The following is a 119,290-nucleotide window of genomic DNA, read 5'->3' as shown; positions in this document are numbered from 1 at the left end:
ATTTTTATTTATGTTTACGCTTTTTATCCTTTGGCTTGTGGTTTACATCAGAAATCTTGCTATTTTGCTTGCATTCCTAGCCGTTAGCACCTGATAAGAGGTCGGTTTTGTAAGTTGTAGTAACATCTTATTTTTTTAATTATATATTTCTTATTATGCATATTTTATTAGTTTTCACTCCATTCTTCTTCCTCACTTTGTCTAAATTTTTTATATCGCTTTATATATATATAATAATTATACATATATTTAAATAATGTTATATATATATATATATATATTATTTTATTTATTTTTTTTAATTAAATATTATCGGTGATCGAAGCTAAAAATACGGCATTAGCATAGACATGGATCAAGATGTAGATTATTAAATAAGTTTCCAATAAACATTTAAACTTGGTTATTTGTAAACTAAACTAAATTGAATAATACAATGTATGTTACTATTCTTACTCGATCAAGTTGCTCTTTTAGTTGAGTGAGCTGTGATAATCCCATGCTTGTCAAGTCGATTTTCTCTGCTTTTTCTCCCTCCATTTGACTTTCCTTTTGGTTATCGAAATTTAAATGTTAATTGGCTATAATCAATATTTATTCTAGGAACCGTAAAAGAAGCAAGAAAAAATTGTCTTTCTTTCGAGACATAAATTGCATTCAATAGAGGTCGCAAATAATCATAATAGTGAGAGACTACTTCTGAAAAATAATAATATTATTATTTTATTGCAAAGAGATAAATAGTAGTAGTAGTAGTAGCAGTAGTAGTAGAAATATATATATTTATATTTATAGAAATATATACATTTATATTTATAGAAATATATTTATCAAATTAGCTAATGTACACACTGCATTATATTTCAAAGCGCATTTGAACTATTTTTCTCTCACGAAATGACATTTTTTAAAATTAAATACTATTTATTCTTTTACATTGTTCAAACACATGTATATGCACTAGGAATTTTAATTAAAATATATTTTAATTTGGTAATGGTAGCGTGCATTTTATTTATTATTTTGTGTTGTTGTTGTTGTTGTACTATACGGGCATTTCGCTTCAGTTCTAGCATTAGCAGTGGCAAATGATGCAAGAAAGCAAGCTTATATATCATCACCAAAAAAAAAAAAAAATGAAAACACGATACCTCACATTTCACCTATTTATTTCCTACAATAGTTTTTTCTTCCTTGAATTTATTTAAGCTGTCAACTTCCGCAATAACAGATGGAAGTTTGTTTCAGCAATCAGCCACCCGCTGGCTAAAGGCAAACTTCTACACAATCTATTCTGTAACCATTCTTTCTCAATTGGAATTTATACCCACTCGTGTGCACAGTCTGAGCAAGAGGAAGAATCCCATCAGCATTGAGCTTTAAACACTTCAATCAGATCACCTCGCAGGTGCCTACTTTCCAGACAATGAAATTTGCAGAACTGAAGCCTTTCTTGATAAGAGTACTCCTTTGTTCCCCTCACAAATTTCCTTGCTCTTCTCTGCACTCGTTCCAGCAGCTCCACATCCTAAAATGAAGCCTCGAGACCTTTATACACTATACTCGGGATGTATCCTGACTATTGCCTTATACAATGGGATAATCACCTCCTTATTCCTACTAGCAAAATCCCTGTATATCATTGACAAAACCCCATGAACTGTCCTGGCACCTGTCTGCATTGCTCATAGTGACCAAGCTTGAGCTTTGGCTCAATTTAGAAACAACATCGTTATCCAGAAGTTGACCTAAAATTGCTAATTATTTTTTTACGATTGAATAGCAACACCAAAAGAAGCTAATCTGCCATCGATTAAGAAACAGTCCCTGGCATTTCTCGGTATGCACTGTCTAGCCGCCCTTGGGTAGTACAGTTAGAATAATCACCGTTCTCCCCACACCAGGTGGAAAAGGCTTGGGTTCAAATTCTGTCAACGACGCGAGGAATTTTTATGGGTCTTTTTTTCACAATGTGGCTCAGTTAGTCGGCCTCAAGAGAGGGTGTCATGGTTTTTACTCCCAGAAACTCGGAGTTTTCGTCCAGCGAACAGGAAATCGACCACAGAACATAGAATTTGCAGGCATAATATATATATAGTGAAATATGGCCTAAATTTCTGATGCGTCTAATGCGCCCTTATAACAACAACAGTGTCTAGCCACTTCCATGGACTCCGCATACTGTTGTCAAATGATTTAAACGCCTGAGTTCAAGTATAACTCCGTTCCTTTACTTATTCGTTAAAATATCTTTACTAAAATATGTTAAAATATAAATACTTAAAGTCAAGATATTTAAAAAAGTCTCATTTGTATTTGGCCAGTTTTAACAGAATGGCTTGACATATGTTATTAGAAGACGCAAATATAAAAAAATTCGTTCAGTAAGCGTATCGAGTTATTGTATATTGACAAGGTGGACGTCAGTTAGACATGCTGAAGCAATTAGGCACTTTTGTGTTTGGAAATTTACCTAAAAATGCAGCTTGAATTAGTTAGATAGCTTTCCGATGAACGCCGAAACACGGGGATGTGAAAAAGGTGGGTGGAGGCCGTTAAATCCCATGCACTCAGCTCTGACACAGAAAGTTTAAAGCGTTTTTAAAATGGTGTAATAGATCTGTAACAAAAGAAGGGAGAACCCAAAAACAACCCAGCCACGGATACATTGCACAATCCTGCTGAGACAAGTAAAGTCTTAAGCCTCGTACAGTATAAAAAAAATTCCGCTAAACTCCAGTATCTGGTTACCTCTTGTTGCTATAATACAGAACACGGTGCACCTCCGGACTGCCTCAGTCTTAGGTGTTTATCCCCCTTCCGCTGTTTTAAAATAGGAAAACGATTTCCCAATTTTAAAACAGCGGCAAGGGTGGATGGAATAAGCACACTAACTAACACTAACCATAGCGGATTAGACATGTCAATCACTGCCTTCTTCCTGACTTTTGCACAAAGTACAGAGGGGTAACCAGATTCTGGAATTTTACCAAAAAAAATCCTAGTTTTCTAAAGGAAACCCAGCACAGCAATATAAATTAAGCAAGTTTATAGTCCAAATGAACATAGACACATGCAAATGGAGCTCACATCTGGTGAGTACAGGCTCGGCACACCCAGGCTCCTGAACTGGATATTATCATTCTTCTCTCTCTCTCTCTCTCTCTCTCTCTCTCAGGGGTAACTCAGAATTTTTTTTTTTTTTTTTGGCTGGTGCAGGAAAAGCCTCAGGCTTCCTTACATCATAAATTTTGCTTTTATTTAAAACTTTCGAGTTTTGTATATTGATCTGCCTCTTAGATAATCTGTATCTAGGTGGCGCTGTCTCTAATCATCGTCTAATCAGAGTAGACAATATTACAAAACAACTGAGCGTGTTTTGCGATATTAGCATAATTTTGCGATAAACAATCACATTATCCTTCCAGTAGACCGGTACAGAAGTGTGGTGGATGGGTATGAGTGGCGATTTCATTTCTTTTGTATGAGGTTGTGATGTTGATAATTTGATGTGATGTTGCAACCTTTATGGATGTGCGATCAGAATTTTGAGACCTGAAATTATGAAATTAACGCTGGGCAAAACTTTGTATAGTTATTGCTAACCACTGCATAAAGATATGGCAGAGTATGGAGCTCATTTGACCACCTGTGCAGATGACCGACCTTCAATATTTGAAGTACTTGCTCAGGACAGTCTGTCCGTTGGTCTCCGTTCTGGCATGAAACACCTGTGTTTGGTAAATATAGTTGCTGATACTATGAACAAGAGAATGACTAAACTTTTTTCTCTTTTTTTTTTGGAATGAGAGGGGCGGAGACGAAAAGGCATCGAAATGTGTAGGATAGACACCCACATTTTTCTTGTGTTCTCTTTATTCATTTCTATTTATTATTATTACGGTTATCTTACCCATCGTCCCGTACGGTGCAGGACCATCAGTTATGCAATCGGCGTTCATGCAACCGATGAGTCCTTTGATATGCTTGCGGCATTTATAGGTTCAATTCGAACTTTGCATATAATAATAAATAGTATGATTTACAGTTGTTCTTTCAGTAATTAAAGTACCACCAGTAGAAGGAAACAAGTAGAATGAAAGCATGAAATGATCCTCCCCCTCCACTACTAATGGATAAGATCGATGTGATAAGTTCTGATTATAATGGAACAAAATATGCGTAATACATACATAACAAAAACAATTAAAATTTTATATAGTGTGGACTTCCAGAAATAATTTGGAAGCATGTCTTTGGCAGTTCTATTCATTTTTTAAATTCCACCTTGATCTATTTTTAGTTGTCTATGTTATTTATATGGAATCCAGCTGCAGGGTTCTCAAAACCCGGCGGTCATCGTCTGTGAGGTCCTGCACGAAAAACAAAAAATTGTGCATTTTTTGTTTGTTCAAGCTTAATTACCAAAACTGTTTTTTACCTTCCTAAATATAGATCCATTTTTACCTAAGTTGTTTTACATGGAGTAACTAGGTGAAAGTACCAGGCTGGTACTATGAAATCATTTTTGCAAATTTTGTGCATTGCAGGTATGTGTGAAATTAAAATATCATAGTCAGACCTGAGAGGACTCACTGATATTTTAATTTCACATCGAATGGTTGCTGTTCTAGTTCAAGATAACCCACTATTGCAATCTCTAATCTTAATATTACATCATGGGAACTGTAGAAAGAACATTTTCAGTCTTTTGATGAGTAATTAGCTCAATTGGAAGTGCATGGGACCTCACAGGTCCTGCTTTGATATTTTAATTGAGTGGCAAAATGAGTATTCCATGTTTTGTAGCTAGCATTTCTTTGTTTTATCTAGGTACGTAAGTCTTCATACTATCCTGGTTGTGCAGTGGTAACCTTTAGATGAATGGTGATGTACTTTTTCATCTGTTGCTGTATGATGTTTCCAACAGTTGACTTGGTGTATGACCCACTTTCTCTGCTATATGGATAGGCTTACAATATTACATCCTGTTGCTAACATTTTAAAAGTGATCTCAGTCTTTTGACCATCACACCTTGTATCTTACTACCTACTCCAGAGTTTGCTCTCATTTGTTTTTACATACTCCCCAAAACCCGTGCTACCACCTATTTGTGGTGTGGCATCTGGAAATAGCTTGTTTGCTTTAAACTCAGTGTGGCCCATCCAGCATATTAATCTCACTTTTTTTTTCTCAATCAAATGATATACATATCTAATATGTCTCATGTATTAAGATAACAAAAATTGTAATACTTTGATTTTTTTTTTTTGTTGTTTAGGCCTTCATTAATCCCTGAGCCCTAACAGAATTGGCAAAATTCAGTTAGGGTTCAGGTCCTGTGTTTTGATAAACATTTTAAGCTTCGCATTGAGGTGAGGATATAATTTTAAAAATATTTTGTTGAATTAATATTAATGCTGCATTTTTGAAAACTGACCATTTTCACTAAATCCTACATGGTATTTCATTGTGGGATTAATTTTTATGAAGCAGTTCACTTGATAGGCTCCCCTTCCCCAAATTCTTTTGCTTAATTTTAAATGCATGTATGCACAATCTATGTATTTAGAATTAGGGTACATTAATGAAAAATATGAATATTATATTTTGAATATATTTTTTTATCCCTTTAGGTTTTGGCAAACAACCAACCAGGAAAATTTCAGTGTCTCTACAGAAACTTTGATGAATTTTACACACTTTTGGACTTTATTGTTCAGTATTTTCATCTCAAAAATTATGGTAAGTGGGCAGTTGTCTTTATCATCAAATTTGTTCTGTGTGCTTAATTTGCATACGTGATTTTTCCACATTTTTGAAAGGAATTTGAGGATCACAATTACATGCAATGCTGCTCTTGAAATATTTATATGATGAAGCTATGTCATAGTTTTCTGTTGGGACTTAACTGGACAAACTTTTGGAGCAAATGGATAGGTAAAATGGGAAGGTTTTTTTTGGCTGATGCTGTATAAGCTTGTTTTCTTGCATCATATGCCACTATTAGTTCCATTTTGTAAGTCTGAATAGGTTGCTCCTGCCTAGACTGATAAAAATCCAACATATTCAACCTTAAGATGAAAAAATAATATATCTGCCATCATATATATGCTTTTAACCCTTTATCTACTGTGTACTTTGATCCTCTTAGCGATGCAAAAGTTAAGTAAGAATCAGGGGATGAGATCTACTGGTGCCACACTTATTGCAGAAATTATGTAATAAAATTGTTAGTAATAACATGAGCCGTAACAAAGCTATAGCTCTTGTTACCACTCATACCACCACTTTACTTAATGGAGGTGCCTCTGTAGCCAGGTGGGAAGGAGCAGCAGTGTGTAGCACACGCTTCTTGATTAGATCGGGGTTCGAGCTCATCACCACCAAATACGCAGGATGCAGAAAGGTCAGGGAATGACCACCGCATATCCCGGAGCAATATGGCCTTAGTTGCTAATGCTCCTAAAAACCAAATAACTAACTAACTAACTAATAACTTAATGGAGACATAAAGTGGCAAAAACCATGTTTGCCAGAAAAGAAAAAAAAAGGAAAAATACCAGAAGCACTTTCTGGTATCTTTCCTTTTCTTCTGCCAATGCAGTAAAAATCATGTATTTTGAGCTTATGACAGACATCTTAGCACAATCTGATATTCCTTGCATTTCAAGAATACAGCTTGAAACTGGCTTTCACTGGCCAGCCACAAGATAATCTATCAGGTCAAACCTATTGATAACTGTAGGACTCATAAAATCAGCTAGGGCAGGGGTGTCCAACTTAGAGCGTACTTCTTTACATTCTGTTGCCTATAGCCATGTAGGCAGCCTTCAAGTGTTATGTGTTCCCCGTAGTTTAAAACTACTGGGTCAGAAAACAGTTTCACACTGACTTTCAAAAATATCCTCTTTTAATAATACAGTAGGCCCTCGATCTAATTGATTAAATAGGGGAAGGGGTGTTCGCTATTGCCGAAAGTCCATTAAATCAAATGTATTTTAAAAACATATTAATAACGAACTTACAATGTACAGGATGTATTAAAACGTTATTATAATGTATAAGTATGAATAAAATATTATTATAATGTACATTGAGTAATTTATACACAGCACTAAAACATCTGTTAAAGATATAAAAATAAATTTATGACAGGAACCAAACTTTATTTTAATTAAACACGTCAAAAACTATACAGTGTAACTAATGGAGTGTTTCCACCACTTATTTTTTTTCCATAAAGCTCGCGCAAAGTTGTTTTCAATGTGAACATTAGTTTTTTTCATTTAAATCCATTTTAGAGAGAAAAAAAATACTTTAAAATTCTTAAACTCCATTGAATAAAAAACATACAAAAAAAACATTAAAAAAATATACATAATATTAACTTAATTGAAAGAATCACAATTTTCAGGGTCAGAAACAACTGTCATATGGAGGGAGAGGTGTTAATTCCTTGCTGGTAGAGGGTTCTGGCAAAACAGGTCCAGTTGATGAAGTGGTCTTGAAGAAATCATCAAGCTTCAGTTGCCTTACACCTTGGTGCTGCTTCCTTATTATTGTAGATCAGAATTCTCTAAAATGTTCCTAATAAGGAAGCACATGAGTCTGATGATGATTCAATATAATGGAAGATGTCATCCATATGTTGTCTTATAACGGACAATTTAGGATGAGTTGCCACTGATTCTTCATCTTTCTCATCATCATTGTCCTCTTGTTCTCCACAAAGAACATTTTCCGCAATCTCTACCTTACAAAAAATTTGATAGCCTGGATCACCTTCATCATTTTTGAGCCACTGTTGCACATCATTCTCAGTGGCATTTTTGTTTCCAGCCCTCAGAAGAGTATCCCGAAAATTAGGCACCTCAACTCCCTCAAAGTCCTTATGAGGTTCTACGTCATACAAAACTTTCTTCCAACCATTGGCAAAGATAGTAATCTTCATATCTTTCCACGCAGCTTCTAAGTTGAAGATAGCAGATCTGATGTTGCCTGCATGTAAATTTTGCAGCATCCTGGTGCCTTTTGTATCTTCTTCTGCATCTTCTGTTTCTTCCAAAACAACCATCACCTCTTCCAAAAAACTTCTTCTTATACAACCTCTCACATGCAACGATTACACACTGATCTGTCGGTTGTATCAGTGATGTTGTGTTAGGAGGCAGAAAAACACATTTAATTCTCCCATCCCTGCTAACTAACCTCTCAGCATTAGGGTGAGCAGGTGCATTTTCTAGCAGTAAAACAGCCTTTATTTCATGAGAAGGAATTTTCAGCACATCTGTCTGATAGCATCGCACATCAGGAATAAAATGGTTAAAGAACCAGTCACAGAAAATATCCATTGTAAACCAGGCATTTTTTGAGTGGGAATATATCACTGGTAACTGGTTCACTAAATCCTTTAAAGCACGAGATTTTTTTACCTTATCAACTACCATAGGCTTAAGCCGATGCAAGTCATCAGCATTTGCACAAAATAAAACTGAAATTCGCTCATTATTTAGCTTACAACCAGGGGTGCTTGTTTCATGCTTGTAAGCCTGGGTATTTTCAGGAACAGCACGATAAAAAAGCCAGTCTCGTCAGTATTATAAAGCTGTGATAAAATGAGGCCCTCATTTTTAATGAGGTCATTTAGATATTTTCTGAAAGCCTCAACTTGTTCTTCATCTGCACCTAAAGATTCGTCACAGGTTCTGTTATTAACAATGCCATGCCACTTTCGAAAATGCCACAGCCATCCATCACTTCCCTGAAATTTTAGGCCCATATGCTTAGCAAGCCTTTTAGTAGCTGACTTGAACTCAACACCACTTGAGTGCTGCTTCACTTATACACTGCTTCCTCTAGGTTTTTATCTTCGGCCACTTGCATATGTTTTCTACTACCAACTGTAGAAGTAGTCTTGAAACAACCATCTACACTATATTTTAATGCAAACTCCTTAAGTTTTTTTATTTTTGTGAATGTCTGAAACCTTTTTGCTTTTTGACTCTATAAATCTCGCATGCACGTGCAATGGTTTTACCACCTTCAAGCTTCTCAATCTGTTCTAATTTTTGTGCAACACTCAAGTTAACACATTTACGCTTTACTTCTTTATCCCATGAGGCCATAATGATAGACAGATATTACATATTTATTGTAAAATATGTAAAAATCACAATTACGTAAAATGTAAAAAAAACCAAAACATAAACAGTGGAATAAGACGAACTGCACAAAGACTGACAGTGTCAATGCACACTGCTGATCACTCCCCCTCCCTCACCTAGATGATATAATACCCCGAGCCCAATACTGGATGCATGATAAAATAATACTGACTCATTGACCCAACCTCTTAGCGTGCTCTATTCACTTAAAAAAAAAATGGTTTTAATTTTTCCTTTAGGAGAAATTTTTTGTCCGTTAAATCTGAAGTCCGTTAAATTGAGGGCCTACTGTCACCACAGGTTCTGTTATTAACAATGCCATTTCACTTTCGAAAATGCGACAGCCATCCCTCACTCCCCTGAAATTTTAGGCCCAAAACATAAAAAAGCAATATTTTCCATATTGCTTTTTTATGTTTTGTGTATTTAGCAAATTTTATTTCCTCAGCATTTAGCAATATTATTATAACCATATAATAGTAATGTTATTAGTATTATGTAATAATTAGTGGATTTAATTATTAATTTAATTATTTTTTATTTAATTATTAAATGTAAAAAGAACTGTAAATACAAATTCTGATAACAGAAATTAAATTCTGTTTCAAAAAATGCTTAATTAATGATAAGGAACCAGTCTTGCAGCCCACAACTCACTTGTTGCAACCCATTGCCTGCTTTATATCTTCCACCGGATACACTTTTCCCACTTTTCCTGTTTTTATACCTTGGGCTTTAACCTGGCACACATTTTTACTGCAAATGGGTTGTAGGGAGTAGTAATAGTCAGTACATTATATTTAGTTTGGTGAGATTCTCAGAAGATGCGATAGATAGATTAAGACTGTGATTTTTAAGAATGATTGCTGCCAAAAGTTAGACAAAAATGTAATTGTTTTTTTATTATTTTGGCATTTTGAATAGGTTACTCTTTGTTTCCCCCATATATTATGTATAGCATAAATGTAAAAAAAAAATTAATACAAATATTTATTGTATTCACTTGACTCTATTACATAAATTACTAGAGGAGTTTTGTTAAGCTTTTATTTATCTTTTATTTTGTAGAAAATGAATAGATTTATTATTGTTATTTTTTTAATAAATCCTTATAGTGTCAAAATTGATTTGTTAAATATTCATTCTTAAATGTTTAACAAATCAATTTTTAAGAAAAACCTTAAAATTTGTGCTATTTTTTTCAAAAAAGTGCATAATCTATTTTGACTTTACCCTGTATTATTTTCCAGTCATTCACAGAAATATCTAAATGATGTGATCAACAATTAAATATTCAATAACAAAATACTTCTGTTAAATTTCCCCAACACTGACCTGTGGCCATACAACAGGAGGTACATTGGATGTGACACACTCAGGTCCCAATATATGTACGTTGCAACCCCAAAAGGTTTCTTAAAAATTTATAGTTCTAAAAAAATAAATCCCTCCATAAAATAACCCTGCACCCAAGTCCTCAGATACCATTGCACAGTCCTGCACTGACTGAGTTTTGCCAAAATCTTTTTTAAAACCAAAGCATAAGGCAACAGTAAATGCAAATGAACACAGCACTATGCATTCAGCTCTTCATGGGAAATAATTGTGGAAGTGTACTTTAGAAGTTGCTGTTCAAATTGAAATAACTTAGGTGTGACCACAGGCGGACTGGCCATAAGACTTACCGGGGAAACCCTGGTGGGCAGGAAGCTGGTATGATTTTCAATATTAAACTCTGACCTCCGATACATTCTATTTGTGGACTAATATAGGCTGGAGGCTGATGTGATTTTCAATATTACACTCTAACCTCAATACATTCTATTTTTTGACTAATATATGAAAACTAAATGCACAAAAATAATAAGAAGAAAAATATGTATCTTCAAAGGAAATCCGCATTAATATACAAGTCAAGTCATTTGGAAATGTTTTGTTTGCCTGTATAGTACTTGCATCGCAAATGCACAGTATGGCCATAAACACTAGTATGAGGCCACTACAAGTTTTCCCCGGTAAGAATTTTTGACCCACTCCGCCTCTGAGTGTGACCATGGGAAACAATTGTGAAAGTGTACTTTAGAAGTTGCTGCCTAAATTGCAGTAACTTATATGTGTAGTGTATTCTTTCACCTGTGGCTTGCCCTTGATAGGTTTAGGCAATTTACCTCAGTATAAAACAGCCAAACCCCATTTTAAAACAAACATAATCATTGGTAGATGAAACTGATATTGCTTTAAACTTCAAAAACATCTACTTTGATGTAATTGACATGAATATGCAAAACCAGCAGTTTCAGTTAAACAAATTCAGTAGCCATCTAATTTTCCTGAAATGTAAAGTTTGCAACACTATGTTGGAATGTAATTCATATATTATGTCTTCCTTCATGATTTTAATTAGACTTATGTGTTTTATGTTTCAGGAGCTTCATTTTCAGAGCATTTTTATGGATTAAAACGTATTCCAGTAGAAAACAATCATGGTGGAATAAAAATTGGTAATTTTTTACCAACAAGACTTTTCTGCAAGTCTCTTATTATTCTAATTGGAGTTCCATATCTTAAGTTGCGAATGGAAAGTCTCCTTGCAACTCTTAAAGAGAAAGAAGCTGATGGATCCCTTGATTTAATGGAGGTGATAAATATCCGTTCATAATCAGTTAAAAATGAGATTTTTTATTTATTATATAAAGATTAATATTTTGTTGAATGAATTATTAAGATATTAAGAAATAACTTGTTTGTTAATACATTATATTAAAAAAATTACAGTACAGCTTTTTGCAGAGCGATCATAATTCACAAAAATATAATCCCAGTAGAGTTATATGCCTATATTTTTCCAACAGCTATTCCTGCTGCTTGTTTCAAGTTTCAGCTGAAAGCAACAGTGCAGCACTATAACTTATTCAAAAGTCACTTTAGATCAATACTACACAGTGTTTGAAATGCTATACCAATTCACTTTTGTGTTCCTTTGAATATAGTAGGGAAACTATACAAAAATAACTTTTTACAATAATTACCATGTCATCTAGTAATATTGTAACTTGTGCAAAGTTTATAATTTTAATGAATTTAAAGCTTTGTCATTTATTTTTTTAAATTATTAATATTAATATTTTTTAAATTATTAATAATAGCTTTATTAATAATTATAAATAATTATTAATAAAGCTATCCTACTTTAAAAAAACGGTTTTGTGAATTTCTCCACATTAGTACTGAATAAACCTACTACCACTGCCAACATTATCTGACAAGAAAGAAAAGTAAAAGTAAACGTATCTGAAAAGTATCTGACTAGGAAGAAAAGTAAAAGTAAAAAATGCTTGCAAAACCACAATTCACATCTACAGTAGACTGTCAAAATAATGGCACATTGAGATCAGATGTTTACATACATCGCAGATGTCTTGCAGTGCCAAAAAAAAAAGAAAACGGCAAATGATTACTGTATTTGTTTACGTTCGCCATTTTCAAAGTGAATTCTGTACTGATATCACGGATTATACTGCTGTTTTACATTTATTTTAAATTAAAAATCCCTCACTATGGCTCCTAAAGTTAATAAACCTCATACAGAGAAATAAAGAAGAACAACATTAAAGCTTAGTGACAAACTTGATATAATCCAAACTTTACATTAGGGTCACTCTAATTAATAATTGTTAATTCATATACCCATGTGTATTGTGTCTGTAAATTGCGTGTGTTCTCTGCTTGATTTGCCTGTTTTGCTTTATGAAAAACCCCAGTTTCTGGGGAAAAAAATCTTGCTATCTACGCTTGAGACCCACTAACAGCCACGGAGTGAAAAAAGCCTATAAAAGTTCCTTGCATCATTGACAGGATTCGAACCCGGGCCTTTTCCACCTGGTGTGGGGAGGACGGTGATGATACCACTGTGCTACCAGCGCAGACCAAACTTGATATAATAAAGAAAATAGAAGGGGCATAAGCAGAAGTGTATTAATGGCTCAACATAACATTGGATCGTCAACATGTTTATGTTTTTTATGTGCAGTTAATAAAATTGCATTCTTAATTTCTCTATTTCTTATTTGGTCTCTTTATTTCTGCATTAAATACATTAAAAATAAAACTTTCTAGATAACAGAAAAATCGAAATAATGGCACCTTGAATCCCTGAAGGTGCCATTATTCTGAAAGTCTACTGACATTCTCTCAGGTATGACAAGCTAAGGTTTGCTACCCGGGAGTGAGAAATGCTGTTGAAACTGATATTCAGGTGACATGAGTTAGGTGGACCAAATCCTCTTCTCATCTTCATGATGGAAGGACTCGTGGTAATTCTGAGTATAATGCCTGTGTGAAAGTCTCGAAATTCTCCACCTAGTATGCTGGATGTGACTACCCAGGTGCAAACCAACATAAGCCAGGATCGAGATGTGGTGTGGCATCCATACCACTCAGTGGAATGTTGCCCCTTTGTGGTACCAGGCAATACTAGGTGGTAGATGACTCTCATCAACCAGCACATTAACACCACTTTGTTAATTGGAGGCTTAAAGTGATGAAACCCACGTTTACTCCCCCTTCTCTTCCATCATGCAGCATGATTGATATCTTTTGAGGTTATGATGGTCATAATAGCTAGATCTTTCTATAGCTTCAAAGCAGTGTTTGCAGGCCAGTTTCTAGATTGTTCACCAGATCGAACCTATTGGTAACTCTCTAGAAGTCATCCTGATCATCTAATGTTGCTACCTTGATACCTCTACTCTGTCAGATAGTGACCGGAGGGAGTCCAAGTATTGTGTATGCAGAGGGATTTTCAAGACCACATTATGTCATGGAGCTTGGTATATTCTTCCTATGTACACCATGTCCAAAATTTCATTACTTCATACTTGTCCCCTCCCCTTTCTTTACTACTGAATACATCATAAGTAGTCAAAATAAAAGAAAAACTTACCTGTGAAAAACCTAAACCTCCCAAACACTTCCTCATTCATTTCACAAATATACACGGTCTCAGTGATGTCTATTTCTACTTATTTTTTCTGACAGAATCTCAGTTATTGGTTGGTTCAACCACTGCTCATCTCAGCTGTCCTAATTATTTACTGTACAGTTCCTTTTGCTTCAAAGGTGGCACTTATGCATATGTCCACTCTGATATTCCCTGTCAGAGACTTAGTAATTTGGAATCTTCTCTTTTTGATCTTTTCTGGCTTAAAATCTCTCCACCCTTTTCTGTCAAATTCATCTCTTTGCCTCTATTGATCTCCCAAATCTGCTAATCACTTGGAACTCTTTTACTTCCTTTCTTTGAAACCCTTTCTCCAATCCAACTTTCCTAGCAGTGAGTAATTGGCGATTTTAATGTTCACAACTCCAGCTGGCTTCAGTTTTCTAGTAACACAGACACAGCCTGTCAAGATGGTGATGCATTTGCAATTACTAATTACTTTGCACAGATTGTTCATTTACCTACCAGACAGTCCTAACTATACATCCACACTCTTGATCTTTTTCTCATGAGCAACTCTTCCAAGTACATGATTGCCACTCAGTGCTTCTTGTGGTCTTCCCTCACAAGGATGTCAGAAGAATTTTGAACAGCCTTGATGCCAAGAAAGCTCCAGGTTTGATGGCATTTCTCCAAACACATCACAAAACCTGTGCTCCTGAGTTCCTGTTCTGTGTTGCCTCTTTTCACTTTCTTATTCCACTGGTGTTTTACCTTCTGCTTGGAAATTTGTTTGTATCCAGCCAATTCCTAAAAAGGATGACAAATCTCTCCTATCCAGTTATTGCCCCATTGCACTTACCTCTTTCCAAATTAACAGAGAAGTCCATTAACTGCCAACTACTAAACTATCTGGAAACTTTAAAATGATCAATGATTGCCAATACAGATTCCGTCAGTGTTGATCCACTGGTGATATATTGGCTTATGTTACCCATCTGTGGACAAATTCAATGGAAAAGTTAGGTGAAACTTAAGCAGCTGCTCTTGACATTTCAAAGGCTTTTGATCATGTTTGGCATAAAGGTCTAAGTAAATTTCCATCTTAAGGATTGCTGACTATTTTTTGTAATTTGGTATTCAGTTTTCTCTCTGAACGCTCACTACGGGTAATGGTAAATGGCTCTCTGACTTTTCCACTAATGCTGGTGTTCCCCAAGATTCAGTTCTTTCTCCCACTCTTTTTTCTCTTTTATATTAATGACCTTCCCATTGACTAGAAATCCTATCCATAATTATGCTGATGATAGCACATTGCATTCCCCCTCCAGTTTGTGAAACCTTATCCTGCACAAAATAGCTTTAACTTTTCATATGTGTGCTACCAGTTTCTTAGATAGTGGTCTCCAGGTAATTATCCAGTGGATAACTTAGTTAATTTCATCTTTATAAAACTCTATCCTGTCTTATATATCCTAAAAAGGATCCTTCTGCTCCTACGCTTATCTTCAATGACACACTGAGATTTCTAGACAAGATCACGTCTCTGTCCCTGACTTCTAATCTCTCTTGGCATAACTACATATAAAAATTGCTTCTTCTGCATTTAAAAATCTGGGATTTCTCTTTCGCTCTCAGTATTACTTTTTTTTCTAACCAGCTACTCACTCTGTACAAATCTCAAATCCAGTCTACCATGGAATATTTTTCCCACATCTAGGACAGTGTCCCCATAACCCCTCTCAGGCTTCTCGACTCCATTCAGTGGACAGTTAGGTTAATGAATGACCCATCTTTTACACTCCCTGTCTCTTAGATGTTCTGTTTCTGCTGCATTCCTTTCTGTAGATACTTTCATGGGCACTGTTCTTCTGAATTGGCTTCTATAATTCCTGCCTCTCTCTCTCTCTTCCAAATCCATTTGAACATGTACCACAACCAGACACCATTCACTTACTGTCCAACTTCAAACTCACAGAACCAACTTTTCTTCTTCCTCATTTATCCCTCATTTAAACATCTGCTTTCTGGAACACCCTCCCTTCACATATATTAAGCACTATTATTAAACACTAATAGTATTGTTGGCAAATGAAGAAAATGCAGAAAGCCCCTGAAAGTTAGAACTCATCTTTACATATTTTCATGCTTTCTCACAGTTACATATGACTTCTTTCAAAGCGAAACCTTTGAAAGATAATTCTAAAACCCCATTTGCCAGCTGAAATTGTAATGGGAGTGGAACAATACTTCAGTGATGTTAGCATATCAGAAGAATGACAATAGAAGGAAATAGGAGATGGAAGAAGGCAAAAAAATCATTTGGGATGACTGACTGAAAACAAAAATGCTGTACTCAACATATCATTAACTTACTAATTATGTATTAAAATAGCTTTGAATTCAGTGTTTATAAGCTTAATATTAGTATAAAAATTTAAATAATTTAAATCTAATTACTAACAGTTGAATTGAGTTAACATTATAATGAAATTAAAGAAGCGATAATGTAACACATTAAGAAATAATGTCTTATTAATATCAAAACAGAAGTAAAGTGATTGCAATATGTGTGAACTTTACACCATATTAATCATTAGTATTGCTGTTATGATGCTTTTGTAAACTTATTATAGAGACAGAAACTTCCATGTAAATTATTGTATAATTTTCCCTTCTGAATTGATTTAAAAAATTCTTCACTTGCATTCTTAAAGTAGTAATTAACATTAATTTTTTTAACTGTTTATTTTTAGATGTTATTAAAGTGTTATTGTTACATAAATTGTGTGGATATAATTAATATATATATCTCTAATTGGTTCAGAATTATAAACAATCCCTTTTATAATATATGTTTATTTTCACAGACCAGCTTGAAGAATGTTTGTAAACTGTACCTTAAGATATATCCAGTTATTCATTTTTCATGGGAAATGCTTGTACTCTCTTACCAAATAGCATATTCTGTTGGCAAAACTCGTTATTATTCACCTTTGTTACATCTGTGCAGGACAGAACTGGATACATTAAACTTAGAAGATATGAAGCTGTTTAGGAAAAAAGCAAGTAACAGCTTTAACTATGAGAGGTGAGTGAAATATAAATTAATTCCATTTATACACAAATATAAGGGTGTGTGTGTGTGTGTGTGTGTGTGTGTGCTTATGCCAAAATGTTCTGAGAATAACCAAACTCTTCTTATCCTCTGAAGGCACCTCCGTAGCCAGGTGGGCAGGAGCAGCAGTGCGTAGCACACGCTTCTTGATTAGACCGGGGTTCAAGCCCGTGACTGCCAAATACGGAGGATGTGGAAAGGTTAGGGAATGACCGCCGCATATCCTCGGAGCAATATGGCCTTAGTTGCTAATGCTCCTAAAAACCAAATAACAAACAAACAACAAACAAACATATCCTCTGAAAGTGCCACCAAAAATCCATATTTGGTTTTTGTCTTACTAGAGAAAGTATAATCATTGCTCTAATAATGAATAGTATACATTATTGTTTTATATTTCTCTCTCTCTCTCTCTCTCAAGAGAGAGAGAGAGAGAGAGAGAGAGAGAGAGAGATGGAACAACTTGAGAGAGATCTCAAGTTGTTCCATTTATGCTAATATAACATATAACATCTACATTAATATTTTAGTTTAGAACATTTCTAGATTTATTTTATTCCCAGTTTTTTTACCTATGTATATAGTTGTATAACATATGAGACCCCTTAAAGTAAGTTGCCTATATAGCTCAGCTTGTCAAATCTAACAGTTGTTAACAACCTATTACCTCAGATCAATGGTCAACCTACTAGTTGAAGTCAGTTTGTTTAAGCAATTAAGGTTGGATACTTGAAATGAAAGCATTTCACCTGTGTAAAGGTTAGTCTGTTTACAACTAATAGTCTAACACATTTCATGGATGTTTTCTATTTCACTTCATCAGTGACTGCAAAATTAAAAATAAGATAGTTTACCTATTAATTATCTTCATTATAGTTTACCTAAATTATTAATTTTATTCTAAACAAATTTGTCAGTTACATTAATTTTAATCTTTAATTTAATTTTTAATCTTTATGAAATCAAAATTGAAATAAACAGGATTAAAAAACATTGCCCCTTTTAAGACTTAAATTTAACAATACAGGAAAGGTAACTCCTTACCACGATATACCAAAAACTATTATAGGATACTGTATGCTTTCGTTGACATTAGGTAACTAAACTAGACCATCCTACTTGAATCATGAAAAAATGAAGAAGTATGTGCAGTTATCCAATTTTTGTAAGCCAAAGGGCCCATAGAAATTCATCAATAGCTGCATTGTATATGTTCTAACAGTTGTGTCCAAGAAACAAGTGGAAGAATACTTTTCCCTACACTATCATCTGCATATGATAATGGTCAGAGCATTATGGATAGGCTGCTTGCCTATCCACCATGCAGCCATGATCATGTCCCTTCTGACTTTCATCTATTCTTTCTTTTTAAGCCTTTAAAAATACAACTGGCAGGGAACTAATTAAGTATGATAAGAATGAAGTTAAATGGTACATTTGAACTTGCTTGAATGGGAATGTCCCTGAATTTTATGATAGAATTTTGACTATTGATTCATAATATGATAGGATAAGTATCTGAATGTGATGCTTGATTATGTCGAAAAAAAATAGTTAAGTACGGTTAAGTTTAACTACAGAAAAACAAACCACACTTTTATGTGTGGTTTGTTTTTCTGTGTTTAAATGTATTTTTATGGATATGAAATACAATAAGCGATACTAATCTACCATGTGTAAAGATTAAGCTCTTTTATTGAAAATGTTACAAAAGTTAGTTGATGCATCAGTGAAATACACCTTAACTTAAAAGTTTAGTAACATTTTGAGAAGTCAAATTACTGTTTTTCATTGACATGCCATGTTAAAATGGCTCCTGGATTGATGTGGAATGAAATTTCATAATTGAAACAAATTTCAGTGGAAACTACTGGAACTAGAGTTCCACTAAGTTTCATTCAACATCAATCCAGCACCCTCCTTCTAACAGGCTGGACAAAGAGAAACAGTGACTTTTCAAGATGTCACTAAACTGTTTAAATGTTGCTGTTGAGGTGTGTTCAATTAACTTTGGTAACGTTTTCAATAAAACAGCTTAATCTTTACACATGTATACTTATTGCATTTTAAACTTGCTCTTTTGATAATTAAATGCCTTTTCACAAAAATATTGGTTAGCTTATTTTTTGGTATCATAAGTAGGTGTACTTTGCAAGGACTTAACTTGGCTTTTTGTTGCTTGTTTGCTTCTGTTATGAAATTTGCATTCTAAATTTGGTAAAAGTAAATTATGTATCATAAACAGAAAAGCAACAGACACCAAGACAATGTTGTAGCATACACATGGAGGTGTGACTAGAAAGTTCCATGAATGGCCACAGTAAGTCATTGTCATGACCCAATACAAAGCTTCCAGTGCATTTTTATATCATGTGTCTGTATCAGTTGTTGCAATAGTCATAAGTTATACATTTGCAGTAGTTTTCATTTCAAAAACTTAACATCTGAAAAAATTTATGGGATAGCATTGTAAACCGAAATTTCTGGTTAAATTGAGGAAAACCCTCACTGAAAATTTCAAATTGTTGCAGGAAGTTTATGAGGAGTTTGCTGCAGCATTTAGTTTCATGTGGTACAAATGACTTTTTTTTTTTTGTTTTTTTTTTAAGGAAAAGGAAACTTCCATGATAATTCTTGATGCAGTCTTCTGATAACAGCAAAAACTAAAGAAAATATTGAAAAGCATGAGAACTTGTCTATACCAATCAAAAAATTACTTCAGAATGACAGCAAAACAGTTAGAGATGACAGAAGAGAGTTTTCTTCAAATTTTAACCATCTTTAAACAAAGTTGGCACCATCTCACATTGCATTATTGGAAAGGTAATTTCTTACAGAAAAATGGGTCTTTTAGAAATATTTTCCTTATGTTCCCACTGTGACTTCTTTTCTTAAGTATCGAAAGTTTATGAAAAGAGACATTTTGGGCTTTGGAAGAATCCAACAGAACTAAAATGAATATTAGTAAATGAGTTTCAGAAATGCTTCAAATAATGGTTAAAAATACATTCATATAGAGCTGTCAAAGGAGACAAAATATTGAAAGAGAAAAAGCAAATAATTGGTGAGCTGAATTTTGACTTATTGTAACTTTCTGGCCTCACCCTGTATACTTCACTGTAAGCAATGCATGTTACTATGACATCTTCAGTTTTTAATTGGATAAAAATGTATTCAGTGAAGCAGCACTCCAAGTTATTCATTATGCACCAAAATTGATGGTTGAAAAATTTAAGGAATCCAAAAATCTTCCATGATAGCATAGTCAGTTTGCCACTTGTCACTCATTAGATTGGTTTTGGTTTAAATCTTTTTGGAAACTGGAGGAATTCTTAAAGATCTTTTTAATCAAGGCTGTAGTTAGCCAACCTTAGGCAGTGGAGGAGTAGGGTTTTATCCTCTTAAGTTATTCTGGTTTTATAGCATGCAGATTGGTCCTTGAACACACATATACAGACACAATATATAATAAACCGTATAAACTGGTAGCCATGAGACCTTGCAGACTATAACCAGAGTAGTGATACACCAAAAAATCCCTGAACAAGTAGCCAACTAGAAGGGTACTTTTATATATTCAGACAGATGGACAAACAATACTTAATAGGTGCTGTTTTTCTATGTTGCTATGAGCTGCATCTAGAAAGAGGTCATCTGCTATATTTGAATGATAATATTAAAGCACACGTCTCATAAAGAGAAGAAGGTGGTTTTCTTTCTATTTAAAAATTAAAAACAAAGAAAGGTGCAGTTAAAGATTTGTGTAATAAACCAGCAACAAATAACTAGAAGTTAGCATCTCCATTTTGAAATGGTTAGTGTCTATAAATGCATAACTTCTGCAGGCTTTTATAGTTTATGAAATTACATTACCAGCAGCAAAGGCTTTAAAGGCAGTAGTATTGGAATAAGCGCTTTCACACCTTTTGCCAGTTTAATGGTATGTTAACTAAACTAAACCGAAAGGCAGCCATTAAGTGTTGTTTTTTTTTATAAGTAAAGCCTGAATTTTAAAGCCATAGATAGGAAATCAAAGTTTTTTTCTGTACTGTAAAAAATTTTTTGATAATGTTGTCATACTACAGATCAAAATAAATGTGCCATTATGAATAAATATAATGTACTTTTTTACAGTACTCTTCCTTTCCTCCATATATTTTTAAGAGTAATATCATGGTAGTATGTTTTATTTAAACTTTTTTAAATATTTAAATGTTTCAAGATACATTTCTAGCAATACAAATTATGCATAATGAAATTAAGTTTAATAATGAAATTATTTTATGACAATTTCTGTTTTATTATACTAATTTTTATTTTAATAAAAATTATAAAATCAAATTGATTTTGTTCTTGTTCACAATCAAACAAATAATTTGTATGTATCTTGAAAGAAATTTGAAGCTGAGTGTCAGCTATGAAAGCTAACACAGCTTCAAATTTATTATATATAATATAAATAAATTATATCTGTATTAACAGATATAATTTACTAGCCTCGTTTATTATTATTATAGTAGATATGAATGATCACTTTTTAAAATTTCATTGCAGGTGGTACCAGTTTCCTTTACAAATTATTTTGTTAATTATGAGAGGAGTTTCAACAAGTATATCCACTGGTCTCTCTGTTGGGGCTTTCTTTTTACAGTTCTTGGAGTGGTGGTATAGTAGTGATGACACACCACCTTCATTGGTATCGCTTCCAATACCTCCACCTCCTTCAAAGGTTATTATGCCATTTATTTTTTAATGTTAATGTTTACAGTTCATTTAAATAATAGTATATGCTTGTTTAATTCTAAATTCTGTGCTGAATTATTTATGCAATGTAGAATTTCTGATGGGCAAATTTATTTTTGTGATAAATTAGCTTTCCACTAAATAGCCATATGGTAATAAATACCATAATTAACATTTGGTAATAAGCAAGTTTAAGTTGCATACATACATATTATATGTTAAGGACATTGAAAAGATATATGTATAAAATATATCTAATGTACAAAGCAGGTCAATAAGTAATGCACTATAAGCTGTAACATCTTTATTATCTGAGTTATTATAACCATATAAATCATACATAAAATACAATCTTTCAACTTTGTGAAAATATAACTCAAACGACCACACTCACTGCATTTTCTCTGACATTCTTTTCAGGCAGTAAATGCACTTTGGCAAAAATCAGGTGGTTTACACCAATGTTTAAGTCAGAAATGATTTCTCTATCACTCCAACACCTTATCACACAAGTATGCCTTCAGTCTACCACACAAAACAAAAATCTGATGGGGCAAGTCAGGGCTTATAGAGTGGGTGAGGCATTATGCTCCATCCCGGCAGGGTGATCTTTGACAGTGTCATCTGTGCTGTGTGCAGCCTTGCATTATCCTGATAAAACTTGATATCCTGCTGATTTGATTCAGGTCTTGAATTTTCAGAGCTCGATTCTTTCCAGGGACAAGCAGTATTCTTTGTTGATGGTTGTTCCATTTTCCAAGAAATTGATAAAAATGATGCCATTTTGATCCCAAAAGAAGGTGGCCATAAGTTTTGTTAACAATTTGAAAAGTTTTGGCTCTTTGTTTACAGATGATGTTGGGTGTGCCCTTCATGTAGTGTCGTTTGGTTTGTGGGTCATAATTGAAGAGTCATGTTTCATCACATGTGACAACCCCTTTAAAGCACTCAGGCCTGCCAGCACCAAACCTCTCCAGAAGATTTTCACTTTCCTTCTTCCCTTACCTTGCAGCCATCATCTCCCGTGTGTGGCACCTACCGAGAACAGATTTTTCTGTACCCCAATCTCTCAATGATGGTCAAAACACTTCCCTTTGATATTTTTGCAGTGTCCATCACTTGTCTGGCAGTTATGCACCTGTCATTTTGAATGAGCTGGTCATTGAGTCCTCTGTTTTTACTGTTTGTGACAGACGTTGGTCTTCCAGTTCTGGTTTGTCCTTGATGTTGAAATCACCATCACGAAACCATTGGAGCCACCGCTGAGCATTACTTTGAACAATTCTCTTGTCCCCACACACTACCAGCAGTGTTTGATGGATAGATGTGGTCAACTGATCACCAGATTTGAACAGTAACTCAATCGTACACCATTGCTGGAAACAGCTGTCACCTTGTCCATCCATATCTTCAAATCTAAAAACACCAGGAAAATGATATTAGGTGTGTTAATGGGTAATTGGTAGTGCAACAAGCGTACATCATAAATTTCTTGTTCTTCCTTAAACATGCATGTGTGTGAGTAATTATTATTATGAGTAGTGATAGTGGCATATGATGCAAGAAAGCAAGCTTATAACCATTCCAATAATCAGCCACCTGCTGCTAAAGGCAAACCTCTGCACATCTCTCCTGCAACCATCCTTCTTCAATTTGAATTTATGCCACCTCAGGTGTGTGGCCTGAGCAAAAAGGAAGAATGCCATCAGCATTGAGCTTGCTCAATCCATTCAAAACTTTAAACACTTCATTTAGATCACCTTAAAGGTGCCTAATCACCAGATGTTGCAATTTACAGAACTGAAGCCTTTCTTGGTAAGTGCACCCTTTCATTCCCTTCACTAATCTTATTGCCCTTTTCTGCACCCATTCTGGAAGATCTACATCTTTCCTAATATGAGGACTCCAGACCGGTATGCAAGATGCAGCCTAACCATTGCCTTATAAGAGGGTTGATCATTTAATTTGCGGACTGGTGCAAGATTTTATGTTTACCACGTGAACTTTCCATAACTGCCACTAGAGGTGCTCTCCCTGATCGCTACTGAGCAGACTCTGTGCGCGCATGCCAGTACTTGTCGAGCTAGTGTTGCGTGAAGAGTTTTTTTTAGCTGTGTGCTATTGGCAATCATTTCAAAGCAAGTATCACATCAGACATATGGATTGAAGTGATATGAGATTCGTTATTGTGTCAAATGGGGACAAACATAGTTATTGTGTCAGACGGGGCTTAAATGCATCGGAAACAGTTAAAAAGATGAATGAAGTTTATGGTATTGTGTCTTGGTAGGAAGGTCATATTTAAATGGCACAAGCAGTTCAGTGAAGGCTGTGAGTCAGTTGCAGATGACTCAAGACCTGGTCAGTTTTCCTCAACAACTCCTGAGCAAATCGCAAAAGCCCAGGAAATCTTGGATGAAGATAGGCGAATTACACTTTGTGAATTAGCTGTTAGAATGTTTATTCCATATGGTAGTGCTCACCATATTGTGAAAGATCACCTGAAAATATTGTGAATCTGTGCCCACTGGATTCCACATTATTTGACTCCAGAACAAAAACAGCAAAGAGTAGACCTGTGCAAAGAAATGCTTGATCGTTTTGAAACACGGTCAAAACTTCATAAATCGTGTGATGAAACTTGGATTTTTCACTATGATCCAGCAACAAAACAACAGTCAAGTGAGTGGAAGCATTCCGATTCACCAAGATCTAAGAAATTTCAAGCTTCTCATTCGGCTGACAAACAAATGGTTCCTGTATTTTTTGACAAAAAAAGGCATTCTTGTTACACATTTTGTGCCTGAGAACCTCATGCTCTGAGGTTCTGAGTCCAACTTCGCCATGCCATTCATGAGAAACATCAAGAACTTTCCGGTGTGAAGTGGTTTCTCCAGCAAGGCCAGGCCCCATACGGCTAATATTGTGCAGGCAGTGATTACTGCCTTGGGTGCCAAGGTTCTGTCACATCCCTCTTTATTCACCTTAGCCCCGTGTGATTTCTTCCTGTTTCCATGTCTGAAGAAAACTCTGAAAAGCAACCATGTCTGACAACGATACCCACAGAGCCACAACAGAAGCACTTTGCAGTCTTTCGAAAAATGGCTTGCAAGAATCATTTAATACATGGGTACAAGGGTTGCGAAAGTGTGTAAAGTTCAAGGGAGAGTATTTCAAGGAGAAATCCACAGAAGATTCAGCTGATGATAATTAAGATAAGATCTTGCACCAGTCTGTGAATTGAATGATCACCCCTCGTACAACAGGTAAATCATTTCCTTATCCCCCACCAGCAAAGTTCCTGTCTTTTCCCTTTCTCAGGAAAACCAATTTACCAGATACAGTTTTAAACTAGTGAAGGGTAGTTGCAGATTGCTGTTAAAGAATAAAAAGCTACAGAAATAAACTTTTCACTAAAGCTAAGGTAAATTTAAATGAAGGCCGAACAAGTACTTAATTTTGGAGGAAGCTTTTTCTTAAACTAAACGAATAGTGAACTGTTTAACTAAGAAAAACTTTTTTATTACAGTGGCCAATTGATATACCTTCTAATGTTTGTCCCATATGTAACAGAAAAAGAACAAATGATACAGTTCTGTCAACAAGTGGGTAAGTGTTTTTGGCTTTTTTAAAGTAATTTGATAAGATATAACCATTTGTAGAATTAAAATGTAAATTACATTTTATGCTCAATAGATTCATTTCTATATTACATGAACAAAAATATAAACTTCAAATAATTAATCATAAAAGGTAAAGTGCAGCCATTATCAACCCACTGCAGGATGGAAGCCTCCTCAACAATTCATGTGAGGGAAAATGGACCATAATCTGCCACGCTGATCCAATGCTGGTTGGCAGATCGACCGTATTCAGCAGTCAAGGGTTTGAACCCCGGTCAACTCAGAGCGTGTGCTACTGCACTCCCGCTCCTGACCACTCGGCTACGGACTAAGTGATCCTTCTATCTATGAGTTCTAAGGAAAATATTTTAAATTACCACCTGGGCGTAAATATTGTTACCTGTAAGTGCTAATGGTACGTTGCATGGTATTGTAACCTATACTAGATAATGTCCAGTGCATCATTCATTGAGATAACTGTTGCTATAGGTCACTGCTACTGTTAACGAAGCAAAGAATTTTAATGGACTTTTTTCACAATTTAGCCGAATTAGTCCTCAGGCAAGAGTTGCACAGGTTTTTCATCAAACAGACCAACTGAGGAATATATGCAATTATGAAAAATATATTGATGCTTCGTAGCCTTAAATGCTATGGCATTGAACACACAACTAGCACCTGAGTTCACTGCTGTACTGAGATGTTATTTAAGATGGTGTGACCCATTTTTGCATTTTTCATCCCATAATACCTATTAGGAGTGGCCACCCTTTTCTGGCTACATATTTTGCGCTGACTGTTGATTTTCTTGGCTATCAATTACTCCTGTATTTCCAGGAATAATGTCCAAAAGAGGTATTCTTTATAAATTGTTCTTGAATGTTAGCATCAAATATTATAAAAAATATATATATGTATATAAGCGTGTGTGTGTGTGTGTGTGTGTGTGTGGGTGTGGTCAATATATAAAGTGATTCTGAATCTGATATAGTCATCTAACAGTACTTTATGAACTAGCAATGGCAGCCATAGCTGAGCAGTTATCATCAGACTACAGTATTACATGTATTTCAGTTGACTGTAGTTGCTAAATCCAGTCTCTCTCTCTCTCTCTCTCTCTCTCTCTCTCTCTCTCTGTGTGTGCGCGTGCGTGCGTAAAAGCCTCAGGCTTCCTTGTACCATATGGCTAATAATAAACAGAAAATTTATTAATATAATATTGATGCCCTTTAAATTACACCCTGTCAAATAATAAAAATGCCTTTGTCAGATCTGGCTTTGTAATTCTCTTTATCATCATAATTGTAAAAATGCCATGAAAATATGCTTCAAGATGTTAGTAGTTGTGGATTTTTGTAATGTTAGTACAGTAGGCCCTCGATTTAATGGACTTCGCATTTAACGGACAAAAAATTTCTCTCCTAAAGTCAAAATTTATATCTATTTATATTTATATCTGATAGCATCACACATCAGACAGCACATCTATGTCTGATGTGCGACGCTATCAGACAGATGTACTGAAAATTCCTTCTCATTTAAATAAAGGCTGTTTTATTTCCGGATAATGCACCTGCTCACCCTAATGCTGAGAGGTTAGTTAGCAGGGATGGAAGAATTAAATGTGTTTTTCCGACTCCTAACACTACTTTACTGATACAGCCGATGGATCAGGTGTAATCTTTGCATGTAAGAGGTTCTATAAGAAGTTTTTAGAATAGGTGATGGTTGTTTTGGAAGATGCAGAAGAAGCTATAAGAGGCACCAGGACACTGCAAAATTTACATGCATATAACGTCAGATCTGCTATCTTCAACTTAGCAGCTGCGTGGAAAGATATGAAGATTACTACCTTGGCCAATGCTTGGAAGAAATTGTTGTATGACATAGAACCTCAAATGGACTTTGAGGAAGTTGAGGCGTCTACACTCCTCTGAGGGCCGGCAACAAAAATGCAACCGAGAATGATGTGCAACTGTGGCTTGAAAATGATGAAGGTGATCCAGGCTATCAAATTTTTTGTAAGGTAGAGATTGCAGAAAATCTTCATGGAGAAGAAGAGGACGATGATGATGACAAAGACAAAGAATTAGTTGCACCTCATCCTAAATTGTCTGTTATAAGACAACATATGGATGACATCATACATGATATTGAATCATCATCAGATCCTGATGTGCTTCCTTATTATGAACATTTTAGAGAATTTTGGTGATCTACAGTAATAAGGAAGCAGCACCAAGGTGTAAGGCAACTGAAGCTTGATGATTTCTTCAAGACCACTTCATCAACTGGACCTGTTTCACTAGAACCCTCTACCAGCAAGGAATTAACACTTCTCCCTCCATATGACAGTTGTTTCTGACCCTGGAAATTGTGATTCTTTCAATTAAGTTAATATTAATATTTAATATTGTGTATCTTTTTTTAACGTTTTTTTGTATTTTTTTTCTCTCTAAAATGGATTTAAATGGAAAAACTAATGTTCACATTAGTTTTTTTCTGAGGAAGATGAAGTTTGTAACATCTCTCTTGAAGCCGTCAAAATCAGTTGATATGTAACAGACAATCCAAACAGAAATCCCCAGACAGAAAAATCTTTGGTAAGCTAACATTTGAAAGCTTCACTGTACTGGTAAACAAATCCAATGACTGTATGCTAATATAAAACCACTATGTTTTGTCATTGAAATGTAATTTTTAGTGCTGTGTGAACTTTAAAAACCTGGGTTTTTTTTCTGGTTTTTTTTCAAAAAATTTACTGTTTCCTTCCTTTTTTTGTGAAAAGACTACTTTCCTCTTGCTTGCATTTGCTTATCTCTAGCTTTTTGAAAGTCAAAAGTTAGCTATATTGTAGGTTTTCATTTCACGATCTTCTGTAGGCTTTCGTTTCATATAAGGTGCATAGAATACTCTATGCACCTGCTGCTTTATTTATAATTTGCTATGCAATTTAATTAATGAATCAAAATGTAAACTTTTAAAAGCAAGAGCAAAAATATTTGAATTAAGAAGTAGATAAAGGTTCTTGATGCCAATTTTACTGTAACACAGCACTATATGAGATGTGAAAGGTTATTGTCAAAAAAAGGAGGGACTCAACTTGTATAGTGAACATTTAATTTATTTTGGTTTGTGAAAAGTTATCTTTTGCCCAGCAAAATACATTAAGCATAAATTTTGAAGGTAAAAAGTAGAAGATAACTTATACACTGAATTGACACACTTGCACATTTGCTACAAATGAATTTTGCTGAATGTATTTTGCTGGGCAAAAGATAACTTTTCACAAACCAAAATAAATTAAAAGGGGGGGGTACAAGAAGCTGTTTAGATATATGATATCTACACATGAGCTGTAAGAAATCCAAAGCATACATATTAGATGAATAAATAAATTATTGTTGAATATTTTAATTCTAATTCTTAATGTGTCCTTTTGAGACTGATTACAAATGTTTTCTTGTATATACTGTTATATATAAAATATAAGTATATAATGTGGATTAGATGTTCTCTGATTTACTACAAGATCTGTCACAAAATTGATGACCCTGTATTTATAAAAAAAATTATTGTAAAATTGTCTATAACTGAAGGTCCTTCAAAGCAGCTTCCTTGGGAAGCTGTGCATGCTTCCAGTGTTCCTTCCATCTCTAGAAGCCGTGCTGAAAGTCTTCTTCTGCGAAGTCCTTCAGTGCGTTGGTTATGCTGCTCTGGATGTTGCCGATCATCTCAAAATGAAGTCTAATTGCCTTTTTGATTATTATTGATTATTAAGTCTAATTGCCTAAAAGGCAATTAGACTTAATAATCAATAATAATCAAAAAGATCAAGAATATTTTTCCAAAGATTCTTGAACTTTGGAAAAATAAAGTTGCATGGCAACAGATTTGGGGAATATGGTAACTGGAAGCACTGGAATGTTTTTGGAGGTCAAAAACTCCATAACAGACATTGTGCAGTGGCGTGCATTGTCACAATGCAAAATCCAGTTTTTGGCCTTTTTGGGTTGAACACAACTGTTTTCCATAGCCATTGGGGCCTTCTCAGTAGAAAATTTGGTTGAAAGTTTTAGCTTAAGGCATAAACTCTTTATGCACCACTGTATGCTAATTAAAAAAAAAATAAATAAATTAACATCAATTTTATTCAGATTTGTTCATTCATGCTTTTTTGGGGGGTAGTTGACAAATTTGCAATGTGCCATTCTTCAGTCTGTCGTTTTGTTTCTGATTTTTGCTCAAAAATTCCATGTTCTTCACCTGTTATTCACTTGCTGATGGAACTCTGGCTCAATTTCAACTCGATTGAGAAGGTTGAGGCAGATGTTCTTCAGTGAGGTTTTTTAGCACCATTTTTGCACAAATTTTGTGCATACCCAAATGCTCAGCTAAATTGTCATGGATGGATCAGTGACTCTTGTTCAGCTCACCTGCCATTATTCTTACAGTCAAACATAATCAGAGCCCTTACCCTTTCCACATTCTCCTCTGTTGTTGCTGAGACAGGTCTCCTCACACAATTCATCTTCAACAGTTCAATGTCCTTCCAAAAAGTCCTTGTGCTATAAGAAAACTTGGACTCAGGATAAAACTTGATCTGCATAAGCTCTTTTTAACTTTTGTATGTTTCTGTTATGCTTTTGTTTAGCTTGATGCAAAATTAGATGGTGTAATGTTGCTCAACATTCTCTCCGTTCTTCTTGATGCAGTCAAAAAATGTTGCTGTTTATTTCACAATTACTCTACATATGCTGAATGCAATGAGATGCAACTACTGTTGCGTATTAGAGGGTTCAACCAACATGCTGATATGCGGCATGTGTACGTAGTGCTGCCATGTTGCATTTTATAAACTCAGTCTCGTTAATTTTGTGACATACCTCATATGTTACTCATTCACAGATAGTCATGTGTCTCTTATTTAGTTGCATTGTGTAATAAATCTGCTTTTTATTTTTATTTAGGTTTGTATTTTGCTACCCTTGTATTTTTACATATGTACAAAGTCATAAGAAGTGCCCAGTAACCAGCTATCCATCTTCCATTGATAATTTGGTTAGGATACACACTCCAGACTGATTTTGGAATCTCAGTAGCCATCGAATTACCTGTGACTGTTATATATTGTTTAAATAACAAAAATAAAAACTATTTCCTCACTATATTTAAAAGTAAATAAATAAAATTGGAAATACTCAGATGAGCTTGTAAATAGTTTGTTGTACAATTTGCATTTAGTATGAATGAAAATTTGAGTATTTTGATCTTTAGTCTCATATTAAACAATCAAAATTTCTGTTTATGGATTTATGCTTGTGATTTAATGTATAATCAACTAAAACAAAATTGCAAAGAATCAAAAATTGTTAGCTCTCTCCTAATTAGACAAACTTTGTCTTCAAGACTATTATGAGAGAGAGAAAAGAAAAAAACAGTACCACAAAACAAGTAGGTTTGATTCTTAACATACTTGGTCATACTTAGCGAAATCATATTTCAGTTGTTGACTGCTGGATAGCAGTTCACAAATGCTGATGTGCCTTAAAAGGTGGTGCTCCATCTTTGCTTATTTATTTTTACTTTTAATTTTATTTGGAAGTAGTATGCTTTAGTGGTTGTTGGGTTACATCTCCTTAGGCGTGGAGTTGTAAACTTACACGTCTGGGGAGAGTGTTGCTTTGCTTTTTCTTATTTTATGATTCTATTTTAATATTGTGGTGTCTTTACATACAAGTAGCGGTATAGCACTTTGCTAAGAATTGACCTTAATTGTCATATTTACTTGTTTTTGGTAAATAGTTGAGAGTTCAGTGTTTTTAAAGACTAAAAGATAAAAAACAGTTTTTGAGACTCATAAAAGCAAGGAAATGCCCAAGCTATGAAATGTAGTATTATAATATTTTAAAGTGTTTTTATTTCATAGCACAGTAGTATTTCATAATAATCTAGTAACTTTCATGACCATATGCATTGCTTTTGAGGTTAATAAAAAATCAGCATTAGTGGACAAGCTTTATGCTCATATAGTCACTTAAATCAAGGTTTTACTGTATTTGGAAGATTTTTATTTTTTATTTTTTTTATTTTTTTGAAATTTATGGTCCATCGTTTTTGAATAGACCTTGTATTTACTTTTCTCTTCATTATTTTTAATTGTATAATTCATTTTATATTTAGCTTGTGGCAGAAAGAGTTTATCAGTCATTTCTGGTCCAAAAGCAATACTCATGAAATTTTCTGTTATCCAAAACACTACCATTTTGGATATGTGAAGTTTAATTGCAGTGTGATTGCCACTGGTACCCCTTATGAGAGGCCATTACAGAAAAAAATCTTATACAGTAAACCCCCGCTATTCGTGGTATCTGTATTCGTGGTTTCGCGTATTCGCGATCGCCAATTTAATATAAAATGAAACCTAAAAAAATGTGAATTTTAAAGCGCCGTGAATATTTTCCGCCATAAAAAACATGGGCGTGGCTAAAATTATCTTTCCCAGTCAAAACAGCGCTCAGTGGGTGGGGGGAGAGGGGTGATAAACTCGCGAGCGTGGATGTTTCTCGCTAATCCTTGTTCAGTATGTGTTATGCGTTTGTCATGGAAGGTTTCGTCGTTTGCTTTTAATTTATATGTTTATAAATTGAATAAATTTATAAATTGATATGCTTACAAAAATGATAAATCTACCGTTTTGCAGTGTAAAACAGACTTTTTCGAGTGTGTTAACGGAAGAAAGTGACTATTGTGGACAAGTTATTTCTAACCCCTACAAAAATATGGCTACAAATAAAAAGAGAAATGTGAAAATATCAAAGAAGGTGATGACATTGGCGAATAAAATTGAGTTATTAGACAAACTTTCTAATGGTGAAAGTGTCTCCTCAGTGGCAAAACTTTATAAAATCAATGAGTTAACGGTACGATCAATCAAGAAATCAGAAGAAAAAATCTGCCGTAGTGTCCATGAAAATGCGCTAATTGCTTGAAAAATTTGCTCTGTAACTCGTGATGTTAAATTAGAAAAAATGGAAAAAGCTTTAAATCTGTGGATAGAAGACCGAACTCAAAATAAAATTCCGTTAAGTTCACTCATCATTCGCGAAAAGGCAAAACTCCTTTATCAACACTTTAGCGAAACTGGTGATAGCACTGGCAGGATAAGTTTTTTAGCTAGCAAAGGCGCTGGTTTGAAAGATTTGTTTGAAATTTCTAATAAATATTACATTTAATATTAAACTGTTTCTTATTTTCATTTCGATGCCATATGCTTGCATTTCACTATGTACTGTCTATGTACATAGTCATATTATGAAGGTACATATAATACATACGTAGACAAAATTTTAGACTAGTTTTTCTTATGTATTTCATACTTTGGAACGGATCCCCTTTATTACTATGGGAGCCATAACTCAGTATTCGTGTTTTCGGTATTCGCGACATTTCTCAGGAACGTAACCCCCGCGAATAGTGGGGGTTTACTGTATTACGTACTTTTATTTGTATAAGTAGCAAAAGGACATGTACACTGCTATTATTTGTGCTTACCTTTCACTAAGGATCTTTCCTTTCTAAATGCTTTTATTTTAGAAATATATACTGTTTATGTGTACATTAAATCTATTATGACAGACTATATAATAGTTTCATTATGAAACTATTATATAATGACAAAATCATAGAATTTGTGATAATCATGGAAATGGAATTAGATATCAGATTGATCTTCTTCTTCTTCTTCTTCTTCTTCTTCTTCTTCTTGAGGAGCTGATGCAGAAGTTGATGGTGGATTATGCGAACTTTGCATAATACTCCGGAATCTTTTTTCAGCAGCCTCTCTGGTGGTTTTATGTGGTTGATCTAAATTAGAAATTTAATCATGAATTAACAAGACTAATAAGATATCTACATCAGTGGCAAACCTCTTAACAAAATGTTTACGATAAAGTAGTTATTGTTATGCTTATTTGCTAAACACTAAGGAACCAGTTTCTTGATTGGTGTTTCATGGTGTTTAGCTTCTTTTATAATACTTAAAAAAGAAATGACAATGCCTTTGTGAGATCAAAAGACCTGCTTGAGTTAAATGAGAAAGTTAGAAACAAAAATGCCACATTAACAAAAAAAACTTTTAAAAATTAAATAAATTTTAAAAAAATTAAAATAGTTTAAAAAATAGTTTAAAAAGGTTACAGAATTTAACACTGTTTACTCCCAGAATTTTTTACCTGGATTATTTTTACTCTGAAACACAGTGTGAGGAATAGTGCATATATGGGCAGTTTTTTGGTGTGGAACAATAGACACAAAATATAATATATTTGCCTTCTAAAAAAAGAATTACTGCTCCATAATTACACAAATCATATTTTGTGCACTTGAGAAATTATTATTTTCTTGCTGCAGAAATGACCCACTGCAGTAAGAAACAAAGATGTCAACCTATCATTTGTGATCTGTTAGAATACCATTTGAAGAGCTCCTTTTCCATATTTAAAATACATTTTTTTTAAGCATTATTAAAGTGGTGCTAGAGTTCAGATGATCTCAAATATATAGGTGGTAGAGTTTTTCGGGCATTTTCTTCTTGCATAAAGACAATCTTGGTCTTCAGTAGTTTACAGCTGCTGTAAACTGCTGAAGACCATATTTAAAGACTGCTGAGGACTGCTTACAGACACTGATGCTTTGTGATCTGAACTGCCTTCGCACTAATTCAAAACAACTATACCAAGGTATACAAGAGAAAGGTGCTGCGGTAAGGAAACGTGAGGCAGATGTTTTAAGCTGAGTTCATATTGCAATAAAAAGTTACGTTTAAGTTTAATATAACTTTTTGTTTATGATTTTATTTCTTTATTGCCTTGAGAGAATGATGAAGAGATTGTGCACATGAAATTCTCTGTTTTAAGAGTTTGGCAGATTATACTTGATGTGGAGAAATATCCCTTCACCAGTTTGAAGAAGGACAAATTTTTCCAAAACAATTTTCTTTAGCTTTCTTCTTAGAAACAGATGGGAAAATTTTGCAAAAAACTTCATATAATGTAAACTCCCACTTAAACCTTTTGACACCTGATAACATATTTATGCATTACTTAATTAGTGGTTTTAGATCATAAATATTTATGATCTCTGCATATATTTAATGTGCTGACTCTCTTCTTTATAATTAATAGTATTTATAAAATTACAGTGATATTGCAAAATGAAATAAAATTAATTATAGAATGAAACACACTTTTCTTCTGCAAAGTGGGATGAAAACTTAATTTTATTATATGGTACCATTTCTGTGATATATTATGCATTTGAATGCATTTTAAAAAACAGGACAAGTATGATCTGAACAACTCTGCTGATCAAGCAATGTTGAATGATATCAGTCAACAGTAGGTGAATTCATCAAAGAAAATCACAGAGAAAACTATAGTAATATATGGCAATGTATGAAGAACAAAGCAGCTGAAACTTTGTCCTTTTCATATATGTATGATATATTAACTGAAAGACCAGGCATGCAGAAATAGTACCAGAAAATTTTCAAGAAATTTAGAATTACCAGATTCTTTTTCAACGATCGGCTTGTTGAGTTCATTGCCGGTGGCAGACTTTTCAATTTCCTTTTCGGTGGCAGACTTTTCAATTTCCTTTTCGGTGGCAGACTTTTCAATTTCCTTTTCAGGGATAAATCTTTTAGTTTCCTCGTCAGCAATCTTTTTAATACCTCTTTGAGTAGCACGTATTTTAATTTCCTTATCAAGCTTCCTACTAGTGGCATATTCTTTGCGTTTGACACCTAAAATCTAAAATATATTTATATACTTGTTTCAGATTAGAGGTTGAAGAATAATAGACTCTCAAATAAAATTTGTAAAAAATTATTCCCTGAAATATTTTAAATGTACTACAGTAGTGCATTATGAAATATTATAATTAATGATAGCCTCTAAAAATTACTCAAAATATTTTATGAAAGAATTAGTTAAGATTTTTGGAGCAGGCTGTTAGAGATAGAAGGGAAAAACCCTTTGGCTACTAACAAAATAACAAAACTAAAAAATTCAGGAATTATGTCATGAAAAGCATACTCACATGTGTTAAGCTTTGTGAATGTCTTTGCAATATGGCTTCTGTGTATTCTGTAACAACCATACCAAATCAGCCATTGTCCCCTTTCCCTGCAGTGGCAGATCTGGAGGTATGTCAGGAGATAGGCAAGAAAAATAAATTATATTTTAAATAGAATATTTTACTGTGTTTTTTGTGAAATGTTCATGGCTTTAAAAACTGCTTTGCACATAGACTTGTTATTTTCAAGGTTAGCCAAGAAGTCTTAATAACATACAGTTTAGGATTTAACAGGAGCGATGCTAGAAAAATTAGAAACAATAAAAGACTGGGTGGTGGGCATAAGGAAACACTAAAAGTATAGAGTGACTATTGAGAGAGAGAGGGTGTGTGTGTGTTTTTGGGAAATGTTGTGTCTCAATGTTCTTCAGATTTGATTGTGCCCCTAGTGGTTGGAGATAACTAAGACAGTTGAATACCATATTTGTGACAATGGTGCAATGCTAAGGTATCGTTGCATAAGTATGAATATGGACATCAGTTGTGGAATCGAGACTGCTAGACATGGTTAAAAATTTGAAGCAGTGGGTTATGAATGACCTAATAATTATGCACAAGTCTATGTGCAAAGCAACTTGCTGATGCCAGGCATATACAGTGTAGATGTAAGGTCAGTGGCTACAGTCACCTTCATCAGCTGGTTTCCATAATTACAATATGAAAGGCCACTTTGAGAATACTATCTATTCTCATATATCCAATGTGTTTATTCTTTTCACAGTACCATTTTGATTTTGCATTGTTGTTTTTTGTGAATAACTAGAGGAAACTCTTATATAGGCTTTTTAACGATTGCTGTGATAGTTGGAGATTGTAGGGTTTCCAAAGGAAAACTATCTTGGTTTTCCTCTACTTAATTTACAGACTCACACACCGATGTATAATGGCTTAAATTATCTTTACACTAATTTGAGTAATTCTAACCCATTGTCTTACCCACAGTTAAAAAGAAATATGGTTCATAAATATCCTGTGGCTAGTTGAAGCTCACTTCACTCCATCAAGGTGATGTACACACAAATCTCCATGATTTTATCACAGTTAAATCTATGTCCTACTTCTAGTGCTCTTCAGCACTGAAAAAATGACAGTATTTTGAGTTCCAGAGGCAACATCACAAGTTCATTTTATAATTTTCAAAAGCATGCAAAAGAGTAAAAAGAGTGATATCATTCATTGGTTGCTCACATCATACCTGTCTGCAAGAACAGCAAATACTGAAAAAAGCTGAAACAGAAATAGTAAGTCTCATGGAGCTTCCTAGGACAGTAACAGGTGAAAGATACAGTGAACTGGAGGTCAGTAAACATTTTTCAGTTCTGATGCTGTGAGCATCAGAACTGAAAATTGCTTACTGTATGCAGCAATTTGAATATCAGAAGTATATATATGATATATGCTCACGCTTTCCAGTACAGTACAGTGTAGAGCAGGGGTTCTCAAACTTTGTGATACCGCAACCCCCTAAAATGCTAAATGCATTTGTGCGACCTCCACCTCTTCTTCCATGAATAAAACTACATTGAAGTTAAAACTGGGCAATAAATAAATATCCCAGTAACTTTGATAGCTAATATTTTATTGGAAATAAACAAAAAATATCAAATTTGGAATTATGTAGTAAGAAATATAAATATTGTTCAGTTATGAACAGATGTCAAATAAAACTTCATTAACCTTAGATTTTTTTTACCATGGCTACACCTGCCAACACTATGATAAAATTAGAAACAAAACTTAATAGCATAAATAACATGTGAATGGGAAAAGGAGCTTGTGTTCTGAGTTGGTTAATGAAACAAATGTTAATAAAATATCTGAGATTTAACCTTCATTTTTACTGTGAACGAAGATGATATTTTATACATTAATGAATGTGCCCCCTCCACCCCCAGGGGGTCATGCCCTACAGTTTGAGAAATGCTGGTATAGAGTAAAAAAAAAAAAAAAAAAATCTGCTTATTTATATCCACTACCTAAACTTGTTAGTGGAAACTTGAATCGTACCAGCTTGATTTTTCAGATTTGTACCTAATTGATCTATGAACTGTTTGATCCAAATGTTTAATCTTGGTAATGAATTTCTAAAATTCCAGCATTCCGAAGTAACGAATAGATGTAGAAATTCCTTTTTAAGCACCCTTCATTTAAGGTACAATCAGCATGATAATTTCCCAAAGAGATATTAGAACTGACTGATTTATTTATTTATATTCATTAGTGATATTCAATTTAACACTATTTTTCAACTGGTTCTTTATCTCACTGCAGTTTTTCAAAGAAACCATACACTTGAAGGTATGAACTACAGCAGCAGTTCCCAACCGGTGGTTCATGAACCCCTAGGGGTTCGCACTAAAAATTCCCGTAATGGCGTCTGCTTAGATTTACAGGTCTCAGGCATAGCTAGTAAGGTTTTACCCCCCCCCCCAGAAACTGGGGTTTTTTGTCCAGCAAAACAGACAAATCTACCATAGAACACGTAATTAAGAGACATAAGACACAGCACGGTAGATGAATAATTGAGACACACACCACCTGAATAATTAAATGAATTTAATTATTCAGGTGGCTTAAAAATAATAGTTTATTTATTTTATTTTTTAGTTAGATTTAAATAAATAAATAAAATAAATTTTCTGTTTATACTCCGGCACGACAACCAAGTCAGTAGAGTTTACAATAAATTGTCAATACAAATATCTATCGTATTTAGTAGTCACGGGCTTGAACCCTGGTCCACTCAAGGAACAAGTACTATGCACTCTCGCTCCTGACCACTCGGCTACGTCAGGCCATTTACATAGGTACAGTATTGTAAAGTACAAAATATAACTGATAATCAACAATAAAGTAAAATTAAATTAAATGCAAAGTAAACAACTACCAAAGAAAGAAACCACAGTTTCTTATAATTAGTTTACTATATTACAGTATATCATGTTAAATAAATATGTTTTCAATACTAAACTATTTTTTCCAATCTCAAGGATCATTATTATGCATGAGTATTTTTTTTTAGAACCTACAGTACTTAGTACCATGCATGAGTTGAAAAGATGAAAGAAGATACTTGTTGACATTACACTTCTGTAAATTGTAATTTTCAAGAAATAATGAAGGAAGGTTTGTTCAGAAAACAGAAAGTGAATGAATAAATGAGGAAGAAGAAAGTTGATTCTGTGAGTTTCAAATTGGACAGTAAAGGATGTTGACTGGTTGCAGCACATGTTTGGACTGCTTTGAAAGAGAGAGCAGCAATTATAGAAGCCAATTCAGAACAGTGCCCATGGAAGTATCTGTAGAAAAGGCATGCAGCAGAAACAAAGTCTGAGGCAGAGTGGAGAGACTGTTTAGAGATGAGTCATTAATTAACCTAACTGCCCTCTTCTGAAAGGAATCTAGAAGCCTGAGAGAGGTTTTGGGGACACCGCCCCAGATGTGGAAAAAATATTCCACGGTAGGCCAGATTCTATATTACAAACTGAAAGGTGGCATACAATGTGCTATCGTTAGCAAAACTATGTATAGGATTTCCGGTTAATGGAAGAAGGTCATTAATATACAAGAGGAAAAGAGTGGGAGAAAGAACTGAACCTTGGGGAACACCAGCATTAGTGGAGAAGTTAGAAGACAGAGAGCCGTTTACCATCAGCTGCAGTCAGCGGCCAGAGAGAAAACTGGATACCCAGTTACAAAGAACAGGTGACAAACCACAGGATGGAAGCTTATTTAGGAGACCTTTATGCCAAACACAATCAAAAGCCTTTGAAATGTCAAGAACAATGGCTCGAGTTTCACCAAATTTTTCCATCGAATTCGTCCACAAAATATCACCAGTGGAACGACAATGACAGAATCCATACTGGTGATTGTTGATCAGATGAATGATTTCCAGATAGTTTAAGAGTTGGTGGTTAATTGATTTCTACATTACTTTGGAAAGAGTAGAAGTAATCACAATGGGACAATAATTGGATGGAAGGGATTTGTCACCCTTTTTAGGAAATGGCTGGATATGAGGAAATATCCAAGCAGAAGGAAAGACACCTTTGGAATAATAAAGTGAAAAAAGACGACACTAAACAGGAGTAAGTTCAGGGGCACAGGTTTTGAGAACAAGTGGAGAAAGACCATCAGATTCATCAAAATCCTTCTGACAACCCTTTGGCGGAAGACCAGAGGATGCATTGAATGGAGTGTACTGGGAATGGTTTGAGGTCATTTATCAAGATCATCAATACACGAGTTGGAAGAAAAATAGGATGTTAGCAGGTCAGCTTTATCTTTGGCTGATGTGGCAACAGAACCATATGGTTTTGTAAGAGGTGGAACAGAGATGGGCAAAAATTGCAGAAATTTGGCAAGAGACCAGAATGCTTGGCTACCATTAGAGAAAAGCAAGTTTTCTACTCTTAGCCTGTTCAAAATCTAGTTTGGACTAATTAATAATTGCTTTGCAAAGTATAAATAATACTTAATAATAGTTTTTATTATTATGCAATGTTGCATATAAAAACGTAGTATTGGAAATATTTTATAATAAAAATTCAGAAATATACGCTTTCAGAGAATATAGGCTTAGTGGTTCGCATTAAAAATATTACGTTGAAAGGGGTTTGCGAGTCAAAAAAGGTTGGGAACTGCTGAACTACAGTATGTCTTGAAATCAGAACTTGACAAATTCCTTTAACTCTAATTTACTTTATAATCATATCATACACATAATGACACAAGTAATTTGTAAATCTAAAAAAAAAAAAAAAAAAAAGATAATTCATAAAAATTGATTGTATTTGGTATTTCTATTAATATTACAATCCATAAATTTCACTAACAAAGGAAAGGTATGCACGACCTAAAAGGTTGTGCACATATCTTTTGTGCATTGAGTGCAGTAACTTATAACATTATTAAGAATTGTTAACACTAATTTCTCTGCTTAAAATAGCATTTATATTTCATTTTATATAAATAAAATAATTAACCAAATAATGGGCTAAATTCAACTGAATTTAGCCCATTATTTGGGAGGAAGATATGCCTCCTCAAAGTGCAAAAGAATATGAAAGAGATGAAGTGGAGTATGAAAAACAATTGTTTTAATTTTTTTTTTTTTTTTTTTTTTGTATATGATAATACAGAGTGGCTAAGATTAAAATGAGTTGCTTTAATCACCTATAGATTACTAAAGTGACTCATTTTAGTTATAACAACCTTGAATCACCCAAAGAAATTTGGAATAGACTGCGTACAGGGGCCAGATCAAAGGCTCTCAACCTATGGGTCTCCCCATAGAGTGACCAAAAAATGGGCCACCATGCTGTTTAGGGTGGATTTCATCATGATCCTCTAATAAATTGAAATTTCTTTCTGCACATGGTGTGGTGGATTGAAGTGTGTTGACTTGACAGCAATAAGTTAGCCTTGAGTGAATAACAGACTGAGTTTAACCCTGAGTGAACATGGGAATTTTCTATTACCTTTGAGAGTTACCTGCCCCTCTCCCTCCTGCTGCTCATTCTCACCGTCTCTCTCTCTCTCTCTCTCTCTCTCTCTCTCTCTCTCTCTCTCTCTCTTGGTGGAAATCGTGTATCCATTTTACAGTTTGTTCATGGATTACAAGAGATAAATGTAAGTGTTGATTGGCTGTTGATACAGGCAATGTTTTGTCTATCTCTCTTGTTCCTACTGACTTGCCTAGAACATTCTGCAATGAAATTGCCTGGAGGGGTCTATCACAAAATTTGTGACAGCCCTCTAAGCAGTTTCATCACCTCTTCACTGTGTGCTTAGCTTGGAATGAATACTTTTTTGGAATTTATTTTGGAATGAATACTTTTTACTGTGCACCTAATGAATGATTACAGCTGTTTCAAGTAGCAAATTTTATTTTTATATTTTATTAAAATTTTTACTCATAATATGACAAAACATCAGGACAAATGAAGTTTTGGCCATGAGTTTCACATCTATCACTAAGCATTGAATAGTTAAGCCACAGCATATGTGATCTTTTGTCATTAAGTTGTTGTTAAACAAATTAAATGATAGCAACTTGAGATTGCAGGTGAGAGAGTTGGCAGACTGCAAAAAAAAAACAACATGTGCCACTTTCAGTCTTGATTTGCAGTCTACTTGGCAGACTGCAAATCAAAAGAAACGACATGTGCCACTGGCATGGAACTAGTGAAACCAGCAGATATAGATGTGCATTACCTGTGGGGATGGCACTGCCAAGAAAATTAAACAGATACTGCTGTCAAATGACACTATACATTTGTAATATGTTGAATGAAATCAAAGAGCGAGTGATTACGGCTATAAAAACAATTGGGCAGTTTAGCCTTCAGCTGGATGAAACAATTGCTGTGAGTGATGATGCACAACTTACGGCTAACAGATATGGAAGAAGAATTTCTGATTTGCTGGCCACTAACTACTATTACAACAGTGGATGAAATTTTTAAGAAAGTAGACTCTTTTTCCAATGAAAAAGGTCTGACGTGGAATCAGTGTTTCAGATTGGGCACAACCGATGTTTTGGGATATGCCAAAGCTTTCGTCCACAGATAAAATTTTCATCGCCTCTTCCACAGGGAGAATCTTGCTTCCTGTCAGAATAGTCGGATATTGTGATGAAAGAGGTCACTCAAGTTGCGAATTTTATAAAAGTGAAATTAAAAAACAGGAACTTTAGCAAGATGTCCTCAGGCATTGGCTCTGACTATATGCATTTACTTTACCATTCTGAGGTCCAGCAGCTGTAACAAAGAGATGTCCTTCAATGAGTTGTGACATTACACAATGAGACTGAAACCATTCTGTCTGAAAAAAATTATCTCCTAGCAAGGTTCTCAAATTCCAAGTAGATAGTAAACCATCATATCTTTCAAATATACAGAGTTGTTAAAATTAAAGTATCCCTATGATGAGGGCTGTGGAGCGAATTCTAAGGCCCATGCTGAAGAGAAATTTGGACAACAGGTACAATAAAGAATACGCTCGCCATTTATTGGAAAAAAAAATTTAGTTACAAAATTTGTCACTATATGGTGCTGTGGCAATACAAATCACTTGAACAGTGCTACAATTGTTCAATGTGTCCTCTATTTTGGTGAACAACAGTTTCCATTCGAAGAACAGCATTTTTTACAACTGGAATAGCCAGTTGTAAAAAATCGTTAGACGTCATGTGCTGGAATAGCCAGCACATGACGTCTAATGCTGTCCTTCAGAACTGCCAGAGTTTGACATCCTTCCTGATACACCTGGGTCTTCAAAAATCCCACAACCAGAAGTCGCATGGGATGATCGGGATGGCCAAGATATCTGGAAACAACGGCTGATGACCCGTTCGTCTCTATAAAGTGTTGCCTTAGCAATCTTTGGACACAATGGTGGATGTGGGGTGGCACACCATCTTGCATGAATATGGTATCCTGACGGTACCCATGTTGTTGCAGCTCTGACATTGCAAAATTTGCCAACATTTTTTTGAACAGGTCCAGTCAGTGTTACCTGTTCAAAAAAATATGGCCCAATTATGAATGTGGCCGTAAATCCACACCGCACTGTCACTTTTGGAGAATGCAAAGGGACCTTTTGGATAACTCGAGGATTATCTGTTGCCCAAATGCCACAGTTGTGCATATTCACTTGTCCATTTAAGCAGAAGTGGGCTTCATCACTCCAAAGGATGTTCCATGGCCAAGTGATAGCCATTGTCATTCGCGCCAGAAACTGAAGTGCATATGTGAAACAAATATCTGCATCACCATGCTTTAGCTGCTGTAGCATGTGCATCTTGTAAGGATAGTACCGCAACACCTGATGCATTACTAGCCTTACAGTGGAATATGGCATGTCCACTTCAAGGGAAACAGCTGCCACACTTGCACTACCACATGGAGATGACTTGATAAATCCATGACAGCCATAGCCACATCTTCAACATGAGAGGAGTCCACTCGTTTTCGACCGCTACTTGGTTGAACACCAAGATGTCCTGTCACTTCAAATTTCGCAATCATTTTGTGGACAGCACAAACAGTCATAGGCCCATGCTTTATGCGCTTCTGATGCTGTAATTCTCTGATAGCCACAGCTGCATTGTTGCTGTTCTAATAGTACAGCTTCACTAATAGCGCCTTTTCCTGCAACATTGTTGGCATTGCTGCTGTAGTGCAGGCAAACGTCTACTGTATTATTTTGAAGAGACTGCTTTTATACAGTACAGTAGAGTTGAGTAGTGGCTCTGTGGCAATAATTTCTGATTATGCAAATAACATGAATTATTTGCATTATCGTAACTAAGCTAGTTACGTGCCATACAGTGACAAATTTTGTAACCAATTTTTTTTTTCCAATAAATGGCAAGCGCATTCTTTATTGTACCTGTTGTCCAAATTTCTCTTCAGTACGAGCCTTAAAACTCGCTCTAGAGCCCTCTACATATGGATACTTTAATTTTAACAACCCTGTATATTTGCCAGAATCATTAAGTTGAATATTCAGTGAACAATTTCAGTTTTCAAAGGAAAACTGAAATTGTGGAAAAGAAAAATGAAAGAAAACAAGATTGCTTCTTTCTCAAAATTAAAAATGCTTCTAGAAGATGAAAATGTTGAATTTCCTGACATAAAAAATGTTATTGTGCAAAATTTGTAAAAACTAACTAACTCTTGATTTCAACCACTACATCCAGGAGAATGTGACAATACAGCTACATGCACAGTCCAGTTGATACTAACATCAAAGATCTGGTTAATGATACTTCAGGCACTGATGGCCTTCAAGAGCAACTTATTGAGCCTCAAAATGACATTCTTTTACTGCATACTATGTGTCAAAAGAAATTGAAACTAAGGCGACTGAAACCTAATACCAGTAAGTTGAGTACAGACGAATAATAGGATTGCCTTTTGGTACATGGCTTCTCCAGCTTCTTGCTGCATCAATTGTGTACAATGCTGAGAATATGAAATAATGACATTATGAAAAAATGATAAGTTAAAAAAGGGGTGTCATTTTATTTTTGATGTAATTTTTCTGCATCGTAACAGCAGGTTTATTGTTATCAAGAAAAGAGATGGTCAATTAACTTGAAGGCACCTTCAAGTTACTTTACCATGGACTAGTGATATTATTTCTGTGAAATAAATGTTTACTACAAAAGAGGCCTTCCCTCTTTCTGAAGAGTTAAGAGCCTATGAAAAAATGGGAAAGGTTTCTGATGATTAATATTTGTATTTGTCTTTAATATGCTAAATTTATCATACAACTGTCTAGGTATTGTTTTAAATTTTTATTCCATTTCCACACGTGCATACAGTTATAAGGACACTAACTCCTTGCAATGTTTAATTAATATGTAATATATTAAACAATTATGTGTAAAATTAAACAAATGTACTCTACAATATGCAGAAAGTGTAGAATAATTCATACAATAAACAGTATGTATGTTATATGCTCTTCCATGCATATTAAAATCTGTACAATCAGGAAACTTTAAAACCTATTTGAAAAAAGTAGGATTGGGCTTTGTGAATGAGTAAATGCTTGACCTACATTGGAAAAAATATGTCCAATTTTTTTTTTTTTTTTTTTTTATAGTGAAAGTACAACCACAAACAGAGGTCCTAGTATACTTAACAATGTACACGCATCCGATTTTTTTTTTTTTTTTTTTTATGTGAAATGACCCTTTGAAATAATTTTAAAATTTTTGTCTCCAACTTGATGTAACCACGTCTAACCTTAACTAGATTAGGTGAGGTTACCTCTTAACTAATAAGTAATTATCAAGTTAAAAAAGTTAGATGAAATGACTATATTAAATGGATCAGAATGCCTACACAGAAAATCCTGACATTCTTATAAAAACATGACACATACAACTAAGATAAACTATATCGGCATTATAAATTTATAAGTGTGTTTGTTATTTATGTACGCAATACATATATTATCTTGGAACTTGTTATGTGATATGTTGTTTTAGCAGTATGTCTTGAAGATGCAGAAAGCAAAAGGTCAAACAAAGTTAAACTTTTGCATATCAATCTTTTGGTGCCCTTTTGGGTGGTAGCGTAAGTAGAATTACTATTCTCTTATGTCAGGTAACAAAAGCTTGGGTCTGATTTCTAGTCAAAGTTGTGGTTTACTTCTCATCAGACAGGTGGAACTTTTATCAGTTTTTTGACACCACGCTAAGTAGTTGGTCTCGGACAAGGGTTGCATGATGTTTCCATCCAGATTTTAGAAAGTCCGGTTTTTCAACTAGGAAAACAGGCAAACTAATAGAATAGTATTAGTATTAGCCATATGGTGCAAGGAAGCCTATGCACCAGCCAAAAAAAAAAGTAATATAATAATAATAAAAAATTAAATAAAATAAATAATAAAAGAAAAGGAAATAGACAACCTATGTGTTTCCCTCCTCCTGTAGGTAACTATCTAGCTGAACTTTGAATTTCCCCAAACTGTCAGTTTCTACCACCCATGTAGGTAACTTAACAAATATACAATTTACAAACATGGTATACTAAAACACAGAATTTCATGATCAATCAGTTGCCTCAGTATAAATTTTAAATTAGCAAATTGAAATAACCTATTATTTCAATTTGCTAATCAGGAAGATTATATTTTTAATGTGTTGAACATTTTATTGAGCTACAATAATTCCATAAATAATATGAATTTCCACATTTCACAAAGCAGTAATCTAAGTAGATTTGCCACTGAATAGTGCTCAAAATATGCAAGGTTACCTCATGTACTTCATCTTCTTTCTTGATTTGTGCAAATGATAAAGCTTTGCTTCTTGAATCATACATTACAGCTTCAGGTTCTGTTTTATGCTTAATACTGGAATCAATTGGAATCTGTTCCTACAGTGATAAAAAAGACTAATAAGTGGTGTATTATATAATTTATTTAGTTAATCATTAAATAATTGGCATCATTATTCATTACACAATTCTGAGTACTGGTAAAGTGAGTACTACATAGTAGTGGAAGGTATGTGCACTTGTGGTTTGCTAAGCATAAAGAGAAAAATTTCTGCATGATTCCCAGGTAACAGTGGGAAATCAGCAGCAATTTTCTAATAAAATGGAAATTCCACATGGACTATTGCAGATGTGTTCCAGAATGTGACTGGGCCAAATTATTATTAATAGTTATATACAGTGAACTCTGTAAAATCTGGTACATTAAAAAAAAACATTTCTTTCTTTATAAGATTCTTGCAGGACTATCTTTCCTTTTACCTGTTTTTGTGGCCAGCAGGATTTAAAATGGATAGATAATGCAGTGGCCTTAATTCTCACAGCAGAACTTGGTGTGAGAATTAGGAAACTAACTGGTCCCTCGTCAGATAGCACTCATAACACTCAGACAAACGGTGGAGTTAAACTAATGTTCTGCAACTATCCAACATATATATAAAAAAAAATAAAAATAAAAAACCCAGTTTTAATGAAAGTCTTTGATGTAAGCTGCCATGCAGTATACAAAATCAGAGATTTTTTCAAGGTTGTAAGATAGATAAAGCTATCTGTTAAAAGTAATGAAATACCACAGCAATTTGTTACAGAGGCAAGTTTGTGGAGCTGTCAGCATTAAGACCATCATATTACCCATGCAGTTTAAATCTTGCAAAAACAGATGAAAGGCCAAGATAATCATTATAAATGTTTATAGATGCAGATAAGTTCAGTTGTTAGTGCTTAATATTCAGTGGAATGCAATTCTCCAAAACTGTTCAATATCCTAGATATACCTCTGTAAAATCGGGACAATTTTAAAATCCATCACCTCTCAATCCTTGAGGGGACCAGATTTTAAAGAGTTTAAGTAGCTGAGTGGTCAGGAGCAAGAGTGCAATAGCACACACTCTTTGAGTAGCCCGGGGTTCAAGTCCCTAAGTGGTAAATACGGTTGATCTGCCGACCCACACTGGACCAGCGAGGGCAGATTATGGTCCATTCCCTCAACATGACTTGTTGAGGAGGCCTCCATCCTGCAGTGGATTGACAATGGCTGCAGATTTATTATTTTTTTTATTATTTAAGCTGAGTGAGAGTTGGATATTATTGTGAGTCCACAGATCCTGAAAATAATTTAGCCATTCTTCCATAGGAATTTTATTAATGTTTGCTCTTTGTATTTGTTTTTGTTTAACTTTTTAACATTCTATATGTCTTAGTAGTAGTAGTAGTAGTGGCATGTGATGCAAGAAAGCAAATGTATGAGCTTATGCAGCATCAGCCAAAAAAAAAAAAAAAAAAAAATCACACCATTCCCTCCAAATGCCTGTCCAGTTCCTCCTTAAATTTATTCAACCTATCAACTTCCACAACGACAGATGGAAGTTTGTTCCAGCAATTAACCACACGCTGGCTAAAGGCAAATTTCCACACATCTATTCTACATCTGTCCTTTCTTAATTTGAATTTATGCCCCCTTAGGTTCGTAATCTGAATAAGTGGAAGGATCCCATCAGAATTCAGCGTGCTGAACCCATTCTTATGTTGTGCTCATATTAGATCTCTTTATAGTTCTATGACAAAGGCATTCCATGATCCCTGTATTTTGTCCTTGCTGCTCTTCTTGCAATAGTTCTTTCCTATTATGGTCCTGAATATATGTACACTGTCCCTTTATGATAATTACTGCCCTCTGAAAGTTTGTGTTTTGTAAAGGAAATTGTGCTTGTGTGTATGTAAACAGGTAAATGCAGGTAAAAAAAACTGCTAGCTTGGGGGGGATACAAAGACTAATAGATTAACAGTAGCCACTGGCAGAGGTGAAAGTGATTCTTGTACTGCTTCTATTGAAATGAGCAGAAGCCTGGAAAACAAGATTCAGGATATTTCAGAGACTGCTGGGAGTCATTGCGGTACAAGTAAACACATGGGTTGTGTTAGGGTAGCTAAGAAAAAGAACAGGCGCATGTATACTTGCATGTACACCAATGCTAGGAGTTTGGTAAATAAATTTGAGGTATTGCTCAAAGCATCAAAGGCAGATATTGTTGGGATATCAGAGACGTGGTGTCACACAGATATAAGGAATGCAGAACTGAAATTTGGGGAGTAAAATGTGTACAGAAAGGATAGGAAGGGAGGAGGGGTTATGCTATTAGTTAAGAAACACATAAAATCCAAGGAAGTGAAGCCAGTTGACATCACTGGACAGTGCAGTGTCGAGTCAGTTTGGTGTGACATAAGCATTGGGAGATCAAAATTGAGAGTAGGAGTGTGCTATAAGCCTAATGACTCTGATGAGTATAATAAGAAACAGTACAGGGAAATAGAGTGGGCCAGTAAATCAGAGTCTTATAATGGGGGGTTTTAATTTCCCAGATATTGACTAGAATTTGTGGGTTGGTCACTCACACACTAGCAAGGCTTTTGTGGATTTATTGGATGATTGTTTTCTACATCAGCATGTTCGGAAGACAACTAGAGGGAGTAATACTCTTGATTTGATTATCAGTAGTGATTCTTCATGCATTAAGAATCTGCAGATAGAGGAACCACTAGGTGGCAGTGATCACAGTGTGCTGAAGTGGGATTTACTCAAAGAGGTAACTACCATCAGGGGTAAAGGGAAGGGTTATTGCTTTCGTAAAGGCGACTACAATGGTCTGAGACAGTATTTAAATTCTATACAGTGGGACCAACTGATGATGTTACCAACAGCAAATTCAAAATGGAAAGCATTCAAAGAACTTATCTTGGAAGCTACTAGGCTTTACATACCAACTAAGAAATATTGTTCAAGGTTTAGGCCTAAATGGATGTCAGATGAACTGAGGAGACATGGCAGAGAAGAAAAATGCATGGCATACATATAAATTAACACGTGACACAGAAAACTATGATAGATATAAGTTGATCTGTATCCAAGTTACAAAGGAAGTTAGGCAGGCGAAGGCAGATTAAGAGAAATCTTTGGCAAGGGATGCAAAGAAAAATAGCAAAGAGTTCTCTACTTATGTAAACTCTAGAAGGAAGGGGATGAATCAGATTGGTCCACTTGATATCGATGGTTCAACTGTTGATGATCCTGTTCAGATAGCTAACAAACTAAATGAATAATTTGCATCAACATTCACACATGAGGAGTTATTCAGCAAGGGGAATGCCAGATGTGTATTCAACTCTGGCAGCAAGCTAGATAATCTTGTAATAACTGAGAGTAAAGTGGAGGAGAAATTGTTGAAGATAAACACAAGAAAGGCACCTGGGGTGGATGGGATCTATCCAGTTATATTAAAGGAGGCAGCAAAGGAAGTAAGCAAACCCTTAGCCATAATTATGAGAGCTTTCTTGGACTCGGGGGAGGTACCCATAGACTGGAGATGTGCAAATGTGACCCCAATTCACAAAGGAGGATCAAAGGCTGACACAAGTAATTATAGACCTGTGAGTTTAACTTCTGTTCCAGGAAAATTAATGGAGGCACTGGTTAAAGAAGCACTGCAGGATCATCTTGACAAGACTTCAGTTATAGCTCGGACACAGCATGGTTTGTTAAGGGGAAGTCTTGCCTGACCAATTTGATTGGATACTATGATGCAGTCACAAAAGAACTGGATGCAGGGAATAACTTTGATATTATATACTTGGATCTTAGAAAGGCTTTTGATACTGTTGCACATGGAAGACTGCTGCACAAATTGGAGCAGTGTGGCACTGGAGACAAATTGCTGCTATGGATAAAGGGGTGGTTGAGGGGGGAGAAGACAGAGATTGGTAATCAATGGACACTGCTCATTGTGGACTAATGTTATTAGAAGAGTCCCTCAGGGTTCAGTGTTGACTCCATTATTGTTTTCTGTATTTATAAATAATATTGATGATGGTATATCAAGCTTAATGTCCAAGTTTGCAGACAATACAAAGGTTGGTAGGGTTGCTAAGGACACTACTGACGCTATGCTGCTGCTGCTGCAACAGGATCTGGAAAGGTTGAGCAGATGGGCTGAGAGGTGGCAAATGAAGTTTAACATTGACAAATGTAAAGTACTACATATGGGAAACAGCAACCGCAGAGCAATGTATCAACTCTGTGGTACTACACTGACAGTGGGAGAGAATGAAAAGGACCTGGGAGTAATTGTGCAGGCAGATATGAAGTTCTCTGTGCAATGCAGATGGACTGCAAGAGTAGCTCGTGGTGTCTTATTAATGATATACAGGAATTTTTCTAGCAGGGATAAGGAGGTGATTATTCCCTTGTATAAGGCAATGGTCAGGTCACACCTTGAGTACCGTATACAGGTCTGGAGGCCTCATTTCAAGAAGGATGTAGAGCTGCTGGAACGAGTACAGAGAAGGGCAACAAGATTAGTGAATGGAACAAAGGGTTGCTCTTACGAAGAAAGGCTTAAGTTTTGCAAATTACAGTGTCTGGAGACTAGGCACCGGTGAGGTGATCTAATAGAGGTGTACAAAGCCTTGAATGGTTTGAGCATGCTCAGTGCTAATGGGATACTGCTTCTTGCTCAGAATAATCACCTGAGAGGGCATAAATTCAAATTGAGGAAAGACAGATGTAGGATAGATGTGTGGAAATTTGCCTTTAGTCAGCGGGTAGTTGGTTGGTGGAACAGACTTCCATCCCTTGTTGTGGAAGTTGATAGCCTAAATAAATTTAAGGCTCAGCTGGACAGGTATTTTGAACGAACGGAGGGGTGAAGTGGAAGGTTTTTTTTTTTTTTTTTTTTTGTATGATGCTGCATAAGCTTGCTTTCTTGCATCATATGCCTCTACTAATGCTAAAAATAAAGTAATAAAACAATTTTTTTGTAAAAGGAGACAAAGAAATAGCTCTCAATGGCAGGAAACAAGTGAAAACACTTTCTGCAGGAAACTGTATCAACCTGAATAAGAACCATGAATAATGAATATGTAATACTTAAGTGATTATCCCATTTCCAAAACTGGAAGGCATTTTTTGCGCTCCATTACACTAACAGAAAAGACCAATAAACCAGAAACTGCAAATTTTTTTTATTGTTTTATGGTAGTGACCTCCAGAAATGTGCTTTAGAAAAATACCATGAAGGCGATAACAACTAGCGAGTCAACAGCAGGGATTCACAAAAAGGAATGGAGACATTGAAAATTACATCTAATATAATAGCAGGGTTTTCCCAGCACAAAAGCCCAAAAATACCGTGTTATGTGAGAATTCCCCACAATTCTCACACCAAACCATGTTAGAGCAAAGCCTTGTTGTAGAAGTACCATGTTGTGCGAGGATTGCCGCAATTTATAATCGTGTTAGAGTGAAACCATGTTGTCAAAGTACCGTGTTATATGGGGGTTGCCTGTGGTGCATTACTAAATTCTGCATTAAGAACCACTATACTTTTTAATTCTGCTCTTTATTTTAAAGTTTACATTGTGACATTTTATTATACTGCACTGTAAATAAAGCAGTAAGTGTATACAGTATTCCCTTATGTGGGTTACAAAACAAAAATCTACAGTCATAAGTGATAATGTGACATTGCTCTTATTGATGATACGTGGGAAGCTCTGATTATACGAATGAGCTAATCCTTGTTGCCTGTTTAGTAGTGTACTGCAATTTGTTTCTCTGTAAACAGTGACAATATGGTTACAGTGAACATCTGCTATAAGAAATTGACAATCTCGAAAGTATACTGAAAACATAACTTCCAATGAATTCCATGAACCATTTTTGTCTGATGAACAGATTCTTGAGTTTTCAAAGTGAAAACAATATATTTGCATTAATTAATGTCTTTTTAACTGTGAGCACATGCCTTTAATTCAAATTTTGTATTTTCTACTCAGTGTATAAATGAATTTTTAGTGCTTCAAAGGTTAACTTACGTGCAGAATTGTATCTTTTACATCACAAAAAAGGATGTTTCTACAAGTTATCAAGTGCAAAAGGAACAACCAGTCTAATGCATATCGTTTGAAGATGTGTGAAGTAGTAGTAAGTAATGGCATATGATGCAAGGAAGCAAGCTTACCAAACACCAGCCAAAAAAAAAAAAAAAAAAAAAAAATACACACTTTGCTCATCCATACCCTCCAAGAATTTGTCTAGTGCTTCCTTGAATCTATTCAAAACATCCACTTCCACAACAACAGATGGCCTGTAACAACAATCAACCACCTGCTTGCTGAAGGCAAACTTTTGCACATCTATCCTTCAATCATCCTTCCTCAACTTAAATTTATGCCCCCTCATGTGTGTAGCCTCTGCAAGTGGAAGAATACCATTAACATTCAGCTTACTCAATCCATTTAAGGCTTTAAACACTTCGATCAGATCTCCCCGCAGGTGCCTCATCCATCTCGAGATGCTGCAATTCACAGATCTGAAGCCTTTCTAGGTAAGAGCACCCTTTTGTTCCCTTCACCAATTGGGATGCCCTTCTCTGCACCCATTCCAGCAGATCTACATCCTAAAATGAGACCTCCAGACCTGTATACAGTACTCAAGATGCAGCCTAACCATGGCCTTATACAAAGGGAAAATCACTTCCTTAGCCCTGCTAGCAAAGTGTCTGTATATCATTGACAAAACTGCATGAGCTGCCCTGGCAGAATGTCTGCACTGCTCAGAGAATATCATATCAGACTGCACAATCACCCCCAGGTCTTTTTTATTTTCCACTACCCTAAGTGTAGTACCACACAGTTGATAAGTTACTCTGGAATTACTGATACCCGTATGTAGTGCCTTGCATTTGTCGATGTTAAACTTCAACTACTATTTCTCAGCCCATCAACCCAATTTCCATATATCTTGTTGCAGTAACACACCCTGATTATTGTCATTAGTCACCCTGCCAACCTTTGATCATCTGAGAACTTAGACATTAAGCCCAATATACCTTCATCAATATCATTAATAAATATTGAAAATAACAATGGGCCTAGCACTGAACCCTGCAGAACTCCACTAATAACATTAGTCCATGAAAAACAGTGCCCATTAATAACCAATCTCTGTCTTTTTACTTTTTACTTAACCATCCCTTTATCCATAGCAGCAACTTGCCTTTAATGCCACATTGCTCCAATTTGTACAGCAGTCTTTTATTAGAAAATGAAATGCACAAGGCATAATTTCTTATGGGTTTAGTTAATTAACTATATAATATCGGTGTAGATACACCATTGTTACCAGGGTACCTGCCCACCCACTGAATTCGAAACAATCGTCTGGGTGGTGGTATCCACTGAAAATAAATAACAGTAGTCTTCTCTAGCAGAGAATCGTTATTTATTTGAAGTAGTGCAATACCAGCTATCTCGTTGTGAAGGCACCCATAATATGAGATACAATTAAAACAATGCCTTTACACTACATATGTAGTTCAAATTTATGGATAAACCAAAGACTGCTATATAATATCGGTGTATCTACACCATATTATATGTATAACAGTATCAAAAGCCTTCCTGAAATCCAAGTATATGGTATCAAAATTATTTTTTGCATCCAGTTCCTTGGTTACTGCATCATAGTAACCTATCAGATTGGTTAGACGAAACTGCCTGCAACAAATCCATGCTATGACTGCAGTATAATTGCATTATTATCCAGATGGTCCTGCATTACTTCTTTAACCAGTGACTCCATTATTTTGCCTGGAACAGACATTAAGCTAACAGGTCTGTAATTACTCATGTCACCTTTTGATCCCCCTTTATGAATTGGGGATATATTCACACATCTCCTGTTCATAGGGACCTCACTTGAACCCACGGATGCTCTCATAATTATGGCTATGGGTTTGCTTACCTGTTTTGATGCCTCCCTTGATATAACTGGATAGATTCTTTCCACCCCAGATGCCTTTTTGTGATCAGCTTCAACAATTTCTCTACCACTTTCCTTTCAGTCATCACAAAGTCACTTAGTTCCCCATTAGAGTTTGAAAAACTTCTGGCATCCCCCTCTCCTAAAGAATTCATGTGTGAATGTAGATGCAGATTATCTATTCAATTTATCAGCAACCTGAGCAGGGTCATCAACGGTTAACCCATTGATCAAGTGACCCAATATGATTCAACCTCTTCCTTCTACTGTTAATATAAGCATAGAGGTCTTTTGCTGCTTTTCTTTGCCAGAGACTTTTCATAATCTACCTTAGCTTGCCTAACATCCACTGTGACTTGATTACAAACCAATTTATTTAAACCAAATGCTTCTTTATCACCTGATAATTTATATGCATTCCATGCACTTTTCTTCTTTGCCACATTTTTCAGTAGTTCATCTGACATTCATTTAGGTCTAAGCCATGAACAGTATTTCTTTGTTGGTATGAAAAGCCTAGTAACTTCTATGATTACTTCCCTGAATGCTTCCCATTTAGAATTTGTTATTGGTAACATCGTTGGTTGGTCCCACTGCACCGAATTTAAAAACTGTCTCAGACCACTGTAATTATCCTTATGAAAGAAAAAGCCTCTCCCTTTACCCTGGACAGTAGTTACACTGAGTGATCACTGAATTATGACCACCTACCTAATACTTCGTAGGTCCTCCTTTTGCCCTCAGTACAGTAGTTTTCCAATGTGGCATCGATTTAACAAGATGTCGGAAGTGTTCGGGAGGTATGGCCAACTAAGCTGTGTGTAATGCGGTCAGCAATGCAGGTATAGAGGTGATTGGTGTATCCAGATGCCTGATATGCCTTTCCATAGTGTCCCACAAGTGCTCTATGGGATTGATATCGGGGGAAGTTCAGAGGCCAATCGATATGCTAGAAGTCAGAACTGTGTTTCTCAAACCATTCCTGCACAACAAGTGCCCGATGATTCGGCGCATTGTCATCTTTCAAGATATCATCACCATTCGGGAAAAAGTGTAACACAGCAGGGTGTTCACAGTTAGCAAGCAGTTGACGATAGCAGAGACCACTGATACATTTTTCCATATGCACCAGGGGTCAAAGTTCCTGCCAGTGAAACATGCCCCACACCATACAACCGCCTCCACTGGCCTGCACTTTTGATACCATGCATGATGGATCAAGAGCCTCATGATGTTTACGCCAAATTCGTACACGACCATCCATGGTGTGGAGTAAATAATGTGACTCATCCGACCAGCACACCTTCCAGTCTTCTAACGTCCAACTTGCATGCTATTTGCACCCACCAGGCGAGTCTTTTATGTCGATGTTAAGAGAGGATGACGTAGGGGTCGTCTGCTGGTAGAGCCCATACACGTGAGCATGCAACACATAGTCATGCCAGATATTGTTCTGGGTTGGCCCATGTTGTATTGGGTAGTCAACTCTTCAACAGTGCTGTGCCTGTTCGAGTCATCGGACCCAACGCTCACCTCTAACATCAACCTTTCACTGACCTTTGCAGTTTTGCTGTTGAGTCGTCATTTGACCATTTTAATGCCAGTCCTGGTACACTTTAACATGATGGCTCTCGAACACCCCACCAGTTCAGCCATTTGGGAAATCGAGGCACCAGCTCGTCGAACACCCACAATCTGTCCTTTATCAAAGTCCGATAAATCCTTCCTTTTACCCATCACGCTTGGAATTTTACTTCCTACCGAACCACTGACAATTTATCTATGCTACGTAGGTCAACTAACTCAGCACTCGCTTACCTTACATAGTCAATGGGCCGCATTCAGTTTTCATAGCAGTGGTCATAATTTAGTGATCACTCAGTGTATATCTTTAATTAAATTCCACATTAGTACACGGTGATCGCTACCACCCAGTGGATCTTTTACCTGTAGATTCTTAATGCATGAAGAATCACTGCTAATAAAAATCAAGAATATTGCTTTCTCTTGTTACCTCTTTAACATGCTGCTGTAGAAAACATGGTGTGGAGTAAATCTACAAAAAACTAAAAAAAAAAAAAATCTACAAAAGTCTTCCTAGTGTGTAAGTGACCAACCCACAAATTCCAGTCAACATCTGGAAAGTGAAAATCTCACATTATAAGACATTCTGATTTACTAGCCCACACTGTTTCTCTGTATAGCTGTTTGGTATACTCATCATAGTCATTAGGCCTAAAACACAAACCCTTCTCTCAATTTTGTTTTCCCAGTGCTTACATCACACCAAGTTGGCTCAAAATTGCATCGGTCATCCGTGTCAACTGGATGCACTGCCTTAGAGTTAATATGTTTCTTAACAAAGGGCATAACCCTTCCACCCCTCCTGTGCTGTCTGTCCTTCCTGTACACATTCTACTCCCCATATTCAATTTCAGCATCGCTTATGTCTGAGTGACACCATGTTTCTGCTATCCGTACAATATTTGCATTTGAAGACTTAATCAGTTCTTCAAATTCATCAAATTTATTTTCAATGTTGCTAGCATTAGTGCTAACTAAGAATAAGAACATGAACATGTTCTTATTCTTAGTTATGCTAACACAGTCAATGTATATACATTTTCCATGATGACCCACAGTAGGGCTTGAAATCCCCAACACTTTGCTTTCCAGGCTGTTGCATGTACCAATAGAAGCAGTGCAAGAATCACTTTCACCTCTAAATCTATAGATTATTCTCCAGTAGAATGGAAAACTTAGTCAACCTGAATCCTGTTTGGTTGTTTTAGAGTCAAGTTGTGCAGAAAATTTTCCTATACTTCAGTGGTGGTATGTAATAAAAAAATAAAAGGGCTTGGGAATCACTTTTTTGTTTTACAGTTTAAAAATAGTATATTATTAAAATTTACTTACTTGCACCTTTTGAGCACTTCTGACCTCTTCATTTGTCTGTTGAAATATAAATTACAGATTTAAATGAAGATATTATGAGAGTAGCATTCATATGTAAAACAATCAATAAAAAATGACAGTGCTTTGTATGCTTCAAAAAATGTTTATTGACACAATATTCATTGACACGTCAACCCTCCTTTGTCTTAATAACACATTGTATCCTTGTCAGAAGACCGAACCAATTTTTGATAACAGGAAGGTGGTATTCAGGTCCATTCCTCCAACAACAGTCGTCAATTCAGTTGTTCAGTGTGGGTGCCTGGACCAAAGCAGCTTTTGCAGGCCCATGTCTTCAAGTCAATATAGGCTATGCAGTATGACATAGTGTAATGCTGGCACCTCCGTAGCCAGGTGGGAAGGAGCAGCAGTGCGTAGCACACACTTCTTGATTAGACCGGGGTTCGAGCCCGTCACCACCAAATACGGAGGATGCGGAAAGGTCAAGGAATGACCACCGCATATTCCGGAGCAATATGGCCTTAGTTGCTAATGCTCCTAAAAACCAACCAACCAACCATAGTGTAATGCCATACTGAAAGATAAAAAGGGCCCCTTCCCTTGGTAAAGGAAGGGCAGAATGTCAGTATAGTGCAGAGCATTCACTGTTCCAGAAACCAGCCACCAGTGGTCTAAGCCTAAACCAAGAGAAACAGCTCAGATGGTGAAAATTTATTATTATTATTAGTAGTAGTAGTATTAGCTACATGGTGCAAGGAAGCCTGAGGCTCATGCTGCACCAGCCAAAAAAAAAAAAAAAAAATTCCCGAGTTACCCTGAGTGTGAGAGAGAGAGAGAGAGAGGTAGAAGGGAATCACCAAGAAAGAGAAAAATGATGATATCCAGCTGAGGACCCTGGGTGTGCCAAGCCCATACTCACCAGATGTGAGCCCCTGGGGTTATTTTTCCCACAAAACTTCAGTTTGGATGGTACACACACACACACACACACATGCTGGTAAATAATCTGGGATTCCATAAGACCAAAACATGGTCATCAGATCAGAAAATCCTGTACTCTGAATTGTCACTCCCTGACAAATCATAATAGGAAGTTCACATTCCAGGAACCAATTACTGTGGGTTGTGTGACAGGCAAGTCAATGCTGTCAACTGTATGCTGTGATGTTTGGTTTATACACTGAAGCTCTTCTGTAAAGTCTGATGCTGTGCAGCTTCTTACATATCAGCCTTGTAATGATATCAGTTCCTATGGTCTCCCTGAACTCCTGGCTGACAATATTCAATACCACCCCCATCTCTTTCTATCAATTTCTATAATCTACCTGAACATTTTCTGGCTGTAGCAGAACCATAACTTTCCATTTGGTGATTATGTCATTGATCTAGAGTGTTGCAGTTTTGCCACAATGGCACATAAAGATTACTAATATGCTATGCAATGATGATTTCCTGTTGGAAGGAATGAAACATCAATGAAACACAGTATTCCAGTGGAATACTGTGTTTTATTGATCTGGCTACTTCTGGCATGAATGTAGTTGCTTTTATATCTGTTCCTAATATTCAGATGGTAGGTACGGCTATGGGTCATTTTTCCTATATCCCAGATGTGTCTTGTTACTGTTAGTAATACAGTGTAATGCTAGGCACCTCTGTAGCCAGGTGGACAGGAGCAGCAGTGCGTAGCACACGCTTCTTGATTAGACTGGGGTTCGAGCCCGTGACTACCAAATACGAAGGATGCAGAAAGGTCAGGGGAGATGTTGTTTTGGTTTTTAGGAGCATTAGCAACTAAGGCCATATTACTCCGGGATATGCGGTGGTCATTCCCTGACCTATCCGCATCCTTCGTATTTGGTGGTGAGGGCAGAAAGGTCAGGGAATGACCACCGCATATCCCCGGAGCAATATAGCCTTAGTTGCTAACACTCCTAAAAACCAAATAACAAACATAACAGTGTAATGCTTCATTTTGCCACTACTATTATATTAAAATACATATTTACTTGAAGAAGTAAACTATTCAGAACAGCTAAGTAATTTATTATTTGTGAATACTTTTTTACAATTTATGTGATGAAAATTTCTTGCATCACTGATGGGATTCGAATGCAGGCTTTTGATTTAGGGTTGAATTTGAAAGTGTCTGCAATTCTGCCCAGACACGATAGGAGGGAGTATATGATGAGAGCCTTGTCGATCAATTCGGCCCTGGAAAGATGTACAAGGCTCGAGGGGTAAAATTTTTTTCAGCCTGGTCTGTACTTGTTAACAGGAGAGACTGCTTCCACAGGGATGGGATACGCTTAAATAGAAAGGGTGCAAGAATATTTGCTGATGCTATCGAGGCAGTGTTAGGTGGGTCGGAAAACTGCTAGCTTAGGGGGATAAAAGGACTGGCAGAGGTGAAAGTGATTCTTGCACTGCTTCTATTGGAATGAGCAGCAGCCTGGGAAACAAGATGCAGGATATTTCAGAGACTGCTGGGAGTCATTGCGGTACAAGTAAACACATGGGTTGTGTTAGGGTAGCTAAGAATAGGAACAGGTGCATATATACTTGCGTGTACACCAATGCTAGGAGTTTGGTAAATAAATTTGATGAATTTGAGTTATTGCTCAAAACATCAAAGGCAGATATTGTTGGGATATCAGAGACGTGGTGTCACACAGATATAAGGAATGCAGAACTCAAATTTGGGGAGTATTAGTTAAGAAACATATAAAATCCAAGGAAGTGAAGCCAGTCGACATGCTGGACAGTGCAGTGTCGAGTCAGTTTGGTGTGACATAAGCATTGGGAGATCAAAATTGAGAGTAGGAGTGTGTTATAGGCCTAATGACTCTGATGAATATAATAAGAAACTGTACAGGGAAATAGAGTGGGCCAGTAAATCAGAGAGTCTTATAATGGGGGATTTTAATTTCCCAGATATTGATTGGAATTTGTGGGTTGGTCACTCACACACTAGCAAGGCTTTTGTGGATTTATTGGTTGATTGTTTTCTATATCAGCATGTTCGGGAGGCAACTAGAGGGAGTAATACTCTTGATCTGATTATCAGTAGTGATTCTTCATGCATTAAGAATCTGCAGATAAAGGAACCACTAGGTGGCATTGATCACAGTGTGCTGAAGTGGGATTTACTCAAAGAGGTAACTACCATCAGGGGTAAAGGGAAGGGTTTTTGCTTTCGTAAAGGCGACTACGATGGTCTGAGACAGTATTTTAATTCTATACAGTGGGACCAACTGATGATGTTACCAACAGCAAATTCAAAATCGGAAGCATTCAAAGAACTTATCTTGGAAGCTACTAGACTTTACATACCAACTAAGAAATATTGTTCAAGGTTTAGGCCTAAATGGTTGTCAGATGAACTAATGAGACATATGGCAGAGAAGAAAAATGCACGGGATACATATAAATTAATGGGTGACATGGAAGCCTATGATAGATCTGTAACCAAGTCACAAAGGAGATTAGGCGGGTACAGGCAGATTATGAGAAATCCTTGGCAAAGGATGCAAAGAAAAACAGAAAAGAGTTCTTTACCTATGTAAACTCTAGAAGGAAAGGGATGAATCAGATTGGTCCACTGGATACTGATGGTTCAACAGTTGAATATCCTGCTCAGGTGGCTAACAAACTAAATGAGTATTTTCCATCTACATTCACACATGAGGAGTTATTAAGGAAGGGGAATGCCAGAGGTGAAGTAAACTCTGGCAGTGAGCTAGATGATTTTGTAATAACTGAGAGGAAAGTGGAGGAGAAATTGTTGAGAAATTGTATAAACATAAAAAAAGGCACCTGGGATGGATGGGATCTATCTAGTTATATTAAAGGAGGCAAGCAAACCCTTAGCCTTGATTATGAGAGCTTCCTTGGACTCAAGGGAGGTACCCATAGACTGGAGATGTGCAAATGTGACCCCAATTCACAAAGGAGGATCAAACGCTGACACAAGTAATTATAGACATGTGAGTTTAACTTCTGTTCCAGGAAAATTAATGGAGGCACTGGTTAAAGAAGCACTGCAGGATCATCTAGACAAAACTTCAGTTATAGCTCGGACACAGCATGGTTTTGTTAAGGGGAAGTCTTGCCTGACCAATTTGATTGGATACTATGATGCAATCACAAAAGAACTGGATGCAGGGAATAACTTTGATATTATATACTTGGATCTTAGAAAGGCTTTTGATACTGTTGCACATGGAAGACTGCTGCACAAATTGGAGCAGTGTGGCATTGAAGGCAAATTGCTGCTATGGATAAAGGGGTGGTTGAGGGGTAGAAGAAGACAGAGAGTGGTAATCAATGGACGCTGCTCATTGTGGACTAAGGTTATTAGAGGAGTCCCTCAGGGTTCAATGTTGGGTCCATTATTGTTTTCTGTATTTATAAATAATATTGATGATAGTATATCAAGCTTAATGTCCAAGTTTTCAGACAATACAAAGGTTGGCAGGGTTGTTAAGGACACTACTGACGCTATGCTGCTGCTGCTGCAACAGGATCTAGAAAGGTTGAGCAGATGGGCTGAGAGGTGGCAAATGAAGTTTAACATTGACAAATATAAAGTACTACATATGGGAAACAGCAACCCCAGAGCAACGTATCAACTCTGTGGTACTCCGCTGACAGTGGTAGAGAATGAAAAGGACCTGGGGTAATTGTGCAGGCAGATATGAAGTTCTCTGAGCAGTGCAGACCACACAGGCTGCAAGAGTAGCTCATTGTGTCTTGTCAATGATATACAGGAATTTTTCTAGCAGGGATAAGGATGTGATTATTCCCTTGTATAAGGCAATGGTCAGGCCACACCTAGAGTACCGTATACAGGTCTGGAGGCCTCATTTCAAGAAGGATGTAGAGCTGCTGGAACGAGTACAGAGAAGGGCAACAAGATTAGTGAATGGAACAAAGGGGTGCTCTTACGAAGAAAGGCTTAAGTTTTGCAAATTACAGTGTCTGGAGACTAGGCACCAGCGAGGTGATCTGATAGAGGTGTATAAAGCCTTGAATGGTTTCAGCATGCTCAATGCTGATGGGATTCTTCCTCTTGCTCAAAATCATCACCTGAGAGGGCATAAATGCAAATTGAGGAAAGACAGATGTAGGATAGATGTGCGGAAATTTGCCTTTAGCCAGTGGGTAGTTGGTTGGTGGAACAGATTTCCATCCCTTTTTGTGTAAGTTGAAGCCTAAATAAATTTAAGGTTCAGCTGGACAGGTATTTCGAACGAACGGAGGGGTAAAGTGGAAGGGTTTTTTTTATTTATTTATTTTATTTTATTTATTTTATTTTTTTTTTGGCTGATGCTGCATAAGCTTGCTTTCTTGCATCATATGCCTCTACTAATAAGCTCTGTTATTGATTTTTATTCTCTGTCTCCTCTTGAACAAATACCTTTTACTGTACTCCACCCAAAACCCAAATTCTTGTCATGAAATTTATATTTCACTGAATGTCCCTCATACTCACCATTTACCTTCTAGTCCTCTGTTTTGGTTTCTTTGGGTAATAAATGTACACCACACTGATTATATGCTTAACCCATCTGTGTATGACAAAATACTCTTCACTGTTTCATTAAAAATGTACACAGTATTTTTGTAATTCAATGTAATTCTGTAATTTCCCATATGAGTTTAGGGCCTGCATGCCCCTGTGAGTGAAAAATAAGTAAGTAAATAAATAAATATAGACTGGCAAAATATCTAGTTATAAATTGTGTTAGGGCAATGCTTTGCCAAGTGCTTGTAAAAATTGGACAGACAGATTTAAATAGGCAATATACCATATCTTCCAGAACTAACAATATTGCTCTTATTATTATTATTAGCTACATGGTGCAAGGAAGCCTAAGGCTTATGCTGCACCAGCCAAAAAAAAAAAAAAATTCCTGAGTTACCCTGAGAGAGAGAGAGAGAGAGAGAGAGAGAGAGAGAGAGAATGATGATATCCATCTCAGGACCCTGGGTGTGCCAAGCCCGTACTCACCAGATGTGAGCCCCTGGGGTAATTTTTGAGGGTTTAGTTATGATGGCAGTCAACTGTTTTATCAAGAACATCTAAAGCAGATACAGAAACTGGAAGGGCTATATAAAAAAGCACAAGAAGAAGAAATTATAATCTATCAAAATTGATTGATAATAATGCTACCTCATTCTGAATTGTAGTCTTTTGGATGTTTCTTCCAAGAAGTTGAACCAGGTGTATTTCTGAACTTTTATATTTGGAGATGCACCTGTGATGTTGAGATATTGTTCCCATCATGTCACCAGTTAAGAAGCCACAGCATAGAGACTGTTAAATCTTCATGGGTTAAAAGACCTTGTAGTCACAGAATGATAAGTCAGGGCTGTGTACTGAGTGTTGCAGCACTTCCTATCTGTATCATTGCAACTGAGCTTGACGGCAAGAGCTGTGTGAGGTTTCACATTGTGTAGCAACACAATTATACCATGTATTAAGCTTTCTGGCTGTCTTTCTTTTATGGGCTACTGTAATTGCTCCATGTTTTGCTATTTAGGGTACCAAAATATTCAAATATTTCAAATACTTTTCAAATAACTAAGAGTAAACCTAAACTAAATAAAGAATGGTGGATTCACCATGTTTTATGAACCAGCCCACAGTACTGTTTAAAGGTAGGTAGAGGAATTTGACAAATAGAAGAATTCGTAAAAGCCTCTTCAAACAGGGGCATAGTTAATTTATCTTAGTTGGAGGGAGTTCGATTTCCCCCCATGTCATGTATTAGGGTTTCTCAGTCTGCACAATGTGCAAACTGGCCTTAAACACACACCTGTACAAATATATAATATACAATAATAAATAATAGAAAATAGCATAAATGTGTGCCGAAAATGCCCTAAAACAACAATTTACTAATATCCAATATCCTTCCCCTCCTCTAGGATTTTTCTATGTTCTTATTTCATTTTTAGATTACGTTTATTAGTTATAACTGATTAGCTATGACTGTGCTATTATCAAAGTTTTGATTAAAAAACATTATCCTCTAATACAGTGGCCAGTCTCCAACCTTAAAACAAACCAGCAAAATGCCTTTAAAATTGAAAACATCGATACTATAAATAGCTAACATTTTAGGCATGCCACTAAAGGGTATTTAAGTGTCGTGGCACGTATGACTGCAGTTGATCAAAATTCTGTTTGTGGACTGAACCAGCCCACAGTACTGTTTGGTGAGTACTGTTGTAATAACTATGATACTGTAAGTTAATTCAAATAATGTGTAAGTAGAGTAGCAATTTTTATGATCAACATGTGTTGAAGAGGATAACATACTTTTTTTCTTTTTACCTTATTTACTAATTGTTAGTTTTCTTTAATGTCTGGTTAATGGTTTAATTTTGGCTAAGTGGTTCTTCAAGGTATTAATATCAGTATTAATAAATTTTTCCTTTTTGACAGACACGGTCTTTTCTGAAATAACTAATATTATTTTAATTTCAGAAATTATCAATGATGATAAACAATTTTCTCAGTAACAGCTTCATAATTTTATGAAAAAACAAACAAAAAAAAAAAAGACTTACCAATTCCGATCTGCTCTGTTGTATAGCCATCCCAATCAGGTTGCTTGCCTTTTCTCTCACCTGTAGTAATCATTAAAAAATTTTTTTCTTATTATTCTGTTATATTCATTATCTAAAATTATTAGTTTTTTACAATCTTAACGAGTTCTACCTTCATATGATGGTTTTAAGTTTGAAAGCAAAGTAACTCGACTAAGCCAATCGGACTAGCCGGGTGGGTAAAGTGCCTACCTAGCAACCCAAAGGTCGCGGGTTCGAATCCCACCTCGGGCTTGGATCAAAGTACTGCAAAAACCTTGGGAGGTGCATTATGGCCACAGAAGCCAATGTGCCAACAACTACCAAAAAAAAAAAAAAAAACTCAACTAAATTCTGTTAGAAAATATCACTAACTTGCTGGCCCACCTTCTGGCTTTATACATATTACAATGTCTCTGTTCTGTCGTGCAACTAGGACACCAGGAAATTTTCCTTTGGGCCCCCTCTACCCGGGCCTCAAGCTTCAATACCTGCTAATTTATATAAGTGCAAAAATTTTAAACTTCCTGTTTTACATTATTCCTGTGTGTTCCTCTCTGACGTTATTCCCAAGTGTGTATGCACAGGCTGATCTGTATGGGACTAAAAAGCATATCTTACTTTGAAATTTTATAAAGAAATTAGAAAGAAGGAAAACCAGCTTTCAGTCCCACAATTCTGAAGCCAATTTCTACCTCCACTACATCTACATTTTTACAACAACAAATCACCTCTATCATCTCCCAAGCATATCAAGCCTTATATATTGTATTTTTTGGATTACAAGTAAATTAAACACTTACAAATTACTAATTTATCCTATTTCTATCGCTACAAGCTGTGTTCCACGATTTTGTTGATTGTGAGAATTCTCTGGTTCCTACCCTAACCCCTCCTCCTCTGCAATCATTGAGGGATACCAGAGGGAGACCTCAGAAGTCTCAGGCGCCTTTGTAACTACCAATCCAACCCCCCTGGTAAACATTGCTAGAAAATCATTTTCTAGAGGGTCTCAGTAGGTTCCACTACATTGCTCTGAAAACCATGCTTTATCCTTTTGATATAAAAGTATTATCCAAGAAATTTGTTCCTCCCAAAAAAAACAGTCAATAAAGCATCCTAAAAGGGGTAAATTGGAAAGAAAGGATGCAATATTTTATTTTAAAAATTTAGTGAGGTACAGAAAAGAAGGTATGTGTAGTTACAAAGAACATTCAAACATTCAAACATATCCCAATGTTTTGTCAATTGTTGAAACCCTTCTGCAAGAATGTTATCCCCTTTGTGGGTTGCAGGGTAGTTATGATCATCCTACCACATGTGTAAAAAACTTCAGTCTGAACACTGGAAATGAAAGCTGTGAGTGAAGTGAGTAACCAGGGCTTCACTGCTGAAAATTTCAAGTTGGCTTATTATATACACATCCAGAAATTCATTCAGCCTAAACGCCAGAGGAATCAACAGTACAAAGAGAGCCCATTACAAAATCCTGCAATGTTACCATAGTTTTTAGGGTGAACACACTTTCAAATGAGTTCTCTTCAGAGAAACTAATTTACAGTGTTTTTTTTTAATGTTAAGTTTAATTGTAAATTTTGTTTTAATCTAATTTAGTCCTATTATTATATTATTATAATTTAATTTTTTTAATAAAATTATCCCTAACCTCAGAGGTTTCTTTCAGCAGTAATTTAACTGTTTCCTAAATTGACAGCTTAAATGTATACCACTGTATTTTATTTAATTTTTTCATTAATTTACTTTAGTAATAGTAGTGGAAAATGATGCAAGAAGGCAAGCTTATCAGCCAAAAAAAAAACACTCCCCACATTACCTGTCCATCCCCTCCAGTAGTTTGTCTAGTTCTTTGAATTTAGTCAAACTACTCACTTCCACAACAACAACAGGTGGAAGTTTGTTCCAACAATCAATAACCCGCTAGCTGAAGGCAAACTTCTGCATAGCTAGCCTGGAACCATCCTTCCTCAATCTGAATTTATGCCCCCTCATGTGTATAGTCTGAAGAGGAAGAATGCCATTAGTACTGAGCATGCTCAATCTACTCAAAGCAATAAACACCTCAATCAGATCATCTTGCAAGTGCCAAGTGCAAATTGTAGTGTCTTTAGACACTACAAAACCCCATGACCTGTCCTGGCAGCCTGTCTGCACAGTTCAGAAAACTTCACATCATTTCTTTGCACTGTATTAATATGAATTCACTTATTATTTACCAATCCAATTTGTTAAACCTTTGGTGACTGGTTGTGGGCTTTTGAAAAGCCACTGGCACAGCTCCTGCAATAGAAATTATGTTTATATTACAGCACTGTACACAGGCAACAAAAAACGGCCCAGATACACATATAAGCTTGTAATAAGAGCAGTGTCAAATGGTGGCCATTGTATTTTTTAGTTTTGATTTCCAGGAGTACAGTAATTTCATTTCACTTTTCACTTTCTTTACAGTAAAATGCTAGCATATTTAGTGTTGTTATTATGGTGTGTGTTAAGTGCCATGGCAACTATATCATAAGTACTCTACCAGTATATGTGTCTGTATTTGAGTATATTCTTCAGGAGACATCAAATAAGCAACTTTCTCCTGAGATCTACGAATTCGACAACGGTATCAAAAAAAAAAAAAAAAACATAATAATTTTTCCATCTCAATGGAACGAAACCTAGGCATTTTTTTACATTAGCATTAACATTAGTAGAGGCATATGATGCAAGAAAGCAAGCTTATGCAGCATCAGCAAAAAAAAAAAAATGCTCCCATTTCACCCCTCCATTCATTCCAAATGCCTGTCCAGCTCAGCCTTAAATTTATTTAGGCTATCAACTTCCATAACAAAAGATCAGTCTGTTCCACCAATCAATCACCTGCTGGCTAAAGGCAAATTTCCACACATCTATTCACAACTGTCTTTCCTCAATTTGAATCTGTTCCCCCTCATGTTCTTAATCTGAGCAAGAGGAAGAATCCCATCAGCATTCAGCTTGCTCAAACCCATTCAAGGCCTTATACATCTCAGTCAGATCACCTCACAGGTGCCTACTCTCCAGGTGCTGCAATTTGCAGAACTTAAGCCTTTCTTGGTAAGAGCACCCCTTTGTTCCCCTCACCAATCTTCTTGCCCTTCTTTGTACTCATTCTAGCAACTCTACATCCTCCCTAAAATGAAGCCCCAGACCAGTACACAGTACTCTAGATGTGGCCTGACCATTGCCTTGTATAATGGGATAATCACCTACCTGTCCCTGCTAGCAAAATTCCTATATATCATTGACAAGACTCCATAACCTGCCCTGGCAGCCCCTCTGCTGTTGTTGTTGTTATTTGGTTTTTAGGAACATTAGCAACTAAGGCCATATTGCTCCAGGGATATGCGGTGGTCATTCCCTGACCTTTCCGCATCCTCCATATTTGGTGGCTCACGGGCTCGAACCCCGGTCTAATCAAGAAGCATGTGCTATGCGCTGCTGCTCCTGCCCACCTGGCTATGGAGGCACCCAGCCCCTCTGCACTACTCAGCAAACTTCATATTTAACTGCACAATTACCCCCCACCCCCCCAGGTCTTATTTACTTTCCACTTCTCTGAGTGTAGTACCACACAGTTGGTATGTTTCTCTTGGGTTATTGCTACCCATATGCAGTAATTTGCATTTATCAATGTTAAACTTCAGTTGCCACTTCTCAGCACATTTTCCCAACTTATCTAGATCCAGTTGAAGTAGCATACTGTCGTTACATGCGCAAACTTGGACACTAATCCTGATATACCTTCGTCAATATCATTGATGAATCACAAAATAAAAACAGGCCCAGCACCAAACCGTGGGGAACTTTACTAATAACATTTGTCCCTGAAGAGCAGTGTCCGTTGATAACCACTCTCTGTCGTCTCCCACTCAACCATCCCTTTATCCAATGTAGCAACTTACCCTTAATCCCTTACATCTCCAATTTGTACAGCAGTATCAAAAGCTTTCCTGAAATCCAAGTATATGATATCAAAATTATTTTGACATTGAGTTCCTTTGTAACCACATCTTAGTATCCAATGAAATTGGCCAGACAAGACCTCCCTTTAACAACCCCATGCTGTGTCTTAACTATTACTGCAGTCTTGTTTAGATGATCCTGCAATGTTTCTTTAACCAGTGACTCCATTATTTTCCCTGGAACACAAGTGAAACTAACAGGCCTACAGTTAGTTGGTTCACCTTTTGAACCCCCTTTGTGAATTGGTGATACATTTGCACACCTCCAGTCCATGGGGCCCTCCCCTGAGTCCAAGGAAGCTCTCATAATTATGGATAAGGGTTTGCTTACTACCTCTGCTCCTTCCTTTAATATAACTGGATAGATCCCATCCACCACAGGTGCCTTCCTTATGTTTAACTTCAACAATTTCTCCTCCACTTTGCTCTTCCAGTTTGGTTAATAAACTTCTGGCATTGACCTCATTGAGATGCAAAGTACTCATTCAGTTTATCAGCTACCTGAGCATGATCATCAATAGTCAACCCATCTGTGTTAAGTAGTCCAATCTGATTCATCCCGTTCCTTCTAGAGTTTACATAAGTAATGATTTCTTTGCTGTTTTTCTTTGCATCCCTTGCCAAAGATTTCTCATAATCTGTATTCGCCTGCCTAACCTCCTTTGTGACTTGATTACAGACAAGCTTATATCTGCAATAGGCTTCTGTGTCTCCTAATAATTTATATGCATCCCATGCATTTTTCTTCTCTGCAACGAATCTGATTAGTTTATCTGACATACATTTAGGCCTAAACCTTGAACAGTAACCTTGAAAAGCCTAGTAGCTTTCAAGATTAATTCCTTGAATGCTTCCCATTTAGAATTTGCTGTTAGTAACATCATCAGTTGGTCCTACTGTATGGAATTTAAAAACTGTCTGAGACCCCTGTATTCACCCCTACGAAAGCAAAAGCCCTTCCCTTAGCCTTGATGGTAGTTACATCTTTAAGTAATTCCCATATCAGTATATTGTGATCGCTGTCAACCAGTGGTTCCTTTATCTGCAAATTCTTAATGCATGAATAATCATTGCTGATAATCAGATCAAGAGTATTACTCCCTCTGGTTACCTCTCGAACATGCTGCTGTAGAAAAAAAGTCATCCAATAAATGCACAAAAGTCTTGCTAGTGTGCGAGTGACCAACCCACAAGTTCCAGTCAATATCTGGAAAGTTAAAATCCCCCATTATAAGACATTCTGATTTACTGGCCCACTCTATTTCTCTGCACATTTTCTCATTATACTCATCAGATTCATTAGGCCTAAAACACACACCTACTCTCATTTTTCCTTTCCCAGTGCTTATATCACGCCAAACACTCTCAACATTGCATTGTCCACCAACATCAATTGGATGCACAGCCTTAGATTTTATGTGTTTCTTAACTAACAGCATAACCCCTCCTCCCTTCCTGTCCTGTCTATCCTTTCTGTACACATTGTACTGGCGCCTCTGTAACCAGGTGGGCAGGAGCAGCAGTGCGTAGCACCCGCTTCTTGATTAGACCAGGGTTCGAGCCCGTGACCACCAAATACGTAGGATGCGGAAAGGTCAGGGAATGACCACTGCATATTCCTGGAGCAATATGGCCTTTGTTGCTAATGCTCCTAAAAACCAAATAACAAACAAACACATTGTACTCCTCAAATTCCAATTTTGCACTGTTTATATCTGTGTGACACCACGTCTCTGATATCCCAACAATATCTGCCTTTGATGTCTTGACTAGCACTTCAAGCTCCTCAAATTTATTAACTGTACTCCTAGCACTGATGTACATGCAAGTATACATGCACCTGTTTCTACTCTTAGTTACCCTAACACAGCCCATGTATTTATTTGTTCCACTATGACTCCCAACAGTCCTGGAAATCTCCATTGCCTTGCTTTCCATGCTACTGTTCATTCCAACAGAAGCTGTACAAGAATTACTTTTGCCTCTGCCTGTGGCCACTGTTAACCTTTTAGTCTGTGTATCCTCCCAAGCTAGCAGTTTTCCAACCCACTTAACACTGCCTCAATAGCATGAGTAAATATTCTTGCACCCTTTCTATTTAAGTGTACCCCATCCCTGTAGAAGCAGTCTCTCCTGTCAACAACTCTCTGCATATGTACACCATATGCAGAGAGTTCAGGCATTATAAGCAAGAAATTCACTTGCACCTGAGAAATTTTGTTTATGGGTAAACTTATCAACAACAGCCCGCTGAATTTCTTGTCAATATCCTGTGGACTGTTGAGGCAACATTTACAAGAGATGGGATATTCAACATGCACAATCCTCACACTAATCAGCAATCCTATTTTCAAGTGTGGTTTAGCATCAGTATGTGGGCCAGCAACTTTATTCATCACAAGTTTCCTGCCTTGACTGAGATGACTTGTTGAATAGCATTCATGAAGCTTCCCCTGCTATTAAGCCAACAAAGTGCTACTTACACATGTGTGGAATTCCTTCTTGTGCCATGTTAAAGCCTGTATCCTGTCAAATGACACTCATTTCAAACATCTTTTGCGATATTCATTTCAAACATCTTTTGTGATATTCATTTCAAACATCTTTTGTGATATTTCTTCTGTTCATGCTTCAGTTTGATTGCAATACTAATAAAGTTCATTTACTTTTGATGTACAACATTATTGAGTTTCTGAGTGTCTTCAATTCATAGCTAAATTTTAATTAATGAGCATTTATTGTTTTAGATTTATTAATAACCATGTATAGTACAAGCGACATTATTCAGATAGTAACAATTAAAATAAAAAAGTTATTACATAAATAAAATCTTTATAATTAAAGAAGCATTTTTCATAATGGCTTTTCATATTAAAGGAGGCTTGTTATTTGGTTTTTAGGAGCATTAACAACATGTTAATGCTCCTAGGAACTAACAACATTGCTCCAGGGATATGTGGTGATCATTCCTTGACCTTTCTGCATCCTCCATATTTGATGGTCACAGGCTCGAACCCCTGTCTAATCAAGAAGCATGTGCTACGCGCTGCTGCTCCTGCCCATCTGGCTACGGAGGTATCAGCCATGACAACAACAAATTTAGCCAACTTGCATCTTTGTTTAAAGACTAGAAAAATGTGCAAAATTAAACTTCCTTAAAGGTGATAGCTGGTATTAAATAGGATCATTACCTAAAAAGGAAATGTGAATCAGGCAGATCCAAAAGAAAAAGGAAAGGTGAATTGGAAGGAGAAGAATCAATCAGAGACACTTCTGAATTTCTTAAAAGAAATGAAGATGATAAAGATTTCAATGAGAATGTAGAGGTGATAGTGATCAACTATGAATGCTCTGACTGTTAATTACACGCAAGTGATGAAGAAACTTAAAGGATGACAAGATAAGCAATTTAGAAACTCCCACTACAATAGAATTTTGAAAAATAGAAACAAAATGGCAGTGGCTGATACTTATAATTTAAGAACTGTGTTCATTGTTTTGTATTGTCAATTATTTTCAGTATAACAAACCTCTTTTGTATCACATGGATGTTGCGAATGAAAAAATTTGGACACTATGTTAGAAAGACACGAAAATACGAATCCATGTAGACTCAGTAACAAAATGGCTTCATTTGGAACATCAACTTTGGAAAGAAAAACAATTTCTAGATAGGAACACTTTGCTTGTTTTTTTTTTTTTTTTTGATCGCCTGAGTTAGGCTAACTAAATGCTCCGACTAAAGAAGCCTTTAAGAATTGTGAAGTCTGGCAGGATTTGAACATAAACCTCTCAATATGAGTGACGTATAGTGAATTCATTATACCATTATGGATGAATTGAAAAATAGGTCAGAGTCAAGTTTAGAACAAAGACCTGTGATTGTATTTTTGAAATTGGGCTGTAGTACAGATGCAGTATTACCAAAAGTGGGAAAGGGGTGGTGCAATGTTTTGATTCAGCCCATAGGCAAAGGTACTGTTTATATTTTGGGTCAAATTCTGATAAATGCATTGTTTTTGTGAGGATACACAAAAGGTTGGGGAGTAAACTTAAGCTCAAAGAGTTCATTCTCCAGACAGTTTTCCAAAATGCTAGATAGGCACTACTGATTACTAGTTTAAGCACATCAAGTAATTAATTGCGTCATCTAAATCTCAGAATGAATAAAAACTGGCATATATTGTTTGCATGCATTGAATAAACTTTACAAAAATATATTGATGTAGAAGATACTTCACTGTGTGCATTCATAGGATATAAATTTAATAGGTTCAGCGCTAATTAATACTATGCATATTAATATTAGCTCATATTAATTTCCAGTGAATTCGCAAGTGAACTGAGGTCATACACAATTATTTTAGCTGAGTTATGACTTTCACTGACCACATTATTTAAATTTAGTTTCGTTATAAAATTTAAATTTGTTGATCAAAATCTAGTACTCCAATTGAAAAATGTTTTCAATTTACACACCTAGAGACCGTAAAACTGTAGCTAGGTCTTTTTAATGTTTTGCAAACTTCAGTGTGGTACACCTCATTCATATGTTATTCTGGGATTACTGCTACTCAGCAGTAGTACTTGCATTTATAAATGTTTAACATTTACCGCCACTTTTCAGGTCTTGTTGGACAGCATATCCTGAATCCTGTCATATGCCCTGGAAAGATTCTGCAAGGCTCATGGGGTAGAATTTTTTTCAGCCTGGTCTGTACTTGTTAACAGGAGAGACTGCTTCTACAGGGATGGGATACACTTAAATAGAAAGGGTGCAAGAATATTTGCTGATGCTATCGAGGCAGGTTAGGTGGATCGAAAAACTGCTAGCTTGGGGGGGGGGGGGGGATACAAGGACTAATAGATTAACAGTAGCCACTGGCAGAGGTGAAAGTGATTCTTGCACTGCTTCTATTGGAATGAGCAGAAGCCTGGAAAACAAGATGCAGGATATTTCAGAGACTGCTGGGAGTCATTGCGGTACAAGTAAACACATGGGTTGTGTTAGGGTAGCTAAGAATAGGAACAGGTGCATATATACTTGCGTGTACAATAATGCTAGGAGTTTGGTAAATAAATTTGATGAATTTGAGGTATTGCTCAAAGCATCAAAGGCGGATATTGTTGGGATATCAGAGACGTGGTGTCACACAGATTTAAGGAATGCAGAACTGGAATTCAGGGAGTACAACATCTAAAGAAAGGATAGACGGGATAGGAAGGGAGGAGGGGTTATGCTATTAGTTAAGAAACACATAAAATCCAAGGAAGTGAAGCCAGTCGACATCGCTGGACTGTGCAGTGTCGAGTCAGTTTGGTGTGACATAAGCATTGGGAGCTCAAAATTGAGAGTAGGAGTGTGCTGTAGGCCTAATGACTCTGATGAGTATAATAAGAAACAGTACAGGGAAATAGAGTGGGCCAGAAAATCAGAGAGTCTTATAATGGGGGATTTTAATTTCCCAGATATTGACTGGAATTTGTGGGTTGGTCATTCATTCACACACACTACCAAGGCTTTTGTGGATTTATTGGATGATTGTTTTCTACATCAGCATATTCAGGAGGCAACTAGAGAGAGTAATACTCTTGATTTGATTATCAGTAGTGATTCTTCATGCATTAAGAATCTGCAGATAAAGGAACCACTAGGTGGCAGTGATCACAATGTGCTGAAGTGGGATTTAATCAAAGAGGTAACTACCATCAGCGGGTAAAGGGAAGGGTTATTGCTTTCGTAAAGGCGACTACGATGGTCGCCTTTTAAATTTAAATTTAAATTTAAATTCTATACAGTGGGACCAACTGATGATGTTACCAACAGCAAATTCAAAATAGGAAGCATTCAAAGAACTTATCTTGGAAGCTACTAGGCTTTACATACCAACTAAGAAATATCGTTCAAGGTTTAGGCCTAAGTGGATGTCAGATGAACTAATGAGACATATGGCAGAGAAGAAAAATGCATGGGATACATATAAATTAACATGTGACACAGAAGCCTATGATTGATATAAGTTGATCTATAACCAAGTTACAAAGAAGGTTAGGCAGGCGAAGGCAGATTGCGAGAAATCTTTGGCAAGGGATGCAAAGAAAAACAGCAAAGATTTCTTTACTTATGTAAACTCTAGAAGGAAGGGGGTGAATCAGATCGGTCCACTTGATATCAATGGTTCAACTTTTGATGATCCTGCTCAGGTAGCTAACAAACAAAATAAATATTTTGCATCGACATGAGGAGTTATTCAGCGAGGGGAATGCCAGAGGTGTATTCAACTCTGGCAGTAAGCTAGATAATCTTTTATTAACTTAGAGTAAAGTGGAGGAGAAATTGTTGAAGATAAACAAGAAAGGCACCTGGGGTGGATGGGATCTATCCAGTTATATTAAAGGAGGCAGCAAAGGAAGTAAGCAAACCCTTAGCCATAATTATGAGAGCTTCCTTGGACTCGGGGGGGGAGGAACCCATAGACTGGAGATGTGCAAATGTGACCCCAATTCACAAAGGAGGCTGACACAAGTAATTATAGACCTGTGAGTTTAACTTCTGTTCCAGGAAAATTAATGGAGGCACTGGTTAGAGATGCACTGCAGGATCATCTAGACAATACTTCAGTTATAGCTCGGACACAGCATGGTTTTGTTAAGGGGAAGTCTTGCCTGACCAATTTGATCGGATACTATGATGCAGTCACAAAAGAACTGGATGCAGGGAATAACTCTGATATTATATACTTGGATCTTAGAAAGGCTTTTGATACTGTTGCACATAGAAGACTGCTGCACAAATTGGAACAGTGCATTGGAGGCAAATTGCTGCTATGGATAAAGGGGTGGTTGAGAGGGGAGAAGACAGAGATTGGTAATCAATGGACACTGCTCATTGTGGACTAATGTTATTGGAGTCCCTCAGGGTTCAGTGTTGGCTCCATTATTGTTTTTTGTATTTATAAATAATATTGATGATGGTGTATCAAGCTTAATGTCCAAGTTTGCAGACGATACAAAGGTTGGCAGGGTTGTTAACATTAGCATTAGTAGAGGCATTTGATGCAAGAAAGCAAGCTTATGCAGCATCAGCCAAAAAAAAAAAAAAAACCCACTTCACCCCTCTGTTCGTTCAAAATACCTGTCCAGCTGAGCCTTAAACTAATTTAGGCTATCAACCTCCACTACAAGGGATGGAAGTCTGTTCCACCAACCAACCACCCGCTGGCTAAAGGCAAATTTCCGCACGTCTATCCTACATCTGTCTTTCCTCAATTTGAATTTATGCCCTCTCAGGTGATTATTCTGAGCTAGAGGAAGAATCCCATCAGCATTGAGCATGCTCAAACCATTCAAGGCTTTATACACCTCTATCAGATCACCTCGCTGGTGCCTGGTCTCCAGACATTACAATTTGCTGAATTTAAGCCTTTCTTGATAAGAGCACCCTTCATTCCTCTCACCAATCTTGTTGCCCTTCTCTGTACTTGTTCTAGCAACTCTACATCCTTTCTAAAATGGGGCCTCCAGACCTGTACACATTACTCAAGACGTGGCCTGACCATTGCCTTATACAAAGGAATAATCATCTCCTTCTCCCTACTAGCAAAATTCCTGTATATCATTGGCAAGACCACATAACCTGCTCTGGCAGCCTGTCTGCACTGCTCAGAAAACTTCATATCTGATTGCACAATAAACTCCAGGTCTTTTTCATTCTCTACCACCCTGAAGTACCACACAGTTGGTATGTTTCTCTATGGTTACTTCTACCCATATGTTGTGCTTTGCCTTTGTCAATGTTAAACTTCAGTTGCCATTTCTAAACCCATCTGCCCAACTTTTCTAGATCCTGTTGCAGTAGCATACTGTCATTGCTGTCATTAACAACCATGTCAACCTTTGCATCATCTGCAAACTTGAACATTAAGTCTGATATACCTTCATCAATATCATTGATGAAGGTATATCAGACTTAATGAACACCAAACCCTGTGGGACTCCACTAATAACATTAGTCCAGCAGTGTCCATTGATTACCACTCTCTGTCTTCTCCCACTCAGCCATCCCTTCATCTGTAGCAGCAACTGCCCTAAATGCCTCAGTGTTTCAATTTATACGGTAGTCTTCCATGTGCACGGAGATCTTCCGAGTCCAAGGAAGTCCTCATAATTATGGCTAAGGGTTTGCTTACTTCCTTTGCTGGCTCATTTAATATAACTGGATAGATTCCATCTGCCCCAGGTGCCTTTCTTATATTTAACTTTACCAATTTCTCCTCCACTTTGCTCTCAGTTATTAAAAAAATCATTTAGCTCCCTGTTAGAGGTTAATAAGCTTTTGTTCTCCACTTCCCTACAGATTTCCAAGTGTGAATGTAGATGCCAAATACTCATTCAGTTTGTCAGTTATCTGAGCAGGATCACCAACAGTCGAACCATCAATATCAAGTGACCAACCTGATTCATCCCCTTCCAGAGTTTTTAGAAGTAAAGAGGTCTTTGCTGTTATTAATATTATTAGCCATATGGTGCAAGGAAGACTGAGGCTTATGCTGCAATAGCCAAAAAAAAATTTCTGAGTTACCCTGAGAGAGAGAGAGAGAGAGAGAGAGAGAGAGAGAGAGAGAGAGAGTGAGTGAGAGAGAGAGAGGCAGAAGGGAATCACCAAGGAGAAGAATGATGCTATTCAGCTCAGGACCCTGGGTATTCCAAGCCCATACTCACCAGATGTGAGCCCCTGGGGTAATTCTTTGCATCCTTTGCCAAATATTTCTCATAATCTGCCTAACCTCCTTTGTGACAATTACAGACTAGCTTATATCTGCCATAGGCTTCTGTGTTGCCTGATAATTTTTATGTATCTCATGCATTTTTCTTCTCTGCCACAAGTCTCATCAGTTCATCTGACATCCTTGAACATTTAGGCCTAAACCTTCAACGGTACTTCTGAGTTGGTATGAAAAGCCAAGTAGCTTCCAAGATCCTTGAATGCTTCCCATTTAGAATTTGCTGTTGTAACATCATCAGTTTGTCCCACTATATACCCTGAGACCACTCTAGCCACCTTTATGAAAATAAAAATCCTTCCCTTTACCCTTGATGGTAGTCATGTCTTTATGTAAATCCCATATCAGTACATTGTGATCACTGCCACCTAGTATTTCCTTTACCTACAAATTCTTTATGTATGAATAATCACTGCTGATAATCAGATCCAGAGTATTACTCCCTCTGGCTGCCTTTCGAACATGCTGCTGTAGAAAACGATCATCCAATAAAAGTCTTGCTAGTGTGCGAGTGACCAATCCACAAGTTACTGTCAGTATCTGGGAAGTTAAAATCCACCATTATAAGACATTCTTCCATTATAAGGTATTCTTCTGTACTGTGTTGATAAGATCTGGGATTGAATCTCATCAAGGTGGGAACAATTTTTATAGACTTTATTCACATTATGGCCCACTTGGCAAGTTTTGAGCGGTGGACATGGTTTTTGTAGGGTTTCTGATGCATCAGCAACTTTGGCTCTATTGTGCCTATAATGTCTCTAAATTATGTGTCGTCTTTGTCGATTTACTATTTGCTGGAAGAAAAACCATGCTACCTTCGTCTGGGATCGACGAATTCAGCCACCTTGTGAAAAGGGCATAAAATTCCTCGCGTCATTTACGGGATTCGAACTCGGGACTTTTCCACCATGTGTGTTGGGGGAGCTGGTGATTATGCCAACTGTTCTACCCACGATGACTGGGCAGCAGGTTTACGGTTTTTTGCCTACGGAACTTGAACTTTTCCTCCAAGAAAACGGCAAAATGACGAGAGAATACACAAAATTTACAGCCAGAATATACAGACACCTAATCACCTTAGCTGCTTTGGCCTATAAACAAATCAACATAGTAATGATAAAAATGTCAAATGAGATCTACAAGTTTGTTTCACAAATTCATTTCCTATTTCTAAGGTGTAATTGCTTTTAAAGTAAATTTTAATTTACTGTAAAGAAGAATTAAGTATGTACGTAATTCGGGAAAAAAGTGGCCCACTAGATATTGAATAATTTTTTTGGCCAGTAAGCGTATAACGGAAGCAATTTTAGCACTCACCGCTGAGAATTCCATTATTCTGCAAAATTCTTACCAAAAAAAAAAATATGGTAGAAAAGCTAGATGTTACAATTTGGAACGCGGAATTAATTTTGGAAATGAACGGCTAAATGATGTTTGGCCCTGGATGACGTTCCATTATTGAAGTATACCTTCAATAATGGAAAAAGTCAAGAAAAGAACGGAAAAATTCCATGACAAACACTGGATGAAAATAGTATTGTTGACTAACAATTAATACTTTCCGGGCAATAGGAAATGAATGTTATTGGTAAATTAATTTTATCGAAAACCGCAAATGGTAAATATGATTTCAAGCCTAGCCTGGCAAAATGACAGACGTTATTAAGTCTGAATTAGTTAGTTTCAGACCATGGTTTTCAAATGACTTTCTAGCCTTTTGTAGAAAACTGAACATGCATTCAGTTTTCTGATGGCTACTGATTATATATGAATAGCAGATGTTGTTTGGTTAAATGACTGTAGGATGTTAGATAGTTAAGTTAATATGTTCGAAATGTTATTCGAGTCCAATCATAGTTGGTAACATCGTCAGGGGAACTGGATACGAAAAAAAGATAAGGTTTCTTTGGTTTTTAGGAGCATTAGCAACTAAGGCCATATTGCTCCGGGGATATGCAGTGGTCATTCCCTCACCTTTCCGCATCCTCCGTATTTGGTGGTCACGGGCTCGAGCCCCGGTCTGACCAAGAAGCGTGTGCTACGCACTGATGCTCCTACCCACCTGGCTACGGAGGCGCCAAAAAAAAAAAAAAAAAAAAAAGATAAGGGAAAAAAGTGATAAAATGCGCTGTGGTAAACTTACTTCCAATATTTGGTACGCAATCCACAGTCTAGAAGGTCTGGGTCCTCTAGGGCACAAATATTAAAAGCTAAAAAAGCTTTACTTCTTACAGCAATTACGTAACTTCCGAAGGACGGTTGGTGCAACTGCGCCACTGCACCCCATTAAATCCAGTCTTGGTAACGCCATGATCGAGACCTTGCTTCCTGTGGCAGTAGAACATATTCATTTTAGAGATTCCATCTTTACGATGGTTAATCCCATTATTGAAAAAAGCAACGTTTGGAGAAGCAACTGGACTCTGCATCTGACCTGGTACGTTATTTAATTGAAAGGCCACCCATTAAGAAAGAGTTAAGCTTGGCCAAGAACTTACTGAAAGAAGAAAATATTACCTTTGATACTAAGACATCCATCAGGAAGAGATGGAGAGATCTCTTGCACGGCTCCAAAATGGCGGCGGCTGTTTTAAGAATTCCTATCAGGTTCGCTCACAACACTGGTGGGTGGGTGACGGAACCAAATTGCTATCCGGCCACGCTTTTGTTGACCTAGTTAAAACTAGGATTAATGCCCTTCCTACCCTCTCCAGTATGGATAGGCAATGCAGGGCTGGATGCAATGCGGTCGAGTCGCTCGCCCACGTTACACAACGTTGTAATAAAACACACAATGTAAGAGTGAAGCGACATGATGCTGTTGTAAATCTAGTTGAGATTCAATTGTGCCAGAAGGATAGGAGATCAAAAAGGAACCCAGGTTTCAAACTGATGAGGGATTACGGAAACTTGACCTCCTGTGTGCTCGAGATCGCTCCGTCCATCTTTCTTGATGTTTAAGTCATTGGCACTAGCTTGGACCTTGAGCATGTTCATCGCATTAAATCCGATTATTATAATTTCAATGTTAGCCTAAAAAGACAAATAGATAATGACTATAATCTGTCCTATAGTATCGTCGGTGACAGTCTCATACAAAGGAGTCTGGTGTAAATCTTCTGCATCTTTGCTCCTTTGTATGAGATTTAATGTTTAGTGACCTTAAAATACTAGCAATTGTGGGCACTGCAAGGTACTCTAAGCTGCTGGGGAGTTCATCAAGCAATGACCTAGCGTAAAAGCTGATGATTCCCTTCTACGCAGTATTATGTTATTCTGAATTTTATGGTTTAATCTTTTACCTTAAGAAAGGAGTAAAAAGTATATTTTTATGATGCTAGTACGCAGAGCCGGATTGGATCGGTATCAGTGGCGGATTTAGCACTTGAGAGGCCCAAGGCGCAGTTCAATTTTGAGGGTCCCCCCTCTAAACATTTTCTGTACCACTAGTGTGCCACTACATTCTACGCGCACGTTTTTACTATAGCACGCGCTCTACATTTGGTGTTGCGGTTTTAATCATTTTGGTTGCGCAATTCTTTCATACATATTTTAACTAATGTTTAAATGAAAAAAATGGCACAACTAAGCATTAATGATAATACATATTCTACTTCAGATTCACTTAGTTGGCATAGATATTTCATATAATATGTAGGGATATTCGCATAAGAGTTTACTAACTTCTCATATTAAATTATAGTTTTATTCAGTAACGGTAATAATGATGAGTGTAAAAATTAAAAATGAAACAATTTTTTTTTTTTTTTTTTGAGATGTGAAATTTGAGGCCCTCTCTATTTAAGAGGCCCCAGGCGCGCGCCTCGTGCGCCTGTGCGGAAATCCGCCACTGACGGTATATTTCTAGGTATCTTCCGAGTACCTTCCTGGCAGGAAAGGCAGTGAAAAGAAATCATTTACTCGCTGACCTTTTCTTTGCGGCTCGGCCCTGATAGCATTTACCACATCAACATTATTTTTTATTTTATTCATATTTTTTATTCTTATTCATTATTTCCTTTATTTTTTGATATTTTCTGCGGTTAAATTGTCCATACTTATGTCACAGAGCCTTTTAAACCATTTTGATATTATCTGAAAATGTTTGTTTGTAAATGTTTCCTACGTCGGTAAAAATAATTTTCGCCGATTGTACCTACTTGCTCATTTTCAGAGATACTTACACACTGTACCTACATGATCAGTGGCGTAGCCATGGGGTAGGGTCAGCAGGTACATTGTACCTAGGGCTTACAATACCAGGACACCGGTATTGATACAAAAAATACCGGTTTTTCGGTACTAATTTAAAAAAAAATAATTGTTTATAATTTAATCACATAAAGGTTATAAAATCACCTTTACGTGATTATGACATCGTTATCTCTACTAGCAAATGTTCGATAAATCATCGATAGGATACCATGCAACATTGCGACCTGTCCACAATTCTCGGACAACTTAATGTCTGACCGTATCGTAACTCCCGTGTCCCGTTCCTCCACTACTGAATTTAGTTCAACTCCGCCAAGTGTATAAGTTATTTTGGGGTTGCTGTTCCCCAGGTGTAAGACCTTGCATTTTGCTGAATTAAAGCATAGTTGCCACTTTTCTGACCATCCCGGAAGTCTATCTAGGTCACTCTGAAGAAGCTCTGCTTGGCAGCGATCATTAACTACTCTGCTGATCTTTACATCATCTGTAAGTTTAAACCTCACGCCCTCCATTCCTTCATGGATGTCATTTAAGATAATCAAAAACAATAGTGGTCCCAATACTGATCCTTGGGGAACCCCACTACTTACATTAACCCAATCTGAGGAATAACCATTTATCGCAACCCTCTGCCTGGTGACCTCAATCCATCGTGCTATCCATCTAAGGATTTTCCCCATGATTCCAGCCTCCAACTTATAAAGTAACCACTCATGTAGGACTGAGTCAAATGCTTTGCTGAAATCCAAATAAATATGTCGAAATTATTCCCTAAATCCAACTCACGAGTGACCTGTCAAAATGGCTAACCAGATTTGTTAAACATGATTTTCCCTTTACCTTACAAAACTATGCTGTGTTCCATCTGAATGATTCTGAATTCCACCCTTGATCATTGCCTCTATGATTTTCCCTACTATTGAAGTTAGACTGGCCGGTCGGTAATTTCCCGTTACACTCCTAGAACCGCCTTTATGTTCCAATTTACACCAATCCAACAGAATCTTTCCTGTCCAGTGATGCTCGCATAACTGGCCTTAATGGTTCAATGCACTCACTTGCCGCCTCCTTTAAGATTATAGTGTATATGCCATGACCTCAGGGGCTCACATCTGGTGAGTATGGGCTTGGCAAACCCAGGGTTCTGAGCTGGATATCATCATTCTTCTCTTCTTGCTTTCTTGGTGATTCCCTTTTACTTCTCTCTCTCTCTCTCTCTCGGGGTAACACGGGAATTTTTTTTTTTTTTTTTTTTTTTTTGGCTGGTGCAGCATAAGCCTCAGGCTTCCTTCCACCTTAAGGCTAATAATAATAATAATAATACAATACAATACAATACAATACAATACAATTTTATTTATCAAGAGAATTCGTTTACAATAAATGAATTATAATAATAATTCATTTATTGTAAAATAAATGAATTATTTTACAAAATAATAATAATAATAAACCACAGGAGCCTTACTCGCCTGTAGGCGCGAAAGTTCTCATGAAATAATCATTTGAAATTTCAACATCATTAATTACGGTACATTTTTTTCAACTTCACTTCCATAATATCTCATTAACACAAAGGGTTTTTTTTTTTTTAATGTAAATATCGATGCAAAGTAACTGTTGAGTTCATCTGTAACCAATTCAGCTATGTTATCTAATACTGTCCCACGTCCATTATATAAGGGTCCAATCTGATTTGTCCTTCTGTTCTTTGCATTTATATATGTGAAGAATTCCTTAACTGCACTCTTTGCTCTCTTCTTTATTCCTTATCCCCACTCTCTGCTCTCTCCCAGACTCAGTAAAGATACTATAGTGAAAATTATACTTCGCTTAATAAAAGGTCTTTCTCCTTCAGAAAACGATGAACATAATTCAACCATGGAAGACCAACATGGAAGAAAACATCAGTGTTCCGCAAATTCTTTCCAAAATAAGAAATTGCCTGACTCCAATGAGATTTTAAAAGATGAACTTGAGTCGGAAATTAATGAAATACTTTTAACTATTTTTGCTAAAAAAGTTCAAAGCCTAGAAAATATGAACTGAGATCGTCTATAATTATCTCACTACAACAGTACCAGAACAGAATCCGAAAGGGCGTTTTCTGCCGCTAATCAAATACTGTACATACCAAAATTAGATCCATTTTAAACGATCATACTATTGATTGCTTGTGTTTCATACTATTGATTGCTTTTTTTAAGAGCTCACTTTATTCGGACAGGTTGTGTGGATGCTTAAACATAACTAAACTTTGCAGTAACAATATGTATTTTTTTGTTTTTAGAATAACTGTATTTTAATGATTTTTTTCCCAGAATATTTATTATTGCAATAAAAGTTTATTTAAAACATAAATTCAAGTAATTACCGTACTTGTTTTTTTCCCTTACTTTATTGCACCTAATTGTCATCAAAATTTATTGAGAAAAACGTTTGTTTTAGGAATACCGGTATCATAAATTAAAAATACCGAAATATCGGTACAGTATTAAGATTTTGACCGGTATTGTAAGCCCTAATTGTACCCCTGACGCCGAAATCTTTTGAATTGCAATTGGCGCCTTTTTTGGGAATGTACGTGTTGACAAAAAAATCATGGCTATGCCACTATACATGGTATTTCAACGATTGTGGTTTATGGTAGTAATATTATTTTTATTAAGTTATTCTCTATTTCAATACAGTATTTCACAGTTAGAAACTCTTCATTTAGTTCAAATATAATGCACGGGATGTCAGCACTGTTCAGTTTTGAAAAGTTGTAGTTATTCGGCTACATTCACTAAGCTGTCATTGTGTCATTTAAATTTGTCATGCAATAACATCTCATGGGATAAGTTGTGTTGTTTATTTATTAAAGGCAAACATTCCAAAGACCGAACTCATAATCAATGTTTTCTTTATCGTACTTTTGTAGATGAGTGAAGAAAAAAAAAATCAGAAATGTTTGCAGTTGTAATTGATTTCAGTCGCAGATAAGGAAATAAAAATAAACCGAAACTACCACAAAATATTTCTTAACTCACACTTCAAACGAAGTGTATCTGCCGTCTAGTGTGGGAAATAAAACTTTTATTAAAACTCAAATTATGGATTATTGTGAATCCGAGATAATATAGATTCAGTTCAAAAATCATGCATTTAGAAAAATCATTCATGTAGTTCAAAAATCATGTTATCCAGCATGAGTAAGAAAAACTATATCTGTCATTCTGCATCATTTGTTCTAATCAACACATTTGGGAAAAGGGACTTGAAGCTAATAGCTGGCTGTTTATACGAATTTAAGTGCAGTTTTCAGAAAATATTCATAAAGGCATGTTTCGTCAAGACAGAAGAAGGGGGATTCGTGACCAGTGGCGACTCGTTGGTAGGTACTACGGAACTGGAGCACCCCCCTGCTTTTAAATCTAAATATACAGTCAACAGAGTTATATGAAATTTTGTGAAGAATAATGCAACGCAATGAATATTTTTATTAACAGGTCCCGCATATAGTATACTCATCCTCTATTACCAATAATCAAAATAAAAAAAAAATTAGCCTTTGGTTCATGGGAAAACAACTACTGTATTTCCAATAATCATTTCAATAATAAACGCAAAATCCTTTAAACTTTGAAGTTTAACCGTAGGCGGAACTGTGCGCTAGACAGTTCCAAATTTTGCTCCCAGTGATTTCACTACTCCCATTGTTTCTGACCTTAAAATGACTGGGCGTTGAGTTGCCATTGGCAATTTGCCAATACACATTTCTAAACGAGTCAAAGGAACTGCGGAGCGAGTAGTGCCGATTTGATCGTTGATCGTGAAGGGTGTGTCGCCACAATGTCGGTGTCTTTTTGTCATTCGCAGGATTCGCCCGAATTCCCATTAAGTAAATTATATCACTGTTAAGTCAATACTGAACATTCAGTGTAATTATGTGATTACAGCTTAATTGCGAATTGAGCTTGAACTTGCTATAATGGCTTGAACTTGAATAGTGGCTACTCGTGACTCTGATGTATAGGGGTGCTGCTTCTTAAAGTGACATTAAATTGCCTTGGTTATAAGACATATAGATATAGATAGTAATAATAATAATAAGCAAGTTAAAGGAATTTTGTCGACTAAGGAATTAAAATACTGGCCTTAAATTTTATTTGAAATTGATCTAAAATTTCTGGAGATCATTTCTTATTAAAGTTTTTGGTTTGCTTACTGTACCATTTGGATATACAAGTAAAGAAAAATGAGAAGACTGCATCGATCAAAAGCATGTTTTCAGTAGTTTCAAAAAAAAAAAAAAAACGTTGATGACTGTTGATCGCGGTTAGTCATTGTGGATTGAAACATGAATCCACCTTGGATCGATAATACATGGTTGGAAGCACACAATCTTAGTCTCCAAAGAAAGTTCATATATCATTTTCTCTGCAGGAATAGTCAGTTTGTCAAAGAAAAAAAGACGTAGTTTTTTCTCTCGTGAGTACAATGTGATCATCAGCAACTCAATACTGTAGCGTCTACAGTCAAAAAAGTACAATTCTAGCTCTAGGAAAGGAATTTTTTTTTTTTTTTTTGAAAAAAAAAAAAAAAAAAAGATACAAATGGTATAGCATCTTCCCACTCAAAATGCATACTTTTTTGAACAGCCTCCGTAGAAAGGCAAGCACTAGAATTTCCTTCTTTTAATCCTTCCCTATTTTTTCTGTCTGAAAATATGATTCAAACTGAAAATGTCTATGTGAAATAAAATGAATCATAACTTTCCAACTAAAAAAAAAAAACATCTAAGCAGTATTCTAGACGTCAGAGCTGTCTACTGTTATTGGGTTAACAAAGCCGGCCCAACCATAAAGCGAGTGAAGTACTTTAATATCTCTTTGGCTTAATAGCTTTTTTAAAATATTTCTATACTTAGTCTTGATGATTGGATTTAAGACAGAATCAAGAACGTCATAAATGTCAACTGCCAGCAATGCCACGTAATGCCATTCTCGCAATGCATTAATTCAGACATTATTAAATCATGTTCAAGTAGTTCAAATATGTATTATATGCAGTGGAGTAGCAGGGGGGGGCGGGACGGTCCGCCCCGGGTGCCAGCCAGACAGAGGTGCCATCACTTAAAAATACGAGAAGGAACGCATTAACTTTAACAAAAAAAATTTCAACTTTTTTTAAATTTATTTTTCTCCACTTAAATTTATAGTTGTTACGAGTAGTTGAAATTTCTATTTTACACAATGTAATTAACGACAAGCTACTTAGACTTTTATATTAACCGACTGCGACTGTAATACTTGCGTTTAAATTTTTGGTATGTTATTAAGGCACATAAAACTGGGGATCAAAACAGCCTTTACAAGCGCATTTAGTTTAACCACATTTTTTTTTACAAAGTTCGTCTTACAAGTCATTAAGTTAGCACCACATTTGTGGTGAGCGGATTTATATGAAGCATACAAGCGAGCTTTGGTATTTCCTGACAACTCATTTTTCATTTTGATTTCTACTTATTTTACATTTTACAGATAGTTTTCATTTTTTAATGAACTTCTTTATATAGGTCCCTACATATAAGTACAAAATGAAGCGAAATCGACCCAGCGGATTTCAACAGAGAAAAGCAAAGACTGAAAAGAAAGCAAGAGAAGTTGTTCAAGCAATGTCTGGATCCTTGTTGAACTATGTTGCACCTTCAACATCTAGTGCAATACATATTCAGCATGATAAATCAGGGGCTCACATCTGGTGAGTATGGGCTTGGCACACTCAGGGTCCTGAGCTGGATATCATCATTCTTCTTTCTCCTCTTTCTTGGAGATTCCCTTCTATTTCTCTCTCTCTCTCTCTCTCTCTCTCTCTCTCTCTCTCTCTCTCTCTCTCTCAAGGTAACTCGGAAATTTTTTTTTTAGCTGGTGCAGCATAAGCCTCAGGCTTCCTTGCACTATATGGCTAGTAATAATAATAATAATAATAATAATAGCAAGTATCATCTTCTCAAGAGGATCTAAAATCTTCTCAAATCTTCTCTCATCTTCTCAAGAGGATCTAAAAGAGAAAGTTATTCATTCACTAATGGAGAAGAATCTAGAAGATGCTTGTTCATCTACTAGTGAAGAAAAATCTAGTGAAAACTCACATGAGCAGAGAGAAGATTCTGAAAAGGAAGAGGAAATAAACATATTTTTAAAGTATTCAGACGTCGCTTTTTGGCCTACCCCGGTACCAGATTACTTGAGATTTTATTTTATTAAGAAAGGCAGTGACTATTTTCAAAATAAAGACGGACCTTTTGACACTGTTGAAGGAGCAGGAGAAAAAATTAAAGGGAAATGTCGACAGCTAACAAATTCCTGGTTTTATAAGATACTGCGAAATGGAGAAAAAATTTTAAGAACATGGATGGTTTATTCAACTCATCAGGAAATTTATTTTGTTTTTGATGCAAACTATTTTCATTGGAGAATAAAGAAATCGAAACATCTAACTTTATCACGGGATTTAAGACTTGGTGGAAATTAAACCCAAAGGTTTCTGACCATGAAAATAGTGAACAGCATCTCTCGTGCTTGGAGAAGTGGAAAATCTTAAGTGTAGCGTTGAAGTTTCAACAAACTATCAATCACATTCATCAGACAGTACTGGATAAAGAAAGAAAGAAATGGAGAGATGTTTTGCATCGGCTTTTAGATGTAATCTTATTTTTGGCTCGTCAAAATCTTCCTTTTCGTAGACATGATGAATCCATATTTTCTTCAAACAAAAGAAATTTTATAGAAATGGTAAAGTTGCTATCAAATTATGACCCCCTTTTGAAAATACATATTTTAAGAATTGAACGTTCATCTGATAGGAAAGAACCTTCATATTTATCGCCAGAGATTCAAAATGAGTTTATTAACATTTTAGGAAATTATGTGAGAGAAAAAATAGTAGCCGATAATATAAAACAAGCTAAATATTTTGGAATTCTGTTTGACAGTACACCAGATATATCCCACACTGACCAGATGTGTAAAGTAATTAGATATGTTCACATTGTAAGAGACAAGGTTCAAGTGAAGGAGTCATTTTTCGGCTTCTTTCCCATTGTTGGAGAGAACGTTGCCGAACTCATAAAAGAAATTTTGAATAATTTAGAAAAGGATGGGCTGGATACAAATCTGTGCTGTGGTCAAAGCTAGGACAATGCGGCAACCATGGCAGGAATTCATGGTTGGATCCAATCTAAAATCAAGGAAATTAAGCCCAAAGCATTGTTTATGCCCTGTGCAAACCACTCGTTAAATTTACGCAGAGTGCATTCACTTGAAGGCGTTTCGTAATGCGTAACTTTCTTTGGAACTTTGGAAAACCTTTATTCTTTCTTTTCAGTCTCTCCACACCGTTGGAAAATAATGAAAAAACATACAGGAGTGACAGTCAAAAGACTTTCCCAGGCAAGGTGTAGTGCACATTATGAATCTGTAAATACGGTCAAAATGAATTTTGAAAAAATAACTCCAGCTCTACAAACATTGTGCGAACCTCAAGAGAATATAGATACCAGAAGGACTGCTGATATTTCATTATCATCATATCATAAGTGATTTTTCTTTTCTAAGTTATCTTTCTTTCTGGCACGAAATTCTACAAGAAGTTCGCATTACACAAAAATATTTACAAACACTCGGAATAAGCCTGGAAAAATGTGTTGTAAAGTTTCACACCTGAAAATTATTTATTAATGAAGAAAGAAATAAAATTGATTGTAGAAAGGGTATTGATTGTAAAAAAATGCTAGGAGAAATGACGAAGGATGATGGACTGTCACTCCAAGAATTAAAAAGGGCGATGTTTGAATGCCTGGATAGATTTCGTCGAGACAAAATTCTGGACAAAATTCTTTCGAAATTCTATTATTCAATATGAAATGCATATTTCAAAGCTGACCGAAATTTTCGATGAATTTAGTTAGAAATTAGCCCACTAAGAAGTCACTTACAAACTACAAAAATAACTGCTGAGAAAGCAAAACAGTGGACAGCTTTGCAGTTTGTGGAGTTTATTATAAAGTGGGATTTTTTGGAATGTCTGCCAAATTTATTATTATGTTTAAGGTTCTTTTTAACAGTATGTATATCTATGGCTTCTTGCTTTCCAAATTAAAATTAATTAAAAATTACTTCCGCCCATCAGTGGGTCAGACTAGATTATCAAATCTAGCTATATTATCTATTGAAAATGAATATGCCAGTAAATTAATTTTGATGAGGTTATCGATAAATCTGCCGAAATGAAGACACGAAAATGGAAACTATAAATTTCTTCTGTTATCGATTTTCACATTTTGTATCTATTTTTCTCTTTTTGTTATTATAGTAAATATGTAAATGCACTATACTTTATTCACTGAATTTTTAACTTTCCTTGCAAAATATTTCTTAGTTTTCTGCGATTTCTTAAAATCAGTTAAGTAATGTGTCTATTTGCTATTGCGTTGAAAGTGAATGTACAGAAGTGAAAAAAGTGAACGTACAGAAGCGTTTTTGCAAAGACGAGTTTTTAAATTTATTCAAAATATGATAAGTGCTATTTTTTGAGATAGACGTTTTTAGTGTGTTTTCCTTTCACCATTTTAAGCTTTTTAATTATCTACATGGGAAGCCTATTATTTTGACAAAATAATATTTTAATAACGTTTTAATCAGACTTTATTACATTCTGGATGTCTTGAACAGGCTGCAAGAATGGTCAGAAAAGTGGCAGCTATGTTTTAATGCAAGAAACACTTGGGGAACAGCAACCCAAAAATGCATTAGACACTTGGTGGGATTGAATTAAAACAGTAGAGGAAGAAAGGGGTCTGGGAGTTATAATACGGTAGATATGAAGTTTTCTGAGCGGTGTAAACAGGTTGCCAAGGAAGCCCACGATGTCCTATCGATGGTTTAATGAACATTTTCCTGTAGAGATATGGAAGTCATGTCCCACTATATAAGGCGATTGTAAGACCACATTTGGAATATTGCGTTCAAGTATGGAGACTTCACCTGAAAAAAGACATTGAGATTCTTGAAAGGGTCTAAAGACGGGCAACCTTGCATGGTGAGATCGGAAAAAACGGCGACCATATGAGGAAAGACTCAGATTATGTGGGCTACAGAGCTTGGCAATCAGGAATCTCAGAGGTGACTGATTGATATTTATAGGGCTCTGAGAGGGATTAGTAAAATGAATGAAGGCGGAATTTTCACTGTTACAGAGAATTCCATAACTCGGAGGCATAAATTCAAATTACAGGGAAAGAGATTTAGACTAGACTGTATGAAGTTTTCTTTTAGCCAGCGATTCGTTGATTGCTGGAACAGGTTGTCTTCGCAGGTAGTTGAGGCTGCCAGTTTGAATAAATTCAAGGGTCAACTGTTATATTAAATGTTTTTTTTTTTAAATACAATGATATGCAGTCGTATTTAACATCTGTGGTATACATTAGGTTGTTATAAGCATACCTGTATTTCTCATCACCGTTAGTAGGATTGTTGTTGTACAAAGTTCTGTTTTATTTTCAAGTCTAATAGTATATGCATTGTCTATTATACTAAATATATGCATAATTATATTGTCATATATCGCACAATTCTGGTGTCGTTTTCAAGGGACAACCATCAGAATTGCAGGACAAGACGACAATATAGAATCCTCTGTTTCTAACATAAAGTACATGTGACGAGGGAAGCATGTTGGGTACCTAAATGTATTAAATTGAGACTGCGTGCGAAAATTGAAATTTTCATGGAATTTGCATGCATTTTGGTTGCACAGACGGTCTCCGATTTATGTCATTCTGAATGGCATTGTTTCGATATAACGTCGTTTTTAATTTTATAACTTTTTTAATTTATGAATTTAAAAACTTTCGCTTGGAAAAAAAATTCAATAAAGCCTTCCTTGTTCTTGTTAATGTGCCTAACTATCCTGTTAATAACACTGAAGATTTGGATGACAATATAAAAGTACGAGTAGTTTTCATACCAACAAATATGACTTCTTTATAGCAACTGATTGACCAGGGGTAACAGCAACTGAAAATCTGTTATGGACCACTTAATATTGAATCCCCACCAATTTGGTACTTCTGGTGGGGATATAATATTAAATAGTCCATAAACAATATTGTGGCCTCGTGTGTATCGTCACCGTCTTCCACACACAGGGTGGAAAAGGCCCGGGTTCGAATCCTGTCGATGACGCGAGGAACTTCAATGCGCTTTTTCACTCCATGGCTGAGTTAGTTGGTCTCAAGCGTAGATAGCAAGGTTTTTCCCCCAGAATTTGGGGTTTTTCGTCCAGCAAAACAGACAAATCGACCATCGAACACACGCAATTAGCAGACATAAGACACACAGCACGGCATATGAATTTAAATATCCGGGTGGCCTAATATAATAGTTTGTTTTTGTTTTGTATATATCGAAAATTACTAATTTTCATTTATGCTTTTGCATAAATGGAAACGATATGTTAAGGTTGGAAGCATAAATATTTTTTAGTTATACTAATCCTGTAACAAAAGCAGAAAATGCTTTCATTACTACATGGTTAATTTTATTTATTTAATGACTCATGATCATAGTTCAACCTTCCTTTTATCATTGCAATCTCAACAGGAAATAATCAGCTATCCGATCGAGTTATCAGGACAACTAAACACTCTCTCTCTCTCTCTCTCTCTCCTTTTGACCATCTGTAGTGAGACGAACTCGAATGTATTACATGTCTCGTTTAGATGGGCTATTTGATTTTATGTCAAGGCAACTAAGGCTATGAGGTGTCTGCGTATTGTACCTATAAATTGCGTGTCTTTTATGGTCAGTTTCCTGTTTGCTGGAAGCAAATGGACATTTTGCGTGATGAATACCGGTAACTGTAACCGCTTTTACTACTTTATACTCAGCTTTAAACTTTACTCAGCATTGCGTTTAAAGAGGAGTATTCCTGTAATTAGCCCTTCCGGATGATGTGGTAGGTAGCGTCGTGGATCTCGAAGCACTATGGTTTAGTGACGGGTTCGATTCCTGTCGCACAAGGAAGTTGAGAAATGTTTTCAGTTTGGGGAAAGGGTAACTTTTATAGGCTTTTTGTGCATCATGGCTGAGTTATATACACACGGGCGTCCATAAAATTCCTCCGGGATTTTCGACAGCGCTGCAGGCAAACGCAATCAGAAGTGCAATTTGCTGTAACTTAAAGCAAACCAGTCAAAGTTTCATTGCATGTCTCAATGTGGGCACCCTTTGAGGCACAGAATATATTCAGCGGAAAATCGATGTGACATCCCCATCTTCATAGCATGCTTCTCTATGCAGTCAAAAGTGGGATATGTCTGGATGGAGCGGGATGGTCAAGCGATTGGTATATCTCTGCCAATCCATTTTAACGAAAATTCATTGTTGAGATACTACGAGGAATAGCCAGATCTCCACTGGGGAGGTATGTTGTTGCAGAATGGTATGTAGTTGCGGGTACTGAATCTGAGACGCTGCAACCTTTAACATATGTGGAGATATGTTAAAGATACGGTGTATCACACTAATCACCGGAGCCGAGGACCCGAAGACCTGTATCATGAATACCACTGCGACGACAGACGCTGCTGTGTAGGAGTGTTACTGATGACCTAAAATTTAACCTTTACAACAAAGAGAAAAAAAAATCTAGGAATAAAGTCCACCACTAGCTCTAGGATACACACCAAGAACTATCTATAATCTCCAGAATTAACTACTTTCAATTATATTCAAGTGCTATTGAGTTATGCTCAATGGATTATAACTCGATGGTGGGGTTGAATGTGTTAAATTTTCTAGGCACATCGCTTGGGAATATCGGTTGTATATTATATAGCATTATACAGTATATACAGTGTATTTCAAAAGTATTTGCAAAAAATTCTTGAATGTATTCTAACGTCCAATATAAGGAGAAAAGAAGGTCACGTAAACATGTCTCCAATTCTGAATGGTTACAGAGCTGTGATTGTTTGAATTGGGGAGGAGGGGGGGAAGGGCTATGGAGTTTGGTTTAAAAAAAATAAAATAATAAATAAATAAATACGAATACGCAGATACGTATCTAGTATGAATAAACATTTTAGCAGGTACCTGTCTGCTTATTCTTAATTATTTGTTAACATTGTTATTATTTTATCACACAAAATTCCCTAAACATTTTTCACAATTCAAGCAGGTGTAGCTCCATAGCCGTTCAGAATGGAACATGTTTAACATATGAATTTTTTTTCATTTTGAACGAACCCTTGAATACGTCCCAGAATTTTTCCTTAAATACTTTTGAAACACAATGTACATATAGAGTATATATTAAAAACGAGAATGGCATATTATGACACTAATATTTGACTGTAAGGATGGAAGTAAAGAAACAGGGTATGTAATTACATATTCAAAAGCAAAGCAGCTTTAGAAGGATATAATTAAAGATAAATAAGAACAGATGGGTGGGCATACAATGTTCAGTGTAAAGAATGCCAGACTTAGAGTAAAATAATAAAACGAAACTCAGTCAGGGTCCCCACCCATGGGGTTGGGCATTTACACACTTCCAGCTTGCCTGAGTACCCATCAACCCTTTACCATTTTTTCTGTAAGCTATGCTGTCTGCTTTTTCTGACTACCAATTTATTAGGGTAATCGAGAAATTCGGTAGACACTATTACTATGCTCACCACCTTTTATTTTTTTCCCTCTGATATTCAATATATTTTAATCATCCTTATTTCTAATAAGTCTGCGCGGGTAGCACGGTAGTATCGCCATCATCCTCTCCATCACTTGGTGGGAAAAAAACCCTGGTTCGAATCCAGTCAATGACGCCAGGAACTTTTATGGGCTTTTTTCACTCCGTGGCTGAGTTAATCGGTCTCAAGCGTAAACAGCAAGGTTTCTCCCCCGGCAAAAACTGGAGATTTTTCGTCCAACAAAGCAGGCAAATCGACCAGAGAACACACGCAATTTACAGAGACAATATACATAGGTAGTTGAAGTGAATTTCTAGGTGACCCTAATATAATAGTTGTTTTTTTTTTTATTCCTAATAACATATCCCCTTATCCTTTACCATACAGCTGTGCTCCATTACAATCATATATATTTTTCATTTTTCTACTTACCGAAATTCTTTTAATCGAGTGTTCTCAATTTAGAGGCTGAGTTTTATACTCCCTGCTAGTCCAATTAATAACCATGGTTATTAATTGGACCATATGAGTTGCCTGGACACTTTCAAGAAGCTCAATGTCTTTTTTCAGATGAGATCTCCATACTTGGACATAGTATTGCAAATATGGTCTTACAATTGACTTGTACAGTGGGATTATGACCTCCATATCCCTACAAGATATTGTTCGATATATCATCTATAGAACGCCATGTGCTTTTCCTGGCGTAAATTCCGGTATACCTTAATTAATTTATTTATTCATTTAATAACCATCCATACATAGCGTCAGGATCATATTTTAGTAATAATTTATTAATTTTTGACCTTTTTCGACGGTCTGGAAGTACGAAACGTTATGTTGTTTTGGAGAGATAATTATAATTACCGTATACTCTTGATGAAGTTAGTCACGATAATTTATCCCTTTAATTATTTTTATATTAACGTTCCAATTACAAACCACTTCTCCCTATCTGATATTGGCCTATTTCAAGATGATAAATAGCCTTCCCCCAGCTACATTAATACCATTTCTTCTAATCTACCAAATTTCAATGTATTCTTTCACTTTTAGTAACTATTATTTGCAGTTTATTTGTGCTTTTAATGTACTATTATTTGAAGTTTATTATTGAATTTTTAAAGTTTATTATAATATGCTCAAATCTTTATTTTCTTTAAACTTTTTCACTTAATTTCTTCTTTTTCTTACTTTGGATTATTTTCTCTAGGTTTGGCATTCTATATGTACAGAATGTTGAACATTCTGTACAACGTTCAATGAATGTTGAATACAATGTTCAACATCTTATAATTCTTGAGCATATGGCGGTGGCTAAAAGTAGGGCTTACAATGACATATTTTGAGTATGCGCACACCATATTTTAATTTATTACATAAGCATATAAATGTTCGTAATCTTGGCTGGGGACACAAATATAATATTTACCTATATTTTATTTTTTTATATTCCAAGGACTTCTTTTTACTCAGAACCGTTCTTTAAATAAATATCTTTTTTTTTATAAATACAGATAAAACATAAACTCTTATTAATATGCAAGAGGAGTAAGGAATCGAACTAGAGACTGTGAACTGTCGCCCAGTTAACCGGTTGACCCACCTCAGGATCCACTGTTCTAACTCAGTGTCTGCTCAGCCGTGCTTACGAAGTTGAGGACCAAATAACGGAAGCATGGAGTGGGATCAGAAATAGGCATCTATCTCTAAACCTGTCTCGGGACTCCATTTTTTATGCAGACTTAAATTTTTCATAACCTCAAATGATGTTAAGTAGATTTCCTATATGCAGAAAAGCGCAGCCCTCAGTATATAGGGACTGTGGATAGCACAGTTGGTAGAACAGCTGTCCTCCCCCACACCCGGTGGAAAAGACCTGTGTTCGAGTCCCGTCGATGATGAGATGAATTTTTAGGGCCTTTTTCGCAACTTGGCTGAGTTAGCCGGTCTCAGGCGAGGGTAGCATGGTTTTTTCTCCTGGACCACAGAACACACGCAATTTACAGACAGTATACGCGGATCAATATGGCCTTAGTTGCTAATGCTCCTAAAAACCCGACAACAACAGAAAAGCGCAAATCACCAAATATAGTTGCTTCAAAATTACTTTATCTCATCAGTAATCTCAAACGATAACGCAACTATCCACCGTGCAAAAATTGTACCTGAATGGTTCAAGGAAGATCCCCAAAGATTTACAACCGTTGACGCCTAATTCTGAAGGTCTGAACCCAATTGAGAATGTCTGAGATATGCTGGAAAGAGAAGTTCTCTAACAATCACAGTACAGCAGCTGACATATCGTAATGGAAGAATGCTCAAATTTCGAGCTAGACCCCTTCATTTACCTGGTGCAATCCATGCCACGACGTGTATGGACTGTAATTCGGGAAAAGGGTGGCTCTATTAGATAGTGAATAAAGATTTCTAATTTTTGCCCAGTGAGTGTAGTTCTGCGGACAAAAAAAAATTTTTTTAAACTGGTCTAGGCCACTATTGAGCCTTTGTGTTAAAATGTTGCATGGTTTTTAGTCATGGAAACTCCCACAAAAATACATTGACGCCTCATGTTAGTGGCAAAGCAGGAAACAAAAAAAATTATCTTGTGTGAATGTCAAAAGAATATTCATATATTCGTTGTCTCTTGAAAAAGTGGGGTCCATACACGCCACTTGACAAAACCAGTACCTTACGTTTACAGGGCGAATAGTGGGATACAATTTGTAAACGTGAGGATTAACTGATCTCTCGTATGCACGTATTCAGGATATTGATTTAAGTGTTCAAGTAGATTATAAATCTTGGAGGATCTGTCCTAGCAGAAGTCATTAATCATAATATAACTGGGGATGATGGAACTGCAGCCCGCCTCATTTAGTTAAGTAAAACATTCTATTGGCTTTGAAAGCAGCAAGGGTTTTGAAAAATTTGGTTATTAAAACGAGAAGTTATTGGACTTTTCTGGTTTGGAGCCAAAGGCAACTTTCCTTTTATACTCTTAATAACGTGGCTTATGAAAACCGAAATGAAAGGTTTTAATGGCTGTTAAATTTTCATATTTTACATTTCCTGAAAAGTATGGAATCTACTTTTTTTTTTAAATTTAAGTAAATTTTAGCTTTACGACATTGCCCTCTCAATGTGCACTACTTCCAAAAACTATTCGAACATTATCAATATTGAAGAAAATAGATGAACTGTTATTAAAGAAATTAATGCATGGGCCTGCCTTTGGTCTCGCTCCTGAGGCATAAATATCGCAATTCTTCCAGGTATGACAGTTAAGTCTTAAAAAGCTGGTGGAACTGATATTCAGGTTCCAATTGTGAGTCAAGTGGACGGAATGCGGTAAAGTCCCGTCGTTCTGCCGCAACCATTCTATACTTGTACCTTCTCGCTGCTGGGACTGTTAATAACCCTGGGTATACCCAAGAGTTATTAATAATTCCCCCATCGTGAACTTAAAAACACTGTACCTCGACCCTTGCTTACGTTGGTATGAACCAACGTAAGCAAGGGTCGAGGTGTGGTGTCCAAATCACACAAAGAAATGGCCAACCTCTGTGTCACCAGGCAATACTAGGTGGTAGTTGACGCTCACCACTAGGTGCAATACCGGTACTTTTCTGATTGGAGGCGTCGAGTGGAAAAAAATAAATAAATAACATCTCCGGAGTAAAGTTCTTCCGGCAACCTCCTCCACTCATCTCTTATATCATGATCACGTCTTTTGAGGTTATGATGGGCATCATGGCGTGATCAATATTCTTTACATTTCAAGGGTACAAAAAAAAAAAAAAAAAAAAAAAAAAATCAAATTATTATATTATATATCATACCCGTAATTTAATACATAAACCTATTTGTGTTTGCAAATTGCGTGTGTTCTTTGGTCGATTTGCCTGTTTTGCTGGACGAAAAAAAAACTGTTTCTGGGGGAAAATTCTTGCTGTCTACACTTGAGACCGACTAACTCAGGCACGGAATGAAAAAAAAAAAAAAAAAACAATCAAAGTTCCTCGCGTCACCAAGGGGATTCGAACCCAATCCGTTTCTTTGCGGTGTGGGAGGAGAGTAACGGTACCACTGTGCTACCCACTCAGATATTTCAAGGGTACAACGTTCAAAGTGTTTTTGTTTATTTGGCGGATTCCAGGGTTTTCCCCTATACGTCACAATGTCGGTAAGGCTATGCGCCAAGGCCAGCAAAAGTGTAAATGTTTATCTGTAGTGCGTCTTGTTTTGTTGAATGTTGTTTGCCGGAGCCTGGCATTTCGCAGCTAAGGGGCAGGAAACACCTGGTCTTCTGACCCCTGACTCTCGTCCTTAGTCGCGGGGAGGCAGCCAAGTACTACTATCAATAGACACTTAGTGGGATTTCAAGAAACTTGAAATTCCAGGAAACGGAAAGGAAACTGGAATAAGCAGGTGAAGTGTGGAAAAAGGGATGGAAGGGAACAGTGAATATATAGGGGAATATAAGAGAATATCCCCTGAAAATAGCTTTAAAACTTTCGTGCAGGCCAACCGGACCGAATCTACTGGTAACTCTCTAGGAGTCATTCGAATTAGTTTGTGCATAATTTCGCTGTCTCTACTAGCCCACTCTTTTTTCTCATTTCTCTTTGGGTTTTCCATATTCGTTGCCGGCTCTTGTCTCTCTTTGATGCACCTTTCCAAATGACTGCACAAGTTCGCAATGGACTTAAATTCAAGGACTTTGGGAAAGAGGTTAGGAAACTATGAGTCTACTCGGTACAATAATGGTATTGTCACCGTCCTCTCCACACCGGGTGGAAAAGGTCCGGGTTCGAATCCTGTCGATGATGGGAGGAACTTTATGGGCTTTTTTTCACTCCGTAGCTGAGCTAGTCGGTTTCAAGTCTAATACGCACTGCTGCTCCTGCCCACCTGGCTACGGAGGCGCCATGAACACATGCACACACATAATACGCTGGTCCATAAGGCCTAAGATGCTGATGCTGATGCGCCGTAAAAATCAAGGGTTTTTTTTCCCCTCTGTAGAAAGCTGATTTTAGCATTAGCATTAGTATTAGCATTAGTTGAGACATATGATGCAAGAAAGCAAGCTTATTATAGCATCAGCCAAAAAAAAAAAAAAAACCTTCCCATTTCACCCATCAGGTCACTCCAAATGTTTATCTAGTTCAGCCTTATCCATATTTATCCATAAACAGATACTTCTCTGAAGATACTTTATCTAATCCAAATTTAGATGTGCCTCAGTGGCTGGATTCAATATAGACTTCTGAATTTTAACTATGAAATTACATATTTTTTTTTCGATTGTGAATGTCTACTGTATATCTTGGTCAGGTGATTGTAATATTTTACTTCTAGATTAATTAAACATGTTTGTATGTTTAATTTCCGCACAGAATACTGTAGTTTAGCAATCTGGTGGTCAAAGATCGATAAAATACACCTCATTGATCGTAAGGGAACTAGTGGCAATGAATATTTCGTTTAATCGAATTCGCGGTTGTGATTACGCGGAAGCACTAGGCATGTGTGGTTGAGATAACCAGGAACTAGAGAAATTACCGAGTCCATACAAATAACCTTATTCTCTTCCAACAGGTCACAGCGTACACAGTGCCCAACTGCAGTTCGCGATCAATAGCGTCTGCCTTGGCCCTACACACCGTTCATTGGTGGGTATTGATCTGGCACAAAGCCCCAGGGAGATGCTTCAGTTGCTGTTACTATAAACTTACTGATATAAGTTCGGTGAAACATTACGTGCTCGAATTAATTTCTCCAAGACATTATTTTCCTTATAAGTATTGCTCTGGAATCTAGTCCGACGTTTTTATTTCGCGTTTTGATTTCTACCTTGCAGTTAAGCTATTAACATAATTATTTCCAGAAATGAAATTTGCATACATTTCCAATTTACAATGATAATACTGCTACCTAAAATTACTCGTAAAATTGGGGATCGTTTTCTTGGTGCTAACCATGGTAGTAAGAAAGACAATATTCTGCATATAATTCCACAAAAAGGAGAATGTAACTCGGCACAGTAAGACTTTAGAAATAAGAATCTAACACTAACGATATGATATCATAAATAAATAAAAATATCATTAATAAATTATATTTATCATAAAGAATATCATTTATTCATTTACAGAGTTTACTACAAAACTCTGCAGGACTATACCAAATGGCAAAGAAATACTATCTAGATTGATTGTCAGTGACGGAGAGACGCTCGATGGATGCAGATGGGCTAACCACATGTGGAGGTTGCCAGCCAGTGTGGCCAAAAATGCCATCTCATGGATATGGAAATAATTCCAGAAGATAGGAACATATGACCACAGGAAGGACCACGTGCCAACCACGTGCAAGGACATCGAAAGAAATCCAATATCTGTTTTTAATACAGACAAACAACAAAAAAGGAAACTCGCAATCTGCCTTCCTATAATCCGAATCCCACAAGAGAGCCTGTTTATCATGGTACACGGAGCACAGCAAGTGGGACACTGAATAATGCAGTAAAATTCTGTTCTCTGGTGAGTAAAGTTTCATGAATAGTAATTTTCGAGTGTTACATTTGTAAGCACTGTGGTAGCACAGTGATTATAATCGCTGTCATTCCACACCATGTGGAAACGTTCTGAATGCGAATCCTGTCAAGCAAGAGGAATATTTATGCGCGTTTTCACACCGTGGCTCAGCTGCTCGATCTTGGGCTAGGGTTGTAGGCCCCTCCAGACACTCTGGGTTTTATTCCAGCAAAACAGACAAAGCAACCATAGAATAAACATAATTTACAGGCAAAATACTGTACAAGGATTCATTGCCTTCGTTGTTTTGGCGTAAAAAATTAATAAAATAAAATAACAACAAAACTATATGAGAAAAGGACAGTTTGTATTTAGGGGAACAGTGTGGGAAGGTCAGCACAACACTGTGGTGCTGACCTTCCCACATTGACCTTATTGACCACTGGCCTCCATGCCTTCGAGGGAGAGAGAAACTTGGATCTCTTGGCAATATAAAGATGGACTCAGAATCGTATGAGACTGTTCCAGAATGCAAATGATCATCAATTCACTCCTGAACAGCCCCACATACGGCTCTAAGATTCCATTTTATGGCTTAAACACAGAGTTTCCCCATAGGTCGCAATTTTCTGGGGAATTCCTAGGAAGCAAAGGTATCCAGAGAATGGAGTAGTCTTCCAGATCCCTAGCTTTTAACCCTATAAAACATGACTGCTTTGCTGAGCAAAATTGCAATTGGTCACCTTACTCAAAGAATCTTCCCGCAAAGAGGAATGTAGTTCATTTTTTACTGACCGCGTGAATAATCTTGCTGGCAACGTGAAGGCCCGGTGCAGTGGGAAATGATCTTACCCCCTATTAATCTTAGTCTAAACTCTTATTTATATACGAAATTTGTATTATTTTCATGAATTGATGATTATTCTTTCGTGGCACGGTTATTTGTGGCCAGATGGCAAAATCTAGGGAAATCGATTTAAATTAAGAAAGGACAGCCACCTACCAGATACTGTATAAGATTTTTTTTTTTCAGCCAAAGAGTAAATTAGCTGTTGGTGCAGAGTGACATCTACCTTTTTGGGAATGGAGAGCTCATAAAGGGACACCTCTCAATGCAGGCAACTGTGTGTATCATTAAAATGTTCAAATGTTTTGACCTAATGTAAAGATGATCAGCGCTTTGCCTGGAACTCGTTTTCAAATGTGTATTCTGAACGATAAGCATATGGAATGAGCTAACACAGTATCAGAGGAGAATCACAGTTGGATGTCATGTGAATAAAAATGTGTGCGTGCTTTGTTTAGGAATTAAACATTTCCAAGTGGATATTTGGCGTGCTGAAAAATGGAAATACAGAGCTGAAGAAAATACCACATAAGCGTAAAATACTATCTGGACAGAAACTTACGCACCTCAAGACCAGAAGCTGACGCACCTCATCATTAGACCCGAGAGAATCTGAATTTGAAACTGCGAGCGGACACAGAAAAACCTGTTTCCACAACACATATCCATCAATTTTCACGGAAGAGCTACAGCCTTTGATAATAAAGATGAACGCACACCGTCGATCGATTGGCATGATGAATAGCACACCAAACCCGAACTGTAGATCAATGAAAAGTGGTCGTGCGAAGCTACTAGTCAAACTACATGCTTTTCCAGTGAGTTGGGCGTGTTTCGGCTTATAAGTTAGTATCAGCATTAGCATTAGTAGAGGCATATGATGCAAGAAAGCAAGCTTATGCAGCATCAGCCAAAAAAAATCAAAAAAAAAAAAAAAAAAAAAAACCACTCCCATTTCACCCCTCCGTTCGTTCGAAAGTATGTGTACCTTACATTGCTTCAGTTTTAAGGAATCGGTCACCTTCACCTTCTAACACAACGTATCATATCACAAAACAATGACTGTGAACACGTGGTTGTCGTTGGGTTTTTAGGAACATCAGCGACTAATGCGATGTTGCTCCGTGTATACTGTCAGTAAGTCGCGTGTTCTGGGGTCGATTTTCTATTTGCTGAACGAAAAGCCCTATTTTCCGAGAGATAACACCATGCTGGCCTCGTCTGAAACCGACTAACTCAAACACGTTGCGAAAAATACCCATAAAATTCCTCCCGTCATCGACGGGATTCAAACTAAGGTCTTTTCCACCCCCGGCGTGGGGGGAATGGCGATCCTACCAACTGTACTACCCACGAGGACAACACGTGATTAGTATTACTATTTGTAATTACTTGAGTGGACAGAAATCATGGGATGCCTACCTAGTAACGGGTAGGCGCACTTTTCGCCCGGATAAGGGCAATCACACGTCGAGGCATTAAGTCCACTGGTTCACGAAAGCGTGTCACAGGTATTTTCATCCATGCTTGCTGCACCGCTGTCCATAATTTCGTCACATTCCTCGGTGGACGATCCAAAGCTCGAACGGACCTTTCCACAGCATCCCAAAGATGCTCCACAGGCTTCATGTCCGGTGAATGGGAGGCCATTCCATGGTGGTAAAATCTGCGGAATGCTCTTCGAACCATGTTCTGGTCATCACGGCTCTATGGGGAGGCGCATTGTCCTGCTGGAAGAATCCATTGCTCTGTGGGTGCACGATGGCCATGAAGGGATACAAATGGTCTGCAAGGATGGACACGTAACCTGTACCGTTCAAAGATGCGTCTAGACGTACCAGAGGTCCCAACATGTGCCAGTTGAACACGCCCCAGACCATTACCGACCGTCTACCTGCCTGAACAGTTCCTTGTTGATATGACAGGTTCATAGCTTTGTGCAGTTTCCGCCAGATATGCACCCTCCCGTCCGCTCGCAATAACTGGAAATGAGACTCATCGGACCAGGAGATCCGTCTCCAATGCTGTGTCGTGGTAGCAATGGGACTCTGCTAGGTCAGCGGCTCACATAACCTATTGCGGCTAATGATTGCCTGATGGTCTTGGTGAAGATGTTTCTGGCACTTCCCTCGTTGAAGTAGGCGGTGATTTGTGCCACTGTCGCTCTCCGGTTGGCTGAAACAATGCATCGACGGCCACGTTCACCCACCACCTTTCTCCGCCCACAGCCCTGTCCACGATGAGATGTTATTCCAGAAATGACGTATTCTCAATACACTCTTGATACTGTCGACAGGTACAGCGTTATTTGTGTACCACCTCCGCGATAGAGTGATTCATGCGTCGGGCACCCACTGTCATCTTCTTTCAAAGTCGGTTACTCACGACGTTTATCCATACTGATATCGAATTACCGTCTACGTGAATGTAGTGTGTTCGTCCACTAGCGAGATGGGTGACAGTGTCGCGTTGCCTAGGAACCAGGTATCCCATGAATTCTGTCCTTTCAGCAGTGTACAAATTTATGCAAGGAAGCAAATTTACATGACATCAGGAAAAAAAAACAATAAAAAAAATCGTCTTATCTGTCCATCCTCCCCCTAAATAATCTGTCTAATCCTTCCTTAAATTCGTTCAAACTACATACTTCCACAATTCCAGATCGAAATTTTGTTCAACAATCAATTACTCCCTAGGTGAAAGTGAATTTACAATTCTGTCCTGGAACCATCGTTCTTCAACAGAAATTCATGTTCCCTTACGTTGTTGTCCAAGAGAGAGAGAGAGAGAGAGAGAGAGAGTAAGGGGATGCCATCTACATTTAGTTTGCTTAAGCGTTAAACACTTCAATCAGGTCTCCTCACAGGTGCCTAGTCTCCATGTGCTGATGTTTACAAAACTGAAGTCTTTCTTGGTAAGAGTACCATTTTTTGTCCCTAGCTAATCTTGTCGCTCTTCTCTGCACCCATTCAGACAGATCCACATTCTTCCTAAAATGAGGCTTCCAACCTGTATGCAATACTCAAGACACAGCCTAACCACTGCTTTTAGGATTGGTAGTGGCAAACGATGCAAAAAAGCAAGCTTATAGAGCGTCAGCCAAAAAAAAAAAAAAAAACACTTCCCACATCCCCTCCAATAATTTGTTTAGTTCTTCCTTGAATTTATTCAAACTACCCACCTCCACAACAGATGGAAGCTCCTTCCAACAATCAACCATTCGCTGGTCGAGGGCAAACATCCTCACATCCATCCCGCAACTGTCTCTCATCAATCTCCCCCCTCACGTGTGTATTCTGGGCAAGAGGAAGAATGCTATCAGCATTGAGCCCCGTCATTCCACTCAAGTCCCCAAGCACCTCAATGCGATTACCTCAGGTGCTCACTCCCCAGACGCTGCTATTTGCAGAAGTAAGCCTTTCTTGTTAAGACTATCCTCTTGTTCCCCTCTCTGCACCCGTTCCATCATCAGATCCACATCTTTCCTAAAATGAGGCCTCCAGACTGGATGCAGTATTTAAGATGCGGCCCAAACATTGCCATGTACTATGGGACAATCACTTCCACATTCCTCCTAACAAATTTTCTGTATATTACTGACAAAATCCCATGAGCTCTTCTGGCAGCCTGGCTGCAACGGAATTAACGCCGGAACATTGCAGCGGCCAGCAAAGAGCGCTGACTTCAAACCCATTTGAACACCATGGGGATAAACGGGAACGTAGAATTAGGGCAAGGCCAAGATGACCCTCTCTGTTACTGAAGCTCACGAATAAGTTAAAAAGTGGAGCCCATGAATAAATTAAAGGAGTGGAGCACAATGTCATTATCTTTCTACCCGAAATAACAGAAAATCTTCCATGGTACCTCGAAGCAGTCACTATGATCCAAAATGGACCAACATACTGTTAACTACTGTGAACAAATGCATTCAAAGAAGAATAATATGTTTTGATCATGTGTTCCATGACTTTTGGCAAGATGGTGTAAGGTTAGTACATTGTGTCGGTCTGTTTGCTATTTACTGGAAGCAAAACTCGACTTCCCGGGAGAAAAAACCGTGCTGTCCTTTCCTGAGACCGACTAACTAGCCACATTGTGAAAAAAAGCTCATAAAAATCCCTCGCGTTATTGACGGGATTGGAACTCAGGTTTTTTCCACCCAGTGTAGGGAGGACGGTGGTTATACCAACTGTGCTCCACATGAGGTCCTCTGGTCACGTAGAGCTTCCCGTTAAAGCAAAGTGGTGGTACTGTAACAGGTACGAGAGTCATCTACAACCTATTAAAACGTTGCACATTCATTAATTAATGAATTTTTTGATATAAATAAAGGTATAATCGATATGAATATTATATTTTTTTAATGTTCAGTTTGTTTAAATTCTAAGTATTTTGGAATCGAATAACAAACCATATAACATTCCCAAAATTAATCTTTCACAACAGACGCCACATTAATCAAGTAAAATGAACTCTGAATACAGGTTTAATTGAAATGAAATTAATTTCAATGAAACCAATTCCAATTTCATTTCAATTCCAAGGTATTCAATGAATTTCATTGAATATCTTGGAATTGAACGGATTTTCATTGAAATTCAATGGATTTCATTGAATACCCTTGATAAACAATATAAGCAAACTTCGCAAAACATTTCCTGACTCTTGTCGTATAAACCTTGTTGTCATCTATTTCAAATATTTTTCAAGAAAATTAAATTATTGATACTGCCATCGGATTTCGAGTGTTTTCAAAAAGGTTATTTGAATATTTGGATTTTTGAATTTTAATATCCATTGAGAAACATTCATTTCTAAATAATGCCTCTGTTAGACTGAATTTGCCATATGATTCAATGTATTTTTGTGAATCTCGATTTTCTATTACGAAAGTTATTGAATTAAGATAAAGGTCAGTGATGAAGAACAACCACTGAACGAATGTATGAGAATAGCTTTGACATTTTGTATATTTTTTTATAACTCAGTGAACACTGAATTGTGACTACCCCATCCGTAATGGAGCTATACTTTTTATACTGCGAGCTATACTCCGCATAGCTCGCAGTATAAAAAGCAGAACAGCTTCGTACGCTACAGCAGTGATAATTTGCATTTGGTCGTGCAGGTAAAAGTGATAAAGTAACAGTTATTAGACATAGTAAAGATATCACGGAGTTTCAAAAGGGTATGACTGTGGGAGTTTGTGCGTAGGGTTCCATATCGGAAACGGCACGTCTTGTGAGTTGGTCATGGTCCACTGTGGTTAAGGTGTACAAAGAATGGTGTCGAACGGGTCAAACCACCTCCCGCCAATAGAACTCAAAAAGATTACACAAAGTGGATGTTCGTGGTGAATGAAGCGTGTAGGCGCATTGTAAGGGCTCAACGTCAAGTCACTGCGCCACAATTTACATCGCAATACAATATGGGAATGCAAGAACAATATCCCAAATGACGATGCATTGCACTGAGGGTTGCACAGCAGACGATCCAAGAGACACCTCTCCTCAGCACTAATCATCGTCGATAGCGAATGTCGTGGGTCAACAACATGCTGGTCGGATGATTCCAAATACCTGGACCAACAGACGCCTTCCTATGTGGCGTAAACAACACGAATCCACGGACACATCGTGCATGGTACCCACTATCCAGGCAGGTGGCGGTGGTTGCTTAAATGGGGCATGTTTTTCTGGTAAGAACTTGGACCCATGATAATGTGCCGCGTCATCCAGCCCGCACTGTGCACGAGCGGTTCCATGAACACAGTAAAAATATCTTGATTGGCCTCCAAATTCGTCTGATTTGAATCCAATTGAACACCTGTGGGATGTTTCGGAGGGGAAGTGAGGCGTATGGACACGCAATCGTTATCTATTCCAACATTTCTAACTAACTAACTCTTGCACATACCTCAAGAGTTATCTGTTACCCAAACTGGACATATTACCTAGATGTTCTGGGGGCAGAAACGTTTCAAGTGAGCGGGTAGCTAATGCCAGGGAAGAGACCCTAAAAAACTTCAAAGGTTGTGTTAGGGTAGTTAAATATACAAGAACAGTAAGTCTTAACTGTTTATATAGTAATGTTAGAAGTGTCGTCAATAAAATGAGCGAATTCGAACTGCTGGTTAAAACAAGTAACGCCGACATAATAGGGCTTACGGAAACGTGGTGCCACCCGGAAATTGGGGATGACGAGTTTCAGTACAGCTTGTATAATATATTTAGGAAGAATAGGGTAGATAGAAGGGGTGGTGGGGTAATGCTTCTTATCAGAAGCAGCCTGAGTGCGATGATAGCTTTCCCGGATTCAGACGTTTCACATGCTAGTATAGAATCTGTATGGTGTGAGATAGTTGGAAACAAAGGTATAATGTGAGTAGGAGTAATCTACAAACCAGGTGATTGTGAAGATTATGACGAAAGCCTCTACATGCAAATGGAATGGGCAAGTAAGCGTCAATGTCTTATTATGGGTGATTTCAATCTGCCTCTAATTGATTGGAGTAAATGGTAAGGAAGCTCGACATGGGGAACAAAATTTTTAAATCAACTAGATGACTCTTATTTGTATCAACATGTCAGGGAAAGTACTAGAGAAAATAATGTCCTAGACCTCATCATCACCCGTGAATCAGATGACATAATAGGGCTGACAGTAGAAGAACCAGTAGCAGGAAGTGATCACGGAGTTCTACGGTGGATGATGAAGAGAGAGGTAGCAGTAGTAAGAGGCAAAGGAATGGGTTATAATTTCAGAAAAGGAAATTACGATGCCTTAAGGTACTACTTGGCCTCTATTAACTGGATATATATCACACAGAGAGCGAATACAATTGAATTATGGTACACCTTTAAAACATTAATCACAGAAACCTTGAATGCGTATTTACCATTAAAAAAGTACTCCACGAGGAGGGTTCCAAGTTGGGTGAATAGTGAAGTTGCCACATTACTTGAGCAGAAAAATGTGGCATGGAAAGGTTACAGAGCAATAAAAAGTACTGAAGCCTATAACAGCTACAAGGTGATCTGTAATAGAGCCACAGAAAAGGTTCGACAGGCAGTTTATGAGGAATCACTAGCAAACAGAGCAAAGGGGGGGGGATAAAGAATTCTTCACATATATAAATGTCAAGAAGAGCAGGACAAACCAGATCGGACCTTTACGTGAGGGAAAGGGGATAGTATTAAATACACCAGCTGCCGTTGCAGATGAACTCAACAGTTATTTTGCATCGATATTTTTACAAATGTAAAAACCTTTTGTGGCAATGGGAAATTGTGGGAGCGAAGTTGAAAAATATGTAATTAATGATATTGAAATTTCGCAAACTGAGGAAAGACAGTTGTAGAATAGATGTGCGGAAATTTACCTTTAGCCAGCGGGTAGTTGGTTGGTGGAACAGACTTCCATCTTCTTTTGTTGTGGAAGTTATTTAATGAAAAAACTTTCGAGCCTTCAGGCCAGTAAGGCTCCTGGAGTTGATGGAATACACCCTATAATCTTAAGGGAGGTGGCAAGTGAGTGCATTGAACCATTGAGGCTAATTATGCGAGCATCACTAGACTCTGGGGAGATTCTCTTGGATTGGAAAAGTGCCAATGTATCTCCCATACATAAGGGTGGCTCTAAGAGTGAAGTGGGAAATTATCGACCTGTCAGTCTGAATTCAGTGGTAGGGAAAATCATGGAGGCAATGATCAAGGGTTGAATTCAGGATCATTTGGATCGAACTGAAATTCTCAAGGATACTCAGCATGGTTTTGTAAAGGGAAAATCATGTTTAACAAATCTGGTTCGCTATTTTGAAAGGGTCACTCATGAGCTGGATTTAGGGAATAATTTCGACATTTAGATTTCAGCAAAGCTTTTGACTCAGTCCCACATGAGCCGTTGCTTTATAAGCTGGAACAGGTTGGAATCACTGGGAAAATCCTTAGATGGATAGCAGGATGGCTTCAGGGCAGGAGGCAGAGGGTTGTGATAAATGGCTATTCCTCAGATTGGGTTGATGTAAGAAGTGGGGTTCCCCAAGGATCAGTATTAGGACCACTGTTGTTTTTAATTTTCATAAACGACATTGATGAAGGGATAGAGAGCGTGATGTCTAAATTTGCAGATGATGTTAAAATTGGTAGAGTAGTTAATGATCAATGTCAAGCTGAGCTTCTTCAGAGAGACCTAGATAGACTTCAAGAATGGTCAGAAAAATGGCAGCTGTGCTTTAATCCAACAAAGTGTAAGGTATTACACCTGGGAAACAGTAATCCCAAAAAAACTTATTCACTTGGTGGAGGAAAGGGACTTGGGTGTTACGATACGGTCAGACATGAAATTCTCTGAGCATTGTAAACAGGTTGCAAGGAAGGCCCATGGTGTCCTATCGATGATCTATCGAACTTTTGCAAGTAGAGATAGGGACGTGATAATCCCATTATATAAGGCTTTTGTTACACCACACTTGGAATACTGTGTTCAAGTATGGAGACCGCACCTAAAGAAAGACATCGAGCTTCTTGAAAGGGTGCAAAGACGGGTAACTCGCCTGGTGAGATCGGCAAAAGAGCGTCCTTATGAAAAAGACTTCGAATATGTGGGTTGCAGATTTTGGAAACTAGACACCTTAGAGGAGATTTGATTGAGATGTTTAAGGCTCTGAGAGGCATCAGTAAAATGAATGAGGACGAAATTTTCAAGATTATAAATGATGCTAGAACTAGGGGACATAAATTCAAATTACGGGGGGGGGGGGTGTTTAGATTGAACTGCAGGAAGTTTTATTTTAGCCAGCGAGTTAAAAATTACTGGAATAAGTTGCCTACATGGGTGGTAGAGGCTGACAGTTTTGGGAAATTCAAAGGTCATCTGGATAGTACCTTCGGGTCAGGGAAGCGCATAGGATGATAGGTTTAATTTCCTTTTCTTTTATTAATTATTATTATTTATTTATTTATTATTTTATTTATTTATTTATTTTCTTATCATTGTTTTATTCGGTTTTTTTTTTCTCTTTGGCTTGTGCAGCATAAGCCATAGGCTTTCTTGCACCATGCGGCCATTACTAATACTAATACTAATTTCAGAAAGCCTTGCAGGCACCAAGGCTGCAGATCCTTACAGACGTCTTCAGACATCTGGTGGAGTCAATGCCTAGGCGAATAGCAGCTGTTATACGTGGGAATGGTGGCCCAATACGGTATTAGTTAAGTGGTTATAATCCAGTGAACACTGAGTGTGGATACAAGGCGGTTATAAATTCATTGATCATTGTAAAAATTTCTAATTAAAAAATGAAAACCCCTTAGAAAACTATGACTCACATTCTGTAACAGTATTTTTAAACAAAAGTAATTAGAAATTTCGCCACCAGAGAGTCGACTGTACGTTGTGCCGTTTGCATTAGTGTTTATGGCTTATTAGTGAGTTAGGCGATTAACATTAAAATCGAGTGATCGAGATTATATTGGGATTATAGATAAAGCGGTTATAAAGTGGGGAAATGTTCATGCCATTTTTTCTCTGTGATGTGTCGAACTGTCGCTTTCACGATGGGCTGTTTCCACAAGACAAAGCATTGCTAGTTCGCCTCCACTATAAAAACAGTTATAGTTTCATTAGTATCCAATCTACTCCATGCGACTCACAGAGGAGAAGGTGATCGCTAAGAATTTTCAGAATTTGTGGCCTCATATTCATCAGCCCGGCTCACCTCCACCCGCAGACTTTTGGTAAGAGTTCTAAAAGGCACGTTTAGTGAAATAACACTGTTTCTTTGAAATTCCTGAAATCCTACGTTCAACAAGATGTTTATGCCATCTCTTCTAACATGTTTCTGCTGAGCGTCAAGATACCTTTTAAAGTGCTAATATGTGTACCAGATTTGATAAATAAAACTATTTTTGGTACTCCGGTGGCGAAAGTTGTAATTACTTTCTTATTTTTTTGCTTAAAAACACAATTATGAATTACATATGTTAGCGAAGACTATATTTTCATATGGGACTTCATTTTATAGTAATTAATTTTAAACACGTTATGTAATGTATTAATTGCGTTACATCTCAGGCGCTTCGATTTTCAAATATCGTTCCTCAAGGGTTAAAATCTTCTGTACTATATTCAAAAGTTAAGGATTTTTTTTTTTTTTCATGAAGGGTTTTTGGGTATAAGGTCTAGAAGAATATTCTTTAAACAAATGCTAAAATTTTGAAAAAAGATCAGAGCTGTTGTTCCAGATTTGCACCGTTTCTGTAAGGAGGGAACTAGGAGTGACTCTGAAATTAGAACTGCCCCTAATCCCTGCCATAGGGACGAACAAAACATGTGCTGAAAATATATCTTCTATCCGACTTTTTCTTCCGGAATAATGCCTGAAACATACTTTCATTAATATTAATTTCTATGAGGGAAGGAGGACTATAGAATCGCAGTTGATCTTGAAAGGATCCCAGAAATCAACGAAACATACTCTGAAAATTTGGTATCGATCCTTCTTTCTCAAGTAATGCTCGAACCTCCGAAATAATACAAGCTGCTATTGGCGGTGGCAAGGGAAGGGACTGTCGAATCGTAACGGATCATAAAACCTTTCCTAGGATTAAGAGAACATACGCTGAAAAATTGGTCTAAATCCGACGTTTCTTTATCCTTGGTATGTACAGCAATGAGCAGTGATATTGAAATTTTACAGAAAAAAAAAAAAGTCGATTCCAAAATCTGTACACTGGGAGTTACATGCGGACGGACAGTCAGAGTGAAGAGAGTAGGCGCTTTACGAAATTTCCAAATGCGCCTGAAAAATGAACAAGGATTTATAACCGCCTTATACATTTCGTTTAACAATATCAATATGTTTAAATTAATAAATAAATAAATCTACGAGCATCTTCGTATGTTGCCCACATTTGAGTTTACACTTGTCTCTAAATCCAAGCTTTTCACTGTCTCAAACTAGAACACATCCGCCCTCCTCAGACAGCAAGACAAAAAAAGCCATATTGCAGTTACCATCTGTAAATTCTTTACAGAAGAACTTCAAGAAGGATGAGATACAGTGTAGCATTATGTAATAAACGTCGACAGCAAAACGTAAACAAAAAGCACACTAAACTATTATATTTAGGTCACCCGAATAATTAAATTCATCTGCCGTGCTCTGTGTGTGTTATGTCTGTTAATTGCGTGTGTTCTATGGTCGATTTGTCTGCTTTGCTGGACGAAACACCACAGTTTCTTGGGGAGAAATGCTATCCACGCCTGAGACCGACTAACAAAAAGCGACTATCAAGTAAACATAATTGACTTATTAAAACTCACTTATATTTTAATTAACAATTCATTTAAATTACTCGCACGTTTTTTTTTTTTTCTTTTCGCCGCAACTTACAATCAACTTTTTTAAGAAAATCCATGTTTTTGGCGCACCATTCTCGGCATACACGCTTAACAATAGTAACAACTTTTAATTTTATCTGAACATGTGGCAGCTTCTGCAGCTGAAATACCATTTTCAACGACCTGTGGTAATTTGTCTTCACTATCATCAGCAAGACCTGTGTTTCAATATAGAACCTCATCAACGATTTCAGCATCTGTTAATATACGGCTTACAGTCGTCATCCGCAGCACAAAAGACCCTCAAAGTATCATCACCAGATGTCGGGGCGGAAGACTTCATGCCACAACTCCTCTATACCTGCATCATAAAAAGTTATTAACCACGTTAGCATAAATGCGTAAAGCGCTTACCATCTTCACCGCGTCTGTCTATCTGTCCTCATGTAATATCTTAACTTCCAGTGGATGGATTTTTCACGAAATTTTATATTTGCTGTTTTGGAATGATTTGTTGAGCCATCCCAAATTATTAAAATAGGACCAATAGAAATCCGGCAATTATTATTTATTTTTTACATCATATCACATGGGTTATCCATATACCGTATACTGTAGCTGAAATACTGGATATGATTGTTGCTGCGCTGATTGGAGGAATGAATGGGCGATATGGAGGATGCGTTTTCGGTTCGTGCATAAAAGTTGTTGCGTTTTCTCCTTTTTTTTTTTTATAAATTGAATTATTACTGTTTGCCAAAGCGCCTGAATTATAACGCACTGCATGTATTGACTATCTTGTTTCATTCATAATCACTGCAAAACGAAAATTTTTTGTCAAACTTTTTTTTTTGTTTTACAGCCATTTCGTGACAAATTCTTTTAACTCCTCCTACTGCTTCGCAGTAATTGGATGATCTATTCCTTTCCGTAATTCTGTTTCCCTATTTAAACTAGTGGTGGTGGGGGGGTAACCCCTAAACCGTTAACTGGTAAACGAGTTTCCTCTCTTTGGCGCTGGTTTAAAATCAGGAAATGATTTTCCCCTAGTTTTTAACTGGGAAACAAAATTACGGGAAGGAATAGATTGTCTAATCAACGTGAGATGGGGGAAACCCCTGGTGCCGTTTGACACTAAACACACTCTACACTGTCTAATCAACGTGTAAGAAACAAACGTAAGCTGGATTCAATCAGAGGTTCATGTTCCTTTCAATTTGCAGGGCGTGCCGCACCGTCAGCACCCCTGCTCTGCGGGTAATAACTGGATGCCAGCCACTATACTTAGATTTTTTTTTTTTTTTTCTGTTTATACTCCGGCACGACAACCAAGTCAGTAGAGTTTACAATAAATCGTCAATACAAATATTTATCGTATTCAGTAGTCACGGGCTTGAACCCCGGTCCACTCAAGGAACGCGTGCTATACATCCACCCTGCTTTTCGCCTGGTCTCCATGTGACCTTTATCATCACCGGGCATGGATCCTGACCACTCGGCTACGTCAGGCCTCCTTATCCCTGCTAGAAAAATTCTTATACAAAGGGTACTTGGAAAGTTTTGCAATACAGCTTTGTTTATTTAATTTTTTCAAAGTAATTTTCTCTACATTCAATACACCTCTCCATCCTCCGAAACCAATCTTTAAACCAGTTCTGCCAAGTTTCACTAGGGAGTAAAGCACACTCGTTGTCCCAAGCCCGTAGAAGGTCCTCATCACTGGAAAGCCGCCTCCCTTTTAGCTTCATTTTCACATGCGGGAACAGTGCAAAGTCGCACGGTGCAAGGTCTGGCCTGTAGGGAGGGTGCTCGAGAAGTTTCAGTCCTGTCGTGGTCAAATATTCGGTGCAGGCTTTGGCGCGGTGAGCTGGAGCATTATCGTGATGGAGGTACCAGGTGTCCATTCTTGACTTTGGCCGCAGGTTCTTCATAGATCCAATGACTTTAGGCAGGCATTGTTCAGTATACCACTTAGCTGTGACTGTCTTCTGCGTGTCCAAAACGACACGTTCCACAATTCCACTCGATTTGAAAAATACAGCTATCATTTTCTTCTTTACAGATCGGGATTTTCTGACAATTACGGGTGTGTCGTCATCATCAAAGACCCAAACTTTGTTTTGAGCCTTGGTCGGAAGATCGTAATAGTACAGCCAAGTCTCGTCACCTGTCACGATGTTGTTCACATACCGAGATTGTCCCTTATCAAACTTTTTTAACATCTCCCGGCACGAAGTCACACGTCGTGTCATCTGCTCTCCAGTCAGTTGATGCGGCACGCAGAGAGAAAAAAGTTTCTTCACGTGCAAATGATCTTGCAGAATCGAACGAACTGCTGGTGCATTTAGGCCCAAAGTATCCTCTATCTGTTGGTAGGTCACTCGCCTGTTTTCGTCTAGCATTTTCCTCACAGCAGTAACGTTTTCCTCCGTAACTGACGTTCGTGGCCTTCCCTGCCTCTCAGAATCCTCCAGAGTGAAATTTCCCCTTTGGAATTCTCTATACCACCTGAATATCGTTGTACGATGTGGACAATCATCATCTAGTGCAAGAGTCGTTTCTTCTAAGCACTGGTCTATGGTTAAACCACGCAGGAAATTATACCGCAAAACTGTCCTTATCTCATTTCGTGACCACGATGCCATCGCAAGCACTTTACACTCTCACTACTAATGAATAACTGAGCCCATCGACTTGGCGCGGCGGCTACTATGCACGTATGAACATGTCTCAACATGCAGCAACAAGCAGCTTCCTGTGATTCATTGCTGCGTCATACTGCAAAACTTTCCTAGTACCCTTTGTATATCATTGACAATACACCATGAGCTACTCTTGCAGCCCGTCTGTATTAATATTTGCATTATAATGGCTAAATGATCCAAGGAACAGACCTTTTCTGCATCTGCCGGGAGGGGGGGGGAGAATAGAAGTTGTTAAAATAGGGCTTTTCTATCACTTAAGGAAGGAAATTCCAACCCAACTGCTTAATCTTGAACTTGACTTTACAAACGGCCCCAGGCAGGAAAGAAAACGGATAATCCAACATCTACAAGAGATATGGCAACATGACTGGGACACCACAACAAAGGGGGCCATCACGAAACGATTCCTTCTATCTATAAGTACAACTCACCCAGAACTTTCACCCTGCTTTTCGCCTGGTCTCCATGTGACCTTTATCATCACCGGGCATGGATCCTTCCAGCAAAAACTGACGGCCATGGGACTCGAGAAAGATCCACGTTGCCACTGCGGCGAAGAGGAGTCCTGGGAGCACATCGTGGACGAGTGCCCCAGCTACGACAACATTAGGCTTAAATTCCTCGCCACAATACAGAGGAACCCTCGCAATAAAGAATTCACTCTGATACTCGAGGAAGATACCTATAAGGCATTAACCACCTACGTTCAAGAAATATTTTCACTTAGGCGAACTAAGATTGCAGAACTCACAGCCCAAAAACTAACCCAGACCGGCGTGGGATAACTCTCCATATCCCCACAGAACAATACAGAGGAACCCTCGCAATAAAGAATTCACTCTGCTACTCGAGGAAGATACCTCGATAAGGCATTAACCACCTACGTTCAAGAAATATTTTCACTTAGGCGAACTAAGATTGCACAACTCACAGCCCAAGAACTAACCCAGACCGGCGTGGGATAACTCTCCATCCCCACAGAACAATACAGAGGAACCCTCGCAATAAAGAATTCACTCTGCTACTCGAGGAAGATACCTATAAGGCATTAACCACCTACGTTCAAGAAATATTTGCACTTAGGCGAACTAAGATTGCACAACTCACAGCCCAAGAACTAACCCAGACCGGCGTGGGATAACTCTCCATCCCCACAGAACAACACAGACAGGACCATGCTAACCCGAATAGGGTAGGATTTATTGCAGGCACCATCCAAGATTCGGGATCCTAGCACTCCTCGGAGTGCAGGATTTAAAAGTTATTGCAAACCCGAAATGGATTGGATATACTGCTGACACCGATCTAAGTGCAAGATTGCTGGCACTCACCACAGTGTGTGATCTACAAGTACTATCAAATGGCAATTACACAGGGACTCCTGTCCCCTGTGACAATTAAACCCTCACCCTTTCTCTTGCTTCGCCTAAACTAGGGTGGATTAATTCTCCCCTGTCAATCCACCCAAATCATTCCCCTTTCAATCCTCTCTTCTTGCTTTTTTTTTTTTTTTTTTTTTACTTGGCCTCCGTCAGGAAGATCAGGCAACTCTGGTGGAGGCCGCCAGAGTATAATGGGCAGCCTGGCTCACCTCCTAGTGGTGGTACCAGGCAACGTGCGGTTTCACTAGGGGCCCTACGGCCAAGCAGCCAGAGACAGAACAACAGAACAAAGCACTACTCTGTCACAAACCAGACATTACACTTTTTCTGGCTTTTACAGAGATTCTGTAATTCTTCACAAAGTACCATATTGCGCAGATGTGGAAAACCACCGGTGGCGCCTTCCACAAAACACTATGCCACTATGTCCAAGCAACGTGAAGCAGGGGGCAGTGACAGATGCGCTCATCATTTGTTGTAGCAACGATCCATGAGTAAGAGTGTTATTCTAAAGTTTAACCATAAAATTCTAATTTTAACTCTGCTAAACTTAGCGCTTCAGTTTAGTTTCGACTGTATAATACTAACAATACTGCATTAAAACCATATTTACTCTCTGAATTTATTTTTATTATACAAAGTGGATGGAAAAAAGAAATAATAATTGCCGGATTCCTACTTTTCCGATTTTAATGAAATTTGAAATGGCTTTTAGCAAGATTTGTCATCCAAAATGAAATTTAGAATGACGAATCTTTCTAAAAGAACTAAATATAAAATTTCATGATAACCTATTCAGTGGGAGTCCAGTTGTTACATGAGGACCGACAGACAGACGGGTGTGGTGAAGACAATAGGCGCTTATGCATATACAGGGTGATTCACTACCAGTGCGCCAAACTTGCAGGAGGTGTAGGGGACACAAAGACGAATCGGAATCACATAGCATTGCAGGGTCCGAAATGCCTTCGTCATGCGGTAGAGGACGTTGAACGGGAGGTCGCGTGAACAGCGATCCCGCTGGAAGTCAGCATTTGAGAACCGTTTCTGTTGAAGAAACCAAGAAGAAAAAGTCCTCCGGAGTGGATAATCCGCAGGCTCCAATGATTGGACGCGTTGCAGATGGTATGAACTCATTTGGTTTGTTGACAGTATCCTCCATACAGTGGATTGGGAAATACTCAATCGTTGGCCTATCGCTCGAGTACTCGTACTCGGATTGCCTTCTGCAAGACGTAGGACATTCTCCTCATTGTCTGGCGTCCTCGTCGTTCGCTCTCGATTCACGGTACCTCTCGTGAAACAACAAGTCTCACGTAACCTTCTGTGCACACGTGTGAAAATCGTATGATGAGGAGCACGCCTGTGCGGGAAACGTTCCTGGTACAAGCGCAGAGCAGTGCGCCCGTTACAATCCGCAGCTCCATACGCGAGGTGCATGTCGGCCAGTTCAACGTTTGAATACTCGTCCATCCTACTGCCTCGGGAACCGGTTCGCAAATGCTGACTTCCAGCGGGATCGCTGTTCACGCGATCTCCCGTTCAACGTCCTCTACCGCATGACGAAAGCATTTCGGACCCTGCAATGCTATGTGATTCCGATTCGTCTTTGTGCCCCCTACACCTCCTGCAAGTTTGTCGCACTGGTAG

The 119,290-nt window shown here is 37.1% G+C and overlaps 3 protein-coding genes across 3 annotated transcripts; 2 read left to right on the top strand and 1 right to left on the bottom strand.

The window, feature by feature from the left end:
* Nucleotides 1-3,345: 3,345 nt before the first annotated feature.
* Nucleotides 3,346-30,750, top strand: Pex12 (peroxisomal biogenesis factor 12). The gene is made up of 7 exons (XM_090373750.1): nt 3,346-3,740; nt 5,638-5,746; nt 11,595-11,806; nt 16,978-17,198; nt 21,780-21,954; nt 25,498-25,577; nt 30,562-30,750. The coding sequence occupies exons 1-7, from the start codon at nt 3,621-3,623 to the stop codon at nt 30,674-30,676; spliced, it is 1,032 nt and encodes a 343-aa protein (XP_090229876.1). The 5' UTR covers nt 3,346-3,620; the 3' UTR covers nt 30,677-30,750.
* Nucleotides 30,751-33,305: 2,555 nt separating this feature from the next.
* On the bottom strand, nt 33,306-58,830 carry LOC150086159 (uncharacterized). Its single transcript, XM_090374813.1, has 5 exons — nt 58,801-58,830; nt 57,476-57,511; nt 46,507-46,626; nt 35,160-35,403; nt 33,306-33,457 (listed from the first exon to the last, which is right to left on the bottom strand). The coding sequence occupies exons 1-5, from the start codon at nt 58,828-58,830 to the stop codon at nt 33,306-33,308; spliced, it is 582 nt and encodes a 193-aa protein (XP_090230939.1).
* A 176-nt stretch (nt 58,831-59,006) lies between these two features.
* Nucleotides 59,007-89,263, top strand: LOC150086158 (zinc finger MYM-type protein 1-like). The gene is made up of 2 exons (XM_090374812.1): nt 59,007-59,048; nt 88,544-89,263. Exons 1-2 carry the CDS (start codon nt 59,007-59,009, stop codon nt 89,261-89,263), a joined length of 762 nt encoding a protein of 253 aa, XP_090230938.1.
* Nucleotides 89,264-119,290: the final 30,027 nt, after the last annotated feature.

This window comes from Mastigoproctus giganteus, chromosome 5 (genome assembly GCF_048544385.1).
Source record: "Mastigoproctus giganteus isolate SK-2022 chromosome 5, ASM4854438v1, whole genome shotgun sequence".
NCBI classification, from domain to species: Eukaryota; Metazoa; Arthropoda; class Arachnida; order Uropygi; family Thelyphonidae; genus Mastigoproctus; species Mastigoproctus giganteus.
This window is presented reverse-complemented; position numbering and strand designations above follow the sequence as displayed.

What these genes read in the sequence shown, in the direction of transcription:
- LOC150086159 (XM_090374813.1), bottom strand. Translation starts at nt 58,830, where the DNA reads ATGGTTCTGCTACAGCCAGAAAATGTTCAG. An exon ending in TACAGCCAGAAAATGTTCAG is followed by an intron (nt 57,512 to 58,800) that starts GTAGATTATAGA and finishes ATATTTCAACAG; the next exon opens with ACAAATGAAGAGGTCAGAAG. An exon ending in AAGAAGATGAAGTACATGAG is followed by an intron (nt 35,404 to 46,506) that starts GTAACCTTGCAT and finishes AATATATTTTAG; the next exon opens with ATTTTAGGTGTCAAACGCAA.
- LOC150086158 (XM_090374812.1), top strand. Translation starts at nt 59,007, where the DNA reads ATGAATGTAGTTGCTTTTATATCTGTTCCTAATATTCAGATG. An exon ending in CTGTTCCTAATATTCAGATG is followed by an intron (nt 59,049 to 88,543) that starts GTAGGTACGGCT and finishes TTTTCATTGGAG; the next exon opens with AATAAAGAAATCGAAACATC.
- Pex12 (XM_090373750.1), top strand. Translation starts at nt 3,621, where the DNA reads ATGGCAGAGTATGGAGCTCATTTGACCACCTGTGCAGATGACCGACCT. An exon ending in GATCCCTTGATTTAATGGAG is followed by an intron (nt 11,807 to 16,977) that starts GTGATAAATATC and finishes TTATTTTCACAG; the next exon opens with ACCAGCTTGAAGAATGTTTG. An exon ending in AACAGCTTTAACTATGAGAG is followed by an intron (nt 17,199 to 21,779) that starts GTGAGTGAAATA and finishes ATTTCATTGCAG; the next exon opens with GTGGTACCAGTTTCCTTTAC.